The sequence below is a fragment of the Lepus europaeus genome, chromosome 12 (assembly GCF_033115175.1).
Source record: "Lepus europaeus isolate LE1 chromosome 12, mLepTim1.pri, whole genome shotgun sequence".
Taxonomy (NCBI): Eukaryota; Metazoa; Chordata; class Mammalia; order Lagomorpha; family Leporidae; genus Lepus; species Lepus europaeus.
The window spans coordinates 22,262,404-22,403,771 of record NC_084838.1 but is presented as its reverse complement, the minus strand read 5'-3'; the positions used below and the strand labels follow the sequence as shown (position 1 = coordinate 22,403,771).

The 141,368-nt window shown below is 42.4% G+C and overlaps 1 protein-coding gene across 1 annotated transcript; it reads left to right on the top strand.

Moving 5' to 3' along the window:
- Window positions 1-83,260: 83,260 nt before the first annotated feature.
- UGCG (UDP-glucose ceramide glucosyltransferase) lies at window positions 83,261-122,427 on the top strand. Its single transcript, XM_062207750.1, has 9 exons — window positions 83,261-83,397; window positions 102,144-102,285; window positions 109,595-109,697; window positions 111,587-111,688; window positions 113,786-113,898; window positions 117,693-117,871; window positions 118,713-118,799; window positions 119,137-119,326; window positions 119,862-122,427. Exons 1-9 carry the CDS (start codon window positions 83,300-83,302, stop codon window positions 120,030-120,032), a joined length of 1,185 nt encoding a protein of 394 aa, XP_062063734.1. The 5' UTR covers window positions 83,261-83,299; the 3' UTR covers window positions 120,033-122,427.
- Window positions 122,428-141,368: the final 18,941 nt, after the last annotated feature.

The window sequence follows — 141,368 nt, the reverse complement described above, 5'->3', positions numbered from 1 at the left end:
AAACCGGTGCCCATATGGGATGCCAGCACTGTAGGCAATGGCTTTACCTGCTACATCACAGTGCTGTTCCCCAAAACTACATTGAATAATAATGGTGAGAGTGAGTATCCTTGTCGGCTTCCAGATCTTAGTGGAAATGCTTCCAGCTTTCCCCTATTTAATGTGATGCTGCCTGTGAGTTTGTCACATATTGCCTTGATTATGTTGAGATATGTTCCTTCTATACCCAGTTAATATACCCAGTTAATTAAGGGTTTTTTTAATTTTATCATGCAAAGATGTTGTATTTTATCAAATGCTTTCTCATCATTTATTAAGATAATCATATATTATTTATTCTTCTGGTTGTTAATGTGATGTATCACATTTCTTCATTTGAATATGCTGAAACATCCCTGCATCCCAGGGATAAATACCACTGGTCCAGGTGAATGATCTTCTTGATGTGTTGTTGGATTCAATTATCCAGTATTTTGGTAAGGATTTTTGTATCTATATTCATCAGGGATATTAGTCTGTATTTCTCTTTCTTTGTTGTATCTAAGGTAATGCTGGCCTGATAGAAGGAGTTTGGGAGGATTCCCACCTTTTCAATTGTTTTGAGTAGTTTAAGAAGAATTTGGGGCCGGCGCCGTGGCTTAACAGGCTAATCCTCCGCCTTGCGGCGCCGGCACACCGGGTTGTAGTCCCGGTTGGGGCACCGGATTCTGTCCCGGTTGCCCCCTCTTCCAGGCCAGCTCTCTGGTATGGCCCGGAAAGGCAGTGGAGGATGGCCCAAGTCGTTGGGCCCTGCACCCGCATGGGAGACCAGGAGAAGCACCTGGCTCCTGGCTTCGGATCAGCGAGATGCGCTGGCCGCAGCGGCCATTGGAGGGTGAACCAATGGCTAAAAGGAAGACCTTTCTCTCTGTCTCTCTCTCTCTCACTATCCACTCTGCCTGTCAAAAAAAAAAAAAAAAGAATTTGGATTAGTTCTTCTTTAAAAGTTTGGTAAAATTCAGCAGTGAAAGCCATCCAGTCCTGGGCTTTTCTTTGTTGGGAGGGTCTTTATTGCTTATTTAGTCTCCAGGTAGTTCTTGGTCTGTTTAGATTTTCTCTGTCTTCATGCCTCAATTTTGGTAAATTGCCCAGAAATCTGTCCATTTCTCCTAGGTTTTCCAATTTGTTGGCATATAGCTGTTTGTAGTAATTCCTGATTATTATTTTCATTTCTGTGGCATCATTGTAACATCTTTTTCATCTCTGATTTTATTAATTTGAGTCTTCTCAATTTTTTTTGTTAGGCCAGCAGCTTTTCAATTTAGTTTATTTTTTCAAAAAAAAAAACCAACTCAATTTCACTTATCTTTTGTATCTTTTTTAATTTTTAATTTTTTAGTTTCTTCTAATTTTTTATTATTTCTTTCTTCCTACTAATTTTGGGCTTTTTCTTGTTTTTCTACATCCTTGAGATGCATTGTTAGATCACTTATTTGATGCCTTTCCAATTTATTGATGTAGGCACTAACTGCTATAAACTTTCCTGTTAACACTGCTTTTTCTGTATCCCATAAGTTTTGATATGTTGTGCTGTCATCTTCATCCATTTCTGAGAACTTTTTAATTTCCCTTTTGATTTCTTCTATGACCCAGTGTTCATTCAGGAGCATGTGTTTGCATATTTTCTAGAGTTTCTTAAGTTGTTAATTTCCAGCTTCATTCCATTGTGGTCAGAAAAGATACTTGGTATGATTTCAGTTTTTTTGAATTTGTTGAGACTTGTTTTATGGCCTAGTGTATGGTTTATCCTAGAGAAAGTCCATGCACTGATGAAAAGAATGTGTATTCTACAACTGGAATGAAATGTAGATATCAGTTAGATCCATTTGGTCACTAGTGTACAGTACCTCTGTAATTTTTTTTGTCTAGTTGGTCTGCCCATTGGTGAAAGTGAGGTGTTGACATCCCCTCTATTATTGTTTTGGAGTCTATGTCTCCCTTTAGATCCATTTGTTTTAAATAGCTGGATACCCTAGATTTGGGTGTGTATAAATTTCTTATAGTCATATCTTCCTGTTGAATTGATTCTTTAATCATTACATAATGTCCTTCTTTGTCTCTTTTAACAATTTTTGTCTTAAAGTCTAGTTTGTCTGATATTAGGATGGCTACTCCTGGTCATTTTTAAATTTCCATTGGCATAGAATATCTTATCCATCCTTTCACTTTCAGTCTGTGTGTGGTATCTTTGTTGATGATAGTGTTATCTTTGTTGATGATGTAAATCTTAGTTCCTTGAAGGCAGCAAAGAGATGGGTCTTGTTTTTTAATGCATTCAACCAGTATGTGTCTTTTAATTGGAGAGTTTAGTCCATTTATGTTCAAGGTTTTTATTGATAAGTAATGACTTGGTCTTGCCATTTTACTGTAAATATTCCTATTGTTTGTTTTCAATTTCCTTTGTACTTTTAATAGGAGGTTTTTCTGCCTTCACATTCTTTCATGATGCTGATTATCTTTTTCTATTTCTGTCATGGTACATACCTAAGGCTATAAGGTTGGCTGAGTGCTGACAAAACCTTTCAATTTCTGTTTGTTGTGGAAGGTCTTTATTTCACCTTCACTTATAAATGAGAGTTTTACTGGGTACAGTATCAGAATATCAGAAGCCAGAAACTTCTTCCAGGACTCCCATGTAGGTAGCAGGGGCCCAATGTCAGGCCATTAGTAGGGAGCTAGATTAGAAATGGAGTAGTCTGGACTTGAATCAGCCCCTATATGGGTTGCAAGGCGGTAGCTTAACCTGCCACACCAACAATACCAGTCCCTCTCTTACACATTTTAGGGTCTTTTATGTTTTACTTATGAAAGTTTGACTATTAGTTTGTCATTGTGAAGCTCTTTTCTGATTATGTTTATTAAAAGTTTTGTGTACTTCTTTGGATGTCCCTATATTTCTCCAAATTAGGGAAATTTTCTGTGATGGTTTTATGACATGGGCTTTCTAATTTGTGCAGTCTTTCCATACCTTCAGGAACTCCTAAGATGCATTTGATGGTACTCCATAAATCTCAAATAATTTTTTCAGTTTTTCCAATTTTTTCTTTTTTTTTTTTCTTTTATCTTACTGGGATATATTCAAAGATTTGTCTTCTAGTTGGAATATTCTTTCTTCTTCCTCACCAAGTTTGTTGTTAAGGCTTTCTACTGTATTTTTTATTTTATATAATATTTCATTTTTATTATTCTTTAATATCTCTATCTCCCAGCAGAATTTCTCACCCATGTCATATATGGATTTCTTTAATTCCTGTTTTTGTTTCTCTGTGTCTGAGTAATCTTATTACCATCCTTTTGGATTTCTTTTCAGGCATTTCATCAATCTGTTTGTCCTCACATTCTAATATTGAAGTGTTGTGTTGATTTTGGGGAGTCATATTGTCTTCCTTGTTCATGGTTCTTATATTTCTATGTTTATTTTTAGGCATCTGTGGAAACCCTTGTTGGTTATCTCTCCCGAGGACTTTGTTCTTTGAAATGTGCCTGTATGGCTTAGTGGAGTGCCTACTCCTTCAGCAGATATCCAAAAGTGTGTGCTGGGTGAGGCCAGTGCTTAGGGGTGGGGCAAGGGTCCAGAGTGACACCCAAGTTGGGCATGATAGATCTCTACTATCAGCAGAGAGGATGATATGATCCCTCCAGCTGGTATGTTCACAGCCCCAGCCTCTCTTTGCCTAGGTGAATCAACTGCCTGTGGTGAGCCAGCAGTGCCTGTGCACCTCACCCTCTCAGGCATACAAATCATAAAAGGATCTATGTACTCAGTGTGAGTGAAGGGCCCTCTGCGATGACCCACCCTAGCACTTAGGAAACTCTGTGGGACCCAGCGATTTCCCAAAGACCCAACCATACACTGTACCCTATTACACAGTCATGGGATTCCCATAGTCACAGGGTGCATAGTTCCCACAGTCACAGGGAGCCAGGGATCCACTCTGCCCTATGAGCCTCCCCACCCATGATAAAAGTCAGCTCATTCCCACGGCCAGCTGACAGACCAGCACTGGTAGCTTATGCTACCCCTTGGCAAGCTGAGTCAAGCCTTGGCAGGGTGGGGTGGGGGTAAAGGAACAATGTGCACTCACTTCCCAGATCTCAGTGGGTGTCCCACCACCTGCCAACTTTCCAGGCCAAACTCAAAGTCAGTGGAGACCGTGGACTTATCCCTCTGACAAAATCTGCCAGGGCCTGCCAGCCATAGCAGCCTCCACTTGCCTAAGTAAGCTGGTGCTTCCTCCCTGCTGGTCAGTGGGCACCTTGGTTGGGGAGTGGAGGGACCCGGCCCCTCTACCACTCACGCTTCAGGCCAGACTAAAAGTTAGCGGGAATCACGAGCTTCTAGCTTAGACAGTATCACCAGTGGCATGTGGGCTCCTACACGTTCCTCTCACCTTGCTCTAAAAAAATGGTGTCCCCACCAGCCACCAACTGCAGGAGTTGCTGGTGGTGTCCCGCTAGCTGCTGTGTGGCTGTACTGGCCCCCCTGCTCCACGAAGGCTCTTTTTCTATACACTCTCCACTGTAAATTTCTCTCCAACTGTCCCCTGGAAGCACTGTCCTCCCTCCCCCCAATTCTGGTATCTTCCCAGGGTCAAAATCAGCACATCTTTTCACTGTTCAGCCATCTTGGCAGTAATAGATTTTTAAAAAAATTTTACAATTAGTTAAAACTTAATAATAGATATCTAGTGGAAGATTTTCACTTTTAATTAAGGTTCTTTCCAAGGAAGAAATCTATCAGGGATACCAGAGGAGAAGATTAAGAAATGAATGGCTATGTCTTTTTGTCCTCGCCAAATCTCCATATTTGGAGACTGTGTGTTAGTATCACTATGCTTTGCCCATCTGCCATAAATGGACCAAACATCACACACTCCTGAAAATCTCTGATTTGCATGAGAATTGATTAGGTAAAGCAATATGTAAGTGTTTCAAAAACCTAGCCCTTAAGGAATATGGTGCAAGAGTCCTAACACCCAAAGAAGAAAAGCAGAGACAAAGGATACTCTGTGAATTAAGACAGTTTGAAAGTAATAAATTTTGAAGGTGTTCACCTAATATTGAGGTTCTCTAATTATCTTATGTTCTTGGATGTAGGCCTTTTATTAAAACCAATTTTAAATTAAATAATTTTGTTAAAAAAAAAAAAACACCATCATTTGTAATCAGTATAACCATCGAAAGGTGAATACAGAAAAAGCCAAATCCATTCTCACCTTGACTCCCAAGTAAGCAGTATTCATAATCCAGGTTGTATTTTTTCCACACCTTCTTGCATTTCCTTACAAGTCTGTACAGATATACAGATACAAAGTTGGCTGACCCAATTATATAAAAACAGGTTGTTTTTTTTTTTTTTCCTTACTAAACAGTACATCATGAACAATCTTCTAAGTCAGGATACAACCTATTTAAAACTTTTTAAAAAAATTTGTTGGGACCGGTGCTGTGGCGTAGTGGGTAAAGCCACTGCCTGCAGTGCCGGCATCCCATATGGGCAGCAGTTCAAGTCCCGGCTACTCCACTTCCCATCTAGCTCTCTGTATGGCCTGGGAAAGCAACTGAAGATGGCCCAAGTCCTTGGGCCCCTGCACCTGCGTGGGAGACCCGTAAGAAGCTCCTGGCTCCTGGCTTCAGATCAGCACTGCTCCAGCAGTTGTGTGGCATTTGGAGATTGAACCAGCAGATGGAAGACCTCTCTGTCTCTTTCTCTCTACCTCTCCTTCTCTCTGTGTAACTCTGACTTTCAAATAAATAATAAATAAATCTTTAAAATTGTTATTTTTCATTTTATTTAAAAGGTAGATGAAACAGAGACAGAGATCTTCTACCTACTGGTTCACTTTCCACATTCCTACAACAGCCAGGGTTGGACCAGGTTGAAGCCAGAAACCCATACTCAATCTAGACTTCCTGTGTTGATAGCAGGAACCCAAGCATTCTATCATTTGTTGCCTCTCTGGGTGTGCATTAGTAGGAAGTTGGATGGGAAGCATAGGAGTTGGGTTTTGAGTCAGGCACTCCAGTATATGATGCATTCATTTGGATATTGATGTCCCAACCTGTGTTTTGACTGCTGTGCCAAATGCCTGCCCATCACCCATTTTTTTTCTCAAAACAGCCACATAATATGTATGCATGTACCACAATTTATCTAAACATTCCATTGTTGATGGATTGTTTCCAGTGTTTTACCTTGACAGATAATGTTGCAATGAGATTGATGGATATGTGCTCTTGAGTAATTTCTGTGGCATAGATTTGTTTTAGATTTCTGGCTCAAATTGTTAAGAGGATTTGAAATTTAATAGACATTGCCAAGTTAACTTCCAAAATTTTGTAGCAATTTACTTAATAATGCCTGAGAGGGATCATTTTCCTAAGTACTTAACAGTCTTAAATATATTGCTCTACAAGAATTTTTGTCAATCTGATGCCTGAAAAATACTGCCTCCTTTTAATTTTCATTTCTCTCATTACTGCTGAGATTAAACATTTTAGATATTTTGAGTCCTTTGGGTTTCTTCTTTTGTGAATTGCCTAATTTATATGTTCATGCGAATATGTGTGTGCATATCTATGTGTATTAATATGTATATATGTGTGAGAGCAGATGATTTTTTTAATTGAAGAGGCTGTCATTTTGAAACTGTTATATGCAGGCCTATTAGTTAGAATCGGATTCAGTATAAATAATAGAAAATTCCAAAATAGTTTAAAATTTGTTACTCTGTGTATGAATGAAGTCCAGAGGTAAGTCCAGTTCTGCTCCACAAGTCCTCAGGGAAATAATGAAAAAGAGGACACACCAAAGGGAGACTGTTTCTTTATGTATCTGTAATTTAAGTTGCAGAATGTAATGTTTACATAGAAAAATATATAAGACAATGTAAAGCTATAAAAATTATTTTAAAGAAGTATCCTTGGGACTTCCAGTCCAGTCAAGAAACAGAACATTGCAAGAATTTCAGAAGTCCTGTGTTTCCTTTTCTAATCACAACTCTTTCTAGGGGAAGCCTCCCTCTAGACCTAGAGATTACTATAATTCTGATTTTACAGTAATCATTGCCTTTCTGTTCTTTAAAGTGTTTCACCCAAGTATGCATTTCTAAATGACATACTTTGCCTATTTTTGAATTTTTGTGTTATTTTGGTTCTTGTTTCTATTCAGTGGATGTTGGATGTATATATGTTAATTCAGTTTCATTGCTGAATTGCATTCTGTGAAATAAATACTTATTTATCCACTGTAATTTTTAATTTAGCCACTTTAATTTTTTTAAAGATTTATTTATTTTACTTGAAAGGCAGAGTTACAGAGAGAAACAAAGAGAGAGAGAGAGAGAGCTCTTTCATCCACTTGTTCACTCCCCAAATGGCTACAATGGACAGGACTGGGCCAAGCTAAAGCCAGGAGCCTGGAACTCCATATAGGTCTCCCTCATAGATCCAGGGGCCCAAGCACTTGGACCATCTTCCCCTGCTTTCCCAGGTGAATTAGCAGGAAGCTGGATTGGAAATGGAGCAGCTAAGACACAAACTGGTGCACATACAGGATGCCAGTGCCACAGGCAGCATCTCTATCTGCTGTGCAACACTGTACTATCCACTGTACTATTGGTGGACCTTTAGATTATTACAGTGGACCTTTGGATTATTATTATTACTACAAATAATGCTACTATCAGTATTTTCTACATGTATCTTAATATACATGTATGTTCCTGTAAAATATAAATTTAGAGAAAATGTATAGATTGTTGACTATATCTTCATATCTGTTTAATAATGGAAAACTTTTCCAAAATGATTGTACCAACTTATATTTCCATCACCAGTATTTAAGAGTTCCTGTTGCTCCAGCAGTGGGAGACCTTTTTTCTGCCAAGGGCTTTGGATATTTATAACATTACTCATGATTCCATACACAATTATCAACTTAAAAATTAAGCCTGCTATAGAGTTATCGAATTTCAAATCCTAGCTGTGTTTGCCATGGCAGGGCAGACCAAATGATTTTGTGGACCTTAGATGGCCTGTAGGCCGGACATTCCCCATCCCTGCATCCTCACCAGCCCTTAGGAATTTCATATTTTAAAATTTTGAGAATCTTGTAGGTATCTTTTCAGAAAGGTTGCCATAAGCTGTCATATGATACTTCTGCTTATATCTCATTGGCTGGGCTGTGGTCACGTGGTCACACTTAGCCACAATAAAGGTTACAAGGTGCTATTTTTTTTTTCTTGCACTTACTCTTAGCCAAAAGGCTGAGAAGCAATGCTGTTTTTATTCTGTATAGTCATGTGTGTAGTTACGCGTTGGGGACTCTATTATTGATGTAATATGGAAAGAACAGATGTTGGGAAATGCGTAGCAATATTTCCTACATTAAGGACAATAATTTTTAGAAACAATTTTATTTGCAATTACTACATGCCAAGAAAACTATTTTAAATGTTTAAATGTTTTAAATGTATATTTTTTTATCTACTTGAAAGGGAGGGAGAGAGGGAGGGAGAAAGAAAGATGTGTGTATTTTTATGTGTGTGTGTCTGTGTGTGTGGATGTATATATATATATACATATATGTGTGTATATATATATGTGTATATATATGTGTGTATATATATATATATATATATATATATATATATACATCCACACACACAGACACATATATACATGCATACACACACATATTTTTGGTCACTGATTCACTCCCCAAATGACTGGGCCAGACCAAAGCCAGGAGCCTGAAACTCCATCCAAGTCTTCCACATGGATGACAGGAATCCAAGTACTTGGGTAATCATCTGCATCTCAGGTAGATCAACAGGAACTGGATTCAAAGTGTGGATTAGCTGAGACTGGAACTATGCTCTCCATTATGGAATGTGGGTGTCCCAAGTGGATAGCTTAACCCAATGTGCCACAGTGTCCCTCTTCTTAATGTTCATTTATTTATTTTTTCATCTACTTGAAAGTGTAAGAGAAATTTAAAGACTTTGAAACAACTTATGACTAAATAAGTTTAGAAACATCATAAACCCAAGTTTACAGATGAGAAAACGAGGACATTGGGAGCTTAAATTTCTTGCACAAAATGAGCTAGAAAGTATGAGATGAATTGAAAATCCTGGCAATCTGGCACAAGCTTTAGACAAAGCCATACAAACTCAAAGAGGAATATTTCCACTTCATCTACCATATGTTTTACAAATACCTTCTCCCTGTTTATCTTTGTAAATTCCTAAGGCTAACCCTCATTTTACTTGTGTGTCTACAGGAAATTTTATCATATCTAAATCATCTGGGCTTTTTTTTCTCAGTAGATAATGTTTCTGTAACATTATTTCTAAAATTTTGCCTGTGGATAGAATCATGAAACAATTACCTTTCTCTACACTTTTTTTTAAAGATGTATTTATTTGAAAGGCGGTTAGGGAAGGAGGGGGAAATAGAGATTGATTGATTGATTGATATCTTCCATCCACTGGTTCACTCCAAATGACTGGGCCCAGCTGAAGCCACGAGCCTGGAACTCCATCCAGGTTTCCCAAATGGGTGGCAGGGGTCCAAGCACTTGGGCCATCTTCTACTGTCTTCCCATGCACATTAGCAGGGAGCTGGAATAGAAGCAGAGCCTGAGGGACTTGAACCAGTGCCCATCTAGAATGCGAGTTTTGCAGGTGGCAGCTTAACCTGCTGCACTACAGCACCAGCCCTATGCCTATAAGTTTTAATTCACCATTATTCACACTATTGTTATTTTGAATCAAAATGGAAATAAAACAAGTTAAGACACACACTTGAATATAAACTAAGCTGAGGAGCCATAATGGAAGGGAGAAAACTCTCTGCTGTCCAGACCAGTTCCACCAATATGTGGAAACCTCTTGGAATATTAGGCTTCATTGTTGTATTCACATACTGTCCTGTTGAGGCCATAGTCATAATGGGTAATGTTTATTGAGCACATACATTGTGCCAGACATAATACTAGGCACTGAGAAAAAATGAAAGAAAGAAAGAAAAGAAAAGAAAGGAAAAAAGGAAAAGGAAAAGAAAAAAGAAAAAGAAAATAAAAGAAGTCTTGGCTTTAAAAAGTTTAAAAATCCTTATCTGACTTTGCTGTACTTTCTCATCTCTTTAGACCTTTCACAAGATAACATTTCTTTTTTTTTTTAAGATTTATTTTTTTATTTGAAAGGCAGAGTTATACTCCCAAGTATTCCTGCTATTTTATTTTATACTCTGATTACATGTCAAAGCCTTGTTTATTCTATGAAGTTAAATTCAACTGTTGCAAATTAGTTGCTACCTTTTGTCATTCCTACAGTTTTTAATCAGTTTATTCTACTTTGGGCAGTTTTCATGCTTTGCAGTGTAGTTGTTTTGTTCATGTTTGTCTGCTCTGCCACACTGTAATCTTGAGATCATGGGCCATGGACCATGTCTTCATTATCTTTAAGTAGTTTAGTAACTAGCACAATGCTTTATCTAAATTAAATACTAAAATGAATGTTTAATATAACCCATATTTTAAAACCTGGCACCAAATCATTTTGAAATAACAAGTAACTATCCTTTTTTGCTTTTTCTATTAAATGAAGGCTTTTGTAGGAACACAAATATATCTGAAGTATTATACATATATACACACATGTGCCAAAGTTAACATGGCATGAAAATAACAGATAATCACTTGAGACAGAATTGATGATTAACTCAAACCAGATTATGTAGAAAATCTGGATATGTGGAATGAAAAGAACATTGCACAAATGTGTTGCATAAGTCACATATTGTCTTGTGGTTGCTAATTTATAGGTGTAGCCCATGTACTATCATTTGATCATCACTAAGGGACTGTTTTGCATCAAGAGATTGAGATCAAACATTTTAGCACAACATACTCAGTCTAATTAAACCAGATAATTGCTGCTGCAAAAGAGCCATGCTAAGCAACAGCTTGTAAAGAAAATCTAGCAAGTAAAGAAGAAAAAGCTAACATTTCCTATTCATATAGTTTATTTTTTCAAATATGAGAAAGTAATGGTAGCCTAATTTTATAACATTTATCTCTGCAAAGAATATCACTTTTCTCTGTCTCATGTTCAATCCTTCTACATTTTTCTTATGAACCATCTCACATCTCACATACTTATTGGATCTTTTATACAACTTGAAAAAAAATTACATAAGCTAAGATTCTGACTGGGATAAAAACTTACCCATGCTTAAACCTGCTTCTGAAATGCAGAGAACCCATTGGTTGGAATACACAGTGATAACTGGGTCACCATTTCTTTGAGAAAAATAGAAGGGCTAACTCCACCTTTTAACATTTCCCTAGGTAATATTTGTTCCCAAACCTCTCACGTTTTATGGTCTAGTGAAGTTAAACAATTTGCCCAATATTATATAGGTAGACCTAAAACTCAGATCTTCTGACTTTCATTCTGTGAAGCGTATTTGTTTAATCACTGATTTACCCACCAATTATTTTAAGCACATATTATGTGCAACAAACTATACTAGTTGGAGAGAGCAAATGGCTTCTACTCCCTTAATGTAGTGGGGAAAAGTGAGACATTTATGTAAAAAATCTATCATTCTCCAAGGAAATTAATGTTATGTAAGTAAGGAAATATAAACAGGAAGTAATGCTTATTGTTTTTAACAAATGAGTTGCGCAGATGTAAAAGAATAATTGATTATAATATTCATTTTTGGTAGGTTTATCAAATTAACCACACTTAGAGAAAATCTAGTTGTTGGACACCAAAAGCCATAACAGCACACTATATACCTAATGGAAATGAACCAACTTGCAAAATAAGCAGCATTCCACAGTATTAAAATTTGCAAATTCAAACTAGAATAAGTTATAATAAATATCTCAAATATTTAGGATAGCGAACACCATCTTTGTAAAATATAGGAAAATTATTATTTCTTTTTCTTCCCAAGAGAAGTCAGTGTTGTTTGAGGTATTGTTGATTGCTTTCATGTCATATATTTCAAAATGGAGATGAAACATTAGACTAAATTGGACTAACTTGGGAAGAAGGGTATTACATTAATAATAATTCCAAAGACAGAGAAAAATTTTATAAGCTGAGAGTAGGCTTAATTAATCAGATAATAAAACAGCAATTCTTATTACTTGATGTTTTAAATTTTTATTTAATCTTATACATCAGAATATAAATTAATTTAACAAATAATTTTTAGTATCTCTACTCATTATATACAAACTTAATAGGAGATTATACAGTTTGTATTGTCTCATACAGGAAAAAAATACTATTGACCACCTCTTTTAAATAGCGTCCTCCTTTGGTTTCTGTCTTCCTAGTTTCTTTTACTTATTCTGCACCTGGACTCTCCATAGTTTTGGGAAAAAATAACAAAACCACAAAATCAGGCTCATTGGTTTCACTACAAATATATGCTATGCAACTTTAGCTAGGCCTTCAATGCAAATTGTCAATCATTTCTGTTCATTCAATATATAAAGAAAAAGAGTGTTGTATGTGTCAGCAATATTCTAGGTACGAGAAATAGAGTCTCAAATGAGACACAGCCAATATATTTACTTCTAAATGTCTCCTTACCATATTCCAACAAGATCTAAACCGGTGGTTTTCAATTGGAGGTAATTTTGTCTTCTCAGGGGACATTTGGGCATGTCTGGAGATATTTTTGGTTTTCAAAACTGAGAGTAAAGGGTGTTACTAGCATCTAATAGTCAAGGCTAGGCATGCTGCTAAACATCCTACAATGAACAAGAGAGTCTCCTCAGGAATCTGGTCCTAAACATCAGTAGTGTCAAGATTGAGGAATACTGATCTAGACTATTCGCACACTCTCCACACTTCTCGTCCTATCTGAGTATTAAAACCTACTCCACTCCCTGCAGGTGACCTCACTTCACTCCGACGGGAAGTTGTGCTTCTTTATTTTTCTCTTTCATCTCAAAATACCCATGTAGCCTCATGTGGCATTTTCTTTCTTCTTCACAGTAAGTATTCCTCTTTCTTTTGAAGACTATTCCCTCTCAATATTTATTATTTATTTAAGAAGTCAGACAGAATACTACTTCCCTTGAATTTGTTATCTCATCCCTGCTCACCTCTCCAGAATCTAGTTCAAGCTTTTCCTCTCATGTACATCTTCACTCTGTCCCCTATAATGGCTGTTATCTGTATGTCTAAGAAGCATTTCATTATATTCTATCCTAAAATAGTCTCTAAGACTCTTATCTTGATCCTCCTACTTTTTAACTTATCTTTATCCTCTAAGACTCCACAACCTCCTGCCTAGACTACTGTGATTTTATCTGAGTTGTGCTCCCAGTCTCTTCTATAGTCTACTTAGACCTTAGAATTGAGATTATGTCCACAACTGTCATCTAAGTCCTCGGTAGTTGATCAATGTCTATATGGAATAACTATGATATGTCCATGTTCTTCTATTTACAAGCTACTGAGTTTGGAACTTTAGTATCTCCATTATATGTGAGAGGAAGCAAGTTTAGACAGGTTAAATGGCTTACTCATAACCATATGAGGAAGTGAGGAGCTAGTATTCAAACCCGCGTCAGTCTTACTCTAAAGTCTACACAGCCCTAATGACGGAACAAGGACATAAGCCTCAGCCATTTTAGTTCTTGTTACCCCTGCCTTATTTCAAGAGCCCAGTTCAGTCTCACGTCCTGTATTGTTCCCCACTCCACCCCCTGCATTCTTCCTTAGGTTTGGAAGCCAGTGGGCCAAACTTGAAGAACCAGTATGGAGAAGCTCATCTCCACCTGCTGCCCTCCACCCACACCCCTAGCCCACCTAGTGTATAAAAATGCCCAGCCTGCTGGGGCCCCAGGCCCTCTGCCATGTGTTCTTTCTGTCTGTGTACACACTGACAGTTGGTCAACCTCTGTGAGTTTATTTTCTCTGAATAAATTCAGTCTGGCTGAGAGTTTGTATTCTGCTTCCTTTATATTTTCTGCACCCCTTTTTCTTATATTTGGTACCCCATGAGGAGCATCAATCTGCACTCTTCTCCTTACACCTGAGAAATCAAATTCAAATTCCTTAGCTTGGCCTTCAGAACTCTTTTGTGCTCTGGCTCAAACTCTTTTCAGCTATAGCTGACCTTCAAGCAAGCCACTTTCTTGTCAAATCTCTGCTGTTCTCTGCATACTTCCCTTGCTTTCTTTCCTTTGCTCCCACTCATATGATGTCCTCTCTCGACATTATCCTTCTCATACATCTCTATACCTCTGTGAGTTCAAATACCTACTTGTGTCTTTCAAAACCCAAATCAAACTTCTCAGCTCCGCTGAATTTCCCTATCTTCTCTGACACACACACACACACACACACATAATTTTTTGGTATAGATTTTCTCACTTTTTTTTTTTATTATTTGAAAGCCATAGTCATAGAGAGAGAGAGAGAGAGAGAGAGAGAGCAAGCAACAGATCTTCCATCTGCTGGTTCACTCCCCAAATAGCCACAAGGCCAGATCCAAAGCCAGGAACCAGGAGCTTTTTCCAGGTCTCCCACATGGGCCATCTTCTGCTGCTGTCCCAGGCACATTAGCAGGGAGCTAGGTAGAAAATGAAGCAGTCAGGATTCAAACCTGTGCCCATATGGGATGTAGGTGTTGCAGGCAGTGGCTTAACCTGCTATGCTACAAAGCTCATCACTTTTAATGCTGCCATAAATTTTATGAATCCTTTCCGCCTTTCCTTTCTTTTTAATTCCTTTGAAGAAGGGAACAGTAGCATCTTTGCATAGCACTTTACAAACACTTTTTCATATAAAGTAAGAACCTGGCAAAGAGTAGAAACTCAATAAATGATTCTTTGCTTGCTTGACTCTACTCTTCATAACAAGTCTCCAAGGTCTTAACTATATACTTTATTAACAGATAATGAAATTGAGGCCCAGAGAAGTTGTAAGTGACTTGCCCAAGGGCACACGTATTCTAGGATGACCCTAGGGCCACCTGAGAGTTTGTGTTCAGTTGAGAATTTTTTCTACTATCCTTCATATAGCTTTTGAGTTTTGTTTCACCCATATATTTTAACTCTGTGCTTTGAATAACCTGTGAACAAATGCTTGTTAAGAATATATTTTTTTTCCACTTGAGAATCAGGAGATTGATTGGTCACCAAAAATAAGAGTACTCTAGGATATGACTCATCTTCACACATAGTATTTATTGTTCATTTAGGCAGAAGGAAAACAAACCCTCCCATAATGATAAAATATCTTAGGCAACATTATGTAGAGGGCTGTATTATCCACTTAAGAACCCAGTGCCACACACCTTTAGCAAACATGTATTTATGTGCTCTTTAAAATCAGTGAATGGAAAATTGAGGGAATAAATTTTCATTTTTATGGAGCAAAATTTATCATGCTTTTCCATGGTGTTTCTGATTCTTAGGGTTATGTTTAGAAAAGCCACCTCCACCACAAAGATTCTTTATGTATTCATATATATTTTCTTCTATTTTTACCACATCATTCTTTATATTTAGAACATCTAGGATTCTGTGTGCATGTTTGGGCCAGTGTTTATGTAAGGCATGAAGTACATTTGTAATTAATATTTTTCTTACATTATTTTAGTGAGTTGTTCCAACACTACTTTTTGATTTCCCGATATGATGTAAGTTTTAGTTTTGTAATATGTTCCCATGTGCTAAATTCATACTTACACCTATTCTAGACTTTATTCTGTTAGTGGTTTACTCTTGAGCTAATATGGTTTTGGATATAAAAGCTTTAATTTTTGATGTGGCAGTCTCATTCATTACTCTTATTTAAAAAAAATGATTTATTTATTTCTTTGTTTGCAAGCAGAGTGACAGAGAGGAAGAGACAGAAAGAGAGATCTTCCATCTGCTGGTTCACTCCTCAAATGGCTGCAACAGCCAGATGTAGATCAGGCTGAAGCCAGGAGCCAGGAACCCACATGGGTTGCCCGTGCCAAGCACTTTGGCCATCATCTGCTGCTTTCCCAGGCACATTATCAGGGAGCCAGATTAGAAACAGAGCAGCCAGGACTCCAGCCAACACTCCAGTATAAGATGCCAGTGTCACAAGTGGCAGCTTAACCTGCTGTGCCACAACACCAGCCACCACTCTTCTTTCGGTTTATTCTTAAAATACACATAAGAAATATTCTTTAGGCCAGCGCCGTGGCTCAACAGGCTAATCCTCTGCCTGCGGCGCCGGCACACCGGGTTCTAGTCCCGGCCGGGGCACCGGATTCTGTCCCAGTTGCCCCTCTTCCAGGCCAGCTCTCTGCTATGGCCCGGGAGGTCAGTGGAGGATGGCCTAAGTGCTTGGGCCCTGCACCCCATGGGAGACCAGGAGAAGCACCTGGCTCCTGCCATCAGATCAGCGCGGTGCGCCGGCCGCAGCGCGCCGGCCGCGGCGGCCATTGAAGGGTGAACCAACGGCAAAGGAAGACCTTTCTCTCCGTCTCTCTCTCTCTCACTGTCCACTCTGCCTCTCAAAAAAAAAAAAAAAAATTTTAAATTAAAAAAAGAAATATTCTTTAAAGACCTACATTTGTTTTACTGGAATTTTGATTGAGGTAGAATAAAAGTTACATGTTAATTTGGAGAATTGGCCTATTTTAATATACAGATTTTCAAAAGAAAGAATCTGATGTGCTTTCTGTTAACTCAGGTTTTATCTCACTTCTCCCAGTAGTTTTCCAATTGTTTTCGTGTTTTTATGTATTCAGACTTTAGCACAGCATGGTGCTTTGGGTTCTAACCCAGCTTTACCATTTGCCGGCTGTGTGACCTTGTTCTTTCACCTTTGGTGCTTCATTTTCCCCCTATAATAGGAGAGAGAACCATAATAGTGCCCGCTAAAGTTATTAAGAGGCAGGCATTATGGTACAGCACGTTAAATGGCCACTTGGGGCACTCACATCCCATATGGGATGCCAGTTCAAATCCTGGCTGCCCTACTTCTGGTCCAGCTCCCTGTTAAAGAACCTGGGAAGAGATCCAGCTCTCTGCTATGGCTTAAGAAAGCAGTGGAGGATGGCCCAAGTCCTTGGGCCCCTGCACCCATGTGGGAGACCTGGAAGAAGCTCCTGGCTCCTGGCTTCAGATTGGCGTAGCTCCAGCCATTGCGGCCATCTGGGGAGTGATCCATCTGATGGAAGGCCTCTCTCTCTCTCTCTCTGCCTCTCCTCTCTGTGTAACTCTGACTTTCAAATAAATAAATAAATCTTTTAAAAAAAAAAGAAAAAAGGAACCTGGGAAGGTAGCAGATGATGGTTGAAGTACTTGAGTTCCTACCACCCATGTGGATTATCCATATGGAGTTCCAAGCTCCTGTTTTTGGACTGGCCCAGGCCCAGCTGTTGTGTCCATCTGGGGAGTTAACCAGTAAATGGAAGATCTCTCTCTCTCCCTCTCTCTCTCTTTTCTCCCTCTCTCCTTCTATCCCTCTCCCCGTCATTCAGCTTTTCAAATAAATAATCTCTAAAAAATGTAATTATTGTGAAAGTCAAATGAGTTAATTTATGCAAAGTGCTTTAAATAATCTCTGGCACATGGTGAGGACCCTACAAGCACTTCCACGTCCTATTATGAGATACATATTTACTAAGCACACCTCATGGTTCACATGACATTTATTCCTGTTTTATATGCTGTTACTACTAAAGAGAGCTCTTTTTTTTTTCCTTATTCCTACTGATGGTCATTGGCTTAATTCTGATTATAGAGTACAATTTCCATTAAACTTTGAAATTTCAGCCTCCAGAGGGCTCCCCTTTCCTGTGAATTATTGCCATTTTGCACAGACTATTTTTAAAGATATTTTTGGTCATTTTTGAGCCAAGTAATGAATCAGAAAATAAGTTATTGATGCTGTTGAAAGGTCAAGTACATAAGACAAATAAAAACCAACAGCTGGTGCATTGAAACGACTTAAAGAACAATCCTCTTGCAAAATTGATGAAAGAGAAAACAAGTGAAAATTGCAAAAAAAAAAAAAAAAAGAGGAATTAACAATGAAAATGTGAATCTCCAGGAAAAGTTCAAAAACAGCAATACTCAAAGTTTAAGTTGACAATAAAGAAAAGTCTTGACAAAATACATTAACTAAAAATACAAATTATGAATATTTATATAAGAAAGAGTAAAAAATTTGAACTGAACAACAACCATAGAAGAAATGTGAATAGCTACCAAAGTTCTAGCTCTGAAAACAGATCCAGGCCAACCTGCTTTTAAACATAAGTGCTATAATAACCTTTAGGAATAGTGTTATTTACAGAAATTTTAAAAAGATGGGAAACTTTATCACTCATAACCCTGTAAAGTTAATAAAATTGTGAAGAATTAGAAAAACCAAATTAGTGAGGAATAGCAGAAGAGAAGGAAATAGGTATACACAAATTTTAATCATGAAAATGAGTGTACAGATCCTAAACAACACCATAGCAAACTGAATAATATATAATTTTATAAGTTTAAATGCTTCACGACCGAACAGATTTTATCAGGAATGCAAAGAAAATTTGATGCATTAAGAAACAAGTCCCTTATGATTTGTACGTAAATAATGAGCAGATCTTTAAGTGTTTTATAGCATTTTCCCCTCACATTAGCCTTCTTTTCTTCTTTGATCATCTCTGCCTAGAACACATTATTTTCTTGCCCATCCAGCAAACCCCTACTCTAATGACTCAAGTCCAGTGTCCTGTCCGGGTCTCGTTCCCTGACCCCTCTCTGAGGCTGAAAAGCTGCTCTTCTTGTGTACTTCCATCGTACTTTTCATTTACCTCTATCATGACACATACAGCATTGTGTAATTGCTACTTAACTTGTTTGGCTTTCCCATCAAACTGAACTGTGTGAGATAGATGCAATTTCTTTGTGCTTTCTGGATGCCTGGCAAGTAAAAAACTGGCAGGCAGTAAGGACTGTTGGGTGACTGGATGGCCTTTGGTCTGAGAGTAACTGTTTTTACTACAAGTTGTCTTAAATCTTGTATATCAGTTTTTAAACAAATAATTTACCTTTCATACATTAAATGCACATAATTTTATTGTACTTGGTGGAGTTGTAAACAAAAATGATTGTAAGGCATTACATAAGTGTTCTCACTGGGTCAAGTCTCATACAATGTTGAGAAATGAACATGATTGCCATAGTCTTTCTGCCTTTTACTTGCATTAATTAATTTGAGTGAGCTCAGTTGTAGGTTTATCTATACCAGTGAATTCATTAGACAATGACATCAAATTATTATTTTTAAATCTACAAAATATATTAGTATTTGTGTTCAAGAAAGAATGTCATTTACCATCTCTGTTTGATGCCTTCCTTAACATTTCCAAAAGGGAGGGAAACAATTAATTAGTAAAACTCAAAGCTATTAACGTGAGAAAAAACTGATACCCAAATACAGACAAAAAAGTTATTCAGTGGCTACCCAGTGGACTTGACTTACCAGAAACTTGCAATACAATCATGCTTGTAGGGCAGGCATTGTGGTACAGCCAGCTACGCTGCTGCTTGGGATACCTAAGTCCCAGCCTCTCCACTTTCTATTCAGCTTCCTGCCAATTCATTTTAGGATTGTAGAGGATCTCAAAAATTCTACTGCAGCTATTTAACTTTCCTCTGTTGACTAATTTTGGAATGCTTGTCAAAACCTTCTTAGAGTAGTATCAGTAATATTTCTGTATTCATCCATGTGCAAAGAAGTATAGATATAAATCAGAATTTTGACTTGCTAAAAGGCAATCCTTGATTGTTAAAAAATACTACATTGAGGCAAGCGTTGTGGCTCAGCAGGTTAAGCTGCTGTTTGGAATGCCTGCATCGCATATGGGAGCGCCTGGTTCAAGTCCTGGCTGCTTTGTCTCTGATTCAGCTTCTGCCAGTGTGCCTGGGAGTAGTTGAGCAGGTGATGGCTCAATTACTTGAGTGCCTTCCACCCACATAGGAGACCTGGATGGAATCCTGGCTCCTGGTTTCAACCAGTTCTGTCTGTTGTGGGCATTTGGAGAAAGAATAGGTAGATGGAAGATCTTTCTCTCCTTCTCTCTCTCTTCAGCTTTCAAATAAAAGTAATAAATTTTTAAAATAAACAAATAATTTTAAAAAGTGCTACTTGGATATGAAACCAGGATTTGGGGCATTATGTTACAAATAAGATGACTATCTGATGACTGTCCAATTTTGACACTTTTAAAAAGGACAGATGTAAACTAATAATCATACAGGGCAACAGGAATAAACTGAAGCTGCCTCAGTCAAGTCAGGGAATACAGTTACTCTATGTAGTTTTGTCAATATATTCAGGATTCACAAGTGGTAAGATAAGGAACAATGGAGAAATTCTTTCTCTGTATCTACTTTCTTTTTTTTTTAAACTTTTATTTAATGAATATAAATTTCAAAAGTAAAGCTTATGGATTACAATGGCTTCCCCCCCCCCCATAACTTCCCTCCCACCCACAACCCTCCCCTTTCCCGCTCCCTCTCCCCTTCCACTCACATCAAGATTCATTTTCAATTCTCTTTATATACAGAAGATCAGTTTAGTATATATTAGGTAAAGATTTCAACAGTTTGCCCTCACATAGCAACACCAAGTGAAAAATACTGTTGGAGTACTAGTTATAGCATTAAATAACAGTGTACAGCACATTAAGGACAGAGATCCTACATGATATTTTTTTAAGAATTGATTAATTTTCTATGCAATTTCCAATTTAACACCAAGTTTTTTTTTCATTTTCAATTATCTTTATATACAGAAGATCGATTCAGTATATACTAAGTAAAGATTTCATCAGTTTGCACCCACACAGAAACACAAGGTATAAAAATACTGTTTCAGTACTAGTTATAGCATTACTTCACATTGGACAACACATTAAGGGCAGATCCCACATGAGACGTAAGTACACAGTTACTCCTGTTGTTGACTTAACAATTTGACACTCTTGTTTATGGCGTCAGTAATCCCCCTAGGCTCTAGTCATGAGTTGCCAAGGCTATGGAAGCCTTTAGGGTTTGCCGACTTCGATCTTATTCTGACAGGGTCATAGTCAAAGTGGAAGTTCTCTCCTCCCTTCAGAGAAAGGTACCTCCTTCTTTGATGGCCCCATTCTTTCCACTGGGATCTCACTCACAGAGATCTTTCATTTAGGTCTTCTTTTTTTTTTTTTTTTTTTTCTAGAGTGTCTTGGCTTTCCATGCCTAAAATACTCTCATGGGCTCTTCAGCCAGATCTGAATGCCTTAAGGGCTGATTCTGAGGCCAGAGTGCTATTTAGGACATCTGCCATTCTATGAGTCTGCTGTGTCTCCCACTTCCCATGTTGGATCGTTCTCTCCCTTTTTGGTTCTATCAGTTAGGATTAGCAGACACTAGTCTTGTTTGTGTGATCCCTTTGACTCTTAGACCTATCAGTGTGATCAATTGTGAACTGAAGATGATCACTTGGACTAGTGAGATGACATTGGTACATGCCATCTTGATGGGATTGTGTTGGAATCCCCTGGCACGTTTCTAACTCCATCATATGGGGCAAGTCCGATTGAGCATGCCCCAAATTGTACATCTCCTCCCTCTCTTTTTCCCACTCTTATATTTAACAGGGATCACTTTTCAGTTAAAATTTAAACTCCTAAGAATAATTGTGTGTTAATTACAGAGTTCAACCACTAGTATTAGAACAAAAAAAAAATACTATAATGGATTAAGATTTACATTGTACATCAACAGTCAGGAAAAGAGCTGATCAAGTCATTGTTTCTCATAGTGCCCATTTCACTTCAATAGGTTTCCCCTTTGGTGCTCAGTTAGTTGTCGCCAATCAGGGAAAACAAATGATATTTGTCTCTTTGGGACTGACTTAATTCACTCAGAATGATGTTTTCCAGATTCCTCCATCTTGTTGCAAACGACCGGATTTCATTGTTTTTGACTGCTGTATAGTATTCTATAGAGTACATGTCCCATAATTTCTTTATCCAATCTACTGTTGATGGGCATTTGGGTTGGTTCCAGGTCTTAGCTATTGTGAACTGAGCTGCAATAAACATTAATGTGCAGATGGCTTTTTTATTTGCCAATTTAATTTCCTTTGGGTAAATTCCAAGGAGTGGGATGGCTGGGTTGTATGGTAGGGTTATATTCAGGTTTCTGAGGAATCTCCAGACTGACTTCCATAGTGGCTTAACCAGTTTGCATTTCCACCAACAGTGGGTTAGTGTCCCTTTCTCCCCACATCCTCTCCAGCATCGGTTATTGGTAGATTTCTGAATGTGAGCCATTCTCACCGGGGTGAGGTGAAACCTCATTGTGGTTTTGATTTGCATTTCTCTGATTGCTAGTGATCTTGAACATTTTTTCATGTGTCTGTTGGCCATTTGGATTTCCTCTTTTGAAAAATGTCTATTGAGGTCCTTGGCCCATCTCTTAAGTGGGTTGTTTATTTTGATGTTGTGGATTTTCTTGATTTCTTTGTAGATTCTGGTTATCAACCCTTTATCTGTAGTATAGTTTGCAAATATTTTTTCCCATTCTGTCGGTTGCCTATTCACTTTCCTGACTGTTTCTTTTGCAGTACAGAAACTTCTCAGTTTGATGCAATCCCAATAGTTAATCTTGGCTTTGATTGCCTGTGCTTCTGGGGTATTTTCCAAGAAGTCTTTGCCAGTACCTATATCTTGCAGGGTTTCTCCAATGCTCTCTAATAATTTGATGGTTTCAGGTCGTAGATTTAAGTCTTTAATCCATGTTGAGTGAATTTTTGTGTAAGGTGAAAGGTAGGGATCTTGCTTCATGATTCTGCACGTGGAAATCCAGTTTTCCCAGCACCATTTATTAAATAGACTGTCCTTATTCCAGGGATTGGTTTTGGATCCTTGATCAAATATGAGTTGGCTGTAGATGTTTGGGTTGATTTCTGGTGTTTCTATTCTGTTCCATTGGTCTATCCATCTGTTTCTGTACCAGTACCATTCTGTTTTGATAACTACTGCCCTGTAGTATGTCCTGAAATCTGGTATTGTGATGCCTCCGGCTTTGTTTTTGTTGTACAAGATTGCTTTAGCTATTCGAGGTCTCCTGTGTCTCCATATGAATTTCAGCATCATTTTTTCCAGATCTGAGAAGAATGTCTTTGGTATTTTGATTGGTATTGCATTGAATCTGTATATTGCTTTTGGGAGAATGGACATTTTGATGATATTGATTCTTCTAATCCATGAGCATGGAAGATTTCTCCATTTTTTGGTATCCTCTTCTATTTCTTTCTTTAAGGCTTTGTAGCTTTCATTGTAGAGATCTTTAATGTCCTTGTTTAAGTTTATTCCAAGGTATTTGATTGTTTTTGTAGCTATTGAGAATGGGATTGAACTTAGAAGTTCTTCCTCAGCCGTGGCATTGCCTGCGTATACAAAGGCTGTTGATTTTTGTGCATTGATTTTATATCCTGCTACTTTGCCAAACTCTTCGATGAGTTCCAGCAGTCTCTTAGTAGAGTTCTTTGGGTCCCCTAAATACAGAATCATATCATCTGCAAAGAGGGATAGTTTGAGTTCTTCCTTCCCAATTTGTATCCCTTTAATTTCTTTTTCTTGCCTAATAGCTCTGGCTAAGACTTCCAGAACTATATTGAATAGCAGTGGTGAGAGGGGCATCCCTGTCTGGTACCAGATCTCAGTGGAATTGCTTCCAACTTTTCCCCATTCAATAGGATACTGCTGTGGGTTTTTCATAAATTACTTTGATTGTATTGAGGAATTTTCCTTCTATACCCAGTTTGCTTAGGGTTTTCGTCATGAAAGGGTGTTGTATTTTATCAAATGCTTTCTCTGCGTCCATTGAGAGAATCATATGGTTTTTCTTCTGCAGTCTGTTAATGTGGTGTATCACATTGATAGTTTTGCGAATGTTGAACCATCCCTGCATACCAGGGATAAATCCCACTTGGTCTGGATGGATGATCTTTCTGATGTGTTGTTGCATTCTATTGGCCAGAATTTTATTGAGGATTTTTGCATCTATGTTCATCAGGGATATTGGTCTGTAATTCTCTTTCAATGCTGCATCTTTTTCCGGCTTAGGAATTAAGGTGATGCTGGCTTCATAGAAAGAATTTGGGAGGATTCCCTCTTTTTTGATTGTTCTGAATAGATTGAGAAGAATTGGAGTTAGTTCTTCTTTAAATGTGTGGTAGAATTCAGCAGTGAATCCATCTGGTCCTGGGCTTTTCTTTGTTGGGAGGGCCTTTATTACTGTTTCAATTTCTGTCTCAGTTATGGGTCTGTTTAGGTTTTCTATGTCTTCCTGGTTCAATTTAGGTAGGTTGTATGTGTCCAGAAATCTATCCATTTCTGATAGATTTCCCTGTTTACTGGCATACTGTATCTACTTTCTCATTTCCCTTCCTGATTTCCCCCAATTTTCCTAATGACTCCCCCAACACTTTCACCTACTTTTTCTCATTCATACCCATTAGCACGTGAGCTGAATTTAGCATAAAAAATAAAACACTAGAGCTAGTTTCACATGAACTTCAACTTTGGATGTGATCTATACTGAGCAGCAAAACAAATCTAGTTTTGGGGGAACTCCAGAGTGACTACTAGTGTGGCTACCAGAGGCACAGCATTTTTGTAAAAGATATGTCTGTATTTCCTATTTTCCTTTAGAAAAGGAACTTATATTCCCTTTTTGCTGAGCTAAAAAGTCAATGTTTTCAGAAGGTGAATTTGAAATTGAGTGAGGTCTTACGCAGGGTAGCTTGTCAACCTACAAAATTCTCTTGATCCCATGCTATGTGGTACTCACATGGCTCCTCATAATTCCCCCCAAGCAAAGGGGAGAACAAGTCTGCTTTGTTCATAAATTTGTGTTTGCATGCCAAAATGTACAAATCATGCATGTCACAAGATGTATTCATGTCTTCACAAGGTTTAAGAAAGAGGGAAACCTATCGTTGCTGGCTTGGTGCCCTCTGGGAGATTTCAAGAAAATGTCAGTAACAGAAAGGTCAAGGGAAGGCAAATGATGGGAAGAAGATGAGAGTATGGTTCTCAAACAGCTTTTGAAAACTGGCATTTATAATGGGAAAGAACGCGTCTTTTTTAAAGATTTATTTTATTTATTTATTTATTTATTTAAAAGATGGAATTACAGAGAGGCAGAGAGAAAGAGAGGTCTTCCACCTACTGGTTCACTCCCCCAAATGGCCACAATGGCTGGAGCTGGGCCAATCTGAAGCCAGGAGCCAAGAGTTTTTTCCAAGTCTCCCATGCGGGTGCAGGGGCCCAAGGACTTGGGCCATCTTCTGCTGCTTTCCCAGGCCTTAGCAGAGAGCTGGATTGGGAGTGGAGCAGCTGGGACTAGAACTGGCGCCCATATGGGATGCCAGCGCCGCAGGATTAACCTATTGCACCACGGCGCCGGCCCCAAAAGTGTACTTACCTACACAAACACCTGTTTTCAAGTGCCTCTGTGAATGGGATCTGGGAATTAAGTCATCTTTAAATACTGTCTCCATATTTGTCCTAGCACGTGAGAATCATTGTCAGATAAAAGAAGGAATACCCTTTTCAGAGATGTTGTAATTTAGTTATAATGATGTTAGGAATAGCCAACATGTACATGGAACTTACCGTGAATCAAGGACTGTTCTTTTCACTATTATCTCAGGAGAACTTGGCATTGAGTTGTATGGGTCTGAGTCTGAGACCTGAGTCTGTCACTCTACAGCCATTTGTTCATGAGAAAGAAGGTTGTTAGACTACTATAATATTAAATTTCTTCAAATGTAAAATACTTTCAGGGTTGTTAGGGAAACAGGCTAGGTCAAATATCAGTAAGGACACTGGTGCTTTTCCTCTTGTGTTGGACACTCTTTTGGCCTCTGATGTTTGCTGAAGCTTGTTTGAAAGACATTGAGTCGTTAGACCTTCTGATTTTGCATGATACGGGACATTCACATGAGTACCCGTTGACTTTAAGATTGTATCTCCTGGGGCTGGTGCCATGGCTCAATAGGCTAATCCTCCACCTTGCGGTGCCAGCACACCGGGTTCTAGTCCCGGTCAGGGTGCCGGATTCTGTCCCGGTTGCCCCTCTTCCAGGCCAGCTCTCTACTATGGCCCGGGAGTGCAGTGGAGGATGGCCCAAGTGCTTGGGCCCTGCACCCCATGGGAAACCAGGAGAAGCATCTGGTTTCTGGCTTCGGATCAGCGTGGTGCGCCGGCCGCAGCGCGCCGGCCACGGCGGCCATTGGAGGGTGAATCAACGGCAAAGGAAGACCTTTCTCTCTGTCTCTCTCATTGTCCACTCCTGTCAAAAAAAAAAAAAAAAAAAAAAGATTGTATCTCCTGGGACTTGCACTGCAGCCACAGCAGGCTAAGCTGCCGCTGAGGCCAGCAGCCCATATCAGAGCGCTGGATCAAGTCCCATTTGCTCTTCTTCCAATCTACTTTCCTGCTCATGCACCTAGGAAAGCAGTAGAAGACAGCCAAAGTACTTGGTCCCCTGCCACCCACTTAAGGAGACCAAGAGGGAGCTCTAGGTTCCTGGCTTTGACCTGGCCCAGCCATTTGGAGAGTGAACTAGTGGATGGAAGATTCATTCTCTCTCTCTCTCTCTCTCTCTCTCTCTCTCTCTCTCTCTCTTTCTCCATTTCAAAATAAATAACTACAAATCTTTTTTAAAAAAGATTGTATGCCTCTTTCTGCTTGGGAGAAATGGTACCCATTTCTACAACCTATTTTCTACAAACACTGAAAAGTTTGGAAGCAGAGAGCCTAGTGGCTTCAACAGAGCCAAAGATATCCGCTATGAAGTATGTATCAAGAGTTAATTTCCATTCCCATTCTGGGTACTGAGATATAAGATGTATTTTCCCTGAATGACATTCATGTAGAAGTATCTAAATGTGTGCATGACATCATCAGAGGTGTTTATTTCTTATGACCTGGCATTCATTGAAACGTAGTGGTTCTTACATTGTTTCCTTTTGTCTAAAACTTAATATATACATATATATGGGGGGAGAAGTGAATTCCATTTGCTAGTTCATTCCCAAATGCCCTCAATGGCTGAAACCAGGAGCCAGGAACTTCATCTAGGTCTCCCAAATGGGTAGCAGAAGTCCAAGTACTTGGGCCATCTGCTGCCTCCAAGGAGCATTAGCCGGAAACTGGATACGAAGCAGAGTAGCTGGGACTCAGACAAGGCACTCTGATGTGGAATGTAGGCATTTCAAGCAGTAGCTTAACCTGATGCTACAACTCCTGACCCCCAATTATTTTTCATTTTATTTGAAAGACACAAGGCACAGAGACAAATGAAGAGAGATCCTCCATCTACTGACTCACTCCTCAGATGCCCCTAACAATCAAGGGTGAGCCAGGCCAAAGCTGGGAGCCTGGAACTCAATTTGGGTCTCCACATAGGTGGCAGGGACCCAACTATTTGAGCCATCATCTGCTGCCTCTCCGTTGTGCGTTAGCAAGAAGCTAGATCGGAAGTGGTGTAGCTTGTATTCAAACCAGGCACTCTGATATGGGACGCAGGCATCTCAAGTGGTGACTTAAGTGCAGTACAAGCACCTGATCTTCAGTAAGTTTAGGGTTCTTTTCTGTGATTATGGTTGTAGGATTCAGAAATGGATTTTATTATTGTTGTCCCCTGGCATAACAGAATTAACAACAAAACAAATTGTACTTTAAAATTATATGTATTTTTATACACACAAGTGAAAATGTTGAGAAATTTCCTTCTTAGTGACCTACTTTTGGATATTCAAAGGTTGAGTACATCACAGTACACAGTCCAGCTACATGTCTTTGGGGGACTTGTGGACTAAGGTACTGTATATAGGGTTGCTAGATCACTCTAAGACTCAGGTGATTCACTTTCATGCCATGCTTGTTAACCTCATTCCTGGCCCTTTCCATTTAGCCAATTTAAAGAAACCAGATCTAGCCAGCCACCAGCACCAGCTCTCAATGCTGGTATTTGCCTAGGATCATAGGTAGCATTTGCCTATGATTCCCCTTCCACTTGCATGAGGATCCTGTTATTTTAAGTTTTCAGCACCCTGAGGTCTCTGAAGTCCTCAAATTATACTGTGGTTTTGAGAACTAGCTTAGTCCCTCTCTAGCACAGATAGAGCCAAGCTATTAGCTATATAATATTTTCAAATATTGAGGATTGTTTTCCTTTTGACTGTTGTGCTTTCATGAATAAGATGCCCTTTCCAGATCTGTGAGATGGCAGCAATAGCTTCTAAAAGCATTACCTATACAGCCAAGAACAAAAGTCAAATTCTTAGTTTTAAATTCTAAAGTAGGCTTTGAAATACATAATAGAGGCCGGCGCCGCAGCTCACTTGGCTAATCCTCTGCCTGTGGCACCGGCACCCTGGGTTCTAGTCCCAGTTGTTCCTCTTCCAGTCCAGCTCTCTGCTATGGCCCGGGAGTGCAGTGGAGGATGGCCCAAATGCTTGGGCCCTGCACCCACATGGGAGACCAGGAAAAAGCACCTGGCTCCTGGTCTCGGATTGGCACAGTGCGCTGGCCGCAGCAGCCATTTGGAGGGTGAACCAATGGAAAGAGGACCTTTCTCTCTGTTCTCTCTCTCTCACTAACTCTGCCTGTCACAAAAAAAAATACATAATAGAGACAATAGACTTGAAAGTAGAGACTTTTAAATTATGATAGTTGAGCTGTTTGAAAGAGAAAATATTTTTATGTTCAGAATTTAGCTTCAAAAATCAAGAGTCAAAGTCCAGATATAAAGTTTAGACCATATTTAAATTCTAGAAGAATGTAGTATGTTTAAGATCAGTTTCCTCAGCCAAAAGAAAGTTAAATTTTTGCTATTTGACAGAAGAGAAAAAATTGGAGAAGACATGAAGGTACTTGGCCTCATGGGTATAGTTTCTATGTTTTCCAGTCTCCAAGCTAGTCCCAAAAGAATATAGAAGGAACATATCAACTATCTGCTGAGGTGTGTGTGGTTTCTCAGGACAGGAGAGACATCATCAGACACACACACACGCACACACACCCAGCCAGTGTTGCTCACTGGGACAGCCAACCTTCTGAAGCCTCAAGCTCATGCTGTCCAGGTTAGTGGAACTTAGGGCAGTTTCTCACACATACCTACATGATGTGGGAGAACCTTCAAAAGTCCCTATGTTGAAGTGCAGTGGTTCTTCAAAATATGAAAATAGAGGGGCCAGCGCTTGGCGCAGCAGGTTAAAGCCCTGGCCTGAAACACTGGCATCCCATATGGGCACCGGTTCTAGTCCTGGCTGCTCCACTTCTGATCCAGCTCTCTACTGTGGCCTGGGAAAGCATCCATGGGAGACTGGGAAGAAGCTCCTGGCTCCTGGCTCCTGGCTCCTGGCTCCTGGCTCCTGGCTTCGGATGGGCACAGCTCCGGCCATTGCGGCCATCTGGGGCATGAACCAGCAGATTGAAGACCTCTCTCTCTGTCTCTACCTCTCTCTGTAACTCTTTCATATAAGCAAAACAAGTCTTTAAAAAATATGAAAATAGAACTATTATATGATCCAGCAATTTCACTTCTAGGTATATGCCCTATATGAAAGTAGTGATTTGTACCCATGCTCACATTATTCTCAATAGCCAAAATGTAGAATCAACCCAAATTTCCATCAACAGATGAATGGATAAATCAAATGTTATATATCCAAACAATGGAATATTATTCAGTCTTAAAAAGGGATGAAATTCTAATAAGTACTGTAACATAGATGAGATATTATGCTAAGCGAAATAAACCAAATGCAAATGGAAAAACGCTATATGATTCCACTTATATCAGATATTTTAAAAAGTCAAATTCATAGAAATGGAAAGCAGGATGGGCCGGCACTGTGGCTCAATAGGCTAATCCTCCGCCTGCGGTGCTGGCATACCAGGTTCTAGACCAGTTCAGGGTGCCAGATTCTGTCCCGGTGCCCCTCTTCCAGTCCAGCTCTCTGCTGTGGCCTGGAAGTGCAGTGGAGGATGGCCCAAGTGCTTGGGCCCTGCACCCCATGGGAGACCAGGAGAAGCACCTGGCTCCTGGCTTCGGATCAGCATGCAGCAGCCATTGGAGGGTTAACCAATGGAAAAGGAAGACCCCTCTGTCTCTCTCTCTCTCTCTCTCTCACTGTCCACTCTGCCTGTCAAAAAAAAAAAAAAGAAAAGAAAAAAGAAAGCAGGATGATGGTTACCAGGGTCGGAAGGAAGAAGAGAATCAGGAGTTCTTCTTCAATAGGTATTGGTTTTCAGTTTGGGATGATGAAAAAGTTGTAGCAATGGATAATGGTAATGGTTTCTCAGTAATATAAACATGAACAATAATGTCTCAATTACACATTTAAATGATCAAAATTGAAATTTTAATGTTATGTATATTTTACCACAATTCTTTAAAAATCAGTCTCAGGGTACACAGACTTTTCAGCATGGTTGCAGTGGGTACAGGCAAGCAATATAAGAGAAAAACAGATTACTCATCTCAGCAGAAGCCAAGTAGGTGGTTTTCTGATGACCGTGAACCTTATTCCTCTCCCTCAAAGTTAGGATGATAGACCACCCAGCAGTATGGATCATTCAGAAATTAGATGACTCCTAAGAGCAGATGGAAAGAGATAAAGGAGAAAATCCTAACTTGACTGTTGATCAAAAAAGATTGAGTTTAAACTGGAAATTACAAAGATTACTTTGGATTATAGGGTTAGGTTTTCTGTCATCAGTGAAATAAGAATTCCAGAGCTAAAGCAAGTTGGATTACAGGGTTGGGTTTCCCATCATCAGTAAAATAATTCCAGAGACAAAGTTAGTTATAAGGAAATCACTTCCATTTTGCACACATGAATGTGTGTGTGAAATGTATTCCCATTAAACATTTATCTTATTTTTCTAAATTTGAAACTAGATTTTAACTCCTCAAATCCATGGCAATAGATGGTTCTTTTGTGGGGAACCGAGAATTAGTTCTACTTTGCTTATGACTGCACCTTCTTTGGGCTCACCATCAGAGATGGTCACCCAGTCTCATTGCTGGCCAACCTCTGGACCAACTCCGGAATATGGGTGTTTATAAAACTGGGTCTTTGGGGGAACCTATAATTGGAACAGTGAACAGATATGGATCTCCAGGTCCCATGTTGCACCTTGGCCTTTGAGAACACCTGCATATTGATTAGACTATTGGATAATCCTCCCGGCATCATCTTCTGGTGGTTAATGATAAGAATCCAGAAGGACCTCTTGAACTACTAGCTATTAATAGCTGCCAACATGTTTGCTATACTGTGCTGGAACTATGATGAGTACTTCACATGATTATATCATTTAGTCCTCAAGAAATTTATGAGGTAAATCCTACAATTCATTGCATTTGGCAGAAAAGGAATCTGAAGGTTAGTGAAGGCAGATAACTTGCTCAGGGTCACACAGCTCATGAGTGACAGAGCTAGGATGAACTTAGAAAACTAACCTCACATCTCAAGTGCTAATGATGGCATTATGTTATTACTGGGACATCCTCCTCACTTACTATAAAAGTCTGGCTTCCCACATTTCAGTGACATGAATATTGCTGAATACAGTATAGTAAGAACTGGCTTAACTACTGGCTCTGTGTTGAAAGACATGCAGGCTGATTATTGATCCACATTTACAGACAGAGCTTCTGCATAATACCCAAAAGCATGTCCTTAAAATTATGAAGTAGGGGCCAGCGCCGCAGCTCAATAGGCTAATCCTCCACCTGCGGTGCTGGAACCCCAGGTTCTAGACCAGTTTAGGGTACCGGATTCTGTCCCGGTTGCTCCTTTTCCAGTCCAGCTCTCTGCTGTGGCCCGGGAGTGCAGTGGAGGATGACCCAAGTGCTTGGGCCCTGCACCCACATGGGAGACCAGGAAGAAGCACCTGGCTCCTAGCTTTGGATCGGCACAGTGTGCTGGCTGTAGCGGCTATTGGGGGGTGAACCAACGGAAAAGGAAGACCTTTTTCTCTGTCTCTCTCTCTCTCTCACTGTCCATTCTGCCTGTCAAAAAAATTATGAAGTAGGATTCTCTAAAATTATGAAAAACCTTCAGTGTATCTTGTGATCGACTAGGTTTATGGGCAAGTCATCCCAGTTCTACCCAAAGTACCTCCTATGAGAGGATATATTATGTCATGCTATGCTGCATCTTCAAGCTGTGAAAAACTCCCATCAGCAAGCCTTCTCCACCCCCCTACTATCGGAGGTTTACTGCTATCACTCTGGTACAGAGGTTATCCTATTTCTAGAGGAACTAAATAACTGTGACTCCACAGTTGCCTCATGTGGCTGTCAGTTAATGCTTTTTTTTTTTTTCCGGACAGGTAGAGTTATAGACAGAGAAAGAGAGAGAAAAGTCTTCCTTCCGTTGGTTCACCCCCCAAATGGCCGCTACGGCCGGCCAGCACGTTGCACCGATCCGAAGCCAGGAGCCAGGTGCTTCCCCTGGTTTCCCATGCGGGTGTAGGGCCCAAGGACTTGGGCCATCCTCCACTGCACTCCTGGGCCACAGCAGAGAGCTGAACTGGAAGAGGAGCAACCGGGACTAGAACCCAGTTCCCATATGGGATGCTGGCACCTCAGGCGGAGGATTAACCAAGTGAGCCACAGCACCAGCCCCAAGTTAATGCCTTTAAAGACTGTTAAAATATGAGGGCCAAATCTTATATGATAATCTTTAGATAGACCTATATACTTTCCTCATAGGCAAGTTGGCCCAACATCTTTGTCTCTATCCTGTAGATATTGGGCAGACATGTAAATGACGCCTTATTTCAGAAACAAGTGAAGTAAAAGTGAACACGTCTCTGTTCCTCATTCTGTCTGCCCTAAGACATCTCAGCAGTCTGGCTCCAGGCAAACCTGACTGATACTACGCCTGGTACAGGAAGCAGGCAGATGTTCTGCACTTGAGCTTGGTTATTGTCCCGCAGCCACACAAAACTGGCCTGAGTGAATGCAGAATGTGGAGGGGAACTGTTCCAACCAGGAACATCCAGTTGGATCAAGGACAGAAAAACTCATCTTTGTCCCAAAATGAACATAGCTAACCTCTGTAGACGATTCAAACCCTGAGCACTCTCCACAGAGAGACAGTTTGTAAGACCCCTTAAGCAGGCGTCCCACAAATTGACCGGACCCCAGAAACACAGACTCCACTCCAACCGATGCAATAGCAAGAGGAAGTTTATTTCATTTGCAAATGGGCCGTCTCAGCAGCACCCTCTAGTGTAGTGCAGAGAGAGCGGCCCCGAACATCAGTTTTACAGGGTATTTAAAGCTTAAAACCACAACATTAGCATATCTAGTCGTGTTACAATTTCATTGGATATGTTAATGGTTACTGGGTAAGGGGCTAAAGAAGGGGGTAGTGTGGGCGGTTTCTTAAGCAAGCAGGGCGGGGGATACAGAAGCAGAAAAAAAGCGTGGTTACAGGGTTTCAATAAGACAATGGGGTGGGGGCATGCAGAAAATACCTTGCATGCTTTTGCCGTCTGCCGGGACCCACAGATAAGGGGCAGTTGGGTGCTTCCCATGCCTTTATCTGGCGCCGTTATCTCAAACTGCAGCTGCCTGCCCTTGACTCATGGTTTCGGCCCAATTTCCAGGAACTGTTTTACTAGAGTTCCCTAAGATAGTGCTGGGGTAGTTAAAATGGCGTGACCATTGTCAGGGTTGTTCACTTCCTAGTTTTTTAGCAGGTAAATTTTCAGAAGTCCTTCAAGTTGTTAGCCTTATGTGTCACTTTTTGCTATACACACACTGATACCTTCACCAGAAAGACCTCTGAAAGCCTGAAGGGACCTTTTACCTATTTGTGATTCTGGATATCCCTGGAATGTCTTCCAGAATGTGTTCCTCTAACACAAAGTCTGGAAATTGGAAAATGCAAATGAATTAAGAAAAAGCAACTTATTAGAAATTCTAGGAAAAGAATAAATCATGACCCAAATATGAAGCAAACAGACCTTCAGATCACTATAGCACAATGCATTTATACCATTAGGTCCCCAACCACAGTGATCACAAAAATGAACTACAAAGGAAGACAATCAAAATATATAGCCAGGTCTGAATGCTACATAAATGTATTCAAAATACAAAAAGTAACAGAAACAGAAAAAGGACTAAAGCCAGGGCAGCTGAAAGTCTGGCTTTTGTAAGGTGAAAAGGATAGAAAATGTTCTATGAAAGGCTGGAGAATGGAGCTAGATGCATTGCTTACAGACCTGGATGCCATCAACATTGTGAAGAGGGAGTGAAAATAAGCTGCTCTTAACTACTCCCTGGGACCATAACTTCTAGTGAGCTGCAGGCTGAAGGTGACCAAGGTCAAGGTTATAGCCTTTTAACCAGGAGATGCCCAACATACTTAATGGTTATGACTACGTATTTCTTATCCTGATATCACCTCTGATCTGTTACTAGAAAACCTGGTTTTGAGTTAGGCACCCAGAGTGTTGAGTAGAGGTAACCAAAAACCAGATGGGCAAGGAAGGATGAGGAAAGGGGTGGTTGGGGATAGGGAAGAGAGAAGAGGAGTAAACAATAAATTCTCACTTCTCATTTAAAATTGGGCTATAAACCAAAATATCAAAACAAATTTATTGCTAATAAAGATAACCAATAAAATCAACAACTGGAACAGGAAGTCAATCTAGACGAGCTCTCCATAGAATCATCTGACAAGGCTATAGCCATAAGCATGTTGAGGATGCTAAATATAACTTAATGTACAACCTCCTTTTAAAATATTATAGATAAAATAGGTAGAAATAAAACTATGACAGGTGGGTATCCAAAAAAAACAACTTAAAATTTGAAAACAAAAAATATAACCATTTGAAAACAGAATGAACTGTTGATACATACAAAAGGAAGAACCTTAAAAATATGAAACTAAATGAAAGAATCCAGATGCAAAAGATCATCTGTTGTATGATTCCATTTATATAAATGTCCCAAAGTGGCAAATTTAAAGAGACACAAAGTAGATCGGAGATTGCCTGGAGCAAAGCATGGGAACAATGATTGATTGCAAATTATTTTATGGGGATCTTTTGAGGAGAAAGCCACAGCTCTATAAATTTACTAAAAATATTCAAACTATTTTGAATAATACAATAATTTAGTAATTTCCCCCAAACACTTAAGATGCAAAAATTTTATGGTATGTAAGTTAAATCTCAATGAATTTATCAACAAAGTAACATCACCATTAGAACTGAAATACTGTCATTAATGATATCCTCTAAATAGGACAAGTTGGAAAGGAATTGAAGTCATTACTAAGAAACTCATTTGCAGAGAGACAAAGAGATTAAATAGCACAGAGCACAAAAGACACTGAGGATAGATTTTGAGGCTCCAACAAGTGTTCAGTAAAAGTTCCAGAAGGACAGATTGGAATTTGACTGCAGAAATAATCTTTGAAGTGGAAATTGCTAAGAATTTCTAAAAAAACTGGATAAAGACTTTGATGTATTTAAGAAACATTTATCAGATGCCTTTTGTGCCAAGCACTAGAAACTTAACAGCAAACAAAGTTCAATCTGCATTCTCCTAGATCAGATGTGCATTTTCAGGGCCAAGCAGGATAAATAAAAATACCAAACTACCTCATAATAAAATAGCAGAACATTAAGGATAAAGACATAACCTTAAGTCTCCCAGAGATGAATGATTAGCTACAGAGTAATGAGAGAGCAACAGTAGACTGGGTGTCAGTAGAAGTGAGAAAACAGTAATGATGGTGTTGATAAGAAGTACTCATCACACAAAATCTTTTACCCAAACTAAGATTCATTGATGAGAGGGGGAAAAGGTGTATTTTGATATATGGAAAAAAAACCCATAAAGCTTTCTTTTTTTTTTTTTTTTTTTTTTTGACAGGCAGAGTGGATAGTGAGAGAGAGAGAGAGACAGAGAGAAAGGTCTTCCTTTTTGCCGTTGGATCACCCTCCAATGGCCGCTGCGGCCGGCGCATTGCACTGATCCGAAGCCAGGAGCCAGGTGCTTCTCCTGGTCTCCCATGTGGGTGCAGGGCCCAAGCACTTGGGTCATCCTCCACTGCCTTCCCGGGCCATAGCAGAGAGCTGGCCTGGAAGAGGGGCAACCGGGATAGAATCCAGCGCCCCAACCGGGACTAGAACCCAGTGTGCCGGCACCGCAAGGCGGAGGATTAGCCTGTTAAGCCACGGCGCCGGCCTTCTTTTTTTTTTTTTTAAAGATTTATTTATTTGAAAGTCAGAGTTACATGGGGGGCGGGGGGGAGGAGAGAGAAAGGGAGAGAGGAGAGAGGAGAGAGAAGAGAGAGAGGTCTTTCATCCGATGGTTCACTCCCCAATTGGCCGCAATGGCCGGAGCTGCACCAATTGGAAGCCAGAAGCCAGGAGCCAGGAGCTTTTTCTGGGTTTCCCACACGGGTGCAGGGGCCCAAGCACTTGAGCCATCTTCTACTGCTTTTCCAGGCCATAGCAGAGAGCTAGATCGGAAGTGGAGCAGCCGGGTCTCAAACTGGCGCCCATATGGGATGCTGGCACTTCAGACCAGGGTGTTAATCCACTGCACCACAGCACCAGCCCCATAAAGCTTTTTTAAAAGAACTATTAAAGCAAGGGAAGAAATTCACAGAGAGAAGACATAGAATATAAGAAACAATAAATAAAATGGAAGTAAATTTAACTTTCATGTAAAAAAATCCTATTATCTGTACCTATTAAATAGAGTTAGAACCATACCTCTAAATGAGAATATAGAGCTGATATTAACATGTAAATAATGTTTGGATTAGGAATATATCAAATACTAAATTATTATGAACTTTGTTAGAAAACGTTTGATGTTTAAGAAAGTTTGTGAATAGAAACATTTAGAAGTATAATAATTAATGCTTAAATAATTGGGGGGAAAAAGAAAATACCAGAAATTTTATCAAGTATAAAGTATGAAAAAAACACAAATTAAAATGGCATAAATCAGTTAAAATATCAATCATAAAATACATAAATGGATTAAGCTTACTTATATAAAGATAAAAATTATCAAATTGGGGGTTTAAAATTTTTAACTATTTAACTGGCAGAAACATCTAAAATAAAACTATCTGGATGGGGCTAGTGTTTCAGGACAGCAATTAAGCCACCACTTGAGACACTGCACCCCATATGAGAGTGCCTAAATTCAAGTCCTGCCCCTGCTTCTTATCCAGCTTCCTGCTAATAAGCCCCCTGAGGGGCAGCAGGTGATGGCTCGGGCACCTGGGATCCTGTCACTCACATGGGAGACCTGAAAGGAGTTCTGGACTCCTGGATTCAGCCAGTCCCAGTCCCACTTGCGGGTATTTGGGGAGTGAACCAGAGGATGGAAGAGCACTCTCTCTCTCTTCCACTCTCCCTCTTTCTCTCTCTGTCTCTAGATCTTTCAAATAAATTTTTGAGAATTTCTCTTAAAAATTATCCAGAAAGATTAGAAAGAAACAGGTGAAAGTAGATCAGGTCATTTAACTATTAGCCATAAAGCTGAGGTAGCAATATTATACAAGGTAAAAAACAAATATAACTTAAGGCAAAAAACCTGGAATGTGCCATAATTTTAATTGATAGTGTAAGAAAATAGAGCTTGATATTAGGAATAGTTTATTTTATATAACCTAGAGATCATGACCTTAGAGGAGAAAATGTAATCCTAATATGCTACCTGGCCCAATATTGGACACTATTTCCATGTTTATACTAATAAAATTATTATTTGGTAGGCAACTTTTAGAGTCATCTTATGGAAAAGCCAAGGAAGCTTTGTTTCTAGCTGTAGTCAGAGTACATATATTAACAACTTGACAAAGTAATAATAAATGTGTGCAGATAAATGATGGCAGGTGGAAAGACAAAGAAAGGTATTAATGTTCTCACATAGAGAGTCAAATAATAATATAAAATAATATAAAATCACCCAAGAGAACAGAAGGGATATCATAGGTGGGCCAAATCCTCACCTTCCATAAATGGGAGTCAATAGATGGTGCCTGAAATTGACATATCAAGAAACACATAGAGGTGTAAGAAGGGATGTGATAGGGGTGACCAATACAGGCTCTAAACTCTTAGAATAGGTTGCCTCTGGAGAATAGAAGTGAGAACAGGGCGGGGTGGGGGGAAGAGTAATGTTTTTCTTCATGAGTAGAAATATTTGATTACCATATCCATAAATGACTTCAATAAAAGCAAAAATCAGAATGAGATTTAAATCTAAGTACCACAAAAGCCTGGATCATTTAGCATGCAGCCTGAACAAATTACTGGGGATGTTAACTGGAGCCACTGGGTGAGTGTGGCTTGAGAGAAGCTAGGTCTTCGTGGGAATTCTGTGGCTTTTTTTGTATTAGCTTTGACACTGGAGTTTTGGTTCTACCATTGTCGGTAACAATACAGAGTCACATTAACTAATACTGAGGCCAGTAGGGTTGGGCTCCCTGAATGGCATATGTGAATTTCTGCTTCCATGACCAGAGGCAGCAATCAACAATCATTAGGACTTCTGAACAAAAAGAAGTCTGCTAGAAAACTTGTGGGTGACCTTGCAAAGATTTTGACTAGGGTTTTCGTTGTTTAAGTAGGAACTTTCTCTTCTCTCAGAAAAATTTTTCCTTCAAGAGTAAGTACTTCTTGGAAGGAAATTGAAAGCTAGGTGACAAAGGTAAGAGGGAGAATTACTTATCTCCATATACACCTTTCGAATTTGGGGCATGGACTTTATTTTTTATTCAAAAAGTCTATGGAAACTCTCCTACTTTAAATCTTAAATTGATCTATTACTAATTTTTTTAGGGCTCTCTCTCTATAAGGATTTTTAAGAAGAGCTAGATTTTCAGAGCCTCAGCCCAAAGATCTTGTTGACAATTTTACAGGGAAGGCACCCAATAAATATTTGCTGACACTGGTGTTGTTATGGCTGATAATGATCATGAGAGTGCCAATGATAAGATGAGCCAGGGCCCACTGCATCAATCCAAAAGCCAACACATTGAAGTTTTGTGAAGAGTCAACACATTCAATTTCCTTAGAATGGTATAACTATTAATTTGCCTGATGCCTGTGCACTGTCCTTGACATGACTTCTACTTGCCATATACAGTCTTTCTTCTGCTTTCTGGGCATATCATTCTGTCCCTTAAATTCGATTTTTTCAGTTGCTTTGTCATTAGATTTGGTAGCCCTAGCTCTGGGAAACCTCTCCACTCAGTAGTAGGTACTATGGTCTGTTGACCTGTGGGAGGAGTCTCCTTTTCAGGGAGCCATAAAAGCCCAGTAGTCAAGCAAAGCATCAGGTGCAAAGAGGGTACTATTAAGTGATGTTTTCTTATCTCTCAGGGTGCAAAGAGGGTACTATTAAGTGATGTTTTCTTATCTCTCAGGTGCCAAGCACATCTACTAAAGCATTGTCTGACAATTGCAGACCTGCAGATGGGGGCTGTGAGACATACAGAAATCATCGCCACCTAGACATATCATTTAGCTGTTAATCAGAGCTGGGCTGTCTGAATGCGTACTTGCCCAAAGCTGATCCTGGAATTCCATATACTTCATTACATAAAAATGATCTTTGTCACAGAGTTCTCCATCCCTGTTCCTCCTTCCCTCCCTCTCTTCCTCTCTTTCCTTTATCCTGTCTTCTCTCACCAGATATCATTTGAGCTATGTGTAGTAGTGCCAAGAATCTTCCAATCAGGAAAGTCTGTATACTAAAGTATACCATTAGTATACAAGGTATGTCTTTATCAGACTCTACCATAGAAACAGTGAAACGAATGCCAATTAAAACTGATAGGTTCCCAACAGAGTTGCATCTGCTTTGGTTGGTAGGATTACATGGGCAACTGTAAATGTGATGGATGGGAAAATTCCCTTGCTTCACCTATATTTTCTGAAGTATTGAGGAATAGAAAGGCCCATTGCCAAGGATGGTTGTGCAAATTGGGCCATGCAAAGGGGTGGCTGGAGGAGGTGAGTCAGGGCAGAGATCTAGCACATGCTCTGCTCACTGAGCCATGAGTTACTCAAGGACAGGGTACACTTTTCTCATTCTCACAAAGGTACTATATGAAGGTATTTCAAAAAGCTCACAGAAGATGAAGTTAAAAGTATGAGCTTATTTTGGTGCAAAATAATTTATTTTCATTATACATGGAAAAGGCATCTTATGAAAAAAACTATGCATGGATTGAAAAATATACCTTTAATTCCAGTTTTCCATGAGCTTTTTTGAAGTATCTTTGTATGTTCTAGGGAGCAGATCCATACTGTCTAATTGTAATTCTCTGGTAGGAAGGTCAGGGAGTTTCCAGAGCAGAATGAGAATACAGTACAGAGAGGCACAGGCTTTATAAGGCAAGGCAAAGAATGCATGTCGCCATCCACATCAGATCTGTTTTGGAACATCCTAGCACCAGGGTTTTTCTAGATATACATTTGAAGATCCTAATGCATTCCTAGCTTGAGAACCAGACTTCATAATGGTTCTTCTATTTACTATCCAGGTACTCCTCTCATTAATCTTATTGATTTTTATTTCCCAAATAAAAGCTCTCCTAAAGATAAATATGTGCTTTTTATCCTCACTGATATTGTCAAATGGAAAATTTCTAAAGACTCCCCAGAAACATGCAATTAGACTTAAACACCAAGAATTTAAGGAGGGGAGGCATAGAAATGCTAACTTCCCACAGTAGTCCTCTGAAAAGCCTGCAGGGATAGAAGATCCAGGTTCCTGAGTTTTGATCCTAACTCCATGGCTGTTCTTGAACAAATGTGAATTTGTCTCTGGGCTCATCCTCTTACTCTGTGATAAGAGCAGTAGGTCTTTCTGTGATGCCATGGTCATACCCACTTGTCTTCCAGAGGTTGGAAGCATAAAATCAATGTCAGTGAGCCCTTCCTTGTAGCCATGTACAATCTGAATCTAGAGAAGAAAGATATGGTTGGAAGCACTCCTGGATGAGCCACCAGGACAAAGGACAAAGAGCTCTAAGCATCTCTCCCTATTTAGTTCATGCCAAGTAGATCAAGGTATAATTGGCCTTGACATACCAAACATTACTGTACTTACTTCCTCTGTAGCTTCTCCTTTTGTTTGTTAAGCCCTTGTGGAAGTTGCCATCCTCCCACCTGCACACAGGTATGCAGAATGCTACAGTAAAACTCCAGTAGCTTTGAAATCCTGGTCCCACCCCCTTAGTAGTTATGTGACTGGTTCCTGGTTTCATAATCTGTAAAGTAGTAATAATAGTGCTTATGTCATGGAGTTGCTGTGAGGATTAAATGAGATTCTGTATAAAAAACCTGTAGCACAGGACCTGGCTGGCACCTATTAACTTCCTTTTCTCTCCTCGCACTTCTTTTCCCCTTCCTCCCTCCACCCTATTCCTGTCAGTGTGTGCACATGTCAGTAAAAACTGTTAAAATTTGCACCCTGGAGGAGTAAATTGACACAAGTTCAGGCATGAGACAAGTATGCCCTTGGCTGTTTGTCACTAGAAACATTTCTCATTCTGTTTCATCTGGAAGATGTCTCATTAGAATAATAAAAAAGTTTTCTTTTTTTGTCTCTGAAGTTGTAGGTGCTTCCAGCTATGTTGGAAATGATCATCCTACATCTGTGTGCATGGAAAAGATTAGCATCCAGCGAGTGAACTCAAATGGCATGGGAAGTCACCTTGAATTTCAACCTCAGTGTTCTCTGATGTCTCCCGCAACCCATCACTGATCCAAACCCCAACTATGTTATCCCATCTGTGGAAAGCCTTCTTTTATCTTCTTTTTAAATTCATTTTTATTGCTTTTTTATTTATTTTAGGGACACCCATACAGACTGGCAGGCAGATAGACTGAGAGAGGACAGATAAAGAGAGCTCCCATTCATTGGTTCACTCCCCAAATGCCTGAAATAGCCAGCCAGAAGGAGCTAAGAACTCAATCCAGGTCTCTCGCATGGATGGCAGGAACCCAATTACTTGAGCCATCACTGCTGCCTCCCAAAGACTGCTTTGGGAAGAAGCTGGTTTCAGGAGCCAGGCACTCTGATGTGGGATGTGGGCATCTAAACTGTTAAAAGCTCACTCCTAGAGAGCTCTTGTTTAGTGACATGTACAGTCCACACGATACACGATAGTCTCTATCTGTATGCAACTGGCAGGCTTGTATGTATTTGTTAAGAGCAAGGCCTTCATATTCAGATTGTCTCTGCTACTTACTATACCTTAAATAAAGTAGTTGACTTCTCAGTTTCCTCATCTAAGAAATGAGGCCAACCTGATGAGTCTGTGGTGAAGATTAAATAAGTCTATATATATAAAGTGTCCAGTCTGTAGTAAATTCTTATAAATGTCTGTTACTAATACTGACAGTTATCTCTTCTCCACATGATAAGTTGTCATGTTCTAGAATAAAGGCGAGAATAGCCCACTTAACTACAATAGAACAGAATAGGTGGAGAGGAGCTAATACTAAGAACTTGAATAGCCTATTTCAGAGATAATATCCAACTACTGGTCCTCAAATCCTTATCTTGAGAAAGACCATAATAATTGAGAGGAAACCATAGATGGCAGGTGGAAGATATGACTCTTCAATATGAAGGCCTCTGTCCTACTTATGAATCCTCTGCCTGACCATATAAGTGAGCCCAGGTTCCTCTTCCTGTTAGGTGGGACACCTGAGCACAGTAAGACCAGAATGACCCTGAATTCTTGATCATCATCCATCTCTGCACTATTGTACCCAACCATACCCTGGACCTTCTAGACAGTAGCCTTTACCTTAATAGACTGCTGTGAATCGTATATGCAGTTTGTGTTGGTGACCAATTGGCTCTGTTGGGAACTTGGACACTAACATTGAGAATTTAGTGGAGGAAAAGGCCAAAGAACTTCTCTTGGCTCAGGCCTCATGCCCAAAACCTAGGAGAATGGTCACTTTTGGTGCTGATGGCCTGTATCCTTAGATAGGACACAGTAGAGAACCTGTCAATAAGGACTTCTCTGGCTCTTGGTATACTCTGCCATGCCAAAAAAAAAAAAAAAAAATCAGGAATCAAGCTGTGTTAGGATTACTAAGGCTTCTGAACAGTCAGAATATGCAATCACTGCCCACTCCTAATGATTTTCATCTTGTTGGACTAGCTGAGGAAAGCTAGGGTATTCACAAAGTGAGGGGTTATGTAACTTCACCAGAATCTAGGAGGATGCCTGGAAGGCACCATCATGATGACTCAAACCATCGGAATACTGAGGGATGCCCTTCAGTCTCTGCATTGGAGGACATTAATTTTTAGAAATACAGAGAATGAGGAGTAATAAAGACTGAATTGGTTGGGGAAAGTTCCCTGGTGGAAGTAGTCTTCATACTCCACTTCTATTTCTAAGACAAGCTGCCCACTTCCTTTCACTTTTGAACCATCCATTCCATGATAAAGTCTTCTACAGCTTCAACATCTTCCTCCTGAAACCCTGACTCAGGTAGTCTCCATTTCTCTTCATATTCTGTCTACCACAAGGCCCAGAAATAGGCGTTCTTCCTACATCTCAGTGCCTCTACAGACTATTGATTTTATATCCTCGAGTTAAAGTGTTCCTCTGTTGAATTTCAGGGCACTAGCTTACACCACAGCATTCTTCCTTGACTCTGACTACCATCTTACTGGTCCCTCTCCTGCATTTATCTCCAGCCCCTGATTCACCTCCAGTCCCACAGTCACCCTGGGTGACTACAGTATCATGTGCATGACCCATCTGACAGCTCCTTGACCTTCTCAACCCTTTGACCTCCATGTGACTTTCTTTAGTCTCCCCATTTATGGAGAAACCTTGAATCCTGTAGGTTGCCTCAAACTATTCTACCTCCAGAAACTTAAACTCTGGTATCCTAGATTCTGGCTTCAACCTTCCTTTGCTCCTTCTGGGCATTTTATTTGATCTTAGCAAGATCTCCCAACCTTTGATTTTTCCATTTCCTTTTAGCCTATGAGTCTCTTCCCTAACCAACTCTATTGCCATGTTAACAAAACTATATGTTATTTTGTGCCCTAATCTTTTCATCTAACCCTTTTGTAAAAACATACAGGCCTTCCAGAAGGCACCTCCAGTTCATTCCTTTCTCCCATTCCCCCATAGCAGTTACTTCAAACTTTCTATTCTTTTCCCTACAACTTCTATGTGCTACTCTACTTTTTTTTTTTTTTAATAACACAGTGGCTTCATTTAATACCTGGCAGAGAAAATTACATTTCCCCCTATACCTGGTCTAAAATGAATCCTCTGGTCTAAAGTTAAAGTCATTTCTACTCCAAATTTTATCTTTGTCTACTTCCTCATGGGCCTTATTATATCAGTTAACTCTCTGCTATCGATAGTGGCTTGCTCTCTACTTGCATTCTCTGAAGTTTCTACCCCAAGTAAATCCCTGTTCACTAGACCAATCTCCTGCCTGGGAAATATCCTCTTTGAGAATTGCTTCAGGAGCACCATTGACAGAAATAAAGTCAGAAAAGGGAAATGATTTTTAGGAACCAAAATTAGGAACTGGGGCTGGCATTGTGGCACAGAGGGTTGTAGTGTTGTGGCTCAGAATGCTGGTTCAAGACCTGGAATGCAGCTCCCTGCCAAAGCACCTGGGAAGGCAGCAGAAGATGGCCCAAGCACTTGGGCCCTTGTACCCATGTGGGAGACCTGGAAAAAGCTCCTGGCTCCTGGCTATGGCCTGGGCCAATGGCTGTTGTGGCCATTTGGAGAGTGAAACAGCAGATGGAAGATCAATATCTCTATCTCTATCTCTCTCTTTCTCTATCTCTATATCATTATTTCTGTCTCTCTTTCTCTGTTACTCTTTCAGCTAAATATGTATTTTTTAAAAATTAGGAACTGGCCAGGCCAGCTCTCTGCTGTGGCCCGGGAGTGCAGTGGAGGATGACCCAAGTCCTTGGGCCCTGCACCCGCATGGGAGACCAGGATAGGCACCTGGCTCCTGGCTTCTGATCAGCGCGGTGCACCGGCCACAGTGCCAGCCGCGGCGGCGATTGGAGGGTAAACCAACGGTAAAGGAAGACCTTTCTCTCTGTCTCTCTCTCTCACTGTCCACTCTGCCTGTCAAGAAAAAAAAAATTAGGAACTGGAACTCTAACTTTTTTGAGTTTCATAAGTCATTCCAGTAGAAATGTCAAGTACACAGTTTGGAGATGCCCATGTATCTTTAGGAAAGAGAGCAATGTTGTATATCTCACCTTTTTCAAAATTCCAACTTTCTTACTCTGATGTATCAAAGTTAAATAAGTAGGCATAAACTTGATAGGAGGTGTCCCTGGAACTTCTTTTCTTAGGTTTTTCTCCAAAAGTCATTTAAGTTTGGAGATATAAATTTTATTTTAAATATTTATTTATTGGTGTCAACACTGTGGCACAGCAGGTTAACGCCCTGGCCTGAAGCACTGCCATCCCATATGGGTGCTGGTTTGAGACCCGGCTGCTCCACTTAACATCCAGCTCTCTGCTATGGCCTGAGACAGCAGGTGAAGATGGTCCAAGCCCTTGAGCCCCTGCACCCTCGAGGGAGACCCAAAAGAAGCTCCTGGCTCCTGGCTTCGGATCAGTGCAGCTCCAGCCATTGCAGCCAACTGGGGAGTGAACCAGCAGATGGAAGACCTCTCTCTATCTCTGCCTCCCCTCTCTCTGTGTAACTCTTTCAAATAAATAAATAAATCTTTTTTTATTATTATTATTTGAAAGAATTACAGAGAGAGAGGAGCAAGGTTGGGGAGCGATATTTTCCTTCTGCTGGTTCACTCCCCAGATGCCCACAGTAGCCAGCTCTGGGCCATGCCAAAGCCAAGAGCCAGGAGCTTCATCCTGGTCTCCCATGTTGATGGCAGGACCCAAGCACCTAGGCCATCCTCCAAGGCTTTTCCCAAGCCATTAGCAGGGAGCTGGATCAGAAGTGGAGCAGGCAGGACATGAACGAGTGCTCATATGGGATGCCCGCATCACAAGCAGTGGCTTAATGCACTATGCCAAATCCCGGCCCCTGGAGCTATAAATTTTAGATCATTTTGAAGGCAAGTCTGTGATGTTGAAGAATTTTTTCATCCCAACCTCCTAATGTAAAATCCAGAAAAAATTCTCTACTTTTTGACTGAACAGGAAATGAAGGAAGGAAAGTGTCACTCTGGATCCTTATTAGGAATTCCTATATTACATTATTGAAGGACCACTTAGGGACAATGTTAGAAAAACTGGCATCTAGAACTGGGCCATCATCCCATATGCATGCCAATTCATGTCCTGTCTGCTCTGTTTTTGATCCAGCCACCTGCTAATGGACAGGGAAAAGCAGCAGAAGATGGCTCAAGTGTTTGGGGCCCTGCCACTCATGTGGGTAGCCTGGATGAAGCTCCTGGCTTCAGCCTGGCCCAACGCTGGTCATTGTAGCTATCTTCAGTGAACCAGGGGATGGAAGATTTTCTCTCTCTCTCTCTCTCTCTCTCTCTCTCTATCTCTATCTCTATCTCCCCTCTCTCCTTCTTTTAAATCTTTTTTTATATTTCCAAAAGTCTTCTTAGACAATGACTTTTCTATTTCTCTGGGAATCAAAATTAACTCTTCTACAAATGCTTCAACCTCTGCTTTTGAGTAACATCTCCAAACAGAGTACATGTTACACTTGGGAGTAGGGAGATGAAGAGGCTGAGAAGTGCTGATGAACTCTTGGGTAGCCTGACTTTGACCTGTGATTGAAACTGCTCTTCAGAAGTTCATTATATTCTGAATTCCCTCTGCTAAAATTGCATTTTACTTTTCTGATTGATGATTGCTTTGGCAGTCTCAGTAGTTTCACTACTGATTTTCACATTATCTTATGTTGCTTTCAACTACCATAGTCAATGCACTCTTCTGTCATGATAACACACGTTGTTTGTAAATGTTATCACAATGTACATTTGAACATTCATCAAAAACTTGAAGATTTCCTGGAGCAGGATGGTATTCATCAGCATTCTTGACTGAGTGCAGCTCTGCCAGATGGTCTTCTGTCTTCTCTTTTAACCACGAGTCAGAGCTCAGATAGATGGAAGGCTAAAAACAAAAAGATAAACTGGCATTACTAAAACTAGAAGAATCTTTTAAATTTACCTACTCTTTTCCAGACATTAAGCTATAAAAACCATTGCCAGGATGATATTTTATAATCTGTTCCTACTTCCTCCCCTCTTTGGTTTCCTCTCATCTTGTCTTCCTTTTTCTCTTCTACACACACACATTTACTGAGCACTCACAGTATGCCAGGTCCTACATTAAATAGTAATGATGCAGTAATGAACAATGATCAATTTCTACTGTCAGTATTCCGTTTAGTAGAGGAAATATGTTCTTATACCCGGGAACCCAGGTGGGACATCTGCGTTCCTTAATCCAATTGCTTGGATAATCAAGCAATATAAATATGGAAGTAAAGCTTGAACTTATTTTTTTAAAAAGATTTATTCATTTATTCAAGATATATATACATATATATATATCTTGAATAAATATATAATTATAAATAAAAATAATTTATAAATATAAATATAAATTATATTTTCATATAAATATATATTTATATATTTATTAAATATATAAATATATTTATGAATATATATATATATCCCAGTTCTCTCTCTCTCTCTCTAGAAGCGAAAGGGCATTCCCAACAGGAAAAGAAAACATCCTAAACAACACTATAGAAGACTGAGAATATGTAACAAATCTTTAAGTGAGGGGCTTGGCTGGACCATAGTCTGAATGTATATACAGGAATGTCTTGATCACTCATTCTTGATGATCTTCCAGTAAAAGAAAATTAGTCCTTTGAAACTTCTTTAGTAGAATCTTTATAAAGCTGAGAAGAATAAAATCTGATTCTATGTCATTTAGTCAGAAGTGTCATAGTGCCAAATATATAGAGAGGAAACTCAAAGGAAACTGTTCATTCGACTTTCTTTTAGAACTAGTAACTCTTGAAGTCACTCTCACTAGTCACTGAGGGCAATGGATATTGATAGGAATCGCCAAAGGAGTATTTCTCAGTTATCTTCAGCTGATTTGCCTGGCAATATTCCATTTGAATCAAAAGGATGTTGATTCCACTTCTCATTAGATAAAGGCACATGGCTAGCTGCGTCGAGTAGACTCCAAACCTCAGAGAGCACCACATGAATTTGATTCAGCCTCAGGAGATCACGATCTTTACCTGATGTGGCCTGTAAGTCGAGTTATACTTAGAAGAAGGCTCTTTAAGGACTGGTTATTTACTTCCTTTTGCATTCAGGGACAGGAAGTGATAAATCTTAAAACAAGGGCACACAAATGTCAGAAGTGATATCACTGACAGTCTCCTGATCTCTCTGTCCTTCCTTTTGATCTTCCTCCTTTGCCCATTCTCTCTCCCTTTCTCTCTCTCTCCGCCCCACCATTTTTTTCCTTCTTAATTTCTGTCTTATGATTAATAGTATCTCCTTGGGCATTATAAAATTTCTGCTTATGATACTTGGGTTTCTAACTTGTTTTTGGAAAGAATAATTTCAAAACTGCATATTCTTTGCTTCATAGGGAATGTCATAACTTGCTTTTATGATTTCTCATGTATTCCTACACTTGACAGAGCCACACTTAGAATGATGGACTTAGTATCTCTGAGTCACTTAGGAAAATGTCACTTGGGAAGTGTCCAGTCTGTCATTGGCCCTTCCCTGTTCAGCATTTTTAATAGGGATATGTATGAAGACATAGATGTCAGCATTACCAAATCTGCAGATGACTCAAAGTCAGGAAGACTAGCTAAGACCATACACGACAGAATCAATTTCCAAAACAATCTCAGTCGACTGGAATGCTGATATGAAACTGATAGGATGAAATCTAAATCAGACAGAAGCAAAGTCCAATGTGTTCAATATTAAGAAAATCTGCAGAAAATTTAAGTCCTATATGGGCTAGATTTTAAGATTTTTATTGAATATGAGCTTAACATAGCCTTTGCAAAGCACGAAGCAGCTGTTGAAAAGGCTAACATATTCATCAACTTTGAAAAGTAGGGTATAATAGACCCTAGTAGGCCAAAGGAAAGAATTGTCTTTCTGTACTGTGTACTCTCATGCCATATCTCAGGAATGATTTTCTATGGTTAAGGCAGAACAATTGAGTAGATGGAGAGGGAGGGGGCGGTGAGAGGTAACAAAACTAGAACAGAGTCTATAAAGCATTTCAAATGAAAAGGGAAGAAACAAATAGCTCTGTTGAGTGTCTTCACCCATTCCAAAATCAGGATGAGCCAGAGAATAGCTGAAGAAGAAAACAGCAACAGTTTGTTGACTCGCATCTCTATCTCACCTCTGTTCCCTCTCTCTGCTCAGCTCCTTCTCTCCCTGTGAGTTCTGAAATGAGTCCAAACCTCTCCCACCACAAATTTTTCTATCATAATTAAGGTATGAGTGGGGTCAACTCCATGAGTGGATGATCTGTGCTTTGGCATAGTTCCTGCACTTAGATATACCACCTGCTCAGTTTAGTGTCTCCTTTGTGAAAGTCTTTTTTTAATTTATTTTCAGTACTTGAAAAATTAAAATCGTATGTGTTTATGGCATATGACATGACAATATGATCTATGTAGAGAATATGGAATGGCTAAGTTGATCTAATCAACCTATCCACGACCTCAAATATTTACTTTTTGTGGTGAGAACACTTCAAATCTACTCTCCTAGCCCTTTGCAAGTGTACAATACGTTGTTATTAACCACAGTCACCATGTTGTACAATAGTGCTCTTGAACCTTCTTGACATTTTTAACAACTTTAGAAAAAGAGCCCTGGCATTTTCATTTTTCAGAGACCCACGAATTATGTAACCAGTCCTGGGTGGAGAAAACATTCTTTTATTCTTAGACCAGCTGGAGTTTGCCAAAAAGAAGTTTTACTATGAAAGTGTAGAAGCAAACAGACAACATCAGCAGCACTGTTAGTAAGCAAGAATAAAACTGCAGATTATAAATTAATCCCAAAATAAACTATCACCCAGAGAAAAGTGCCATTAGTAAGGACAGTTAAGCCAGCCCATAGCTTCTGGCTCATATTTAGTTGCCAAAATAGTAAATTAAGATAAGCACATGCTCTGAGATGGATTCTGGTTTGGCAGCAAAACCAAACTGGATCTGTAGAACGGGCTCCATGCCAGGAATGGGCCCTAGGTCATTGGCTGAAATAGCTCCATTGTCATTTGCCAGGAGCCTGTTCCTAACCCCTTCCTTCTGCCTTTGTCTTTCCACTGGAGATCCCTAGAGCTCTGACTTCTTAAGTTTGACTCTACTTTATGTTGGTTCTTTTTTAGTCAATTGAAAAGGTCAGTTACACCAAGTGGAGAAACTAGGTTGCCTTACCTATTAGTGGCAGATAGGCTCACCAAATTTAGCTAATGAAAACACAGGAGAGGGGCCAGTGTCATGGTACCCGAGGTTAACTCACCAAACTGGAACACCTGCATCGCATCTCATAGGGAACGCCGGTTCTAGTACCGGCTGTTCCATTTCCAATCAAGCTCCCTGCACCTGGGAAAAGCAGTAGAAGATGGCCCAAGTACTTGGGCCCCTGCCACCCACGTGGGAGACTCAGATGGAGTCTGAGTGGGGACTAGAACCCGGCGCCCATGTGGGATGCCGGCGCCGCAGGCGGAGGATTAACCTAGTGCGCCACTGCACTGGCCCCCAGCATTAACATTTAAGAAAATAATTTTTTATTTCAACACCCAAAAATCTTTCCTAGCTTTAGAAGTCAACTTGAGGCCGGCGCCGCGGCTCAACAGGCTAATCCTCTGCCTGGCGGCGCCGGCACACCGGGTTCTAGTCCCGGTCGGGGCACCGATCCTGTCCCGGTTGCCCCTCTTCCAGTCCAGCTCTCTGCTGTGGCCAGGGAGTGCAGTGGAGGATGGCCCAAGTGCTTGGGCCCTGCACCCCATGGGAGACCAGAAGAAGCACCTGGCTCCTGCCTTCGGATCAGCACGGTGCGCCGGCCACAGCGCACCAACCGCGGCGGCCATTGGAGGGTGAACCAACAGCAAAAGGAAGACCTTTCTCTCTGTCTCTCTCTCACTGTCCACTCTGCCTGTCAAAAAAAAAATAATAATAATAAAAAAAAAAGAAGTCAACTTGATGGTGTTGAGAAGTCACAAGCTTCCCACACCTGGCTATGTTCATGGGAGGTTGCATATTCACCTGCTATGAAGCTGTGCCACGGGGGCAGTGAGAATTCATTGTCTGACTGCTTCTGACTCTGTGATTCAAGGGTGTTAATGCACGCCCATGCCCCGCCTTCCCCAATTTTTTAGCTTATGTTACTGAATCCTGCTCTTCCTAGGCCTAGGATGTATAACATATTAATGATATGCCAGCTACCTTTAGTTTCAGATCTCACAGGGCTTAAATACAAGGGAGTGGCTTCTATTAGTGGAAAGTAAACATCTCTTAATTTTTCAGTTTATCTATGATTTATGTGTTTCTCTGTCAATGGCCTGGTTCTTGTTGACCTTTTTCAAAAGGAACATAGTGTAACAATTGAAAATATGTGACTGCATGTCTATGGTGGAAACGTTACAAGTATTACCCACAAAAGCAGTAGAAGATGGCCCAAGTCATTGGGCCCCTGCACCCACGTGGGAGACCTGGAAGAAGCTCTTGGCTCCTGGCCTTGGATGGTAACAGCTCCAGCCATTGCAGCCATTTGGGGAGTGAACTAGCGGATGGAAGACCTCTCTCTCTGTCTATGTCTCTCTCTCTCTCTCTCTCTTTCTCTCTCTCTGTGCCCCTGCCTCTGCCTCTCTGTAACTCTGCCTTTCAAATAAATAAATAAATCTTTAAAAAAAAAAAAAAAGAATGGTTATGCTACCCACACCTTCAGATAGTTCTTTCTTTCATATTGAAGGGATAAGCTTGGGGTTTACATTAATAGTTGTGTTCCTGGCTAATACTTTTTTTAAAAAAAGATTTATTTATTTGAAAGGCAGAGTTACAGAGAGGCAGAGGCAGAGAGAGAAAGGTCTTCCATCCACTGGTTCACTCCCCAATTGGCTGCAATGGCCAGAGCTACACCGATCTGAAGCCAGGAGCCAGGAGTTTCCTCTGGGTCTCCTGCATGGGACCAGGAGCCCAAGCACTTGGGCCATCTTCCACTGCTTTCCAAGGCCATAGCAGTGAGCTGGATCAGAAGTGGAGCAGCTGAACTCAAGCAGTTACTCATATGGGATGCCAGCACTGAAAGCAGTGGCTTTACCTGCTATGCTACAGCACCAGCCCCACAACCACTCTAATAATCGTGGAATTCTTATATATTGCACTAGTATTTTGATGTTATATGATGGAAAGGATGAGATATTTGAGGTGGAGTTTTGGTGCATATTTGAGATGTGTATGTAGTGTGTGTATATGTGCGTGTGTGTGTGTGTGTGTGTGGTTGGGGAGATAGTATGGGAGCTGGCGGCTAGAAGTGTAATGCCTATGGGGCCAAGGTAGGGAGTTTGTGGTAGTTCTTCAACATTTTTGTCTGCTGTGAACACTGAGTATGCGCAGTGTGTGCATGTATACATGTGTGTGCAAGAATATGCAGGGATGGGGGCCGGCTCTGTGGTGTAGCCTATAGCACCAGCCTCCCATATAGGTGTTGATTTGAGTTCCAGTTGTTCCACTTCCAATCCAGCTCCCTGCTGATGGCCTGGGAAAGCAGTGGAAGATGGTCCAAGTGCTTGGGCCCCCTGTACCCACATGAAAGACCCAGAAGAAGCTCCTGGCTCCTGGCTTAAGATCAGTTCAGCTCTAGCCATTGTGGCCATTTGGGGAGTGAACCAGCAGATGGAAGACATCTCTCTCTGTCTCTCCCTCTCTCTGTCTGTAACTCTGCTTCTTAAGTAAATAAATAAATCTTTTTAAAAATAAAAAAATAAAACAAGAAAGAGTATAGGTGTAGTGGATGGAGCCCTAGTGTGTTGGCAAGTGGTAGACCTATGGACAAGGTTTATGACAAGTGTATTTGTTTGGCAGATGTGTGCAGTGTGATCCCCATGGTGGCAGTGAGACCCTATAAGGAGGACTGCCAAGTCACCATTGCACAGTGTTTCTGTCTAACCGGCTTATCCTGTTTCCATTGTCTTCAGGAACCAGAAAGATATACTCACTGATGGCTCAGAACAAGCCAACTGTGAAGACATTTAACCCCCTTCCTGTGGATCAGTCATGCCCAAAACACAAGTGGGCAGTGGGGTTCTGACCCATGACTTCCCCAGTTATGCCCTGGGCATGACCTTCAATCTTGGGATACACCCAAGATGTTTCCTCCCCGAGGACTTTGGGTTCCTCTCAGCATCCCTGAGCCTGAGTCACAGGGCACACAAAGCTCTCTGTTCACAGACAGCGTTAATGTTTCATTCACCTCTGCCCTGGAAATTTGTAGACCCATAGAATGTGAAATCTGGAAAGATCTACAGAGATGCTCTAACTACTGGTTCTCACTCAGGATAATGGGGGAAGGAGTGAAAACTGTCATCATATCTGAGACTTTGAGAGTGGAGATAGGAGCATGGTTCATGTTCCAGGGAACTTAAAAAATGCTCCTTCAATAACTGCAATGTCATTTTTCCTCATCTAATTGGGACACTCTAGAAATATCTAAAGTGGCTTTTAAAAGTTGTATAACCACAATGAGATGAATGTTTGAGAAACTAGATGAGCTACCCTGATCTGAACACTGCATAATATATGAGGATAATTCAAGAACTCTTTGAGAAAATGCAATTAAAAGATAACTTTATTTAAGGGCCAGTGTAGTGGCACAATGATTTAAGCTGCAGCCAATGATGCCAGTATCCCATGTGGGCACAGGTTTGAGTCCTGGCTGCTCCACTTCCAATCTAGCTCCCTGTTAATATGTCTGGGAAGGCAGTGTAAGATGGCCCAAGTGTTTGGGTTCCTGCCACACACATGGGAGACCTGGATATAATTCCAGGCTTCTCTCTTCATCCTGGCCCAGCCCCAGCCATTGCAGCCATTTGGGGAGTGAACCAGTGGGTGGAAGGTCTGTTTCTCTTTCTGTAACTCTGCCTTTCAAATAAATAAGATAAATCTTTTTTAAAAAGATATTTATTTTGGTGCAAAAAAATCTAAATCCATGTACACATGAGGGGTATGCCAAAATGTTCATGGAAAAATGCATATTAAGAAAGAACTATGCATGGACTACAAAATTCTTTAAATGTTCATTGATTGATTCAAAAGGCAAAGAAAGAAAGAGTGAGCTCTCATCCATTGGTTCACTCCTCAAATGCTTGTAATGGCCAGTACTAGACCAGGCCAGAGCTGAGGGCCAGGAACTTAATCCAGCTTTCCCATGTTGGTAATAGGATCCCTAATCACCTCTGAATCCCGGGGTTGACATAAGTAGGAAGCTGGAATCAGGAGCCAGAGGTAGAGCCAGAGCCACAGCCCGAGACAAGGATCCAAGCCAGGTACTCCAATATGGGATGCAGACATCCTGACTGGTATCTTCAATGCAAGGTCAAGCATCCACCCCAAGACTTTCTGATAATACCTAATATTCTCTTTTACTTTGAGCATGCCTCAAAAAACACTCATCTCAGCCCAAATCAGAAACTGCAGATGTGGGTCCCTAGGCCTAGGCTACTTTATAAAACTCCTGGATTATTCTAATATTCAGCCTCGGGTGAGAATTGCAGGAACTGAATTGTTAGAGGCATGTGAATTCTTCTCTCCTCCTACCAATTGAAATTTGTTTACTAAAATAAGATTTAAGATAATCTAATTCTATGTATTGAATAATCCATAGCTTAATAGTCTGTGTTTCTTTCCTTTTTATCACCTGCCAAAAGCAAAACCTAAGGAATATTAATTTAGAAATTAACATATCAATCTCAAAGTATCCTGATAAGTTTGCTCCTAAATCATAATTTGAATTACTCCATTGAGGTTCAGTAATTTCCTTCATTTGTCCATTAAGTCATTATTAAGTTCATTTTAAGCACCTATTATGAGCCCATACACTCCTAAGAACTGAAGATGAACAAACGAACAAGATACAGACCCTGCCCTTGGGAAAAATTGACAAGGCAAGAGGCAGTTACCATTGACGTGATGCATGTTAATCTGGATGCGTGCTGAAGGGCATTTGCCTGAATCACGGAACTTGGGCAAGTGTTAGAGACTCTTGTCTAAGCTAAGATTGAGTGGGTGAAAAAGATCCAAAGTGCAAAGGCCAGGAGAAAAAAACAGAAAAAGTAAACAAGCAAAGAAACTCAACAAACCACAAGTGGTTTAATATGACTACAGCTTAAAATTCAAAGTGGGTAGTGACTAGACATAAGGCAGGAAAGGTTAGTAAAAGCCAGGTTATAAAGGGCCCAGTATATCATGTTTGGAGTTTACATTTTATTCAGGTAGGGTATCATAGAAAGATTTTAAAAGCCACCAAAATGAATAAAATTAAGAAGACTGACAACATCAAGAGATGATAAGGATATAGAGTAACCAGAATTCTTGAACCATTCAATGTAATGCCTACTAATGCCCTGGGATTCAGTGATTTTCTTCCAGGTTATATACCCCAACAGACATGAGGACTGGTGTCATCAAAAGATATACACAAGAATATTCATCATAGTTTTATTCATAATATCTAAAAATCCAGAAATGATATAAATATCCATCAATAAAAAGGGCAAATAAATTGAGATGTATTCAGAGAATGAAATATTACATAGCAATAAAAATCAGCGATTTATACATGCCACATACTGGATGAATATCAAGACATAACGTTGTATGGGGCCAGCGCTGTGGCTCACTTGGTTAATCCTCGGCCTGTGGTGCTGGCATCCCATGTGGGCACCAGGTTCTAGTCCCGGTTGCTCCTCTTCCAGTCCAGCTCTCTGCTGTGGCCCAGGAAGGCACTAGAGGATGGCCCAAGTGCTTGGGCCCTACAACCGCATGGGAGACCAGGAGGAAGCACCTGGCTCCTGGTTTTGGATAGGCATAGCTCTGGCCATAGTGGCCATTTGGGGGGTGAACCAATGGAAGGAAGACCTTTCTCTCTGTCTCTCTCTCACTGTCTAACTCTATCTGTCAAATTTAATAAATAAATAAATAAATAAATAAATAAATAAAAAGACATAACATTGCATGAAAAGATCATTTGTAAAAGACAATCTACTGTATGATTCTACCTATGAGTTTTTAAAGTAGGCAGAACTAGTCAACGATGACAGAAATCAGAAGAGTTAGTTACCTTGTGGGTGGGGTATAACTCAAAAGGGGATTTGGGGTGGGATATTCCTGAAATGCTGGAAATGTTCTATATCTGGATCTGGCATAGACATTTAAAAATACATCAAGCCATAAATATAAGATTTGAGTACTTTACTATTTGTAAGTTATACCTGAATAAAAAATCAAAATAAAAAATAGAATTACATAACAAGATTTGCATTTTATAGTGATCTCTCCAGTTATAGAGTACACAGAAGCAAGGAGAAAAATAAGCAATTATCCCAGAAAGAGATGATAGTGGTCTGAAATAGGGGGTGAACGGATTCTAAGTAGAAAAGGTAAGGAAAAGGAGACTTGATACTGCCTTAGGTGGTAGAGGAGGGGGAGGGAAGTGTTAAGAGTGATTCAGAGGATACTGATTTAGGCAATAGGATGAATGGCGAAGATATTCACTGAAATGAGGAGCCGGGAGGTGGAGCAGGCTTGAAGTCACACTGACCACATTAGGAAAACTGTGGGAAGGAGAAGAACTGGGTGTGCCCAGATGGGCCATCCACTCTCCAACTGGTCTGGTTCGTAATCTCAGTCTTCGTAATCTGAGTCACCTGCATTTTGTTAGCACTGGAAGAACAGGCTGCAGCCAGTAGGAGTGGTTGGGGGAAGTATTAAGAAGCCACTGTCACCTTGTGAATAGGTATCTGTGGTTTGAAAACAAGGTATGTGAAAAAAAAAAAAAAGTAGATTTTAAGCAGTGGGTCTCACATTCCCTGGACACCAGGAAATGAAAAAGTAAGGGCAAACTATGTCAAAGGAAATAAATACACTCACACCATCTCTAGCTGTGTGATGAGGAGTACAGGTGCTGAGCCTTTGAGAATGTAGTTGTGTGACATGAGGGGTAGTGGGAAAGAGACAGGGCTCTGGGGCCAGACAAGGTTCAAATCCTGCCTCAACTACTTGCTCATGTTACGACCAACAGCAAGTCAAACAGCTGTAGTCTCAGTTCCTTCATTTGTGAAATGTGGCAAATAATACCCCCCTTTCTAGATGTGATGGTTCAGTAAATTCATATACACAGGAAATGTCAGTCCATTTTGAGTTTTCAATATATATGGCTTTCCCTTTCCTCTTGTTAAGGACAGAGTGTGTCCACTGTTCAAGTCACATAATCCAAATGGTCAGTTCGGACCACTTCACCAACTGCCAACTGCATCCTCTGAAGACTGGTTTTTGAAATCTTATTCTTTTTCTTTTCTTAAAGATTTATTTATTTATGTGAAAGGCAGAGTTACAGAGAGAGCTCTTCCATCCACTGGTAAACTCCCCAGATGGCTGCAATGGCCGGAGCTGTGCCAGGAGCCAGGAGTTTTTTCTGGGTCTTCCATGCGGGTGCAGAGGCCCAAGGAATTGGGCCATCTTCCACTGCTTTCCATAGTGGAGAACTGGACCGGAAGTAGAGCCACCAGGATTCGAACTGGCACCTATATGGGATGCTGGCACTGCAGGTGGCAGCTTTACCCACTGGGCCACAGCGCTGGCCCCTGAAATCCTATTCTATAACCTTTCCAGACTGAGTGTATCTCTATAACCTTTCCAGACTGAGTGTATCAAGTGGACATGGTTTCCCTTTGACACGTGTTATAAAAAAGTAACCATTAAGAGCTCTGGTAAGTCTCTTTGTTCTTGTCCATTCCATCTCTGACTATTTTACAGGACTCAGACATTGAATAATTGGCCGTGTTGCTGTAGTTTAAAATCATCAATTTGGAATGTCTTAGGATTAGTTTAATCAAAATCTCTAAACCAATAGTGACTCAAAAATACAGAAATGTGGCCGGTGCTGTGGCTCAATAGGCTAATCCTCCACCTGCGGCGCCGGCACACCGGGTTCTAGTCCCAGTCGGGGCACCGATCCTGTCCTGGTTGCCCCTCTTCCAGGCCAGCTCTCTGCTGTGGCCCGGGAGTGCAGTGGAGGATGGCCCTAGTGCTTGGGCCCTGCACCCGCATGGGAGACCAGGAGAAGCACCTGGCTTCTGCCTTCGGATCAGCGCGGTGCGCCGGCCACAGCACACTGGCCACGGCGGCCGTTGGAGGGTGAACCAACGGCAAAGGAAGACCTTTCTCTCTGTCTCTCTCTCTCACTGTCCACTCTGCCTGTCAAAATAAATAAATAAAATAAATAAAAATACAGAAATGTATTTTTTTCTCTCTCATATACAAGTCATACACAAGACAGCCCTCTGGTAACAAAAAGGCACCCGCTACATTGTTGTCCAACATCTAAGCATGTGGCTTCCATCCTCCAGGTACTTCATGCCTCAAGATGGCAGGTGCAGCCTCCCACATCTTGCCTCAGTTACAGGCAAAAGAAGGAGGAAAGGCCCAAGGACAAGTTAAGGTGCTCCAAGATTTGATAGAGGTTTTTTTTCTGAAAAATTTACTTATTTATTTGAAAATCAGAGTTACACAGAGAGAAGGAGAAGCAGAGAGAGAGAGAGAGAGAGAGAGAGAGAGAGAGAGAGAGGTCTTCCATTTGCTGGTTCACTCCCCAATTGGCCACAACAGCTGGAGCTGTGCTGATCTGAAGCCAGGAACCTCTCTGGGTCCCTGACATGGGTGCAGGGATCCACGGATGTGGGCCATCTTCTACAGCTTTCCAAGGCCATAGCAGAGAGCTGGATTAAAAGTGGAGCAGCCGGGACTCGAACTGGCACCCATATAGGATGCCGACACTGCAGGTGGTGGCTTTACCCACTATGCCAGAGCGCCAGCCCCTTAACTAGTATTTTAATGGCTAGGTTAAATGCCCACTCCTCTTAGCTGTTTTAAATCCTCTATCTGATGGTTTCAGCACCTGATTCATGTGATTTCTGTGTTTGTTGAGTGCCCTATCTCTGGGGCAGTGGGTTGTTTATTTATTGATTTTGGTATAACATTGTTATTTATTGTATGGTAGACACTGTGCATAGAAATAATAGAAAAGACTGAGTTAATAATATTTATGCCCAGAAATGTTTATAACTCTTCTGCTATTCAGGCCAATGTTGTGGGAGACTGGGTCAGTCTAGCCGTGAATTAGTTGAACTTGGATTTTATTAGTTATTTCTATTTTCTTTGTTATACCACAGCCTTCATATTCCTGTGGCAATTGTTCCTTTATGTATACAGTGGAGCCTAGGATGCTGAAAACGTTTTCAGTTTTCTGGTTCTACCCTCAGCTTCCTGTAGGCGTGCTTGGGCCAGAGAGAGGGTTTCTGTCTGTGCTCCCGCAGCTCCCAAATAGTAGACTGCTGTTGCTTGCGGCACGTTTCTGGGTTCATAGGAAAAAGAACTCTCCATTGTGCTGATCCAACTTCAGTCTCAGGCAAGCCCTATACTCCGGCACTCAGGTATTGAGTTACTTCTGCCTCAGCTTTCCATTCCTTTAAACTCTGCCTTGTGTCTGTATTTGTGGTTGGTCTTCGACCTGAGAGAGCTTCTTGTACCCCCTTAAAGTTAACAGAACTCTACTTCATTTTGGTGCAGAATCTGGGGCCCAAAGGGGTTTCTTGTTTCCTGCTTGAGAGCAAAGGATTTTTACTTCTGTTCTTCCCCCAGCAGCAGTGGCTCTTTGCCTTGGTCACAGAGGTGAGATTTTTTTTTTCCCTCTACTCTAGAAGCAAACTGGTTTTACTTCTCCCCAAGGGGCAATTGCAGTTTTCCAGGTTCTGGCACTTACCAGAGGCCTCGGCAGAGGGCTCCTTAGGAAAAGGGGAGATGTGGATTGAAGGACACAAAGTTTCAGTTAGGCAAGAGTGAGCTTTAGTGCTTTACTGCACAGAAAGGTAACGATAACAAATATGAATGCACTGTGTCTTTCCGAATTTCTAAGAGTAGATTTTAAATGAATGTTTTTTCCATAGGAAAAAGATCATCATAAGTACATGAGGTTTTGGATATGTTAATTAGCTTGATGTAATCATTCCATGATGTAACACTATGTATATCAAAATATCACATTATGCCCCATAAATATTTGCAGTTATTTGTCAATTTAAAAGTAAAATGTTAAAGAAAAGATTTAGTGCCCCTTCCCAATTGCATAAGGCTTTGGTTTGCTTTGAGAGCAGGGTCTGGAAAACTGGGTGGGATTTTGTGTCTGGTACCCCAGGAGTCACTGATCACGGTCTCACCTGCAACCCTGGGTCTTCTTTCTCCAGAGTAGCTTATCATTCAGAGTTCAGTTTGTTTGGTTGTCTCATGGCCTCAACTCTGTGGTGGGACAAGGAATAATTAAGATTTTTATAGATTATCTGGGTTCTTGTGCTATTATGATGGGATTCATGTTCTCTTGAGGCTCTCCGCATCAGAGGCAGAACTCGCTCTTGCAGCTCCTTCACCAGAAAGATGCTTCCAGTAGGGAAAAGATCCCAGGACAGATCCGATTGGCCTGGTCATAACTGTTCTTTGTCATGTGCTCAGACATGCACCGATCACTGCCCGCAGGAAACAGTACTATGGCTGGCCTCACCTTGGACAGGGACAGGAGTTTCAGAAACTCCCACCGAAAGAAGGTGTGGAAAGAATGCCTAACAAGGGGCCGGCACTGTGGCATAGCAGGTAAAGCCTCCGCCTGCAGTGCTGGCATCCCACATGGGCGCCAGTTCAAGTCCCGGCTGCTCCACTTCTGATCCAGCTCTCGGCTATGGTCTGGGAAAGCAGTGGAACATAGCCCAAATCCTTGGGCCCCTGCACCCATGTGGGAGACCCAGAAGAAGCTCCTGGCTCATGGCTTTGGATCAACACAGCTCCGACCACTGCAGCCAATTGAGGGAGTGAACCAGCGAATGGAAGACCTCTCTCTCTCTCTCTCTCTCTCCCCCCATCTTCTTTTCTCTCTAACTCTGACTTTCAAATAAATAAATAAATCTTTTTTTAAAAAAAAAATGCCTAACAAGCAAGAAGAGTATTCTGCTTTTTATATATAAAAAGGCAATAGAGCACAGGGCAAAATGTTGAAACAGTGTAAGAGCACACACAATGAGAAACAGCTTTCCATTCCAATCATATTGCAGTCATTCATAGACAACAGAGACAATCACCATTAGAAATTTCTCTAATTGTCAACTAAAAAGTTTCTCTGCATAGACAAACACATACACACACACACATACACGTCTACTCAAAACAGATGCTTTTTCTTAACCAAACCTCCACTTAGCTGACTCATAAGATTAACCAGCACTCTGCACATTCTCTCTAAAACACACAATGAATACTTACGGCATCCATATGTCTCCTTCTACCAGGCAAGTCTCATGCTTACAACGCCAGCTGTGCCTTGTCTAAGCCTGCTTATACCTGTTGTCATTATTATTACAGCTAAATAATTCAATTAACTGTTACATAAACTGAAGAAAATGAATGCAGAGGCAGGCATTGTGGTGCAGTGGGTTAAGCTACTGCTTGTGATGCCTACATCTCATATGGGAGTGCCTGTCCTATGTTGGCTGCTCCACCTCCAATCCAGCTCCCTGCTGATGTACGTAGGAAGGCAGAGATTGATGGCCCATGTAGGAGACCTGTATGGAGGTCCTGGCTCCTGGCTTCAGCCTGGCCTAGCTCTGGCTGTTAGGGGCATCTTGGGAGTGAACCTGCAGATGGAAGATCTTTCTCTGTAACTGCTTTCAAGTAAATAAATAAGTTTTTTTTTTTTTTTTTTTTTTAAATTTCAGAGGCAGAGTGATGTGGGGAGCAAGGGAGAAAGAGAGACTCTTCCATCTGCTAGTTTACTCCTCAAATGGCCACACCCTCCTGGGCTGGGCCAAGTTGAAGCAAGGAGTCAGGAACTCCATCTGGGTCTTTCCTGTGGGTGCAGGGGCCCAAATACTTGGACAGTTTTCTGCTGCTTTCCCAAGTGCATCAGCAGGGAGCTAGATTGGAAGTGGAGTGACTGGGACTCCCAACTGGTGCCCACATGGTATGCCATTGCAGGCAGTAGCTGAACCCACTACACTATAATACCAGCCCTTAAAAAACAAATCTTAGGGGCCAACACTGTGAAATAGTGGGTTAAGCTGCAGCTTGCAGCACCAGCATCCCATAAAGATACCAGTTTGAATCCTGGCTGCTCTGCTTTCGATCCAGCTCTCTGCTAATGCATTTGGGAAAGCAGCAGAAGATGGCCCAAGTCCCTGGGCCCTGCACCCACATGGGAGACACAGAGAAAGCTCCTGGCTCCTGGATTCTGCCAGGCATAGCCCTAGCTATTGCAGCCATTTGGGGAATGACCCAGAATATGGAAGATATCTCTCTGTGTCTCTCCTTTCTCTCTCTCTCTCTCTCTCCCTCTCTCTCTCTCTCTCTCTCTCTCTCTGTAACTCTGCCTTTCAAATAAATAAGCAAGTCTTTAAAAAAAAAAGGAATCCAACAAAAAAATCTTTAAAAAGGAAAGAAAATGATTAAAGAAGGAATAATCACTTATGCAAGATGCTTGGAAAGAATTGATAAAGATGTTTTTCTAAAAAAAAATCTATCAAATTTTGGGCCAGTGTTGTGACACAAGTTAAACTGCAGGTTACAACACCACCATCACGTATCAGAGTGCTGTTTCAAGTTCCAGCTGCTCTTCTTCCAATCCAGCTTTGTGCTAATGCACCTGGGAAGGCAGCAGAGGATGGCCCAAGTGCTTGGCCCCTGCCACCCTTGTGGGAGACCAGGAGGGATTTTCTGTCTCCTGGCTTTAGCCTGGCCCAGTCTTGGTTGTTGTGGTCATTTGGGGAATGAACTAGTGAATAGAATATTTCTCTCTCCCTCTTTCTTTCCCCCTCTCCCTCTCAGTAAGTAAGTAAGTAAATAAACCTTTTAATGGGTCTGTCAAATTTGCTGTGGGAGAAACAACTAGAAAGTACTGAGAGAAAACTGAAAAAAAAATCAAGGAGTTGTGCTGAGATTGCTTCAAAGTGGCTTAAGTCTTTATTCTACTGAGAAAATCATGAATGGGGTGACAGATACTATTCGGGTTGCCTGCATCCCTTATAAGAGAGCCTGGGTTCAGGTTCTGCTGCCTCCACTTCCAAAACCAGCTTCGTGCTAATGTGCACCCCGGGAGGGTCCCTGACACCCACATGGGACACCTGGATTGAATTCCAGGCTCATGGCTGGCCACATGCATGCACGCACACACACACACAGGATTCAGCAGTCAGCAGTCAGGAAGTGTGTCTCTAGTAAAATGACATTTGACCAGAAATCTGAAGGAAGTGAGTCGGCCATGCAAATATCCGAGGGAATAGTATTCCAGACAAAGAGAACAAGTGCAAAGATACAATATATGCCTTTGATGGTAGGTGACTAGCTACAGTACAGTCTGGGTCACTCATATACTAGAAAGCTATGTGGCTGGTTACATACTGGAGCAGATGACATGGAAATGTCTCCAGATACATTGCTAAATAATAAAAGCAAGCCACAGGTTACTTTTCTATTCAACTGGGATAATGAGAACCTCCTGTCCTATATAACGTTACAACGTATTTGGGTGGGTGGGGGAAACTATGATGAATACAAAATGAAACAGAAAGAAACAAAAAGTGTAATATTTTAATTCCATAATATCAGTTGGTAGGATTAAGTAGACACCATCTTGGTCCATCGGGGCTGCTGTAACAAAATACAATAAACTGGGTGCCTTTTGAAGAGTAGAAGTTTTCTTCTCGGTTCTGGGTGGTGGGAGGTCCAAGATGAAGGTACCAGCAGATTTGCTTTCTGGTGAAGGTCGACTTCTGGGTTCACAGAAGGCTGGTTACGACCTCACCGTGTCCTCGGATGGCAGAAAGCATGCGGTTCTCCTGAGGCTTCTAAGGGCCCTAATCCCCAGTCACCTCCCAAAGGCCCTACTTCCTTATGGGACCACAGTGGGGGAGGGGGTGGGGTGGGATTTTTTTTTTTTTTAAAAATTATTTTATTTGACAGGTAGAGTTATAGACAGAGAGAGACAGAGAGAAAGGTCTTCCTTCCGTTGGTTCACTCCCCAAATGGCCGCTACGGCCAGCACTGCACCGATCCGAAGCCAGAAGCCAGAAGCCAGCTGCTTCCCCCTGGTCTCCCATGCAGGTGCAGGGCCCAAGCACTTGGGCCATCCTCCACTGCCTTCCCAGGCCACAGCAGAGAGCTGGACTGGAAGAGGAGCAATCAGGACTAGAACCCTGTGCCCATATGGGATGCTGGTGCCGCAGACGGAGGATTAACCAAGTGAGCTATGGTGCCAGCTGGGGTGGGATTTAAATGTTTGAATTTTGTGAGGACATAGTCTATACCAGACAAAAAATTAGCACGGTCAGAGGATTTGGATAAAGTCAACATGAGTGAACTAACAGGAATACAATTTGTTCTCTAATGTGTATGTTAAACAAATAATTTTAAATTTCTCTTAGCCTTTTCCAAAGTTACACTTCATATTTTTATTTGGCCCTTTGCAACGCTGATTAGAACTTTTGGATCTATATTGAAATATAGACTAAAAATTATTGAAGCCCTAAGTTATCTGAACACTATGGTTTCATGTGGCATCAATGTTCCTTCCTGTTACACAACTAGGCAGTATCGTTTATGTGAAGTTAATGAGGATGAAATGTTATTTTTTAAAAAAAAGATTTATTTATTTATTTGAAAGGCAGAATTACACAGAGAGAGAAGGAGAGGCAGAGAGAGAGAGGTCTTCCATCTGCTGGTTCACTCCCCAATTGGCCGCAACAGCTGGAACTGTGCCGATCCTAAGCCAGGAGCTTCTTCCAGGTCTCCCATGCAGGTGCAGGGGCCCAAGGACTTGGGCCATCTTCTACTGCTTTCCCAGGCCATAGAAGAGAGCTGGATCAGAAGTGGAGCAGCTGGGACTCAAACCAGCGCCCATATGGGATGCTGGCAGTGCAGGTGGCGGGTTTACCTGGTACACCACAGCACCAGCCCCTGGAATGTTATTAACCCAGGCAATATCAATGTATCTGGCTAAAGCTTGGAAATGGAAGAGCAGGAGGAGAGATTTGGTAAATATAGAAAGTGAGACTAGAGTTAGGCATAAGAATCTATAAAAGATGTTTACTTTTCATTTTCTGTGCTTCTTTCCTAATTAAAAACATTTAAATCATACTCTCATAATTGATTGTGTTAAACGAATAAAACTGAAAAGTTATCAAAACACTGAGAGCTCCCACCTGGTCATGGCAGGTAATTTTATTACTTTGTGATTGTATTTGTTATTCCAGTATTTTATTTAGAATTTTTAGCCACTTTTTTTAAAAGATTTATTTTATTTATTATTTGAAAGTCAGAGTTACACAGAGAAAGGAAAGGCAGAGAGAGAGAGAAAGTCTTCCAACCAATGGTTCACTCCCCAATTGGCCACAATGGCCAGGGCTGCACTGATCCAAAGCCAGGAGCCAGGAGCTTCTTCTGGGTCTCCCACATGGGTGCAGGGGCCCAAGGACTTGGGCCATCTTCTACTGCTTTCCCAGGCCACAGCAGAGAGCTAGATTGGAAGTGGAGCAGCCAGGACTAGAACCAGTGCCCATATGGGATGCCGGCGCTTCAGGCCAGGGCATTAACCCACTGCACCACAGTGCCGGTCCCAGCCACTTTCATTAATAAACTTGGTTTGGCTAGTATTCATTGTATGTTTCAGTTTGGTCTGAGGATTTTGGAAGGTTTATACAACAAACTAGGAAGTTTACCAATTTTTTTCAATACTCATTAATTCATTAATTTGCCAATGCAATAAATCTTTATGTAATATTAAATTTGAAGGCTGCTGTGATCAGAATACCTGTGTCCCTTCCCTGTGTATCTGAAAGGCAAAGTGACAGAGAGAGGAGACACAGAGAGAAAGAGATCTTCCATCTGCTGGTCCATCCATCCAAATGTCCACAATGGCCAGAGCTGGACCAGACCAAAGCCAGGAGCTAGGAGCCAGGAGGCAGGAGCCAGGAGCTTCTTCCCTGTCTCTTCACTGTGGCATGGACCCAAGTACTTGAGCCATCCTCCACTGCTTTCTCAGGCACATTAGCAGGGAGCAGGATGGGAAGCCTAGCAGCCAGGATTTAAGCCAGCACAACACTGGCCCCCCAAACTCCTATCTTGAAAGCTAATCCTCAATGTGAGAGTATTTCAGATGTGGCCTTTGGGACATGATTAAGCCATGAAGGAGCCCTTATGAATGGAATTAGTGTCCTCCTACATAACAGGCCCAGTGGAGCCCATTCACACCTTCCACCAGGCCAGGACACAGGGAAGAGGCAGTATCCATGGAAATGGGGTCTCACCAGACGCCAAATGTGCAAGTGCCTGGGTCCTGGACTGCTCAGTCTCCATCACCGTGAGAGAGAAATGTCTGTTGTTTAGAAGCCCCCAGCCTCTGATACTGTGCTAACAGCAGCCTAAATGGACTGAGACACAGACTACAGTAAAAAGACAGATGAGATTCCTGTATCCACGGAACAGAGACTTCATTCTGAAGTGAGGCAGGCAGAAAGAGATAAAGTACATTTTTAAAAGTTTTTAAAAATCACATATAAGCACTTTGCAGAAAATGAAACCTAAGCAGCTTTAGGCTTGATCATCTGAGCAGGTTTCTCTGAAGAGGTGATACCGAAGCCGAGATCCAGATGATTCAAAAGGAGACAATAAAGAGAAATGTGTGACTCCATCAGTCATGCCACTGTTAACAGTCAGACAAATAATCTCAGTGACTCAAAGATCATGTATTCTGTATGTGAACACATGACATTAATCCCCCATCCTCCACCCAACACACACAAGTTATCTCTCTGGATGGGGGTATATGCAGTTCTGATTGTTGTTAGTCAGTGTCTAAACAAGCCATATACTGTAAGTTTCTCTTTCATTTGTTTAAAAAATTTGACTTAAAAAAAAATTTGAGGGGCCGGCCCCATGGCACAGTAGGTTAATCCTCCACCTGCGGCGCCAGCATCCCATATGGGCACCGGTTCTAGTCCCGGCTGCCCCTCTTCCAATCCAGCTCTCTGCTATGGCCTGGGAAAGCAGCAGAGGATGGTCCAAGTGCTTGGGCCCCTGCACACGTGGGAGACCGAGAAGAAGGACCTGGCTCCTGGCTTCAGATCGGCGCAGCTCCAGTTGTTGCAGCCATCTGGCAAGTGAACCAACAAAAGGAAGACCTTTCTCTCTGTCTCTTCCTCTCATTGTCTATAACTCTACCTCTCAAATAAATAAATAAAATCTTTTAAAAATTTTTATTTGAAAGAGAGAGATCTATCATTCCTCCAAATGCTTACAATAGCCAGGGTTAGTCTAGACAAAAGTGTGGAGCCCCGAACTCAATTCAAGGACCCAAGTACTTGAGTCAACACTGCTGCCTCACAGGTTGTGTGCATTGGCAGGAAGCTGGAATCAGAGGCGGAGCCAAGATTCAAACCCAGGCCCTGCAATACAGGAAAGCAGGTTCCCAGTGAACCCAAGCTCTCATCCCTCTTTCTTTTTAAAATTTTAAGTGAAAAATCAAGCATCAAAAGTACCATTCTAAGGCGAGAAAGCATCTCTGTGAGCAGAGTTTGCGGAGTGTGATTTGGGTGGTCACCGTGTCACACTGTCTCCTCTCAGAGCAGCACGTCAGTCCCTTCCCTTTAGGATGTGTCTCTCATTTCTCCTCCCCAAAGCATGTGCCTCCACTACAGGCTCACAAGGTAGACCTGCTCCAGGGAAAAGCAACTTAACTGCAAACCAACACTCACCACTGCTGAACACCCACTTCTGCCTCTTCCATTAAAATGATACAAAGTTGGTAGGGAACTTAGAAAACAAAGGGCGAGTTCAGGAAACCAGTGCTATCCTAGAGATAAATACTGATTTCCCTTTACTGCACTCCCTGGAAATATACTGTTTGGGGTCCTCAGGTCATAATTATTATTGTGATTCTTATTATTTTTAGTGTGGATTCTGAACATCATTTAAATCATAAAAGCAGCAGCAGCTCCAACTGGAACAGTACCTTTATTTTGGCTTTTTCTTTTCATGGCTCAGAAGTCATCAAAAGTTGACATTGAACCATCGTCAAGATTCTTTAGCACAGTTGAATTAGAGCTCATTTTGCATGGACTATTAATATTGATGATGCAGATACTGGACCACCTGGGACATAATAGCCTTGAACACAATGACATGCTTCACAATGACCTACAGGCACTCAAAATGATTTCCTCTTTAAGCTTCTGCTCTTAAGGAACTAAGGTTTGTTTATCTTTGAGACAGTACTTTGGCTGCTGACATTTCTTATGTGCGTGCAGAGAAGGAAAAAAAAAAAACCAAATCAATTATTTCAAAATGTAAACAAGTATCTTGAAGCTCCCTTACTCACCCACACTCTCAAACATTCAATTATGGCAAATTTTTGAAACGTCAATTTTGAGCTCAACTACAAGGCCTCTACAAATTTAATTTTCATTAATTTCAGGAGCACGAGAGCTGTAGTGCTGAGGATCCAGGAGCCAAAGTGAATCGCAAGGCTCTGACCTACAATGCTGCAAAGTTAACAAAGTATTGAGAGTAAAATACCAGGCCAGCTAATGGGGTTAAGGGGCCCCTGCTCCTGGCTGCAGGGAGTAGGAAGAATGCCTCTGTAGACCACAACTCTAGGGAGATAATCAACATAGAGAATTGCTCGATGCATCTATTAGCTTTGCATAGTATTTGCACATAGAATAAATTTATCAGAAACAGCTAATGTAGGTAGCAAGGGATTATATACGTAAGAATCAGGAGCCAGCACTGTGGCACAGTAGCCTAAGCCTCTGCCTGCAGCGTCAACATCCCATATTGGTACCAGTTCCTGTCCTGGCAGCCTCTCTTCTGATCCAGCTCTCTGCTATGGCCTGGGAAAGCAGTGGAAGATGGCCCAAGTGCTTGGGCCCCTGCACCTGTGTAGGAGACCTGGAAGAAGCTCCTGGCTCCTAGCTTCTAATTGGCTCTGCTCTGGCCATTGGGAGCATTTGGGGAGTGAACCAGCAGATGGAAGACCTTTGTTTGTCTCTCCTCTCTCTGTCTGCAACTCTACCTTTAAAATAAATAAATAAAAATCTTTATCAGTTACTCTTCTCTTAGCGTAGTAATGCAGGAAGTCTTTTTCATCATCATTTTCAATCCATAGGTGGACTTTCCAAAGGTCTATTTACTTCAGAGTGAAAATTATGGGGTTGAGAAGAGTGAAATAAACAGTGCAGATTTTAAACTCCTTTGAGGATGCTTTCTGAGGACTTTTAAACACTCAGGTGTCATGAGGAAAAAGCTTGTCCTCATTTCTTATCAGTGGATCACTAATAATTTTAAACTATTTTAATTTTAATCTTTTTACAATTTTGTTTGTTGGTTTATTTTCATTCTATTTGAAGGCAGAGACAGAGCTAGAGAGATCTTTGATCTGCTGGTTCATTCCCCAAAGCCTACAACAGCCAGCACTGGGCCAGGCAAAAGCCAGGAGCCTGGAACGCCATCCAGGTGTCCCACAAAAGTGGCAGGAACCCAGGTAGTTGAGCCATCATCTGCTGCCTAACAGGGTGCACAGTGGCAGGAAACTGGGATCGGGAGCAGAGTAGGTGAGACTTGAACCAGGCACCCTGGTATGGGAAGCAGGTGTCCAAATGGCGGCTTCACAACTGTGCCAAATGCCTGCCTCTAAAACTTTTTATCATAAGTTGTCCCCACCTAGTGCCTACTTAAATAGAACTGCAGCAAACTCTAACCAAGATAAAAATGCTTCATGCCAAGCCAAAGCTAGAGAACAGGGCATGGAATGGCCAGGAAGGAGCATTGGAAAATCCTCTCCTCAGTAAAAGCAACATGAACACTTGCAAGAAATGGCCAAAATTGGGACCAGCACTGTGGCCTGGCAGGTAAAGCAGCCACCTGCAACTCCAGCATCCCATATGTGCACTAGTTCGAGTTCTGGGTGCTCCACTTCTGATCCAACTCCCTGCTAATGGGCCTGAGAAAAGCAGAGGAAGATGGCCCAAGTCCTTGGGCCCTTGTACCCACGTGGGAGACCCAGAAGAAGCTCCTGGCTCCTGGTTTCCTATCAGCGCAGCTCCGGCCATTGCAGCCAATTGGGGAGTGAACCAATTGCCTCTCTGCCTCTCCTTCTCTCTCTGTGTAACTCTGCCTTTCAAATAAATAAATAAATCTTTTAAAAAAGAAAAAGAATGTCAGAATACACCTTAAACACTGAAAAATATTGAAATAGTAATTTTTTAAAAAATTACCCAAAAGGTAAATTTACCCAGTTCATGTCCCAGCTGCTCTACTTCCAATCCAACTCCCTGCTAATGCATCTGGAAAAGCAGTGGAGGATGGCCCAAGTCCTTGGGTCTCTGTACCCCAGTGGGAGACCCAGAAGCAGCTCCTGGCTCCTGGCATAAGCCTGGCCCAGCCCTGGTCATTATAGCGATTTGGGGAGTGAACTAGTGGATGGAAATTTTTCTTTCTGTCTCTCTTTCTGCCCGTCTGTAACTCTGCTTTTTAAATAAATAAATAGATCTTTAAAAAACATTTACTCAAAAGAAAAGCCCAAGCCCAGATTCACTGGTGAAGTCTACCAAGCCTAAAGAATTAACACAAATTCTTTAAGAACGCTCCAAAAATTAAAAGAGGAGGGAAAATTTCCCAATTATTTTTTGAGGTCAATAATATTCTGATAAAAAAAAAACCAATATGCTGTAACACCCCTTATGAATATAGGTATAAAAATCTTCAGTGAGCCGGCGCCGCGGCTCAATAGGCTAATCCTCCGCCTAGCGGTGCTGGCACACCGGGTTCTAGTCCCGGTCGGGGCACCAATCCTGTCCCGGTTGCCCCTCTTCCAGGCCAGCTCTCTGCTGTGGCCAGGGAGTGCAGTGGAGGATGGCCCAAGCCCTTGGGCCCTGCACCCACATGGGAGACCAGGATAAACACCTGGCTCCTGCCATCGGATCAGCGCGGTGCGCCGGCCGCAGCACACTACCGCGGCGGCCATTGGAGGGTGAACCAACGGCAAAAGGAAGACCTTTCTCTCTGTCTCTCTCTCACTGTCCACTCTGCCTGTAAAAAAAAAAATAAAAAAAAAAATTAAAAAAAAAAATCTTCAGTGAAATATTAGCAAGATGAATCCAGCATAAAAGGAACTATGTAATATGACCAAGAGGGATTTATTCCAGGAGTTCAGGGTTAGTTTATAAAAATCAATGCAATATACCATATTTATAGAATAAAAGGGGACTGGTGTTGTATAGGGGTAAAACCTCCTGCAATGCCAGTATTCCATATGAGCACTAGTTTGAGTCCTGGCTGCTCCACTTCCAATCCAGCTCCCTGCTAATACACCTGGGAAAACAGTGGAAGGTAGCCCAAGTGCTTGGGCCCCAGCACCCACATGGGAGACCTGAATGAAGCTCCTGTTCCTGTCTTTGGCCTGGTCCTGTCCTGGCTGTTATTCTGCCTTTCAAATAAATAAAATAAATCTTTTTTAAAAAGGACACTACATCATTATCTAAGTGAAGCATAAAACAAATTCAACATCCTTTCATGATTTCAAAAAATGCACTAATGTAGGAATAAATGGGAAGTTTCTCAACCCTATAAGGGATATATATGAAAAGCTCATAGCTAACATCATAATTAATGGTGAAAAGCTGAAACAAGATTTTGATGTCTGCTATTATCACTTCTATTTTCATTATACTAGAGGTTCTACATGGGGCAATTAGTAAAGAAAACAAATAAAAGGTTCCCAGACTAAAAAGACAGAAGTAACCCCACTTCTATTTGAAGATGACATGATAATAGATGTAGAAATCTTAATAAATTCACACAAGAGCTATTAGAAGTAATAAATGAGTTCAACAAGGTTGAGGATATAACATTAATGTACAAAAGTCAATTGCTTTTATACATCAGCAATAAATAACCCATAGACAAAACTAAGAATTTAATGCTATTTTAATAGCATCAAGGAGCATAAAATACAAGTAAATTTAAGCAAAGAAGCACAAGAAGTGTACATGGAAAACTAGAAAGCACTGCTGAATTAAATTAAAGATAGAAATAAATGGAAAGCAATCCTATGCTCAGGGGTGAGGAACATAATATTGTAAGATGGCGCTATTACCCAAATTGATCTATGTACAGATCCACTGTAACCCCTGTCAAAATCATGGCCATCTTTTTCTTTTTCTTTTTTTTTTTTTAAACTAGCATTTTTTAAATTCACATTTGAGACTCAAGGAGAAACAAAAGAATCGCAACAATCAAGAAAAAGAACATAGTTGGAGAACTCATGCTTCCCAATTCCAAACTTACTACAGATGGACAATAATCAAGACTGTGTGGAACTGGCATAAACATAGATATGTAGGAGCCAGCACTGTGGTGTAGCAGGTAAAGTTGCTGCCTGCAATGCTGGTATCCCATATGGACACTGTTTCAAGTCCCAGCTGCTCCACTTCTTTTTTTTTTTTTTTTTTTTTTTTTAAGATTTATTTATTTACTTGGAAGTCAGAGTTATACAGCAAGAGAAGGAGAGACAGAGAGAGAGAGAGGTCTTCCATCCGCTGGTTCACTCTCCAGTTGGCCTCAACAGCCAGAACAGCACTGATCTGAAGCCAGGGTCCAGGAGCTTCTTCCAGGTCTCCCACAAGATGCAGGGGCCCAAGGACTCAGGCCATCCTCTACTGCTTTCCCAGGCACATTAGTAGAAAGCTGGATTGGAAGTGGAACAGCCAGGACTCAAACCGGCACCCATATGGGATGCCAACGCTGCAGACCAGGGCTTTAACCTGCTGTGTCACAGCGCCAGCCCCTGCTCCATTTCTGGTCCAGCCCTTTGCTGTGACATTTTTTGCTGTGATCTTTTTAAAAAGATGTATTTATTATTTGAAAGGCAGAGAGAGAGAGAAAAGGAGAGAAAAAGTCTTCCATCCACTGGTCCACTCCCCAAATGGCTGCAGCAGCCAGAGCTGTGCCAATCCAAAAGCAGGAGCCAGGAGCTTCTTACGGGTCTCCCAAATGGGTACAGGGACTCAAGGACTTGGGCCATCTTCTACTGCTTTCCCAGGCCATAGCAAAGAGCTGGATCAGAAGTAGAGCACCTGGGACTCAAACCGGTGCCCATATGGGATGCTGGCACTTCAGGCGGCAGCTTTATTGGCTACACCACAGAACTGTCCCCATCAACTGATTTTTGACAAGGGTGCCAAGACCATTCAATGGGGGAAAGAACAATCTTTTCAACAAAGGATGCCAGAACAACTAGATGTCCACATGCAAAAGTATGAAGTTGTACCCCTGTCTCACACCATATTCAGAAATTAAGTGAAATTGGATCAAAGACCTAAACATGGTGCTAAGATTGTAAACTTCCTAGAAGAAAACATGGACATAAATCTTGTGCCCTTGAATTAGACAATGGTTTCTTTGATATGACACTAAAACACAAGTGACAAAAAGCAACTAAATTGTATTACCAGAATGAAAACTCTCCTGCTTCAAATGAAACCATCTAGGAAAGGAAAAGACAACCCCCAGAATGAGAGACAGTCATTCTAAATCATATGTCTGATAAGAGACTTATACCTAGAATATACACAGAATTCTTACAAAAGCAAAATGATAAAAATTTAATTAAAAAATAAATCAAATTTTAATGGGTATTTTTCAAGAGACTATGTACAAATGGTAAGTAAACACATAAAACTGTGTTCAACACCATTAGCCACTAAGGAAATGCAAATCAATATACTTCACATTTACTATGGTGACTTAAAGATAAAATTGTGGGCAGCATTTGGCCTCATGGTTAAGGCACCATATCAGAGCATCCGGGTTTGATACTTGGCTCTGGCTCCTGTCTCCAGCTTCCAGCTACTGCAGCCCCTGGAAGGCAGTGGTGATGGCTCAAGTAGCTGGGTCCCTATTACCCATTGGGGAGATCTGGATTGAATTCCTGGCTCCAGATTTCAACTCTGTCCCAATTCTGGACATTGTGCACATTTGGGGAGGGAGCCAGTAGGTGAGAAATTCTCTCTCTCTCTCTCTCTGTGAGAAATGATCTCTCTCTCTCTCTCTCTCTCTCTTTCCCTCTCTCCCTCTCTCTCTCTTTTGTTCTCTCTCAGATAAACTGTTTTTGTTTTTGTTTTTTTTTAATAAAAAGACAAATCTGACACAGAGAAGTAGCAAATCAGGACTACCCAAGAGAACGGAGCAAGAGCCCTGACTGAACCACACTTGATGCTTGTGTAATTTAAACACTGTGTGACCGCATGACTGATTTGCCTGGGATAGTCTTGTTGTGTAACACTTGTCCTAACTTGATTGTTAAGAATGCCTCCTTTCTTTCTCCAAAGTGTCCTGGATTAGATCATCATTTGTATGGCCATACTCCCTGAAACTGAATGCTCAGGTACCTAACAATTAACTTATCAATTAGCCAGCATCAAGTGTTTTCTCCAGTGTTGTCCAATCAGACTCTTTCCTGGTGGACTCCCAGAATGCTCCATCAGATTATTCAGTTGTTTAAAATACGCAGATTAAAAACCAGCCACAGAAGCTATCCTACGTTTCTTAATCTTCACCTGCAAACTGTACGTCTTTCTTCCAGGTGACCTTCTTCATGAAGCCTTTCTAGACTTCTCCGTATAAAAGTAATCACCCCCAGCTTCCAGTTGTATTCTCACTGCTACATCAGCACTGCATTACAATGATTTGTCTCCATCTTTATTTTCTAGTGCCAACTGTGAACTTCTGAGAAGAGGATTAAGTCATTTTTAACTTTGTATCCAAAGCACAAGAACACTGTGTCCCTGAAATGCAACATATTTTTTGAGGAATATAGTAAAAGAAATAACTGGATGAGAAACCCATTAGTTTGTTTACTTTATCTGAACAGTCTGTTCAAATAATTTTGCTCAATATTTTCCATTGTTTATCAACTGACTTTTTAAAAAAAAAAATTCATTTATTTGAAAGGCACAGTTAGAGAGAGAGAGAGAGAGAAGAGAGAGAGATCTTCCATCCGCTGGTACACTCTCCAAATGGCTATAACAGCCAGGGCTGTGCCAGGCTGAAGGCAGGACCCTGGAGCTTTATTTGGGACTCCCACATGGGTGCAGGGGACCAGGGACCTAGGCCATCCTCCACTGCTTTCCCAGACATTATCAGGGAGCTGGATCAGAGGTGGAGTAGCTGGGATTCAGACTGGCATCCATATGGGATGCCAGGGTTGCAAGCAATGGCTTTACATACTACCACAACACTGGCCCGTATTAATAGACTATTAATAAGGATCCACAAGCCCAAATGATTCCACAATAGTTAATAAATGCAACTGAATTTAGACAGGAACTTACTTGTAGAGCATATCCGAACAGTTTTTTCTATTTCCTGGAGTGGTAAAATGGGTTGTTTTATATTTTTTTTACATTTGAAATAATACTTTATACCTACAAAACATAAAGGCCTTAAAAATAATCTGATATAATTTTGGGAACCAAATACTAGATTGGGAGAAGGCTCATATTCTTAACAAATTTATTGTAGTTTGGTTCACATTTGTGCAAATGTTTTAACTTCCTGTTTGCTAATTCTGAACTAAGAAATATTTCAGGTAAAGTTGAATCAGAAAACTTTACCTATTGTTCATCTAGTGGTACATCATACTGAGTATATTCTAAGGCATTTATTACCCAAAATAATTGTTTTTAAAGATTTATTTGAGAGGCAGAGTTATAGACAGAGAGAGGTTGAGACAGAGAGAGAGAGGTCTGCCATCCAATGGCAATGGCTGGAGCTGGGCCGATCTGAAGCCAGGAGCCAGGAGCTTCTTCCAGGTCTCCCACATGGGTGTAGGGGCCCAAGAATTTGGGCCACCCTCTACTGCTTTCCCAGGCCATCATCAGGGACCTGGATCAGAAGTGGAGCAGCTGGGATTTGAACTGCCACCCATATGTGATGCTGGTGCTACAGGCAAAAGCTGAACCTACTACACTACAGCACCAGACACTACCCAAAATAATTTTAAAACCTGTTTTATGCCACTGCTTCTTTCATGTCAGAAGGCCCATAAATGTACTTTTCAAAATTTATACTTTGTAAGGAATATTTAATTTCAAGGCCTGAAATTTATTTTTCCCATGGATTAAAAGTATCTTTGCTCTTTACTATTTAATTTATAGTTCACACAGTTGTCATCTAATTAAACTTGCTTCAGATTGACTAAGCCAGGGCTATTAGCAAGGAGATAAGCTCTGGGGCTGGTGCTGTGGCATAGTATGCTTAGCCTCTGCCTGTGGCTGCTCCACTTCCAATCCAGCTCTCTGCTATGGCCTGGGAAAGCAGAAGAAGATAGCCCAAGTGCTTGGGCCCCTGCACCCACATGCGAGACCCAAAAGAAGTTCCTGGCTCCTGGATTTAGATTGGCCCAGCTTCAGCTGTTGTGGCCATTTGGGGGAGTGAACTAGCAGATGGAAGACCTCTCTCTCTGACCCTCTGTCTGTAACTCTATCTCTCAAATAAATAAATAAATACTTTTTTAAAAAAGATGTGTTCTGTAGGATATTCTGGTTTATGTAATAAGAATTGTGGAATATCATATACTTCTTTCACAGAAGCAAAAATGTGCTTTAAAATATTTTTATTTTATTTATTTATTTAAAAGATAGAGAAAGAGGCAGAGATAAAGAATGATTTTCAATCCACTGGTTCACTTCCCAAATGCCTGTAACAGCCAGAGCTCCACTGGTTCACTTCCCAAATGCCTGTAACAGCAAGGGCTGGGCCAGCAGAAGGCAGGAGACTAGAATTCCATCTGAATCTCACACATGGGTGGCAGAGACCAAAAACTTGAGCCATCATCTGCTCCCTCCCAGGGTTACATTAGCAAGAAGCTGGGAAGAGAAACACAGCTTGAAAACATAGGCTCTCTGATAGCGGATGCAGACATCCCAAGTGGCAGTTTAACCTATGCCCATATGGGATGCCAGCTTCTCAGGCAGAGGCTTTACATGCTATACCACAGGGCCAGCCCCAAAAAACCATTTTATAGACAAGGAAACTGAGCAAGAGAGGTTAAGTTGTTAGGTAGGTAGTCAGTTATGAGCTTATGTGTGTGTAACAGGCCTAAAGAGAAGACATCTATGTCCAGCATATACATCTGCACCTCAAAGTCATCCCCATAATGTTTCAGGGGCAGCCTGGCCCTCGCATCCTGCCCTGCCCCCTTCTGCCTTCCACAATCTCCCAGGTGCAGCCTAGTATCTGCATCTCAAACACCCTGCTCCCTTCCTCTGGTCTGATAACATTTGCATCCATAAAGTCCTTTGTTTCAGACCTTCAAAAGAAGTTTTTCTATTTACATCCAAAAAGCCCTTTGTTCCAAGAGGAGCAGAGGTGGGGAAGCAAGACCCATCTCCTTAAAAACCCCCAGCCTCAACTGGACTGTGCGCTCAGCTCTCTGCATCTTTGCTGAGCCACCCGCCTGGCCTGGTCAGGTGTAATCTCTCCACTCAACATATAACCTGTAACCTCCCTCCTTCCTCCCCCCCCCCCCCCCCCCCAGTCTCTCAGGCTCTGTCTGGAGAGGTGCCCATCCGTCCTTACAGATGTTCCTTCCTAATAAACCTTGCTGTTTTACCTCCCACTACTCTCTGTCTCACGGCTGAATTCTTTCTTGCGCGAAGACAAGAACCCTGCAATTTCTCCGGTAACAAAGTGACTGGTTCAGGTCACAGAGCTAGTAAATGGTAGAACTGGGATCCAAACCTAGTCAGCCTAACTGTCACAATGGATGTGCATAACCTATAGGTGACATGGTTTCCTCAAACAAAGCATTGTTGATAGCAGGTATTTAGTAGAGATCCTACATCCAGGAGATTCAGTTTAACTCAACAGCCTTTCTTCCTTAGTAAAAGTTAAATTCACATTTTAAACTTTGTGTTGATAATCCTGTGAATTAGTATAATAAAAACAGATTTTACTGACATTTTCCTGCATTATTTTATAAGAAAGCACTTATGGAAAAGGCCATTCTTCTAAATTCTTCTTGTTTTGTACACTCTTAAATGAATTGTTCTGAAATGACAGCATATTTCATGAAATTCTACTTCACTGAAGAAAGTGATATAAGTAATAAAGAAGATGTTTAAATAGCACAGTGATCTATTTTTAATATGCTTTCCAATTTCAGATGGTAAAATTGATTTATACAGAACATTGGTTACCAAATTAAATAAGATCAGACCAAAATCTGTTTTGAACACTGTACTTTGTGAATGGAACATCTACTCCACCTTGTTTAAATCAACTTAATGTTGTATTTACATAGGTAGCATGGCTCTGGAATGAGACAGGCCTGGATCAGACTGCATGGTCCTCATCCATCAGACATTAGCACCTGAATATGAACTTCACCTTCTTGGCCTGCAATGAGACACTTCATGACTGTGGTCAAAGTCAAGTTAATATTTTAAAGATTTGCCTGGCACATAACTTCTGCTCTTGTGTTCAATAAATCTCTTTCCCCATCTCGCCCTCTGTCTCTCTCTCTCTTTCTCCACACACACATAATAAACTTATCAAGTTTGTTTATGCACATACATGCATGATATACACGTATATGTACATGTACACACATGTAGCCAAGTGAAGTTTTTTTTATGAAATTTACTGAATAATCTGGATTGGGTTTTAAATATCTACCTAGAAAGGAATAAATTTTTTAAGTTAAAAAAATAATGGATACTCACATAGGGCATATTTAGAACCCTTTTCAGCTTAGCTTCCCGTAAGAATGAACATTGGTGCTTTGCCCTAAGAAAAATACCAATTAAAATAAAAGCTTTTAAAAGAAAATGAATACATGGTAAAACAAATTTTAATTAGTCACTTGGATATGAGTTAGCAAAGCAGCTGAGAATGACAGGAACTACTGACCTCTAGGCACTCCCCTAATCCACACCCACATAGATAAACACAACTATTCCAGTGGTTTATCAACAAGATCAGATGCTGAACTGACAATCTGCCTAGAACCTTTGTTCAAGGCTATTCACAGCACTATAGTATCTTAGGACCTGAAGACTCTTAACAGTCTCCATTGCATGGGCAACAAAGCAATGTAAATTAATCACCTGGGTTGATAGTAAGTGAAGTATTTCTCTACTGATTCCAGACATGCTTGTAAAGAATAAAAGACAAGCATTTCATTATTTTGGATCAAATGAGCTGAACTTTGTTTTTGAAGCCTAAAATTTACTCAATTTCTTCAGGCTCATCTTTTTTTTTTTTTTTTTTTCCTACCTTATTTTAAAGTTTTTATAAGGCTGATACCTTTTAAAAAAATTAACCAGAGAACTGAACTTCAAACTCTAAAATGTTTCTATGAAAGATTCTTAATGATAAAGATGGAAAAATATATCCAACATTGAAAACAAATCCATGCTGTTGATTCTGTGAGACAGAGCTTGAGCTTGGGAGGTTTTCCAGTTGTGACCATGTGACCTAATGCATAGTTACTCTCCCTCTAACTTCATTGTGTGCCTTAATTTTATAAGATGAAGCAGGAGGCATGGTAGTTAATGTGTATTTTTTTTTCTCCACAAAGAAAAACTACTTTAAAATATTTACAAAGGAGAAAGGCAGACAATTGTTTCAGTGACTTCTGTCAGGGAAGATTAGTTTGTTTATTTATTTACTCATTCAGCAAATATTTGAGTGTCTACAAGGTGCAAAGCCCGGGATTTGATAGCAGACTCTTTTGTTTTACTTATTCAGACACAGTACTTCCAATCATCTATTTATATGTGCATAAAAACAACTCTATTTTAGGGAAGCACTAATTTTAAGAAAGATTATTTTTTAGAGCAGTTTTGGATTCACAGCAAAGCTGAACAGGAAGTGCAGAAAACTCCTATTTGCTGCCCATCCCCCAGTCCCTTCCACTACCTGCGTTCTGCACCACAGTAATATATTTGTTACAATTGATGAACCTATGTTAAGACATCAACATCACCTGCAGTCCATAGTTAACTTTAGGGCTCACTCTTGGTGGTGAATTTTCCACTTTATAGGATCACACAAAATAGTTTCACGGCCCTCAAAAATCCTCTGCCCTACCCCTATCCATCCCTTTCTCCCTCCTACCCTTTGGCAACCACTGATCATTTTATATATTTATAAATATATTTATGCCTTTTCCAGAGTGTCACATGGCTGAAATTATATTTAGACTTTACAAGTGGGTTTCTTCTAGAGGTCTCATCTAACATGATTTTTTTTTTGACACAAACCAAATCACAAATCTCAATTATTCTAAATAAGATGCATGTGTGCACATATGAATATATATGATGCATCATTATTTTATATTCAACCAAGAATAAAACATCTGCCAACTAATTATAAGTAGCCATTGACTATTAGATGTATTACTGTTTCAGAAATGTTAAAATGTGTTCAAGTGTTTGTCCAAAGTATGTCTTAGGTTTTTTTTGTTTGGTTGGTTGGGTTTTATCCATGATAGCCACAGTTTAAAGAAAAATTGTGTATTTGTAAGGCAGAGTAACAGAAAAAAGAGACAGAGAGATTCTACCTGCTGGTTCACTCCCCAAATGGCTGCTGTGGCCTGATCCAGCCAGGAGCTGGGACTCCATCCTGGTCTCCCACAGGAGTGCCAGAGATCTGACCAAGTACTTCGGCTATCACCTGCTGTCTCCCGCGGTGGACATCACCAAGAAGCTGGAATTGGAAGACTCAAACCAAGGCACCTCAATATTGGATGCAGGATCCCAAGTGGTATCTTCATTGCTGTGCCAAACGCCTGCCCAGGAAGTCTTTACCACTGACTCGGGTAGAACGAAAGCTGTGTGGGGCCAGCACTGTGGCATAGTGGGTAAAGCCGCTGTCTGCAGTACCAACATCTTATATGGGCGCCTGTTGGAGTCTTGGCTGCTCCACTTCTGATCCAGCTCTGCTATGACTTGGGAAAGCAGTAGAAGATGGCCCAAGTCTTTGGGCCCCTGAACCCTTGTGGGAGACCTAGAAGTAGATAGAAGACATACACACACACACACACACACCCGCCTGTGCCTCACTGCAATTCTGCCTTTCAAATAAATAAATAAACCTTAAAAAAAAAAAAAAAAAAAAGCTATTGAGCATCCAAAACTGGTTCTCAATGCAGAAACTATTTTTCTAAATTGTAGTTTATCATTTAATTGTGGATTGAGATAGCTCATTCAATCATCATTATCTATAAGAAATAGCAATAAGAAACAATTTCTTTTCGAAATTGGACACAATTCTGAAATCTGCCAAGATAGGTCATGGATTGTTTAAAAGGAAATAACTTGAAATAATAAACACTGTTTAAACAAAACCACCGAGAAACCGTATAAACTCATCTAGGCTAAAGAAACAAAATCTCCCTCGATGGACATTTTAAAAACAAACACTGGTTACCTTACTGTCCAGGGGCTCTTTCCATTTTAGAGCAGTGACCATCAACCTGGACAATTACATTTTTCTAATAGTTAGCCCCATTTTAAGTTTTTTGAAACGTGAAACTCATTTTTAACCTAATATATCCAAAATGCATCGTTTCAGCGTGTGCGTCATCAAGATACCTCGCATTAACGAGATGGCCTTGAACCTTGGCGGCGAATTAACACAGCACAGCTCAGTTTGAATTTGCTACACGCTAGGGGCTCGTGTGGCCCCATGTGGCTACCGTTTTGGCCAGCACGGTCTTAGAGGGCCTGAGTATCATTTGATTCTTCACATCCTGAACTTGGGAATTCCATTTATAATACACACCGTCTCTAAAAGGCTCAGAGCTCTGTGAGGCACCTGGAGATTATTTTGCTCTTGGGTCCGTTTCGATCCAAGATCCCACAGCATTCAGAGCAGCGAGGAGGGAAGGCAAAGGGAAACCCTGGCGCGAAGGAACGAGGCCTGGTAGCCATGCCCGATCAGGAGGCAGCAGACGCAGCGAGACCAGCTCGGGGGGTGCTGCCCGGAGCCCCGTGCCTTTTTCTGGGGGCGCCCGGGAGCTGCAGAGCCACAGACACAGGGACACCAGGTGCCGAGCCGCAGCCGCAGCCGAGGGACCTGGCCAGGGCTGCAGCGTTGCCGGTCTCGGCGCCTCCGCCCGGCACCGCCGGGTGCACGGCAGCGAAAGCCCGAGCGGGTGCAAGGCCCGGCTGCGCCCCACAAGGGAAGCCGCCCAGGGGCGCACTCGCGCCGGCGACGCTGCGGGCGCGCGGGCGGCGCGGTGGGCGGGCAGGAGCGGGCGCACCGCCCCCGGGGGGCGGCCGCCGCGGGTCCAGAGGGCGGGGGCGGGGCGGGGCGCGCCGGGGAGTCGGGGCGCGGGCCGCCGGTTTCCATTAGTGCGCGGAGCTGCGGCGGTGGAGCAGGGCGGCTGAGCTACGCGGCCCGGAGCCCGGCGGGGAGGCGGCGGGGCGACAGCAGGTCGTAGGGACCGACTCGCGGCCGCCAGCGTCCGGAGAGGCGAGCCCGCGTGCTGGGCAGCCGCTGCCCTGACCACGGAGCGCGGCCCCGCAGCGCCCGCAGCCGCGAGCGCGCCGAAGGCAGCGCGCGGGCGAGTGCGCGCGGCCGGGGGCGCGCAGGCCCTGCCCGCCCCTTCCGTCCCCACCCCCCTCCTCCCCTTCCTCTCCCCTACCTTCCTCTCGCCTCCCTGCGCCCCCGCTCCGGGCGCCCACCCAGTCCTCCTCCGGCGCGAGCGCGGGCGGCGGCGGCAGCGGCCGGAGCGGGCCAGGCCCGGCCGGCGGGCCGGGGGATGGCGCTGCTGGACCTGGCCCTGGAGGGAATGGCCGTCTTCGGATTCGTCCTGTTCTTGGTGCTGTGGCTGATGCATTTCATGGCCATCATCTACACGTGAGTGAGAGGCAGCCGGAGCAGCTCGTGGCGGGGTCGGGCCGGGTGGACAGGCGAGGGCGGGAGGCTTTTGCGCTTTGGAGGGCACTGGAGTTGGGTGGGGGTGGAGACAGCGGATGCCCAGGCTGATCCCCCCCGCCATCCGCTCTCCCCTTGGCCCGGTTGAGCGGGGGTCCTTGTGGGGGAAGGGGTGGGAGGGGATCGTGTTGGGCGAGCGAGGGGCTGCTGGGTTGTAGGCAGCTGCAAAGCCAGGACAGAGGAGGCTGCTCTTACGTGTCAGGCGGAAGGCTGCTGGCTGGGTCTGATTGTGTTGGGATCCGTGTGATGTTTCATCTGGGCCAAGACGTATGGTGGATTGTTTTCTCTCTCGACCTGGGCCACGTCCGTGTTACGATGGTGATCGTTCGCGCTCTTCTGGGAGCCGCTGCCCGCGTCCTGGAGACTCCCCTGTGGATTCTCTGCTTCCTAGGAGAGCTCTCTGTTCTCAGAAAGGTGTGAAGCACCTGTCTACCTAAAAAAAAAATGTCCACCAGACCTCCGAGCTGGCGCTGTAGCTCCGCCGTCTCGGGTTTGATTTTCTCTCCTATTTTCGATTCCCCATCAGTGGGTCTGGTCTGTTCAGATCTGTACCCTCCGCTGGCTGCCTACGTCTTTTCATCCTTCATGTAACACATAGTTCTTGAGGCCTACCAGATCCCATTCACCGTCTTGGGGCTGGGGACACAACAGAGAGCAGGACAGAATTCATGTCCTCCTGGCGCTTCCATTGAGAAGGAGGCGACAGATCACCCAAGTCCAGATAGTGATTTAAAAAAAAAAAAATGTGAATAAAAACGAACAACGTGAAGGGATGAGTAGAGACTTCAGGCGTGTGGCTAGTTTTGCTGTTTCAACAGTTAAGCTGTGTTTAAAATGAAATCTATGTCAATGAATTAAAGAATTTCGTAGAGCACATAGTAAGGATGCACATAGCTTTTTAGCCTGCAAAAGGAAAAAAAAACCCATCTTTATCACCAGCTAGAGTGGGGTATATATTAGTTGAGGAGAAGGGAAGGTTTTAAGAAATGTGTTACTTTTAGCTTTTCTTACGTACAGAGAAGGTATGCTTTTTCTTTCCTGGAATGCATTGTGTTAGTATTGGGCGGCATTTCTGGGGCCTGAAGATTCGCTGCTTGTACAGATGCATTGGTGTTTCTTTGAAGGTGAGGGAAGCCTCTTGGATATTGTTGGTCTTCATTTTTGGAGTTTGTGAGCTGTAGTCACTGAAGACATTGTGCAGTTCATCTTTAATGTGTGAGTTCTTTAAAAACAATGTTGTTACCTTTTCAGTGATAACAATTTAAAAATAATTTCTGTGTAAGGATTCAGACCACACAGAGAAGAATGAAGAAATTTAAAACATACCTCAAAACTATATTACTTTGTTCACCTTTTGTGACTATCATTCTAATTACTTTCTCTCTCTCTCTCTCTCTCTCTCTCTCTCTCTCTGCACATGTGACTGAGAGAGAGAGCAGGGAGAGGAACAGAGAGGAGGGAATCATATGGTTATTATTGTAACCTGCTCTCAAAATTCACCCATTTACTACATGCTTACTGAGAAGCCAAATTGTCATGAGGCACTGTTCTAGGTGCTGGAAATGAGTGAAGACACACCAGGCCCCAGCTGCCATGGAGCTGCCTTGTAAAATCTCATGATGTTTTTTTTCCACGTCAGTAAATGAATGATCTCTGCCTCATTTTTAATAGATGCAAGGTATTTTAGTTGACGAGGTACTACGATTTACTCTTGATGGCCATTTGGGTTGTTTTTAGTTTATGGCGATTACAAACACTGTGATGAATCCATGTGCATGTATCTTTGGGAGATGATTTCCTTAGTTTACATTTCTGAAAGAGGAAGGAATTACTGGGCCAGAAGTGGTGTACATTTCAATCTTTGATACATCTTGTACCATAGAAATGTTGTATCTGTTCGTAGTCCTGGTAACATTGTATGATGGTACCCACTTCCCCTTAACAGTCACTATCTTTTGTCTTAATTTCATGCCTTTAATTACAAGTTACACTGAATGCTTTTTCATATTTATTTGCTAGTTACATTTAATTGTATGTTACATATTTAATCCCTTGCCTGTGCTGCAATCTGTTGCTGAATTTTTTTTTGTTGTTGCTATGGAGGTAGCTTTTCTACCGGTCATATGTTGCAGTTATTTTTCCTCTGTTGTTTTGTGTTTCAACTTTGTATCTGTCTTATATTTAATGTAGAACATTGGGTGTGTGTGTGTTTTACCTGGTAGTCAAGTTTTTTCTGTTTTCTGACTCTGGTGTAATTTTTCTGTCTTCCCCATCTTACCCGCCCCCCTCCGTTGTTATATATGTTAGTCTATGTTTCCCTTTAGTATTTCGACTTATCTCTCTTCATTTTTTAAAGCATTTTAATTTTTTAATTCACCTAATATTTTACTTTGTTGTACAATGAGATCTGAAGTGCTAATTTTAGTTTAATTTGTCCAAAAATTTTAACTTGTCTCCAAATCATTTACTGAATGATTGGTTATTCTGTTAGGAAATACTATCTTTATTACAGAATAAATTCTTATATATCTGGGAATGTTTTAAGATGTCCAAAACCATTTCATAGATTTCTTAGTTCTTGAACCACTATCCACTGTTTTAATTCCCACTATCCACTGTTTTAATTCATGAAATGTTATTATCTGGTGAGGAAAGTTCTTTATTCTTTTGAAAAATTGTTTGTCTTTCTACACATTTTTACTTCTGGATGAACTTTAGAATCATTTTTAGACTCTTAAATAATCTTGTTGGGTTTCTGTGGTTGAAATGTTAAATTTATAGCTCAATATGGAGAAATTGTTTCCACATGGGACCATGGTACATTACTCTTCTCCCCCTTATATAGACATAATGACAAATGTCACATTTCTTTCATTAAAATTAATTCTATTGATGTACCTTAATATTCCAAATAAGCATCTGAAAGTGTCTGTACTCTTAGACTTGAGACAGCTCCAGAATTACAGGGGTTTTGTGTGCTTAACTGTAAACCACAAGTTTTCTTAAAATGAACACAGATTGTATGTCTTCTTGAATTCTTTTTTGAAGTAAAACACATTATAAATAAATTACGATGAGGGGATAGCAATACTCCCTTCTACAAACTTGGAGCTTATTTTCAAAAATTTATGTGGCTCTATTTCTAGTAGTCAGATTAAGAAACATAATGTATGAGCTTGTGTTTAATACAAATACATAGTGAAATTGCAGAGCAGAACTGGAGCATTTTAAAAAACCAGTTGGTTGCTTTGTAGACAATTAAATAAAATGTGCAATGGTATTTAGTTAATTTAGATTTCAGATTTTATTGTGCATTTTTACAAAGAGATAAAGAGCTAAGTATTATTGGCCTGTGTTTAAAAAAAAAATGAAACTGAATTGGATTACTACAATGAGCACCTCTTGTTCAGTGAAATTATTTGTTCTGATTTCATGGATGTCTTACAGTTCCTATAAGCCTGCAATTTAAAACACTTGTGATAACTTATGAACTGCAAAACCCTTAGTTCCAAAGTTTTGAAACCATCTCCACTCATCTCTGCCAGTAGCTTTGCTCCCTTCTAATTTTAATATGGACCCAAAGCTTAATCATTTGATAACATGTTTTAGATGGCAGACACTTGCAGAATTTCTATGATGTTAATGTTCAGATTAGGGCCATCTGAAATTCAGGGGTCTTTTATTTTATTTTTTGGACAGGCAGAGTAAGACAGTGAGAGAGAGAGAGACAGAGAGAAAGGTCTTCCTTTTTCCGTTGGTTTACCCCCCAAGTGGCCACTACGGCTGGCACATTGCGGCCTGCGCGCTGCGCCAATCCGAAGCCAGGAGCCAGGTGCAGGGCCCAAGCACTTGGGCCATCCTCCACTGCATTCCTGGGCCACAGCAGAGAGCTGGACTGGAAGAGGAGCAACCGGGACAGAATCTGGCGCCCCAACCGGGTCTAGAACCCGGTGTGCCGGCTCCGCAGGTGGAGGATTAGCCTAGTGAGCCACGGCGTCGGCTAAATTCAGGGGTCTTACTCTCCACATTTTAAATTTCCCCAAAATAACTAATGATGATAACCTGAGCAGGCAGACTGGGTTAAATGATCTCTGTGGTTGGTGTGCTTCTTCTCTTGCTGCGAGGGTGAGTGTGGTTGCATAGCCTGGGGGCTGAGTGAAGTCATGCAAAAGTCTGGAGCTGGTGTTGTCTTCGCTTGTCACCCTTCAGAGCCACATTGCTGGCTCAGGAGGGCATTTAAACAAGACACCTTCCCTGTTGTTCTCCTCTCTGTTCTTTTTCCCATCTCTTCTTTTTTTTTTTTTCCCCTCCCTACTCCTGTCCCCCAGGTGACATTTTTTTTCTCTCTGTATATAATATCCTAATGTTTAGCATTAGGCTTTCATCTTTGCAATTAATTGGCTGGAGGTGCCAGGCTAGTGTGGAACTACTACTTGTATCTACAAATATTCACCAGCCTCTAGTAAAGAGAAATCCTTTACCTGGACTTTTTTTTTTTTTTTTTTTTTCAAATTAATTCTGCTTTCTACAAATAAGCTATTTCTAACCTTTCTGGTATATCAACATTTATTACTGATGTACAATTTTTTTTGAAGATTTATTTTATTTATTTGAAAGAAAGAGAGAGAGAGAGATCTTCTCGCTGGTTTACTCCCCAAATGACCGTAACAGCCAGAGCTGAGCTGATCCAAAGCCAGGAGCAAGGAGCTTCTTCCAGGTCTCCCATACGGGTGGCAGGGGCCCAAGGACTCAGGCCAACTTCTACTGCTTTCCCAGGCCATAGTAAAGAGCTGGATTAGAAGTGGAGCTGCCGGGACTTGAACCAGCACCCATATGGGATGCTGGTGCTGCAGGCTGGGGCTTTAACCAGCTGTGCCATAATGCTGGCCCCAATGTACAACTTTTGAATGGAATTTATACACTTGATGTATCATGATAACTGCAATAAATTACTTGTCAGAAACTAGTTGTATAACTGTTAACAAGTGGAATATTATTTTAAGGTGGAGTGACTTTTGCCTTCCATTCTTGAATAACATACTGGTGTTTTGAGCCAACTCCAGAGGTTGTTCTCTGGGCTCAGTCTGAAAGATGCCCTGGGAGTAATCAGATGTTGATCCATGGAATCATTGCTGCAGGACCACTTTTTGGCAAATGAATGAGCCTCTGAGCCCCTTTCCCAGGAACCTGAGGAAATACAGAATTGGACTATAGTGTGATAGCTTTAAAGCGCAAAATGAAAATTGTCATTTACTTTGAATATTCTGTGAGAGTTCTGTGGATTCCTGGATCTCTGCTCGCTGGCATTTCTCCCTGTAGCTTTATTCTTCTTCTAGTTTATTTTCTTTATCACAGCCTGATCTTACTTAGGTAAGATCTTAGGTCATGTATTTAAAATAATTCCTCATTGCCTTCAGGTTAAAAATTCAGGTAGCTTAAGAAGACAAACAGATCTTCAGGAGTTGAACTATCTCCTTTACCAACTTTTTCACCGACATTCGCCTGGATGTGCAGTGAACGTTCTATAGACTTGTTTCCCCTTCCTTTCTTCCTTTTCCTTTCCTTTCTCTCTCTCCTTTTTGCTTAATTAACCCCTCTTCATTCAAGTCATTTTAGATTTTAGTTCCTTCCTATGTTGAGATCCCCTACCCTTCCATAGTACTTTGGATTTACCATCTGAATTATAGATGAGGGCTAAGTTGTCTCTTTTCCCAATCAGAGGATAACTTTTCTAGGGCAGGGATGATGTTATTTTCTGTTGTAGTTCTGGTGTTTACTAAGCACTCAGTTATTACTTGTTGAATGGATGATCTTTCAAGTTTCTCCAGTATTAATATTGGGTTTTGCTTATTCATTTATTCAGTCTCAGTTGGTTATTTGAGTTAGTTGATTGACTTTGGGGATGCTTGGGGCTGGTGTTGTGGCACAGGGGCAGAGCCACCACTTGCGACACCAGTATTCTGTATTACAGAGTGGGTTCGAGTTCCGGCTGCTCTGCTTCTGACCTAGCCCTCTGCTGATGTACCTGGGAAAGCAGTGGAAGATGGCCCACGTTCTTGGGCCCCTGCCACCTGTAGGGGTGACCCAGATGGAGTTCCTGGCTCCTAGCTTCAGCCTGGTAAAGCCCTAGGCTGTTGGGGGCATTTGGAGAGTGAATCAGAAGATGAAAGATCTCTCTCTTTCTCTCTCTCTCTCTCTCTGTGTGTGTGTGTGTTTATGTCTTTCTCTCCCTGTCACTCTGACTTTCAAATAAATAAGCAAATACATTTTTTTAAAAACAAAGAATTTGGGGTCTGGTGCTGTGGCATAGCAGTTAAAGCCACCGCCTGCAGTGTCTGCATCCCATATGGGCACCAGTTCAAGTCCTGGCTGTTCCACTTCCAATCCAGCTCTCTGCTAATGGCCTGGGAAAGCAATAGAAGATGGCCCAAGTGCTTGGACCCCAGCACCCACGTGGGAGACCCTGAAGAAGCTCATGGCTTCAAATAGGCGCAGCTCCAGCCATTGCAGCCGTATGGGGAATGAACCAGCGGATAAAAGACCTTTCTCTTTGTTTCTCCCTCTCTCTGTCTGTAACTCCACCTCTCAAATAAATAAATAAATAAATCTTAAAAAAAAAAAAAAGAAAGAAAAAAACAGAATTTGGTTGGATGCTTTCAGTAGTCATAGATTAATTAAATTAATAGGACCGTGGGGCAGGTAATTGGCGCAGTGGTTAAGTGGATACTTGGAACACCAGCGTCCCATTTAGGAATGCCAGGCTGCTGCACTTCCAGACCAGCTTCCTTCTAACATGCAGCCAGGGAAACAGCAGATGATAGCTCAAGCATGTGGGTCTGTGCCACACACAAGGGAAACCCAGATTGCATTCCACACTCTTAGCTTCAGCCTGACCCAGCCCTGGCTGTGGTGGCCATTTGGGGAGTGAACCAGAAGATGGAAGTATGCTCCCCTTCCCTGCTCCTCATTTTAAAATAAAATGAAAACAAGAATTTTAAAAAAGAATTTACCTGGACCAGATAGAATCATTATCTCAGCATTTCTAACCAAATGTGGGTTAAAGAAGAAACAGGGCCATATCAATAATTTGTTGACTTACAAATTCTTGGTTAAGTCTGGATTGTCCCCCACAAGGTTTTCCAAAGGGAGTGTCTATCTTGCCATAAATAATCTTTACCCTTAGATCTGCCCTGGAGGAATGTGGAGCCCAGGGCTATTCTGAGTTGTTTGACAAATGCCATCATAGCAAGTGTCTCCACTCTTCCTCCATAGAAATTTATTTTATGCACAAAATAGTTTAATTCAAACATTAAGGTCAGCTTTAAAGGATTGTGAAGCAGGGGAGAGGGACCCTCTCATGTGAAAAGAGTGGATTTTGAGTATATGAGGTGTGAGGGTGTCCTGTGTTCTTGAGCACCACCTGATGGGTTCATAGCTTCTGGGTGCCTGTCTTATTTAGTGACTGTCAGCAAGCTGTTGTGCTGTACCCATTTTCCATGCACTGGGGCTCATTCTGTTGTCCCCAAAGTGATAGTGAGTTTGGTGAGGGATCTTGTAGAAGTTAAGAAAGCTCTTCTACTTGTTTTCTGTGTGGTGGAATCCTCTACATTCTCAGTATGGAAGGCCATCATCCAGCAAGAACAGTGTGTTTCCCTGCTCAGCTAACTACGGCTGATTATTTTTCACTATTAAAACTGCATTTTGGCCGGCGCCACGGCTCACTAGGCTAATCCTCCACCTTGCGGCGCTGGCACACCGGGTTCTAGTCCCGGTCGGGGTGCCGGTTCTGTCCCGGTTGCCCCTCTTCCAGGCCAGCTCTCTGCTGTGGCCAGGGAGTGCAGTGGAGGATGGCCCAGGTGCTTGGGCCCTGCACCCCATGGGAGACCAGGATAAGCACCTGGCTCCTGCCATCGGATCAGCGCGGTACGCTGGCCGCGGTGCGCTGGCCCCATTGGAGGGTGAACCAACGGCAAAGGAAGACCTTTCTCTCTGTCTCTCTCTCACTGTCCACTCTGCCTCTCAAAAAAAAAAAACAAAAAAAAACCTGCATTTAGTCAAAGGTATGCTTTGTGTTGCTGATCAAGCTCATGCAACAGCATTTTAGAAATGCTAACTGCTGTATGGAAATAACATTAGTCATTAACACGTATTGATCATAAACATGGAGTCCCAGCCTTGCAGAGCACAATTAGAACTTTAGTCGCTGTCTCGGACTAGGGAAGTATGGCCCTGCTGATACAGCAATCAGCCTAATTGTTCATGAAATATTAACTAGCTTGGTGACATGGGGCAGGGGCGATAAATTCCTTTGAATCAGATAAATTGGCTCAGCTGAATCCCATAGCAGACCTGTAAAGGCATCACAATCAGGCTGTTAAGCAAGGTGATCTTTGTCTTTATGGAATCCATATTCTCCATTGAAGCCCTGAGTGGCATTCTTGGGTCTTCCTTGCGAAGAGCTGTCCGTGTTGAGGTTGCTGCAAAGGCTGCTCACCTCTGCTCAGCATTTTCCCTCTCCCGGAGGGACATCCCTTCGTCCTGCTAAAGCCACTTTAAACTATAAAACTGCAGATGTCATGCAAAAACCATGACATGAAATGAAAAACTCTACGGAGAGGGAGGGTGAGCCCAAAGGATGAGAGGTCATGAACCAATGAAGGATAACAATGACCTCACCATTCTAGAGAGTGGGGTGCGAGGAAAGAAAAACCAACCAAGCTACCCTGAGGCCACCCCATCAGCTCAGAGGTTGAAAGCCCTTGTGCGGGGCGACAGTTGGGGTTCATCAAGCCAAGGCAGCTGTGACATTCCGCAGAAACCCCAAGATTCCTTACTGGCCTGCGGCACTCCTTGATGTGTTCCCTGATTAAGTGTCCTTTTCACGCCCAAGGAGAAAAGCAGAGGCCCGCAGGCTTGTCTCTTTCACCTGTGATTCAACCTCACAACCTTGGGACCTAGGCGCCACCGCTCCCCTGGAGGCAGGCCCAGCCCCGCAGCTCTGCTCCAGGGGCTCCTCCCCAGCCTGGCCTTGAGGGTGGTGACACCTCAGTGACACCAGTGCTGCTTTTTTTTTATATATATAGTGACCCTAGCTCTTGATTTAAATTTGCCTTTGAAAGTAATTTCTGGGGAAAATGATACATGCATATTGACAACACTGTATGGTCTACCTCGTCGAAGTTGCCCACTTGAGTTTAGGATTCATTTTGTCTTTAAAATGAAATCAGAACCATTGACTATCCATGGAGGAAGCCCGTTCCCTTTATACCCAGTGCTTTCCCGAGAATGTGAGAATATCAGCTTTCTGGAAATTAGATGGACATACCTATCAGAACAGGAGATTTTATTTCAAGAAATCAGGATTGCTGTTGTAATCCCAAATTAGGGCTCCTGCTGGCCCAGATGCCTGGGACAGTCTGTCCCTGAGAGCTGTCCAGGTGATGGGGACGCGGGAAGGGCTTTCCCTCGGAACTGGACTGCAGCAGGAAGGCTGACTTTGCGGCTTTGCTCCCTGGCCTAGGCAACACAGAATTGAGTCTCTTTGGAGTCCCCCAAAACATCCTCAGGCTGCAAGATGGAATTGCCTGGAAGCACGTGGTTACCAGTAGTTACTGTGTACATTGTTTCTTCCCGATCGGCCCCTTGCCTCCCAGACCTGAGGGTGGCCCGCTGTCCCTGTGCCAGAGCCAAGGGACGAGGGATTCCTGTGGCTTATGATCCAACATCCTGAGTTAACTGAGGTCAAGATACGCAGGTTTTCTGGCAACTCAGACTCCATTGAACAGTGTAAAAGAACTCAGATGAAAACAAACCAGTTAGGCCATTTTTAATAGATAGTAATTTGTGGTAATTAATGTCCCTTACTCTCATATTTGCATTGTTCATATACTTTTGGGTGATGTCTATGAAACTTTTAATTTGTTCTTAAACATTAGGTTTAAAGGCTCTTGAAGATTTAACTTTGAATGTAGTGTTAGCTGAAATATTTCACATAATTTAAACTGCATTAGTTCTATGCCGTGTTTCGACTTAACTCTCTTTGAACCACACTTGGGGGCTTTTGTTCCCTGCTGCCTTTTTAATCGTTCTTTTTTTCTTTTTCAAAGAGTTATTTTGCTTATTTGAAAGGGAGAGAGAGAGAAAAATATCTTCCATCTGCTGGTTCACTCGCCAAATGGCTTCAACAACCAGGGCTGGGCCGGGCCACAGCCAAGAGCCTAGAACTCCACCTGGGTCTCCCATGCAGGTGGCAAGGATCCAAGAATTTGGGCCATCTTCTTAGCAGGGATCTGGATTGGAAGTGGAGGAGCCTTGACACAAACCAGCCCTTACAGGGGATGCTGGTGTCATAGTTGGTGGCTTAACCCACTGTGCCACAGTGCTGGCCTCCTCTTTTAGTCGTTCTTAATACACGAGACTTGGTTTTATATTTATGAGAACTGAACCTAATGGCCTAATATAAAATATTTATGAAAGAATCTTTTAAAAATATTAGAAATCCCAGTCTTCCTGTTTCGGTGCATTCGTCTCATCACTGTTTGACATCTCTAATTCTTTGTGGCAGAGAAGTTACAGCTGATGGGGAAATGTTCTTGGCCCAACCTCCCCTCCATTACCAATTACAGATAACCATAGCTGTCATTGAATGTGTACTTTACTTCTCACAACACCCTATGGGGCAGGTACTATTATCCACACTTAAAAAAAAATGCTTCAGATAAAGGAGTAACCTGCCCAAGGAGACCTCACAGCTAGGAGCTGAATAGCAGCGCAGGCAGCCTGCCACCAGCTCAGGCTGTTAACTGGTGTGTTGCACACTGCCAGGGCAACCTAAAAATATCCCGGAAGTCACCCGTAAGGATAGAGTATCTGGGAATTTCCCAGTTGTTACCCGGCTTTGTATCAGACCATTGGCACCTTCAGCTTCCTATGGAGAGAGCCCCTGCTCCTCACCCCTCACCCCCTGCATTCCTGGGGGTCCTGAGCAGCTCTTTCAAAGGCTTCCCATTTTTTTAGCCCACCCCATCACTGCTGGGCTTCCTCAGTTTCCACTTCGGCCCTCTTTTGTTTTAACAGTGACCTTGTCTGGCTAGACCTGTGATGCTCAGCTTTGCACTCTGGAGTCACGTGGGGGGCTTAAAACACACACACACACACACACACTGCTACCTGGGTGTCAGCCCCAGGCATTCTGATTTAATTGGGCCTGGCATCAGGAGTTCTGCAAACTCCCCAGGTGATTCTGACTTGGGCTTAGGCTGAGAATGACTGCCCTGGGCTGTTTATCCACAGTTGCGTCCAGCACCTGCCTGCTCTTGGCTTCGTTTAAATCTCCATCTGGTCCAGAACCCCTTAGTGCATCACTTCTGGCCTGCCCCTTGCCCTGCCATGCCTCCCCTCGCACCAGTCTGCCCTGTTGTCCTCAAGCCATCCAATAATTTATAGCTTCTCAGTTTTCAAATCCTGCTGAGGGTATTCATGCAGCCATGTGGGTTAGTACTGTGGCCCATTCATGGTCTCAGGTCTCAGCTGAGCCTACAGTGCTGTCTGGCAGTGCTTGGTTTCTATGTTTAGCTCTGCTGCCCGTTCCTAACAGAACCTCTTCTAAATCTTCACCATTCTGCCACATTCTGCCCAGGTTACCTGAACTCCTGCCTCTCCCTGGGAACCCTAGTATGCTGTTAATTGTTTGTTTGTTTGTTTGTTTCTCTTCTGTCTCCCTTAGCCTGTATGTGCAAATATTTCTTAAAAAATCAAACCGAGGGGTGAGCCCTTGGTGTAGCGTTCAAGACACTGCCTGGGATGCCCACATCCTGTTCCGGCTGGGCTTCCTGTCCCGCTCCCTGCTGATGTACACCCTGGGAGACAGCAGGTGGTAGCTCAGAGTGCTGTGGTCCCTGCCACCCACAGGGGACAGAATTGGGCTCCTGGTTCCTGGCTTCAGCCTGGCCCGGCACTGGCTGCTGTGGACTTCTGGGGCATGAACCAGTGCATGGAAGATCTCTCTCTTTCTCACTGACTTTCAAATGAATAAAAACATTTCAGAAATCAAACTGACAAATGCTTCTGCTCTTTCTCTTTTCATTCAGTATCAGGTTTGGGGAGAAGCTAGTATTTACTCACTGTTATCACATCTCACACCCAGGATTTTTGCTTTTTAACTTCTTTCTGTCTACCTTGTGTTCCATCACGTGCCCCGTGTGCCACGAGTGCCTAGAAGTCACCAAGTACATCCTCAGAAGGTGTTCAGTTCTTATCCCAATGGTAGCATGCAGTGTTGTTCTTTCTTAGACCTACTGAAAGGAGAAAACAAAATCCAAAGAAATCCTTCTGTGACTTGACTTTCATCCTTGCCATCTGTCTGTTTCCCTAATCACCACTTGCTCTTCTCCTTCATGCATTACTGGTTCTGTAAAACTGGTTATATTCCTTTTTAGCCACCTGCAAATAGCATGCTCTATCTTGGGAAAGTTTGTTTACTTATGAAACTCTGAATGGCTCCCATATCTTTTTTTAAAGATTTATTCATTTATTTGTTTGAAAGACCAAATTGACAAGAAAGTGAGAGTAAGAGAGAGAGAGAGAAAGCATCTTCTGCTGGTTTACTCCCCAAATGCCCTCAATGGCCAGGACTGGGCCAGGACAAAGCCAAGAGCTGGGAACTCCATCTGCGTCTCCTGTGTGGGTGGCAGGGACTCATGAACCATCATCTGCTGCCTCTAGGCACGTTAGCAGGAAACTGGATCAGAAACAGAGTAGCCAGGACTTGAACCAGGTACACCTATATGGAATGGGGTCATCCCAAGTAGCAGCTTAATCCACTGTGCCACAAACCTGCCCTTACTCCCATGTTCTTATCTCTAGGTTAACCATACCTACTGAGTGCTGTGTGTGTTTATTTACACTTCATCTATTCAACAAGAATGTACTATGTGGGTCATCATTTTTGGTGGCTTTGGAGAATTTATGGTCTCCTGAAGTGTTTGTCTACACGTGGTTCACTGCCAGCCTGGCTCAGAGTCATGTGGGATGCTTACGAAAATGCAGACTCCTGGGCTCTTCCACTGGTGCGTTAAGAACGTTCATAGCTCTCTGCCTGTGAGCACTGTGTATACTGGATGTTGCAAAGCAATAGTCGAAGGCATAAGAGACATTGCTGATTGGTGCCCTAAGAGTGACTTTAAGGTTCATGGTTCAAAATAATGTTCATCACTCTCACCTGTCTCTCATCATGCCCGGATTGAGGGAGTGGCACTCGGGTTCAGACCTGAGTCACCCATGTGGCTGATGAACAGCATCTTAAAGGCTGTTGTTTCTTACGTTTCGTGGGTTTTTTAAAATGCTGTTCAAGTGAGTCTGTCTAGTCTGTGTCTTCATCTCATCCAAAAGCTGGGGTCCTGGGGGAAGGCAGGAAGATACTAGGGCCTTTAGTCTTAAATAGAAATGTAACAGGGGCCTTCCCGAAATGGTGGCTGGTGGCGTGCGGCCATATCTACTTGTTTGTAACTGTTTCTTTTTTTTAAAGATTTATTTGTTTATTTGAAATGCAGAGTTACACAGAGAGAAGAGGAGAGGCAGAGAGAGAGAGCGAGGTTCTCCATCTCCTGGTTCACTCTCAAGTTGGCCGCAAAGGCTGGAGCTGCATCAATCCGAAACCAGGAGCCAGGAGTTTCCTCCAGGTCTTCCATGTGGGTGCAGGGGCCCAAGGACTTGGGCCATCTTCCACTGCTTTCCCAGACCATAGCAGAGAGCTGGATCGGAAGTGGAGCAGCCAGGACTGGAACCAGCGGCCTTATGGGATGCCGGCATTGCAGGCAGTAGCTTTACCTGCTTCGCCAAAGCACCGTCCCCTGTAACTGTTTTCAACATCTGCCTGTCAGCACAGTGTGATGGTGGTAACCAGTGCCAGGCAGCATATAGCTCATGTTCGGTGTATTGAGGGGAACTAGTTGGACATTATCAGTAACCATGTACCCATGTGCATCCTTAAATGTGCTCTTATAGTCACCAGGTAGCCTTAGGACACCCAATCAAAATGTATGTAGCCATATGAGGGAGACAAAGAAGCTTAAAGGTGTATGAGCAAATGCTACAGGACGGAGACGAAGCTGCACACTATCTATAATAGCACCAACTGTGAACAACCCAAATACCCCTCAACACAAAAGAGTGTGATATATATTCATGTGGGGAATGCTGTACTGTATGGCAGGGAGTAACCTGTCAATGCAGCAGCATAGATGGATCTCACAAACCTAGTGGGAAGCAAAAGAGGCCAGGCACAAAAGAGTACATCCTATGAAATTGCATTTATATAAAATTTTAAACTGACAATACTGGTTTATGATACTGTAAGCCAGGATAGTGACTACCTTTGAGGAGAGGGGGTTAATCAGGGGAGATATGCAGGGACTCCTGGGCTTCTGATAAAACTTTTTCTACTGGTTGGTTACCTGGGAGTTTCACTTTGAGGAAATTTTTTGTGTTGGGTATGGATGTGAAACTTTACAATGTGTATGCTATGCATCAATAAAAAGTACCTCCACTCCAAGGAGAAGGTCAAGGCTACAAGCTAAATGCATGATAGAAAGCACTGGATTCCCAGTATAGAACAGGGAACAGAGAAAGCGCTGCACCAGAATTGTGGAGAAAGCACACTGTCTGCTCTCGTCATCTTTCTATTCCAGAAATGGGCACCCACGAGAAACCCCATGCAACATGCAGGTGCCGCAGGATGGAGTTCAGGCTGTCTAGATACTGCAGAAGCCTTGGTCCAAGACACTAAACTAAAAGCCATTGTAAGGCCAGTAGACCTCATAGATCTGTTAGAGCCGCTCATAAAACTAGCCCAGTTGGAGGGGTGTACCACTGAGGCCACTTCCGAGACACTAGGCAAATGGGCCATTGTGACAAGTTGAGAAATACAGGGATAGATTGGTGTACAGCACACCAGCTGTGGCCAAAAGCACCATTTGTCTGTGTGACAGGCAGAGTTACTGCATTCCTGCTCCACAGAATAGCTTTGTTGACACCCATAAAAGTTGTACAAGGAGAAGACGTGCAACTCCCCCATGAACCCATACTTCCTTGACAGAGGGAATCCACCTGCCATTGCTGTTTCTCCTGTACCTATGAGAATGACCAGGGAACCTTGGGGACTGAAAATATGCTGTTCAGCAAGTGAATGCTGATCCTTCATGGAGCACCACTGTGTGCTCAGCACTGATGCTAGGGGCAGTGTTGTTTGTTTTTGTGGTTTTGATGGATGTTCTTTTACTGTTTGGATAAATACTTCAAGAAATTCGTAGGAAGGGGCTTTGGCAGTTATATTACATAATTGAAAACAAAATTCTCCAAGGTGTGATCTTATATCCTAAGGGATACACTATAATCTGGATGTCTTCAAGTTAATATCAGAGATATAGTACTCACCAGCTCTCTCCACAGAAACCCAAAGGGACTTCAGTGTTTGGGGAGTCCGATTGAGTCTGTGATCAAATACCACATTCTCCACGTAAAATCTCTCCCAAGGTTCCAAAGGATATTAGTATTTAAAGTGAGATCTCTCCATGGGGAGAAGAGGAAAATGGAATCCACTCTATAAACTTTTACCAGAATGGGAAAGCCACTATTCAGTACGGCTTCTATGATCCTTGTTGCTGTTGTTTTTCATCGAAAGCCTTGCCAAATGCAATGAAGTGATTAATTAATGAAGGGCTGGGTTTCCCTATTAATTGGTCTATTCTTCATATCAGTGCTTTGATAGAGTTTAATGGCACTTAATGATCACAATTGATAAAAACGGAAGTTTTAGACCTGATTTTACTATGGTTTCTTTCACGATTTGTACGTCTCTGCCTCGTTCTCTCTGTGTTACCTTCCAGGTAATCTCCCATCCACTCTGTGTTACCTTCCAGGTAATCTCCCATCCAAGTACTAACCAGGCCTGACCCTGCTTAGCTTCTGAGATCAGACAGGATTGGGGGCATGCAGGGTGGTATGGCCATGGGTCTTCTGGGTAATCTCTACAAGTCTAGCTCCTGGTTTTCCAGTTCTCTCTTAGGCTGGGCGCATGCAGTCTGCTCTTTACCTGTCGCGTGTCTGATGTCAACGACCACGATTTTCACGTGTAGACATTATACAGTTCTTTCCATAGGTTTGTGGTGCTATTTGATGGTTTCTCTCATTCCTTCGCCTAGATTTTGTTCAGGCAACATGGGCCATTTGTGGGCGCCAGACCCCATGCGTGGATGTCCCCTAGGAAGACTTTTTCCTTCCATTCCATTTGAGAGTTCGAGAGAGAGAGTATCCCCACATTTCCGCTGTGGGTCCGGTGTGGTCTGCTTTGCCTGTCAGGGATGCCAGATTTCTCCAGGCCTCTCGGAGCAGATTTCCTGCCTTTTTAATCACAGGCTTGTCTCTGTGGCTGGGTTACCAGGGCCCAGCAGGCAACCCTGAGACCAGCGCCAGCCCTTGCTCACTCACACTTACTGAGCCTCTTAACAGTGTTAGTGATTTGAACCATGTGGCTGTATTGCCAGTTAAGTCTATTAAATGTGTGGTAGAAACTCTTCCCCTATCAGTCTCAACATTCTGTCCTGAGTGGGTTTCTCCAGAAATCTCATTCACTGTTTGTTAGAAATGGAATAGTGGTCATTGTTAGGATTATATAAATTTTAGGTCATGGTTTTGCCTTTGTATAGCCCTCTAAGTAAACACTATAGATCAGTTTTTTTTAAAAGATTTATTTATTTATTTGAAAGAGTTACACAGAGAAGGAGAGGCAGAGAGAGAGAAAGGTCTTCCATCCACTGGCTTATCTCCAATTGGCTGCAGCAGTTGGAGCTGGGCCAATCCAAAGCCAGGAGGCAGGAGCTTCTTCAGGGTCTTCCATGCAGGTGCAGGGACCCAAGGACTTGGGCCATCTCCTGCTGCTTTCCCAGGATATTTCAGAGAGCTGGATTGGAAGTGGAGCAGCCGGGACTTGAACTGGCACCCATATGGAATGCCAGCACTGCAGGAGACAGCTCCACCCATTACGCCACGGTGCCAGCCCCGGTAGATCAGTATTTTACAAATCATCTGTGGGAAAGGATTAGTTCTTTAAGATTTTCCAATGTGCTGTGGACTGATCTTGGTTAACTGCAGGAAAAATAAATTGCTGATCATGTGCTTGGATGTTATAGCAATGTCAAATTGCTACCTCACTTAGTGCAAAGTTTTCTCACTTTCTTCTCTTTGCAGGCCAGTAGGAAGCAACGTGTGCACCAGACCACACTTTGACTAGCACTGTTGCGGGTGGTACTTGATTATTTTTTGTGGATCAGAATTTGGTGATACTATGTTCTTCAAGCTTCTTGTTGATTTACAATTTTTCCATTCGAAGTACTGTGTTTTCTTTCTGTAGGGCTGTTTCTATAGCCTTATCTGCAGTAGGAGGTGTTTGCCACCTTTAGCTATACACGAGCCTGTGCCAACTGGTGTGATGGTGATACTGATGTACTTTGAAAAGTTAGTCAGAGGTTAATAAAATATTTTACATCTAAGGCCCATTGATCCTAGTGCTTTTAATCTTAATCTAGAAGATCTCGGTGGTTGGTTGTCACAGTATCCAGTCAGGACTGCCGACTGGCTGGCAGCAGGTATAAGCTGCTGTGGATTTCAGAGATGTTAAAAGGTGAGAACATGTGTGTCTTAGAATATCGTGCGGGTGGACCCATGGCTGTTGTCACATGGAATAAGTGGGAGCTTGCTGATGGGGAGTCCTTGGAATGCGCTTAGGAGGAGGAGGGAAGATTTTAGTGACCTCCTTTAAAAACTCCACCACTGTGCAGAATGGCACATCTTGTTGTGACAGCCGGGTGTTAACTGGGGCACATTCTCTGCTCTCTGGTTGGCAAGGCTTCCCTCGTTAGGAGCGAATGCTGTAGCACTCTCGGAATGAACCGGCAGTGAGAACCGTGGCGGATCTGTTTGTGAATTGGTGGCACTGGTGCATCTGCCAGTGTGACTGGTGGGCATTCGTCTCGGCGTTGAGACTGGGTTTTCTTCCTCTCGGCTTCCCCGTGTTCTACCCCTGCCATCTGAGCTTGTTAATTGGGGAGTCCCAGTTATCCCATTTTCTTGAGTCCCAGGCAGGCTGCTTGGCACGTCTTTCAGTTGCATGTTAGCTGGTCTGTTTGTTAGACGGAGTTCTCCAAAGCTTCTGGTTACCCTTCCACATTGTTCTGGTGCAGATAAAGATTTTATTTTACCTATTTTAAATTCTTTGGTCACTTTGAGAGGAAGGGCAGTTTATGTGTGGGCCAACAGCGTCATTCGTTTCTTCTTCAGGTATTTCTTGAATATCTGCTGTATGCTGGGCATAGAGCAGACATTCAAGAAATACCTTCTAAGCATGGAGAGGACAGCAATAAACACTAAATATAGAGTACCTCTAAGTTCCGGAGGTTAGCTCTGGAACATTCATTCTGTTTAGTTCTAGGTGGCCTACACTGGGGCTTACCTGGTTCCATTTCCCTTCATTTTCAGAGCGCCACTTAAAAAGATATCAGTTTTAGAAAAATCTTATCCTAGGCCTGAGTAATTTATGTAGAGTTCGGCACATGCTTCCCTGTGGTTTGGCACTCATATATTTAGGAATAATCTGTGTGTCGTTTGCTTTTTAGCCGATTACACCTCAACAAGAAGGCAACAGACAAGCAGCCATACAGCAAGCTCCCGGGTGTGTCTCTTCTGAAACCACTGAAAGGGGTCGATCCCAACCTAATCAACAACCTGGAAACGTTCTTCGAATTGGATTACCCCAAGGTAAGTATATTATACTCAGTGCAGGGGTGCGCCTGGGAGAATCGTCAGTTTTTCTCTCCCCCACTACACACCCACTCCATAAACACTAAGAATTTCAGCACTATAGAAGGCGAAAGTATTGACCATCTGCAGTGATGCTGGGCCGCTAACAAGCTGTAGCAGGCACAGGGCAGAAGTGGGGTTGAGGAAGGGGTGTCTACACCCCTCTACATTCACCCAAATAGAAACCCTGAGTCAACTTTCTGGACTCCGATATTCTCAAGTACCTGGTAGTTTGAATACCCAAAAAAAAACCTCATTTCAGAAGAGTTGGATCATATGTGAACCTTCGGAAGCGGAGGCAGAGGGAGAGAGTAGTGTGCAGTGCTCTGAAATGGGCTGCATGGCGGTTGGAACCAAACCTGTGTCCCCTTAAGCAACCGACTTTGAGCCAAAAATAGGTTACAGTTAGTGATAAGGTAGGGTTTTGTCTTATCTGAGTTAGGAGTTCTTTATTGTTCTGATTTTTGCTGCCTAGTTATTTTGCTCATACCACCTGTCTCCAGTCTGTACCCTGTAAGCTCCTGGTACTCAGCTGAAGAACTTCCAGTCTTTCTGGAGATGGGAGTATTCTTTTCATGGCTTCTCTTTAGTCTTCTGCCTATAGTCTCTTGGGAGAGCTTAGTCTTTTTGTTGTGACATTTGGAGCCACCTGTTCGAGACACTGCTTTTGGAGGTGGTAGATAACTTGTGAAAAGAAGATGTCTTTAAATTTCCAGCTGCTTGATTTTCAGTCAGGCGTAATTTTCCCTTGGCTGTCTCTGTCCGCTTGCATTGATTCTTGCCCCGTTGCCTCTGTGTTTTCATAACTATTTGTGCTACGTGGAGACTCTTCCGCCTTGTTTCTTTAGGAGAGTGTGGCCCAAGTAGTCAGAGGAACATCATAGAAATCTGTCCCGGGGTGACAGGTTTTCACACTCTTATATCTTTTCTTTTAGTCTTTATTTTTCTTGGTAGCACCAGAGAAAACACAAACCAGATAGCCTTAATGTAGCTCTTATTGTGTAGATATTAGTATCATTCAATTGTTTTTAAAATTTTTTTAAAGATTTATTTACTTATTTGAAAAGCAGAGTTTACAGAGAGAGAGAGAGATCTTCTATCTGCTGGTTCACTGCCCTAAATTGCCTCACTGGCCAGAGCTGGGCTGATCTGAAGCCAGGAGCCAGAAGCTTCATCCAGATCTCCCCCTTGAGTGCAGGGGCCGAAGGATTTGAGCCATCTTCCACTGCTTTCCCAGGCACAGTAGCAGGGAGCTGGATTGAAAGTGGAGCAGCCCAGGACTCGAACTCACACCCACATGGAATGCCAGTGCCACAGGTGGCAGATTTTACCAACTGTGCCACAGTGCTGGCCCCAATTCAGTTATTTTTTTAGTATTGTTTTTGTATTATCTCTTCAAACGTGTTTGAGGTAAAAAATTTATATTTCTCCCAGTTTGTATGTTTTTATGTATTAAAATATTTAAAAGATTTGACTAATATGCATGTATTATCCATTCAGTCAACTAAACATATAACTTTTAAAAATAAGATAACTGTATATAGTGGACTTTTTAAAACTGAAATGCAAAATATAGTCTTTTATAATTCAAAAAGAATGATATAAATGAAGTTAATTCTAAAACAAGGTCTGCAGTCAGAGAATCGGAAGTTTTTCAAGCCCCACATTATGTAAAAATGCAAGGAGAATTTATTTTTGTGAAAGAGTAGATTCATAAATTGTAAGTGAATCTCGGAGCGTAGTTTGGAAGCACATGTATTTATCACTGCAGAGCTGAATCTCACTCTCCTACACGCTCTCCTTTCCATCACTCTGAAGACTTGCGATGGAATTTCGATGTGACAGCACGTGTAAGAGGATAGTCCTGGGATTTAAAACAGTCAGGGAAGGTAGTACAGGCTTCGTTGTAGGAAGAATTTTTAAAAATAACCTCAGGAACATATGTGGCCATTAATGCTGAACATTTGGGCTGAATTTGTAATTGATTCCTTCTTCTGAATGAGGACCATTTTTTTCTGAATTACAATTCAGCATTATCTCTAGAGTTCTGTATTCACTGGGTTCTTTTTCCATGTAAGTCACATCAGTGAGACATGAGGTTAATTGAAGAGAAAGCTGTTTTGATACTGATGATAAAATGAGTAAAAACACGGGCAAGAGATTGTTTTTATTTTTTCATGTACAATTTTTTTTTTTCTAATTATAAAAACATTGTTAGCTGTGTGAGTAGGAAATTTGGAAAGCAGAGAAGCACATTTTTTCCCTAGGGGAATTTTTAACGTCATAACACTTTTTTGCTTTTTAAAAATCCAAGCACAGTATGTTGTGCAGTCACAGGAACCCAAGTGTGAGTGGGGTTGGGGGGGGGGGGGAGGTCTGTCACCCCCCCCCCCAGAGGCAGGAGAGACAGGTGGTCACAGTCAACATGTACATAACTGCACTTTACTCTTTGCTTCTTGGTGGGTGTGACAAATGAATCTTTTCAGATTTATTTATATTTTTGAAAGGCAGAATTACAGAGAGGGAGAGGCAGAGAGAGAGATCTTCCACCTGCTGGTTTACTCCCCAAATGACTGCAATGAACAGAGCTGGGCCCATCTGAAGCCAGGAGCTTGTTCCGGGTCTCCCACTTGGGTGCAGAGGCCCAAGCACTTAGGGCCACCCACCTCCGCCCTCCCCGATGTGTTAGTAGGAAGCTGGACTCGAAGCAAAGCAGCAGGGACTCCAGCAGGTGCTGATATGGGATGCTGCATTGCAGGTGGCACCTAATGCCCTGTACCATGCTTGCCAGCCCCAATTTTTTGATATTTTTAATTCCCTTGCTTGTTTTAGTCATTACAATGTTTGAGAAGAAAAGGAGGAAATTAGCCTGCTTAGCTTTTTTTTTTTTTAATCAATGAATCTCTTATTCTAAAGTTCATTTTCTTGAACAAAGTGCATAGAGAATAATAATAATACCTTTTTAGGTTTTAAAAATTATGAAATCAGAAAAGGTGCTGCTTTAGTTAAATTGTAATTTACTGAGGAAAAAAAATGTTTTGTGAATTTATTTTCCCCAATGCAATCTCCTTTCTTAAATCCTTATGGTGGCAAATCCTAAAACATATTAAATTGTTTTAAAAATGTTCAGAATCAGAACAGGCATTATGGCGTAGTGGGTAAAGCTGCTGCCTGCAGCGCCGACATCCCGTATGGTTGCCGGTTCAAGTCCTTCTGATCCAACTCCCTGCTAATGTGCCTGGGAAAACAAGCATGAATCTCCTGGCTCCTGGCTTCGGCCTGGCCCAGCCCCAGCTGTGGAAGATCTTAGTTTTTGTATAGCAACCTTACTAAAGATTTGTTTGATGAAAGCTAACCTTTAAGATTTATTTCTCAATTTTATGTATCCCTACTGTGCCAATTTAGAGGAATTTACTACCCCTTATATCCCATAAATGTTTCACAAAGTATTTAAAAGTTAATATTTTAAAATTTTATGTTCTTTTTTTACATTTGAAAGGCAGAGAGAGGGAAACAGAACTGAGAGACAAACAGAGATCTATCTTCAGTCTGCTGGTTCACCCTCCAGATGTATGCAACGGCCAGGGCTGGGCCAGGCCAAAGCCAGGACCAAAACTCTATCTGGGTCTCCCACATAGGTGGCGAAGACCCATGTACTTGAACCATCACTGGCTGCCTCCCAGGGTGCACACTAGCAGAAAGCTGAATCAGAAGTGGAGTAGTGGGGGGCCGGCGCTGTGGTATAGCGGATTAATGCCCTGGCCTGCAGCGCCGGCATCCCATATGGGCGCCAGTTCTAGTCCCGGCTGCTCTGCTTCCGATCCAGCTCTCCACTATGGCCTGGGAAAGCAATAGAAGATGGCCCAGGTCCTTGGGCCCCTGCACCCGCGTGGGAGATCTGGAAGAAGCTCCTGGCTCCTGGCTTCGGATCGGCGCAGCTCCAGCCGTTGCAGCCAGTTGGGGAGTGAACCATCGGATGGAAGACCTTTCTCTCTGTCTCTCCTCTCTCTGTGTAACTCTGACTTTAAATAAATAAATAAATCTTTAAAAAAAAGAAGAAGAAGAAGAAGTGAGTAGTGGGGACTCAAAGCAGACACCTGATGTGGGATGTGGGTATCCCAAGCAGTGACATTAGCTATTGTGCCAAATGCCCATCCCAAAAGGTACAGTATTTTTAATGCACATTGTATTTTTAAATATACTCATTTGTACTTATGCCGGATGTTTTAGATAGTATAAAAAAAATAAAAACCTGGGGCCAGCGCCGTGGCTCACTTGGTTAATCCTCCACCTGCGGTGCCGGCATCCCATATGAGTGCCGGGTTCTAGTCCCGGTTGCTCCTCTTCCAGTCCAGCTCTCTGCTGTCGCCCGGGAGTGCAGTGGAGGACGGCCCCAAGTGCTTGGGCCCTGCATCCGCGTGGGAGACCAGGAGAAGCACCTGGTTCCTGGCTTCAGATCTGCGCAGCTCCAGCCGTAGCGGCCATTTAGGGGTGAACCAACGGAAGGAAGACCTTTCTCTCTGTCTCTCTCTCTCACTGTCTGTCAAGTAAATATTTTTTTAAAAAAAATTTTTTAAAAAAGAACCCATTTAAAAAACAAAGCCTGAGAATTTATTTTTGTGTTAGCTGAGAAAGCCTTTAACCAGTTTAGCATTGTGTCTTGTCAGTTGACAGTTGGAGTGCTTTAACTATTTTAATTCAGAGATTCCTAGCAAACTAAATTTTGGATCAAAGTGTAAAGACAGAGGGGATTATCTGAGCTGAAAATGAAGTTTCGTGGTTGAAATCTAGTATTTCAGAGAATAGTTGTAATGCTACTTTAATTTGGTACACTTTTCAATAACGGAAGCCATTAAATGGCACCATGTGTTTTTCAGTTTGAACATTTTCTGGGATAATGTGAATTGGATTCCAAATCAAACTTCAATCTGAAGTTACATTAAAGGGGTAAAATCAGTAAAGTTAAACCTTTAAACCTTACATCTAAATAAAGGTAAAAATCTACCTGCCCTACTTATAATTTCCCTTTTTTTAAAAAAGATTTATTTATTTATTTCAAAGTCAGTTACACAGAGAGAGAAGGAGAGACAGAGGCAGAGAGAGAGGTCTTCCATCCGTTGGTTCACTCCCTAATTGGCTGCAACAGCCAGAGCTGCACCAATCTGAAGCCAGGAGCCTCTTTCGGGTCTCCCATGTGGGTACAGGGGCCCAAGCACTTGGGCCATCCTCTGCTGCTGTCCCAGGCTGTAGCAGAGAGCTGGATTGGAAGTGGAGCAGCCGGGATTCAAACCGGTGCCCATATGGGATGCCGGCACTGCAGGTGGCAGCTTTACCCCACTACACCACAGCAGCAGCCCCTGTAACTTCCCTTAACACCTTGTACTTCTCAAAGAGTTTTTGCTTTTTTCTTTCCATTGAGTACGTTTGTGGTACTAGTACTTCATAAGGTTTTCTCTCACTGGGGAATAAAAAGGCTAAGATTGTTATTTATTATGTTTTATGGAACTATATTGCTTATAAACACGTTCTTTTCCTGTATCTATTCATATGTGCAAAACAGCATACATTATCACAGTACGAGACTGTGCCATGTCTAGAGAAACAAGGAACTCAGGGCAAGCTTGGCTGAGCCATTGGCTGTAGTGGGAAAGCTAATTGTAACTTTTGCCCTTTGAGAAGTCACTTAACCTCTCTCATTGTAAGGTCACTGCCTTTTGGTGGCTCAACCGAGCTTTGAGTCACGATGAGAGGATGGCTGGCACTGTGACTTAGGATGGAGGCTGTGGGAAATTTCGAGGGTGTGGTAGGAGTGGTGCTCTTTGCAGTCTCAGATTTTAATCTGGTCCCTGCAAGCCTGGTCTCAGCCCTCCTGAGTCACACTTCGGGTCAGTCGTCAGTGGAGATAGATGCTGGATAGAACCGCAGAGAGAAAGCATAAGGAACTGAAAATGAGTGTCACCGTTTTGATTTAATTATGTCACACACATTTTTTTCCACTTGAAAATCCTTTTATTTGCTAAATCTTCCTCATTGACTATAGTCATTGTCCCTTTGTGCTTAGCCACATATTTCCTTATTGCCAATTTTTGGGGAGATAATTTGTATTAGGCAAAGAGTAATTACTGTAAACATTTTACTTCCACTTGTTACTTGTGTATGCTTGCCAATAGAAGTAAATCAAACAGGCCCTCCCATTACCTGGGTTGCTGCGTCCGTAGTTCTTTTGAATTTTTGGAACACATAGCTTTGCTGTTTTTTTCGTGGACATAATTATCCCTTCTGTGCTTGAAAATGTTCAGACAGCTTTAGGAAGAGGATTTGGTTGGAAATTTGTCTTTGAGTCAGCATGAATTTATTTCGCCATTTTGTGGGGGAAAAAAATTGCCCCTTGAATTACATACCCCACAAAATAAGAGTAACAGCTCTGTAGGTGAAGGCAAACACTTAAAAAATGCATTAGTGCTCTACATGGTAACTTCCAGGTTCAGCTCAAGATTTTCTGAACCTGGCTGTGTGTCAGAATCACCCAGAGATTCTGACTCAAAGGTCTAAGAATAGGGCCCAATTCTCTCTTTTTAAATAAATGTTCTAGGGTAATTTTTGACATAGTCAAGTGTAGAAAAATGCCTGTCTTAATTTGCTGTCAAAGACTAAACACAGCACTGGGAAAAATGAAACCCTGGGTATTTTCATGGTTGTGAGGCTAACTCCACATACTTTCCGGGATAGCAAATGTTCCATCAAATCAAAGTCCATTTCGTTTCACAGAGTTAGGCAACAAAAATTCGAGTACTACTTTGTCACTTTTATATGACCCATGTGAAAAAAAGCCTTTATAGTTTATCATGGTGGGGATTTTATGTGTCATTTGTAGCACTTCAGGAAGTACATGCGAAGTTCAGAGACCAAGCCGCTGGGGAACAGAGGGCGTGTCTGTTTTGCTTCCTTGCTGCGGTCTTTTCCTCTGCCAGGCACCTGTGAGCGTTTAGTATACCTTCGATGATGAAGGTCACGCAGGAGCCTGAGACCCTGTTTAATCCCTAGGAGGTACCGGTGTGGGCCCTGCCCGTGTCCTCTTCAGGGCAGCCACTCTGGGATCACAGCTCTGCTCATCCTGATAGTTTGCACCTGTTATGAAAACCCTCTTTTGAACTTTGTGTGTAGCATTGCTTGTTTTTCTTAGGCTTTTTCATCAGTTCATAAATGCTAACAGTGAATACTTGTTTTTTTAAGAGGTTAATTTGCATAAAATATGTTCTTTGACTAGTATGAAGTGCTCCTTTGTGTTCAAGATCATGATGATCCAGCCATTGATGTTTGCAAGAAGCTGCTTGGAAAATATCCAAATGTTGATGCTAGATTGTTTATAGGTAAGTAACAAACTCTACAGTAGCCATTTGCTTTGTATAATATTTTGCTGTGTTGAGTGTTAAGTATCAGCGATCTCTATTAAACCATAAAGTGTTAGCCACCCACTGAAGCTACTAGCATGTTTGCTTTAAGCATGTTTGCTGGAGTAAAGGGGTTTACAACCATCTGATAAAAGTTACAAAAACCAAAGTGGTTTTTGTCTATCAAGGATTAATAAAATAACACAGAAAATGACATTTATTCTCATTAGTCAATGTTTTCACTATGTGGTCTTTTCTCTGTCCCGTTGACTATGACTGGAGTAATGGAATTCACTTTTGTTATATTGCAAAGTGTGTTTTCCCAAACGCCTGTCAGCTTATTGTGAGGACCTGTAAAGGTGCATTTCCATTCATTGTTTTTTCTTTCTGTATAGGTTTAATGTGAACTTCGTATTTCACCTTACTAGGTCACTTTCTCCGTGCTCTTTTAATTACGATAGTTTCAAAATGAGTCCTATAACCTCTTTCTTACTATCAGTTTTTTTTTTTTAAAGATTTATTTGTTAATTTGAAAGGCAGAGTTACAGAGAGAGAGAGAGACAGAGAGAGAGAGAGATCTTCCATCTGCTGCTTCACTCCACAAATGGTCACAACAGCTAGTGCTGGGCCAGATTGAAATTAGGATCCAAGAGCTTCTTCCAGGTCTCCCACATGGGTGCAGGGACCCAAGTACTTGAGCCATCTTCCTTTGGTTTTCCCAAGTGCATTTGCAGGGAGCTGGATCAGAAGTGTAGCAGCCAGGACGCACACTGGTGCACGTATGGGCTGCCGGCATCACGGGCAGTGTCTTTACTCACTGTGCCATAGCACCAGCCCCATCTTAGTATCATTTTTAAATTGACAAGTGACAACATGATTTTTTCAAATATGTATACATTGTGGAATAACTAAATCAAGCTAATTAGCAAAATGTACATTAATTTACATAGTTATTAACAGTGGTCACCATTTTGTGCAGATGAATACTATATTGATTAATACTTCCTGTTTTTTTGTTTTTGTTTTTGTTTTTGTTTTTTTATTTGGAAGTCAGAGTTACCTGGGTGGGGCGGGTGTGTGTGTGTGCACGCGTGCGGAGCTCTTCCATCCACTGGTTCACTCCCCAAATGGCCAGAACAGCCAGGCTGAAGCCAGGAACCAGAAGTTCTTCTGGGTGTCCTACGTGGCTGCAGGGACCAAGCACTTGCGGCTTTCACCTGCTGTGCCACAGCACTGGCCCCTAATACTGTTACTACAAGAACTTAAGAAGTAGAAAACTGAAATAGTGGATTTTCTTTTTTTTTTTTTTCTTTTTGACAGGCAGAGTGGACAGTGAGAGAGAGAGACAGAGAGAAAAGTCTTCCTTTTGCCATTGGTTCACCCTCCAATGGCCATCGCGGTTGGCGCGCTGCAGCCGGCGCACCGCGCTGATCCGAAGCCAGGAGCCAGGTGCTTCTCCTGGTCTCCCATGCGGGTGCAGGGCCCAAGGACTTGGGCCATCCTCCACTGCACTCCCTGGCCACAGCAGAGAGTTGGCCTGGAAGAGGGGCATCCGGGACAGGACCGGTGCCCCGACCGGGACTAGAACCTGGTGTGCCGGCGCCGCAAGGCGGAGGATTAGCCTAGTGAGCCGCGGCGCCGGCCGAAATAGTGGATTTTCAAAGATAAATGTCACAATTCTTCTAAAAATGAATATTTTTTCTAAATATACTGTAGATAATATAGTAAATGTAAACAATGATGTGAAAGTGTTTGCGTAAATTATGAACTATGCATGTACTTGTTACTGTGCTCTACCATGTATCTTTGTAAATAATAGAAAATATTTTCAATGTCACATAACTCTTTCTGTACCTTTATATTTCTAGGTGGCAAAAAGGTTGGCATTAATCCTAAAATTAATAATTTAATGCCAGGATATGAAGTTGCGAAGTATGATCTTATATGGATTTGTGATAGTGGAATAAGAGGTGAGATTTTTCTTTATTTTATGAAATCTCAGAAACAATCTGAAAATGTACTTATCCTTTTTGTTGGGCTAATACATTTATTTCATGGCAGTAAGTCCAGTTTTACTTAGAAAGATTTTGATTTGATCCTTACCTAGAATGTTATGTGTATAAAGATGTTTTCATTCTGAAAATTCCAACCATTACAAAAAATACTCAAGGTCCATTCTCAATTTACACGCTTTCTCATGTGTGTCACTTTGCCGTGTGTGTGTGACACCCCTTATTTTTCTGTTGTACTGTGAATAGTGCAACACAGAGGGCCAGAAATCAACAGGTGTATATTTTAAAATCCATCCGTGGTTTTGCACTTTGGTGTTTTTAGAGAGAAGCCTTTTATATCTAGCCCCTCAGTATCTGTGGGGGATTTGTTCCAGGAACACCCTTTGGGTACCACAATCCAGGCATAGTATCTGCATGTGAGCTATGCATCCTCCTGTACTTACAATAAATACAACATGAGTGCTAGGGAAGTAGCGGTTATACTGTGTTCTCTAGGGAATAACAACAAGGAAAAGTCTCTCCTCATCCAGTAGAGGCGCAGTTTGTTTTTATGGATTTTTTTTTTTTTTTTTTTTTTTAACAGGCAGAGTGGACAGTGAGAGAGAGACAGAGAGAAAGGTCTTCCTTTTGCCATTGGTTCACCCTCCAATGGCCGCCGCGGTTGGCGCGCTGTGGCCGGCGCACCGCGCTGATCCAATGGCAGGAGCCAGGGGCTTATCCTGGTCTCCCATGGGGTGCAGGACCCAAGCACTTGGGCCATCCTCCACTGCACTCCCTGGCCACAGCAGAGAGCTGGCCTGGAAGAGGGGCAATCGGGACAGGATCGGTGCCCTGACCGGGACTAGAACCCGGTGTGCCGGCGCCGCAAGGCAGAGGATTAGCCTAGTGAGCCGCGGCGCCGGCTTGTTTTTATGGATATTTTTTTATTCGCAGTTGACTGAATCTGTAGTTGTGGAACCCAGGGACAAGGGGGATCAGCTGTACTGAAATCACAGTTTGCATTTTTGTATGGTTAAATATTTACATTTAAGAATAGTTTCAGTGTTCTGTAATATTGTGTTAAATTCTAATTACTTTAATTTTCATGGCCTCAGTGCTATTCTTTGCTGTGAGGGACTGTCCTGTTAGGAGGTCGGCAGCCCTGGCCTTGACCCCCTGGATGCCAGTAGCACCCCTTCTTCTTAGTTGTATCAACCAAAAACGTTTCCAGACACAGCCACGTGTCCTCTGTGGGCCCAACTTGCCCCTGATTGGAAATCACTAACCCAGAGTATGGGCATTTAAGGTTCAAATACAACTGTGTTTTATTTGGTAGTTCTGAAAGACTTAAAGGAAATGAAAAATACTCATTTAAAATGATATGTGTGCTGTTTGAAGATAAAGCAATGATTTCATTTTTATCAGCTTAAAATACAAATTTGAATATTAATATAAGTGAAGGACTGCTATGGATTAATCGAGGCCATTACACGGGTGTGAATTCATGGTCAGAGATTATGTCCGCTCTTCACACTTGCTGTCTTTTATTTACTGCCGTATGTTCGTTTTGTTTCCCAGTGTACAGATCTCTGCTAAATGTATCTCATTGCAGTCTCCTGAACAGTTCTGTGAGAGCAGATCGATTTTATACCCACAGAGAAGATAGAGGCTCATTTCTAGGGCTGGAGGGTAGAGAATCCAGCACAAGGCAGCACAGGCGCTGAGGTCCTTTGGCTTCTGCCCCTGAAACTTATCCCCTGGGACACAGCCTTAGTCCAGTCTGCAGGCCCTGTCCTGGGGGCAGTGTTCTCAAGGCATGTCCTGCCTCCAGTACCCAGCAGGTGTATGCTGGGCTGAACAAGTACTGAGTCAGTGAACTTAAATTATTGGAAATTTTGTGTTCTACTTGGAAAGGTGATCAAGGTTGACTTTATTAAATTCAAATATTTACAACAATAATTTTTATTAAGAACTTAATAAAAATTCATAGAATATAATTGACACTAATGAGTATTTTGCTAAAAAGATTTTTTTTTTTTTTCTCTTCCCCTCCCCACTTTTATTTTTTCATTGTAGTAATTCCAGACACACTTACCGACATGGTTAATCAAATGACAGAAAAAGTGGGTTTGGTCCACGGGCTGCCTTACGTAGCAGACAGACAGGGCTTTGCTGCCACCTTAGAACAGGTAAGTGCGGTGCTTGTAGATAATACTGGTGACGTCAGATCCCTCGTAGAATCCTCAGGTTGAGAGGAGCTGTTGTCTTCAGTGAGGAGGCTGCTGGGGCCTCGGGGCCCTCACAGCCGAGCTGGTGCACCCTGGCCGTGAACTCTGGTTTCAAATCCAGCTAGTTTTCTTCATACTTCTCTGAGAAATTTATGTTCTGTTCTACTCAGCTCAGGAATGATTTGCTTCTATGTAGGAGCAAAGTATGGAAAAGTAAAAGAAGCAAAAAAAAAAAAAAAAAAGATCCATAACCATACCAATTAGAGGAAGTTTCTGTCTTTAAAAATTAAGGTTTTTTTCTTCTTAAGTATTTATTTGAAAGAGGGACAGGGAAGGAAAGACAGGGAGAGAAACAGGGAGAGAGAGAGCTCTTCAGATGGTTCACTCCTCAGATGCCTGCAACAGCTGGTGCTGAGCTAGGCTGAAGTCAGGAGTCAGGAACTCCAACAGGGTCTCCCACGTAGGTGTCAGAAACTGCAGTACTTCAGCCATCACCTGCTGTGTTCCCAGGCGTATTAGCAGGAAGCTGGACCAGAATAGAGGTGGGACTTTCCTAGGCATTCTGGTCTGTGATGCAAGGTGCTCTAGCAGTGGCTTAACCTGCTGAGCCACAATGCTAGCCCCAGTTGTTGTTATTTATTTATTTATTTGAGAAGTAGAGCTACAGAGAGAGAGAGAGAGGGAAAGAGAGAGAAGTCTTCCATCTGCTGGTTCACTCCCCAAATGGCCGCAACAGCTGGTGCTGGGCCGATCCAGAGCCAGGACTCCCACATGGGTGCAGGGGCCCAAGGACTTGGGCCATCTTCCACTGCTTTCCCAAGTCGTAAGGAGAGAGCTGGATCAGAAGTACAGTAGCCGGGATTTGAACTGGCGCCCATATGGGATGACAGCACAAAGGCAGAGACTTAACCTACTACGCCACAGCACCGGCCCTGCCCCAGTTTTTCTTTTAACATTTTGGCACTTCGTTTTTTGTTGTTTTTTTTTTTTTTTTTTTTTCCTGTACACATTTTTTAAAAGCATAGTGGAGATATAGAACTATAAAATAAGTTTGCATCTTTTTTCACTTCATAAACTTTCACATATCATTAATAACTTTTCAGAAAAGTGATTTTTTGGGCCGCCGCGGCTCAACAGGCTAATCCTCCGCCTTGCGGCGCCGGCACACCAGGTTCTAGTCCCGGTCGGGGTGCCGGATTCTATCCCGGTTGCCCCTCTTCCAGGCCAGCTCTCTGCTGTGGCCTGGGAAGGCAGTGGAGGATGGCCCAAGTGCTTGGGCTCTGCACCCCATGGGAGACGAGGAGAAGCACCTGGCTCCTGCCTTCGGATCAGCATGATGTGCCGGCCACAGCGGCCATTGGAGGGTGAACCAACGGCAAAGGAAGACCTTTCTCTCTGTCTCTCTCTCTCTCTCACTGTCCACTCTGCCTGTCAAAATAAATAAATAAATAAAATAAAAAGTGATTTTGTTAGCTTTATCATCAATAACATGTTCCATTCTTTAACCATTCCTGTATTGTTAAACATTTGGCAAGAAGAATTTGTTTTAATCTTACCAGGGAAGAATCCCGTGGTTTCAGTCCTTAAATATAATAGCTTCCTCTTAAGTGTAGCTACGTTTATATTCTTTGGAGTTAACATTCTTATATTTGCCACAGATCTGAAGGGCTAAAGATAAATTGTGAGAATTTGAACCATGACCTCTTTAATATTGCCTGTGTATACGTGAGTTGTCCTTTACAAGAAATTGTTAGTCTTAAATTCCAGAGTGTTTTGATTAGTAAGAGAAGTGCTGGGTAGTTCCTATAAAATAAACTACTGGGGCCGGTTTGGTGACTCACTTGGTTAATCCTCCGCCTGCAGCACCGGCATCCCATATGGGCACCGGGTTCTAGTCCCGATTGCTCCTCTTCCAATCCAGCTCTCTCCTGTGGCCCGGGAGGGCAGTGGAGGATGGCCCAAGTGCTTGGGCCCCTGCACCCGCATGGGAGACCAGGAAGAAGCACCTGGCTCCTGGCTTCGGATTGGCGCAACACCAGCCATAGCGGCCATTTAGGGAGTGAACCAGCGGAAGGAAGACCTTTCTTTCTGTCTCTTTCACTGTCTATAACTCTACCTGTCAAATTGAAAAATAAATAAATAAACTACTGTGTGCTCTCATATACCACATCATATTTTCATGTTAGCAATATCCAAGTTGGTGTATATGTCAATGACAAACATTTCCCAGGATACACCCCCTCCCTTAGTGTAGATTGAACCGCTAGAAGTCACTCTGTAATCCTTAGAGCAAATGGAAACAGGCCAGAGGAATCATTCTGGTCTGAGGAGCAATCCTGAGAGCCTTCACTCAGTCCCCAGTCCCACCTCATCCTAAGCCTGTGCTTAGTACCTGTTTACGGAGTTAAGACGTGTGCTTCTGGGCTGAGAAGCTGAGTCTGGTTCAGTCCCACAAGCATCAGCGTTTTATTGGAGTCTGGGCGTGGGTCGGTAGCGAGCATCACGTGTTCTCAGTCGTCCCTGAGAAGTGTTCTGCATTTGCAGGTGTAACTCCTGCCACTGGGGAAGATCACAGCTCTTGGTTTCAGGCTAATTGGACAAGGCAGCGATGTGAAGAGTAAATAATAGACAGGGCCTATAGCTAACAGGGAGGGGAAGGCCGACTCTTTCTACCATTGATGTATCAGTTTACGTATCTCATGACTTTAATGTATATGTAGGGGAATGTCAGGAGGAGATGGGAGATAGACTTTTAGTATCTACCTAATTCATGAAAAATACATTTGACAAAGTTGGGAAAAATCTCAGTACCAGTACCTCAGGGGCAAAAGAAGTAGCAAGCCAAGAAAGGATACAAGAAAAAGAATTGAACAGGATTATCCTGAAGGTTGATATCCTATGGGTGCTGTGTGTGTGTACGTGCTTGTACTATTTATAAGTATATTAATCCAAACATGCAAATATGTGTGTTTGTATATACTTTTTCACATGAACATCCTAAAAAAGGATACGTTAAATATCTTAGGTCACGGCCGGCGCCGTGGCTTAACTGGCTAATCCTCCACCTTGCGGCACCGGCACACCGGGTTCTAGACCCGATCAGGGCGCCGGATTCTATCCCGGTTGCCCCACTTCCAGGCCAGCTCTCTGCTATGGCCCAGGAAGGCAGTGGAGGATGGCCCAAGTCCTTGGGCCCTGCACCCGCATGGGAGACCAGGAGAAGCACCTGGCTCCTGGCTCCTGGCTTCGGATCAGCGCGATGCGCCGGCCGCAGTGGCCATTGGAGGGTGAACCAACGGCAAAAAGGAAGACCTTTCTCTCTGTCTCTCTTTCTCACTATCCACTCTGCCTGTCAAAAAAAAAAAAAAAAAAAATCTTATGTCACTTAGTGATATTTTTGTCTTGTTTTTTACCTAAATTAAGTTTTATTTACATAAATCTTTGAATCTTGCAGTTTTGTAGAAAGCTATTTATTTCAGAATAGAATATGCTTTTTCCTCAAAAAGTAAATATTTGTTGGTAATGAACGAGGCTCACCCTGAACACCAGCAGTTGTTACCCTTCATAGTGATAACAAAAATATGCAACTAAATGAATTACTGACTGCTCTATGCAAACACAAATGTGTACCACTCTTTACTCGGGCAGTTTATGTAAGAATAATGGGGTATTCACTCAATCATATTTAAAGGAAATCATTGGGAAAACCACTATATAAGCACTATGCTTTTAACATAATTTTTTTTTTTTGCCAGGTATACTTTGGAACATCACATCCAAGATCTTATATCTCTGCCAATGTCACTGGCTTCAAATGTGTGACAGGAATGTCGTGTTTAATGAGAAAAGATGTGTTAGATCAAGCAGGAGGGCTTATAGCTTTTGCTCAGTACATTGCCGAAGATTACTTTATGGCCAAAGCAATAGCTGACCGGTAAGAAAACTAAAGCCATAATATCTTTAGCACCTCACTTCTGTTGGCTTATTCTTTCTCTTCTACCCAAGGATTAGGGCTTTTTTGAAATCTTATTTTGTGCTTATGCAGAAAGAATAGATTAATAGTTTTAGCAAAGCAATTCCTGTTAATTATTTATAGATTTGTACTAATGAAGCAAATGAATGTTCTGATTACTCTAACATTCTTCAAATTAATGGGTTTGAAAAGATTAAAAGGAAGCTTCTCTGTGGTTATGAATTTTCATGAGTTATAGGGTGTAAATTTCTGTGTGCTTTACAAGAGTTGAAATTGTCAATGTAGTCAGAAGCTAATGGGTGGACATTTAAAGAATATCATTTCAAAATTTGAAATTTCTCAGTAAATTACTTGATACTTTGCTAAGAAGACACCTACTGGTTTGCGTGATTACCTTAGCATTACTCTGTCCTGAAATCTCTGACTTCCAAGGAGATCATGGTTTCCTGATGTCTCCCATGATGTCATTTCTTACTGAATGTCTGCGTGCACTCACCCTTTTGGGGTTTGGGTGGTGGTAATGATCAGATTCCAAACTGTTAAGTGCAGAGCCCTCTCCAATCAATGCTTTCAGAATGAGTGCGGGTTCAGTTTCTTAAACTCTGAGGTCAGGGGTTAGTAACTCTGCTCAGCTCCTGGATGGTGCCATCAAGGGCCAATGGGATAGCCCAAAAGTCCCCGAGAAATGTGCTACTGCCAAGGTTGAGGCCAACTCTGAACACCAGCAGTTGTGGACCCTTCAGTCAGTGCCCTTGCCTGTTTTCATCATCATAGCTCATTTTACAGTTCTCTTATTTTTCAGAGGTTGGAGGTTTGCAATGTCCACTCAAGTTGCAATGCAAAACTCTGGCTCATATTCAATTTCTCAGTTCCAATCCAGAATGATCAGGTAAATCAACTCTCTTCTTTTCATACTCTGCTAAAAGCGGGGGAGGTAATGTTTACATGGTCTAACATGGTTAAAAAAAAAAAATAGGACCTCAAGGGTAGATTTTTGTTTAGTTTCCAAAGAGTTTTTGCAAGTTCTGTATTAATATAAATTTAATGTCTCAGTACATTTTCTTGGCTGTGTGAAGCTGGGTGTGTTCAAAAAGGGAAGGGTCTGGATTTTTAACTATGCTGACCCCTATTGTCTGACAGTCTGTACCTTGATTAGATTTTATAATCTGTGTTCATCAAAGTAGAGACCATACAAATGCATTTATAGACTTCTAAAACTTTTTCAGGTGGACCAAATTGCGAATCAACATGCTTCCTGCTACAATCATTTGTGAGCCAATTTCAGAATGCTTTGTGGCCAGTTTAATTATCGGATGGGCAGCCCACCATGTATTCAGATGGGATATTATGGTGTTTTTCATGTGTCATTGCCTGGCATGGTTTATATTTGACTACATTCAACTCAGGGGTGTCCAGGTATGTGGACAGGCACGAAAAGGTTGGCAGTCAGGTGGTGGAACTAAAAGCGTTTTAATTTAGAAATGGTTGAAGAAAAGTCTCTCGGAGCCATGCTTCAGCTTCCCGTTGAAGGTTCCTATCAGGCTTAAACATTGCATTCGTTAGTGGAATGTTCATGCAAAACTTAACTTGATTTGCAATTTTCAGTTGGTTATATGATCACTTTTATTAAAGTTCCCCAGAAATGATGGGAAGCAGATTAGCTCATATTCAAACCGAGAATACATTGGATGGAGGTTATTTTAATGCTTCTGATAATAATTAACATTTCATCAAATGGCATATAACACAGGGTGGTTAGATTACCTAAGGAAGCAGACTTGATTTTAAGTAATACACTTAGAAGAGTATTCTTATAGGTATAATAATAGATAGTAATACTAAATATCACAAAGCAATACTAATGTCAATCGCATACTTATATTTTTAACTGTTTTTTTTAGTCTGATAGTGAACAAATTTGATTTGTTTTTTTTTTCCCTTTAATTCCTAGGGTGGCACACTGTGTTTTTCAAAACTTGATTATGCAGTCGCTTGGTTCATCCGTGAATCCATGACGATATACATTTTTTTGTCGGCATTATGGGACCCTACGATAAGCTGGAGAACTGGTCGCTATAGGTTACGCTGTGGAGGCACAGCAGAAGAAATCCTAGACGTATAACGACAGCTCTGTGACTGTGTATAAAGGAAAAAGGAGAAGTATTATAAATTATGTTTATATAAATGCTTTTAAAAATCTACCTTCAGTAGTTTTATCACATGTATGTTTTGGTATCTGTTCTTTAATTTATTTTGCATGGCACTTGCATCTGTGAAAAAAAAAAAAAAAAAAAAAACACATCTGTAGTCTTGGCCAAATGGTACACACTTTATTTTAAGGAAGTAGAAAATCAAGAGAATTGGTTCTAGGAACCTGGGTTTGTATTTTTTGTTGTTTGTTTATTTTTTTAAATGAATACGTATACATATATATACGAATGTTCTGCAGCAAACACTATGACAGTATCTTTCAGTAGAGAAAGTTTCTTATTTGGGAGTAGGACACTCTTAGAACATTTATGAGTGGGATGGCAACAGCTTTGGGTGTTTAGAATACAGACTGGAAGGTAGTGACTTCTCACGTCTCAAGCGAATGGCCTTATGCAGTGGACAAGCCACGGAAGGTACTAACGGAGAAACTTTTTCATGCTTTATGCCTACCTCTGTTGTTGCAGAGCAAATGTAAAGTTGTAATAAGGTAGCTAGGCTTGCAAAAACAAACAGAAAACCTTTTAAAAAAATAATAATAATAATAAAAGAGCTGGAGTCTAGTATTTATATGAATCTGTGAGAGATATTTTTTTGGTCTCACTGCAATGAACCAAAAGTAGCTGAGTTTGGTTTTTAATTATAGCCATGAATTGAAGGCATCTTTTTGACCAACTCCTGTTGGTTCTGTCTTGAACCATTGTTAATCACTGTGCTGTAATTAGAATAGCTAAATCTTTCCTTCCCTGCTCCTCCCCCAGCTCACCCCAACTTTCCTCAAGTTTTTTTTCGGGGGGGCCTGGGGGTGGTTTTGTTTTAGTGTGAGTGGATGTTTTGATAGTCGTAGGAAAAATGCATTTCAGACACATTTCACACATGAGCTATTTTCTTACACAGTTTGTCTTATTGTTAATAAGAATGTACTTTCATGATACAGGTATTTAATATCTTTTCTAAGTAAGTAAATATCCTAGCCATCCAAAACTTGCAGTGGAGTCCATTGAGAGGGGACAGGATGAGTTTTACTCTTAATCAGTATCGAACTAAGTCTACTGTGTGTGTTTTTTTTTTTTTTTTTTGACTGTTATAGTTTGTCTAGTCTTATTTAAATTGGATTTTTGTATTCCAGTTTCTATGACACAATAGACTAGGTCCAAGCTAGCTGTACATGCATGCTGTGCTTCTCGTAGCCTCCCCCTCATGTCGCTGAACTTGCTTGTCAGGTTGTGCTTAACTTGTGGTGAACTGGACTTGTTTTGTTTCTTTAAAAAAAAAAAAAAAAACACACAAACATGTAAGGAAAAGTGCATAAGGCTTTCATTTAGTTTTTCCATAGTGGTCTTTCGCTCTCGCTCTGGGCTTGCATGGCGCACAGTCCCAGTGAGCGCCCCCGGCCAGGCTCCCCCTGGCACCATGGCGGCTTTCAACAAAGCTCAGCGGCTTCGCTTCCCATGGCCAAGCAATCCCGTGTAGCATATCAGCAATAACTACATATTTCTAGAAAACTTTTTCACTTCACTGAGCCAATCCGTTTAATTGTCTAACGACTAGCCCCCGTGGTTTAAATTGCAATATCTCTGTAATATGGACATACCAGGTCTACACATTATACTCAACGCTTTTCTCTGGGCCAAACTGCTTCAGGTTTTGTTTCATTTTGTTTTTTCTTTTTTGCCTTATGATGAATTTGTTCGAAGGGCATTTTCTTCATGAACAGAGGCTTGGATGCATGTTCTTTCTCTCTGTGAAATGGGCGGGATTGTTCCCGGAGGAACGTTGCACGGTGAAAACCAGTCTAGTTGTGACCCACTACGTGTTTATTTTTGTTTCTCACTATGACGTGAGTCGCGTTTTGCTGCCCATGTTTGCAATTGGTTGGTTTAATGAAGTTTGGTTGATGCCATTCCTTGCACTGCCGATGTGAAACCTTGCTTGTTACTTAGTTTTCTTGCTAACCCCAGTATGGGCAATGTGACAAAACCAAAATGGCTGGACAGACTTCTTGTGTCTTGTAAATATTAAAAAACAAATGTTTTGTGTGTTTTATGTGGTCATGGAGTATTTCCTTACAATGAAGCTTCACATATGCAGACAGAGTGATTCTTTGTTTAGCAAGTTTGAAGTGGTGATAAAATGCTAAGGAACAATACACATGCTGAAGAAAGTACCACAACAGAACTGTAGGAGTCCAAATTTAATAAACTGTCTTGAAAAAAAAAAAAAAAAAACTCTTAGAATATACCATGTTTTATTATTTAAAATCATTGTCCTAAGTTTTTTGTTGAAAAAATAAAAATTTGAATACAATCAAAACATGAGCAGTGATGTCTTTTCCTGTGTCTTTTCCTGTATATATTTATAAGTAATCTTTTCGCCATTCACATCAGAATTAATAGAAGGGTTCTATTGAGAGTTAACTTTGATGTCTTCCTTCTACCTGTGCTACAGGCAGCCCTGTAACTTAAAGTGGGGTTTTTCTACACTGCTTTTTACAATGCAGATGCCAGGGTTCTGCCCACAGAGATTCAATCATTCTGGGTGAGGCCTGGGCCTTTCTCGTTCTGCTGTGAGAACCACTGGCCCTTAAGAACATTTAGGAAAGACCCCAGTGGTCCCTCTCTCCTCTGGGCTCACAGTCTGAGTCCAGCCATTTAGACCTGACCACCCCAATGGCCAGGAAACCCCGAGAAAGCGGGGGAGGAATGGGATGGCACTGCTGCGGGAGACCTGAATGGGAGTGAAACCAAGCTGCACCCTCCTGTCCAGGGCAGGCCCTCCCAAGCTGGGGCGTTCCTAGACCTGTTCTGCCACCAGCCCACAAGGTGAGAATACACAGCTGGAGAACCAATCAAGGGAGAAAGAATATGCCCTGGACTGAAAAATGTGTGTGTTGAAGGCTGAGCCCAGTGTGACTATTTCGGCGGGAGTGGGGGTAGCAGGTGGGGGAAGCTTCTGAGAGGCAATCAGATCAGGAGGGTTCTGCTTTAGGAAAGAAACCCCAGAGAGCCCTCACTCCTTCCCTCGTATAGCAAGCAGACTCCAAACGCGCTGGCATCCTGATCTTGTACCTCCCAGCCTCACAAACTGTAAGAAGTGCATTTCTTGTTTATCAGTCGCCTGGTGCGGGGGGTGGGGGGGACTTCCTTTGCAGCAGCCTGAGCAGACTGCGAGACACCCGAACAGGGACCTTGGCCATGGCCACCGGCACCTTGCTTCATACCACCTACACCCAGCAAACAGGCTCGTTCCTCTTAGTTTGTGTGCTCCTCATCGTAAATCTTTTAAGAAATGATAAGGGGCTGGCGCTGTGGCGTAGCAGGTAAAGCCACCGCCTGCAACCCATAAGGGTGCCAGTTTGCATCCTGGCTGTTCCACTTCCCATCCAGCTCTCTGCTATGGCCTGGGAAAGCAGTTGAAGATGACCCAAATCCTTGGGCCCCTGCACCCACGTGGGAGACTCGGAAGAAGCTCCTGGCTCTTGGCTTCAGATTAACACAGCTCCAGCCATTGCAGCCATCTGGGGAGAAAACTAGCGGATGGAAGACCTCTCTTTCTCTCTCTCTCTCCCTCCCTCTGTGCCTCTCCTCTTTCTGTGTAACTCTGACTTTCAAGTAAATAAATAAATCTTAAAAGAAATGATAAGCAAGTGTTGAGTATGTCTTGAAATTTTATAGCTAGACAAACCTCAGAAATCCCTCCCCCTTAACTGTAACACATAGTTTTCAAAACATTTTTGCACCAAAATAAGTTTGTCTTTTAATTCCTTTTTCCATGAAATTTTTGAAGTTCTGTCATATGTATCTGATCTCAATGTTGTCTGTTTCTCCATGGGATCATATTAAGTTTTGCCTAAAACAGCTGTAAAACTTACCTAACCTTAAAAAAATTTAAGTCCATACCTTTAATAACTATATTCTAAATCTTAAAACCTATGCTAGAGAACCAGACTGAAAGCTGTAGAACAAGAATGGGAATAACTATAAAGTTCCTTTGAGGTCCTTTGCATAATTATTGATAGAGAAGATTAGTGCATACCACAAGTCTGTGTTCATGTGAATACGAATAGTTCAGGCCTGTCCTGAAGCTTGTCAGGGGTCTAGTGCTTCAGTTACTATTTACTCCATTCAAGTTACAGTTGAGGGCCGGCGCCGCGGCTCACTAGGCTAATCCTCCGCCTTGCGGCGCCGGCACACCGGGTTCTAGTCCCAGTCGGGGCACCGATCCTGTCCCGGTTGCCCCTCTTCCAGGCCAGCTCTCTGCTGTGGCCAGGGAGTGCAGTGGAGGATGGCCCAAGTGCTTGGGCCCTGCACCCCATGGGAGACCAAGAGAAGCACCTGGCTCCTGCCATCGGATCAGCGTGGTGCGCCGGCCGCAGCGGCCATTGGAGGGTGAACCAACGGCAAAAGGAAGACCTTTCTCTCTGTCTCTCTCTCACTGTCCACTCTGCCTGTCAAAAATAAAAAAATAAAAATTTTTAAAAAAATTCAATGCATTAAGTTACAGTTGCTGACCGTATCCACTGAACTGTGGTGGAAAGGAAACATAGCAAATCGGTGAGCATCTTTCCCTGCAGAGCTCTAAAGCAAATATTAGAATTTGCTTTAAAGACACAGATGTCTGCAAGACAGCTTAAAATCAATATCTCAGCAGTTCCTAAAAATAAATAAAAATACATACCTACCAGCTCTTTAAGCAGCCGGTAGCCTGGGAATCAAAGCATGCCAAATAAAGAGCTTCCTTATTCCCTTGTGGCTACTGCCTGACCTCTCCCCGGTTCTGGGCGAGGACAGCACAGACTGGGTGGTGTGGGTGGGGTGATTTCATGTGGCCATGCTGTTGGGACCATTCGTTGTCAAGTCATCCACACTGACAGCATGGACTTCTATCATGTATTCTCTACAGGATTAGAGTACCTGAGCATCCCCTCCCCCTTTTCTGTACCGCTTGCATTGCAGTATCACTAGCCTAGAACTTTTGTCATCTCCCCTCGTGACTCACCGACCCCAGGCCAGCCAGAGACACAGGCAGACAGGATAGAATGGGGTTAAAAGAGAGACCATGGGAGTTAGTCATAGAGGTGGTGGCTAAGACAGTGGCTGAGTCAAGAGTTAAGGACAGAAGACTGGAAACCCATTTGGAGATTCCGTGGGAGAAGGATAGGCAGGAAAAACTCAGGCTGCCCAACCTGAGTGAGCCTGGGTGTTGTGGCTGTGGGCCTTTGGGCAGCTTGCTTAATCTTTCAGAGTTTGTTACCAAGTAGAGGGGTGGGTGTCAGAGCCCTTCCTGAGGACATAGGTGATTATATGAGATGAAGCATCGTGAGTCCTGGTTCCCTTGTTTTTTCAAAGAAGGAACTGGTAAAAGAGTGCCATGGAACCTTGGGAGAGCTATTTCAGGAAGGAGAGGGTCCCTAGAGGGCTCGTGGACAACAGGGAAGGAGAGGAGGCTCTGAGCTGCAGAGCAGGCATCCTCCCCACGGCACCACCAGTAGAGTGTGGCTGGAGCTCTGTCTCAGAGAATGAATGACAGGGGCAGTAGCCACAATGGAATAACGAAGCTCCTTTGTGATACTTTTCTGCAGGGAGAGGGAATGGGGTGGGACTTTGAGGGCCAGAAATGGCTCCCGACCCTCAGTGCTCCTGTGACTCTTGTGTGAAGCGCATGTTTTAAGAACAGCTACTTCTGGGGCCAGCGCTGTGGCGCTGCGGGTTAACGCCCTGGCCTGCAGTGCCGGCATCCCACATGGGCGCTGGTTCATTTCCGATCCAGCTCTCGGCTATAGCCTGGGAAAGCAGTAGAAGATGGCCCGTCCTTGGGCCCCTGTACCCATGTGGGAGACCCGGAAGAAGCTCCTGGCTCCTGGCTTCAGATCAGCGCAGCTCTGGCCATTGCGGCCAATTGGCGAGTGAACCAGCAGATGGAAGACTCCACCCCCACCCCGTCTCTCCTTCTTTGTGTAACTCTGACTTTCAAATAAATAAATCTTTAAAAAATAAAATAAAAAGAACAGCTACTTCTAGGAGGCCAGTTCATTAGAGAGGAAGGTTCAAAAACCATTTTGAGTTTAGGAGCATGCAAAGAAAAAGTGGGCACAGATACCAAGAAACTGCAAGAGGACCAGTAATAGACTTAAAAACTGGAAAAAAAAAAAAAAAGCTGGCTTGAATTTCTCAAGAAGGGGAATTTCTCAAGGGCTCCTCATTTTCATTTTGTTCTTACTTGCTTATTTTTGCTTACATTGCTCATTTTACTTCCTGCTTTGTCTCTACACTGACCTAGAACTTAACCTGATTTTGGCTTCTTTTTCTGACCTCATCGTTTAACTAAATGGATTTTTTTAATGACTGCTAACACTGAGGTTTTCTGTTTTTTTGCTTTTTTTGTATGTATGTATGACTTTGCTATTGCAATTGCTTGATCTTATTTAAGTGAAGTTCTGAATATTTTCCTTTTCAAAAAGATTTTATTTGAGAAGCAGAGACAAGAGAGCTCCCATCTACTGGTTCACTTCCCAGATGCTTTCCATAGCAGGGGCTGGGCCATGCCAAAACCAGGGGCTGGGAATTCAACCCAGGTCTCCCACGTGGTGGCAGGGATCCAAGTACTTGAGCCGGCACCTGCTGCCTCCCAGGGTGCGCATCAGCAGGAGTCTGGACTTGGGAGCTGAGCTGGGAGGCAAACCCAGACACTCCAGTGTGGAATGTGGACATCCCAGCTGGAGGCTTAACCACTAGACCAATACCCACACCCTAAATATTTCTTATTTTTTAATGCCTATCTCTTTTCTTCTTAAGCATTTAAAGCGACTTACATTGTGGAGAGAACTTGTCACTCTTCTAAAATCTTTGCATTTGGAATGTTTCACTAAGGCCAGATTGGGGAGCAGATGCTGATGGGCTGGCCTGAGAGGTCTGATACCAGATAGGCGACCCATTGAAAAGTTAACAGAAGGTTCTCTTTTCAAAATTTCTTTTTTTCATAAAAACTAACAATATCACCAGGGGGACTGGGACTTAAAATCTTGACTTCATTTTTGTGGGTTAGCCCAAGAGGGGAAAATGCTTGTAGACCATTTCTATCTCTGATGAGATTGAACCAGAGCAGCCTGTGTAGAAAAAAGAAACGTTTGTCCTCTGCTTTCCCTCCACAACAATCAGCATGGAAGGTATCAGGGATCCCCACGAAGGGTGGGGGCTTCACGCCCCAGCAAGCAAGCACTCCGTTCCCCAGTGAGCACCAGAGGGGTCCTCTAGTTCAACTCAGTTCTGACAATGTCAACCCAGAAATAATGTCACATCCCGCAGGTTGGGTGCTAAATCCCCAAGACTGTCCCTCAGCCACTTCCTATGCTTCACAAGCCCCTAGTTGTTTTACCAGTGCTCCAGATCAGCTGACTAGCTTCATAAACCAAGGTACCCACAACCCCTCCTCGGGTTAGATTGATGTGCTGAATGGGGCTACCAGAACCCAGGGGAGCACTGTACATTTTAAAGTTTATTATGAAGGACATTACTAAGGGTACAGGTGAAGAGGTGCATAGGGCCAGGTGTGGAGAAAGAGCACAGAGTGACTGTGCCCTCTCCAGGTCCCCCCCCCCCCCCACGGAGAATCTCACGTGCAGCCATCTGGAAGTTCCCCAGGTTGTGTCCTTTTCAGTTTTGATGGAGTCTGCATTACACAGACATGATGGTTAAATCATTGTTGATCAGCTTCACCTTCGGCTTCTCTGCCCTCCAGGAGGAGGAAAACTAGGGCTGAAAGTCCCAATAGGTGCTGGTGACCAGCTCCAACCCCGAACCCACCTGGCGGCCACCAGCCATCAGTCAACTCATTCATGTACAAAAAGACACTATCCCTTGGGACAGTCCAAATATTTTTTGGAGTTGTATGCCAGGAAACAGGTATTAAAACTATATATATATATATATACACACACACATACATATAATATACATATATATACACATATATATTTTCCCCCCACTTCACTGAATAAAGACAGGAAGCACGCACCAATTTAGCCAGCAGTTGTGCACTTGTGCAGCCTTGGGGAATTCTGGGACAATGATAACCTGTATAGTCACTCCTGATCCTCACTCCCTCTGTGCTAGGACAACTCAACTACCAAAGAAGCCATTCACAGTCAAGAGCTCATTGTTTGGCATGGAGAGATGAAGACCCCAAGTATGGCCATCTTACCCACTTGCTATAACCACGTAGGAAGAAACTGATCAATTCCACTGATGTTAATGGTGACAGAAAGTAAGTTTAGTTTTCTTGCCTCTGAGAACAGCCAGCCTGCTCTCAATAGCCTCAACAAAAAAAGTCCCTACTACGTGTCCCGGTTACTGGTGGCCATATTCTGATGTAGTCCATCCACCACTGCTTGAGGAATTTCTTCAGCAGCTGGCTTGCCAAATTATCAGGCAAAAGAAGATTACTAACAAAGGGCGCATGTAATTTTCAGAGAGGAGACTAAATGGCATGACCAGGAGATGTGGCTGGCACAGAGGCAAAATTAATGGGAGGCGCAGAAGTGAAGTTCTACTCCAGCATAATGAGAGGAGAAACATAATGAGGACTTTTCAGGAGATACAATTAGAGCATAAAAAATGAAATTAAAGAACTGAAAATTATGATTCCTAAATTTAGAATTCAGTGTTGAAACTGAAGAGAATGATCAGTACGTTGGAAAACAGATCAGTGCTTGGTAAGGTTCCAATAACCCAGAACAAAGCAAAGCAGAACTAAATTCAAAGAGAAATACACAGATGCCAGACATAGAAGACTGATTGGATGGAGACCTATTCGTTAAATGATAGAATTTCCAGAAGGAGAAAGGAAAATGTAGTAGAAAACTGAAGAAACACTTGCTTCTTTGTAGTTAAATGACTTCCCTAGTCCCAGGCAGATTTAATGAAAAGACCTGCTCTTACCCAAAGAAGTATCCTGGTGAAATTTCTTAGTTCCAAAGATAAATTTAACTTTCATCAGCCAGAAAGAGCAGGTGATTGACAAAGGAAAGGGAGTTAGAGCATCGTTAGACTATCAGCAATACTCAAGGCTCTTAGGAGAATGAAGGAAGAGGAATGGGATATTGGGGAGAAATGGAGAGTATTATGACAGTGTGTATCCAGCCAAAATCTTTTTAAATTAAGGCAAAAAGCATCTGGGGGCATGGGAGACCTTAGAAAGTATAGTGCCCACATGCTCTATATGTGGAAATTATTCAAGGAAGTGCTAAAGAAAATAACCCAAATAAAAACTTCAATGACAGAGGAAGACAATGAACACAAGAAAACAATAGTGAGTAATTAACCTTGTAGTAGTCATAATCTAAACAGATGCTAGCACGACTTGGGATAATATGAATTTTTGAATCAGAAGAAACTGACAGGGGAAATTATTTTCCTTTAAATTTTCATTTATCTTAGAGTCAAAGAAAAAGCTGATACACCCTCAAATGATCATAAAGACTGGAGCTGGGCCAGGGTGGAAGCCAGGAGCCAGGACACAATCCAGGTGGGTGTAGGCAGCTGATTCTCTTCACATCTTGCCTTCTTACCATCTCTGACTGTTGCCAGACTTAGAACCAGAGTTATATCCCAGCATGCTTTTAGGGATCCAGAACCATGTAGAAAATGAAGACGTCAAAAGAATTTTAACTCTTTGCCCATTCTTATCAGCCAAAGCCTGGTGAAGGTACATGAATGTGAGGGCTTGATCAAGGACAGTGGGGTGTAAATATAGATTATGATCAATTTTTCCAATCAGTATTCTTGCCAGAGATTTTGGATGAAAACACTAGCTCCAGCAGCTGGAAGGAATTCTAATTGTTTTTTCTCCATTGGCTCACTAGAAACTGTGACTCAAAGATGGACCACACAGGGCCGGCACTGTGGCACAGTGGGTTAACACCCTGGCCTGAAGCGCCGGCATCCCATATGGGCACCAGTTCAAGACCTGGCTGCTCCACTTCTGATCCAGCTCTCTTCTATGGCCTGGGATAGCAGTAGAAGATGGCCCATGTTCTTGGGCCCCTGAACACATGTGGGAGACCCGGAAGAAGTTCCTGGCTCCTGGTTTTGGATCAGCACACCTCCGGCCATTGCAGGCAATTGGGAAGTGAACCATCAGATGGAAGACCTCTCTCTCTCTCTCTCTCTGCCTCTCTTCTCCTGTGTAACTCTGACTTTTAAATAAATAAATAAATCTTAAAAAAAAAAAAAAAAAGATGGATCACACCTGAGGAGACCAAGAGACCAGAAATTCTTGGGTATAATTTAGAGCAAGAAATACAAAGACTGGGACCTCAAAACTATGCTTCCTCAATAAGACTAACAATATACTCATAACATCAATTAAGAAATACATTGGTCAGGGCTGGCACTGTGACATAGGCTAAGCCGCTGCTTGTAACACCAGCATCCCATATGAGCACTGGTTTGAGTCCTGGTTGCCCCACTTCTTTTTTTTTTTTTTTTTAAGATTTTTATTTATTTATTTGAGAGGTAGAGTTACAAACAGACAGAGAGTCAGAGAGAAAGGTCTTCCATCCGCTGGTTCACTCCCTAAATGGCTGCAACGCCCAGAACTGAATCCATCTGTAGCCAGGAGCCAGGAGCTTCTTCTGGATCTCCCACGTGGGTACAGGGGCCCAGCGACTTGGGCCATCTTCCACTGCTTTGGGCCATAAGCAGAGAACTGTATCTGAAGAGGAGCAGCTGGGACATAAACCAATGCCCATATGGGATGCCAGCGCCGCAGGCAGAGGCTTAACCTACTGGGCCACAGTACTGGTCCCCAATTGCTCCACTTCTAATCTAACTTCTTGCTAATGTATCTGGGAAATCAACAGAAGATGGCTCAAGTGCTTGGGGCCCTGCCACACATGTGTGACCTGGATGGAGTTCTACGCTCCTGTGACCGTTTGGGGAGTGAAGCAGCATATAGAAGATGTCTTCCTCTTTGTGCCTTTCCCTCTCTTTCTGTTACTCTGACTTTGCAGTAATTCTTTAAAAAAGAAAAGAAACACAATAGAGACAGCTCGCTATTGGGGTGCATGTAGATGTAGGGAAAGAAAAGCGTGTAAACCATTGGCTTTGAAATAATAGGAGACTAGAATCCCACTCTAGAGTACGAGTCAGTGACAGCCTTCTGATGATCAGATTATACATGCTCTGTTGCTAATCAGCCTTACACTGGGGCTGTTTGTGGTTGAATGAAGGTTAGAATGTAGCAATTTAATAGCTGGGTGGCAGGTGTTTGGCATGGCAGTTAGGATGCTGGGTGAGATGCCCTAATTCATATCAGAGTGCCAGAGCTAGGGTCACAGCAGCTTTGCTCCCAATTCCAACTTCCTACTAATGTGCACCCTGGGAGGCAGCGCTGTTGGCTCAACTACTTGGATTCCTGCCACCACGGTGTAGGACCTGGACTGTGTTTCTGAGCCCAGCTTTGGCCTGACCAAGCTCTGGCAGATGCAAGCATTTGGAGAGTGAACCAGCAGATGGGAGAGCCCTTTCTCTCTCTTTTTCTCTGTCTCTCAAATAAAATAAACAAATTTTTAAAACTCCAACAATCAGCATAATTTCAGAATTGACTTCTTAACCCCTGTTATGAGGACTATTACTATAAGAAAAGCACAGTAAGCCTTCAGAGCTGTACTGTCCAATAAAAATATAATATATACTACATATTAACTTTATTTTTTATAAGATTTGTTTATTTACTTGAAAGTCAGAGTTACACAGAGAGAGAAGGAGAGGCAGAGAGAGAGAGAGAGGTCTTCCATCCACTGGTTCACTCCCCAATTAGCTGCAATGGCTGGAGCTGCACCAATCTGAAGCCAGGAGCCAGGAGCTTCTTCCAGTCTCCCATGCGGGTGCAGGGGCCCAAGGACTTGGGCCATTTTCTACTGCTTTCCCAGGCCATAACAGAGAGCTGGATCAGAAGAGGAGCAGCTGGGACTTGAACCGGTGTCCATATGGGATGCTGGCACCGCAGGCGGCGGCTTTACCTGCTATACCACAGCACCGGCCACCAGGTGCAATTAATTTTAACAATACCTATTATTTAATATATCCAAAATAGTATTATATCAACATAGCATCACTATCAAAGTTATTAACATACCTATTTTTATACTAAGACTTTAAAATATGGAGTATATTTTACATGTACAGTACATGTCAATATGGACTAAACACATTTCAGGTGCTCAGTAGCCACAGGTAGGACTAGTGGCTATGGTATTAGATGATATAGATTTTTTTTTTGACAGGCAGAGTGGACAGTGAGAGAGAGAGAGACAGAGAGAAAGGTCTTCCTTTGCCGTTGGTTCACCTTCCAATGGCCGCCGCAGCCGGCGCTGTGGCCGGCGCACCGCACTGATCTGAAGCCAGGAGCCAGGTGCTTCTCCTGGTCTCTCATGGGGTGCAGGGCCCAAGCACTTGAGCCATCCTCCACTGCACTCCCTGGCCACAGCAGAGAGCTGGCCTGGAAGAGGGGCAACCGGGACTAGAACCCGGTGTGCCGACGCCGCAAGGCGGAGGATTAGCCTATTGAGCCGCGGCACCGGCCTGGATGATATAGATCTAAAACTTCCCCTCCTTGCCTCCTGAGGTCAAAACTCTTCTGGGAGAGTCTCAGAAATGCAGGTGCAACCAAAAGACGGTTGAGAACTTGCAAGGCTTATGGCCCTTTATATTGCTTTTTAGCACACTTTTTTGCTTGTGCAGCTGTCGAGAGATCTCAAAGAAACATAGAGGATTATTATAAGCTTAATTAGATAGTGTCCCAAGTTACACCTGCTGCTCCAGATGTGGTCTTTTTACTGGAGAAAATCAGCCCAGATCCTAACATCTGGTGTGCAACCATGGTGGTGGTTAACTGTGTCTGTTCAAGTAAAGAGAAGCATTAATGGCACTTTGCTTCCACCTGGCAGGTGGGAGACGCCTTCATGGACTCACATGGGGATTACATCACCTCTGCCACATTTTAGTGCCTTCTCGTCTTTCTTCCTACTCTGTGGGACATGGTGCTCGCCTACTTTATTTGTGACACTAAGCTAATAGGTCTTGGGGGACAGGTTGTAGTTAGAGTTTTAGATGCCATGGGTAAGACACTCATGTACCTGAAGCAAAAGATGTAGCCCATGAAAATCATAATGGGATACTGTATTTTCCTCATGATAGGACAAATCCTCCATCAAGGCTAAGGACTCAACATCACCTTCAAAGGAAAATGTAGGTGGACCTGGCAACTTTTGCCATTAGGAAATAAGCTCACGGTTTGGTAGGCACTTTTAGATTTTGGAGGAAAGATGTTTAAACCACATTAAAGGGTTCTGTCTCTGGCATTTTACTGAACCACCTAAAAGGTTTTCAAGATTGAGAAGGACCCAAAATAAGAAGAAATTCCCCAGCTGTTTCTTTTTTAAAAATATTTTATTTATTTTATTTGAGAGGTAGAGTTACAGACAGTGAGAGGGAGAGACAGAGAGAAAGAACCTTCTGTTAGTTCACTCTCCAAATGGCCGCAATGACCGGAGCTGCGCCAATCCAAAGCCAGGAGCCAGGAGTTTCTTCCAGGTCACCCACATGTGTTCAGGGGCCCAAGGACTTGGGCCATCTTCCACTGCTCTCCCAGGCTATAGCAGAGAGCTGGATTGGAAGTGGAGCAGCTGAGACTTGAACCGGCACCCATATGGGATGACGGCACCAAAGGTGGAGGATTAACCACAGCTCCACCCACCCCCCCAGCTGTTTTTTTTTTTTTCTTTAGTAAATATAAATTTTCAAAGTACGGTTTATGGGTTACAATGACTCCCCCCCCCATAATTTCCCTCCCACTCGCATCCCCCCACCTCCCGCTCCCTCTCCCATTCCATTCACATCAAGATTCATTTTCAATTATCTTTATATACAGAAGATCGATTTAGTATATATTAAGTAAAGATTTCATCAGTTTGCACCCACACAGAAACACAAAGTGTAAAATACTGTTTCAGTACTAGTTATAGCATTACTTCACATTGGACAACACATTAAAGACAGATCCCACATGAGAAGTAAGTACACAGTGACTCCTGTTGTTGACTTAACAATTTAACACTCTTGTTTATGGCGTCAGTAATCTCCCTAGGCTCTAGTCATGAGTTGCCAAGGCTATGGAAGCCTTTTGAGTTCGCCGACTTCGATCTTATTCTGACAGGGTCATAGTCAAAGTGGAAGTTCTCTCCTCCCTTCAGAGAAAGGTACCTCCTTCTTTGATGGCCCTGTTCTTTCCACTGGGATCTCACTTGCAGAGATCTTTCATTTAGGTCTTTTTTTTTTCCAGAGTGTCTTGGCTTTCCATGCCTAAAATACTCTCATGGGCTCTTCAGCCATATCCGAATGCCTTAAGGGCTGATTCTGAGGGCAGAGTGCTATTTAGGACATCTGCCATTCTATGAGTCTGCTGTGTATCCTGCTTCCTATGATGGATCGTTCTCTCCCTTTTTGATTCTATCAGTTAGTATTAGCAGACTTGATCAGCTCTTGTCCTGACTGTTAATGTACAATGTATTACTTTATCCATTTTAGTATTTTTTTTGTTCTAGTACTATTGGTTGAACTCTGTAATTAACACACAATTATTCTTAGGTGTTTAAATTTTAACTGAAAAGTGATCCCTGTTAAATATAAGAGTGGGAATAAGAGAGGGAGGAGAGGTACAATTTCAGACATGCTCAATCGGACTTGCCCCAAATGGTGGAGCTAGAAATGTGCCAGGGGATTCCAATACAATCCCATCAAGGTGGCATGTACCAATGCCATCTCACTGGTTCAAGTGATCAATTTCAGTTCATAATTGATCACACTGATAAGTCTAAAAGTCAAAGGGATCACCCCCAGCTGTTTTAACACTTGGCACTTAGGATTGATTCCTACAGATCCAGTGGTGCTGCTGTGTCTGTGTATACAGGAAGTTGTCTGGCAAGCTTCAGACAGGAGAATCAAAACTGTGTCCCCAGGGTCTGGGGCCAAAGTCACGTACTCTTTGGCAAGTAGCTATTGGCCTTTAAAAAAAAAAAGATTCATTTATTGGGGCCAGCGCTATGGCCTGCAGCGCCGGCATCCCATACAGGTAACGGTTCGAGACCCTGCTGCTCCACTTCTGATCAAGCTCTCTGCTATGGCCTGGGAAAGCAGTAGAGGATGGCCCAAGTCCTTGGGCCCTTGAACCCGTGTGGGAGACAGGAAAGAAGCTCTTGGCTCCTGGCTTCGGATCAGTGCAGCTCCGGCTATTGCAGTCAATTGGGGAGTGAACCATCAGATGGAAGACCTCTTTCTCTCTGTGTGTGTGTGTGTGTGTGTAAAACTCTGACTTTCAAATAAATAAGATAAATCTTTAAAAAAAAGATTTTTTAAAAAATAGATAAATATTTATTTATTTGGGGCCAGCCCTGTGGTGTAGCGGGTAAAGTTGCCACCTGCAGTGCCGGCATCCCATATGGGCGCCAGTTGGAGTCCCGGCTGCTCCACTTCCAATCCAGCTCTCTGCTGTGGCCTGGGAAAGCAGTAGAAGATGACTCAAGTCCTTGGGCTCCTGCACCCACATGGGAGACCCAGAAGAAGCTCCTGGCTCCTGGCTTCAGATCAAACTGTGTAGCCATCTGGGGAGTGAACCAGCAGATGGAAGACCTCTCTCTCTCTACCTCTGCCTCTTTGTAACTCTGCCTTTCAAATAAATAAATAAATCTTTTTAAAAAATTAAAAATAAAGATTCATTGATTTGAAAGAGTTACAGAGAGAGAGAGAGAGAAAGAGAGAGATCTTCCATCCGCTGGTTCAATCCCCAAATGACCACAGTGGCCAGAGCTGAGCTGATCCAAAGCCAGGAGCCAGGAGCTTCTTCTGAGTCTCCCACGTAGGTGCAGGGGCTCAAGCACTTGGACCATCTTCTACTGCTTTCCCAGGCCATAACAGAGAGCTAGATTGGAAGTGGAGCAGCTGGGACTTAAACTGGTGCCCACATTGGAATGCCAGCACTGCAGGCCAGGGCCTTAACCTGCTGCGCCATAGCACCAGCCCCTGCTATTGTCCTTCTGAGGACAAATCTTAACTTGCTACTGGAAGAAGGCCACTGAATTCCTACCAGTTATGGATACTGAATTCCTACCAATTGACACCAAGAATCCATACCATATGAGCTGTCAGTTTTGAACTAGATCTTATTTGTTCACCAAACCATAAAATCAAGCGTTCTTGGCAGCTTGCTATCTTAAGGTCCTGAAGTCACAAGCAAGTTCTATGAGAGGTGACTCAGTCTCAGTGCACCTTCTTTGTCACACTGCCTCCTCGTTGTCGACACGTACCTGTGATCTCATACGGAGTTCCTGAAAGCTCATTGGCCTAATGGAGGCAACTCCTCATGATGTGCTGGCTCCGGAAGGAAGGAGAATGTTTAACATTTTAGGCTCATTTAAAGACAGTGAGAAAAGGAAATCCCCCACAGGTAGAAACGGTTTGATGTGAAGTGCACTTTGCCCGGAGAGTAAGGTGATCTCATCTGTGATTCTCCAGTGTAGATTCACCGATTCAGGGGGAAATGGCTGATGGTTTGGACAAATGTTCATGGAGTTGGAACAAAAGGAAGGTTTGGAGAAGACTTTTGTTAAAGAACCTATCAAAATAAGCAAAAGGATAAAACTACTTGTCTCCCATGTGAACACTTACTCAAAGTCCTCTCGACAGAGGAGGTCATGGTGATGAGAGTGAAGGTTTTATACAAGTCAAGAACATAGATTTCCCCTCGTGAGGCTGATTTGACCACTTCCATGTTTGAATGCTCCCTTTCCTAGGAGTGAAACCAAATTGATGCCCCGATATGCTGTGACAATGCAGAGAGCCCAGTCATCCCCCTGGTGGCCAGTTATTCACACTGGACTCCTTTGATAATAGAGGATAGTGCATCCTGAAAGAGAAACTTCTTGTGGTTTTGATTTGTTGTTCCTGTCCTTAAAACTCTGTCTACACCCTATTGGTCCTGATCAAGAAATTCATTTTACTATTTAAAGAGAAAATGAACTGATGTTCTCACCATGTATCCTGGGCACCCAGAAGCACCCAATCTTCAAGCCAAGATAAATTTGTTGATTGAAGACTCAAGGCAAGAATTAGGAGACCTTGAAAATCTGGCCTGATGTATATGGTCTCTACCAGCTGTATTGTTTCTTTGATAGCCTAAATATGTGGGTCCTATAACCACGGATTAGAAATAAGTGCAGCATCTTCCACTATTATATCTAGTTATCCAATTGGATTATTTTTGTTTGTTTGGTTGGTGTTTTTTTGTTTTTTGTTTGTTTGTTTGTTTGCCTAGATAGGCAGAGTGGACAGTGAGAGAGACAGAGAGAAAGGTCTTCCTTTTCCATTGGTTCACCCCTTAATGGCCACTGCGGCTGGTGCACTGCGGCCAGCGCACCGTGCTGATCCAAAGCCAGGAGCCAGGTGCCTCTCCTGGTCTCCCATGCAGGTGCAGGGCCCAAGCACTTGGGCCATCCTCTACTGCCTTCCCAGGCCACAGCAGAGAGCTGGCCTGGAAGAGGGGCAACCGGGACAGAATCTGGCGCCCCGACCGGGACTAGAACCCGGTGTGCCAGCGCCCCAGGCAGAGGATTAGCCTATTGAGCTGAGGCGCTGGCCTCATTTTTTTTAAATTCTCATTTCCACAACTATGTGCATTAGTTGTTCAGAGTTCTTAGTAACTAACCAAGGCATGTTTCAATCAGAAGACACAAAAATGGTGACACTGACATTGGGACAGATTTAAATTTGATCATTCTTTCAATCAGGCCCCAAGGAAAACAACTGCTAGAAAAAAATGATTTGTAGCCACAGAGGAAAATGAGGAACGGAGCATCTTTCTTGTAGAGTTATAGGTTCGAGACTTGCTTGTCAACTTCCCTTCAAAGTGTCTTCCTTCTTTTTCTAGGCTTCTTCAGGACTTTTAAAGCATATGCACACCCCATGTTTTGTGCTTTTCCAAGCATCCAGACCCAGGAGTGGCAGTGTAGTGGGAAATGAGATGTGAGTTAACCATGTTCCTCCTTCCCAAGTAACTGAGATATATCATGAGTTACACTTCAAAATCAAAATACTAGCTTTCTGGCTGGTAAAGGAAATTTCCTATTATTTATCACCATAATTTCAGTCCTCCCTTCCTGAGGGCCAAGGGGCTGAACATGTCTGCCACATTTTCACCTCTTCTCCATGACATTGTAAGGATTGGAGGGCAGGTTTTCTTCTGTCTCACTACTGCATCTCCCACATTACAACAATCCCTGAGTCTATCAGAGATCATCAGTTAATCCAACAATATAATCCATTCTAATGAGGAAGGAGATAGAAGAGATCTTCTCACTCCCTAAGATTCTTAAATGCATAACAATGAGCTGGTCTGTCTTCTCTAGACCAGTAAATGAATGTGACTATCGTATAGGCGGGAAGACTAGGAGGTAGTAGCCTGGAAGAGCAGATGTGGTATTTGGGGACTGATAGAATTACCAAATTGGCCGGCGCCGTGGCTCAGTAGGCTAATCCTCTGCCTTGTGGTGCCGGCACACCGGGTTCTAGTCCCGATTGGGGCGCCGGGTTCTATCCCGGTTGCCCCTCTTCCAGGCCAGCTCTCTTCTATGGCCTGGGAAGGCAGTGGAGCATGGCCCAAGTCCTTGGGCCCTGCACCCACATGGGAGACCAGGAGAAGCACCTGGCTCCTGGCTTCGGATCAGCGTGATGCGCCGGCCGCAGCGGCCATTGGCGGGTGAACCAACGGCAAAAAGGAAGACCTTTCTCTCTGTCTCTCTCTCATTATCCACTCTGCCTGTCAAAAAGGACCCTAGAAATCATTTGAGGATTTGTGAATGAGACATTGGGTGTTGGACAATTGGTAAGAGGGGGCAAAAAGTGAAAGAGAATGGACAATAACATCCCAGCTGAAGCTGTGAGTGAGCAGTGTGAGGTCAGGTGGAGAGCGCTTCCTAGGTAAAGAGGTGGACAATAGGACAGGAGCTGGAGGAGCTGGATGAAAATGATGGAGAAGGCCTAGCAGCAATCAGCACCTCCCACCGCTGAGAGAAACGAGAGATCAGCCAGTTGCCAGACCTGCACTGGATCCTGTACAACCTTCCCATTACCAAACTATGTTCGGGGCCTTGGAACGTCTGGCTATTGAGCTGGACATAGGTCTACCAGAGACCTGGCTTTTTCACCAACATCTCACTTTTCCTTACACAGAGAGCTTTGCAAACCACCATCACTTGGGGTTATCTGGATAATCCCATTTGCTCCTTACAACTCAAAGAGGCTGACAGACTAGGTTTTCAACTGCAACTTCACTTTGCACAAATCACATAAATTGGTATTAATGTTTTTAAATTTTTATTTGCAAAGAAAAGAGATGAGGAGAGAGATCGAGAGATCGAGAGATCCTATCTCCTGTTTTACAACTCAAATTCAAATTCAGACAGTGGCCAGGGCTGGGCCAAGGCCAGATCTAGGAGCCAGGAACTTAGTTTAGATCTCCTATGGAGCAAGGACAGTCTTCAGCAAATGGTGCTGGGAGAACTGGATTTCACATGCAAGAGTATGAAGTAGGACTCCTACCTTACACGAAAATCCATTTTGAAAATGGATTAAAGACAGAAATATACAATCTGATACTATCAAATTACTAGAGAACATTGGGGAAACCCTGTAAGACATTAGCACAGCCAACCAAAGCCAAAATCAACAAATAGGGGGCTGGCGCTTGGCGCAGTGGGTTAATGCCCTGGCCTGAAGCAACGGCATCCCATATGGGTGCTGGTTCGAGACCCGGCTGCTCCATTTCTGATCCAGCTCTCTGCTATGGTCTGGGGAAGCAGTAGAAGATAGCCCAAGTCCTTGGGCCCCAGCACTCGTATGGGAGATCTGGAAGAAGCTCCTGGCTCCTGGCTTCAGATTTGCACAGCTCCAGCCATTGCAGCCAACTGAGGAGTGAACCAGCGGATGGAAGACCTTTTTCTCTCTCTGCCTCTCTTCTCTGTGTAACTCTTCCAAATAAAAAATAAATAAATCTTAAAAAAAAAAAAATGGGGTTACATCAAATTGAGAAGCTTCTGTGCTGTAAAAGAAACACTCAGGAAAGTTAAGAGGCAACCGATAGAATGGGAGAAATTATTTGCAAACAATGCAACTGATAAAGGATTAATAACCAGAATATATAAAGAGATCAAGAAACTCCACAACAACAAAGCAAACAACCCAGTTAAGAAATGGGCCAAGGACTTAAACAGACATTTTTCAAAAGAGGAAATCCAAATGGCCAACAGACACATGAAAAAATGCTCAGGATCACTATCCATCAGGGAAATGCAGATCAAAACCACAATGAAGTTTCACCTTACACCAGTTAGAATGGCTTTCATACAGACATCAACAAACAACAAATGCTGGCAAGGATGTGGGGAAACAGGTACTCCAAACCACTGTTGATGGGAATGTAAACTGGTAAAGCCACTATGGAAATCAGTTTGGAGATACCTCAGAAATCTGAATATAGACCTACCATATGACCCAACCATCCCACTCCTGGGAATTTACCCAAGGGAAATGAAATCAGCAAATAAAAGAGTTATCTGCACCCCCATGTTTATTGAAGCTCAATTCATAATAGCTAAAACATGGGATCAACCTAAATGTTCATCAACCAAAGATTGGATAAAGAAATTATGGGATATGTACACTATGCAATACTACACAATTGTAAAAAAAGTGAAATCCAGTCATTTGCAACAAAATGGATGAATCTGGAAAACATCACAGTTAGTGAACTAAGCCAGTTCCAAAGAAACAAATACCATATGTTCTCCTTGATCTGTGATAACTAATAAAGCACCTGAAAAGAAATCTGTAGAAGTGAAATTGACACTTTGAGAAACAATGACTTGAACAGTCCTTGTATTGACTGAAGAGGAACAGATATTTTTTGTTTTTTGTTTTTCTTAATGGAGAATGGCACTGGGAATGGGAGTGGGAGGAGGGCAGGCATGATGGGGAGAATCATTATATTCCTAAAGTTGTGCTTATGAAATTTGTACTCATTAAATAAAGTTTCTTTGGGGAAAAAGTTTATTTTATTTATAGAGATATAGGACAATAAGCACTTAATGCATTTCTAGTAGAAATCTAAATTGATATGTATGAAAATTACAAATACACAGGCC

Coding starts and splice junctions, on each gene's coding strand:
- UGCG (XM_062207750.1), top strand. CDS start 83,300: ATGGCGCTGCTGGACCTGGCCCTGGAGGGAATGGCCGTCTTCGGATTC. Junction 109,698..111,586: donor TGATGCTAGATTGTTTATAG/GTAAGTAACAAA, acceptor TTATATTTCTAG/GTGGCAAAAAGGTTGGCATT. Junction 117,872..118,712: donor GCCAAAGCAATAGCTGACCG/GTAAGAAAACTA, acceptor CTTATTTTTCAG/AGGTTGGAGGTTTGCAATGT.